Source organism: Saimiri boliviensis, chromosome 4, assembly GCF_048565385.1.
Source record: "Saimiri boliviensis isolate mSaiBol1 chromosome 4, mSaiBol1.pri, whole genome shotgun sequence".
Lineage (NCBI taxonomy): Eukaryota > Metazoa > Chordata > Mammalia > Primates > Cebidae > Saimiri > Saimiri boliviensis.
Window position 1 is genome coordinate 127,907,827 of NC_133452.1, and position 144,179 is coordinate 128,052,005.

General features: G+C 35.0%; 1 protein-coding gene across 1 annotated transcript; it reads right to left on the bottom strand.

Moving 5' to 3' along the window:
* Positions 1 to 8,853: 8,853 nt before the first annotated feature.
* Positions 8,854 to 118,034, bottom strand: HCRTR2 (hypocretin receptor 2). The gene is made up of 7 exons (XM_003926378.4): positions 117,494 to 118,034; positions 41,041 to 41,219; positions 34,565 to 34,808; positions 26,338 to 26,453; positions 13,893 to 14,113; positions 11,066 to 11,187; positions 8,854 to 9,290 (listed from the first exon to the last, which is right to left on the bottom strand). Exons 1-7 carry the CDS (start codon positions 117,714 to 117,716, stop codon positions 9,061 to 9,063), a joined length of 1,335 nt encoding a protein of 444 aa, XP_003926427.3. The 5' UTR covers positions 117,717 to 118,034; the 3' UTR covers positions 8,854 to 9,060.
* Positions 118,035 to 144,179: the final 26,145 nt, after the last annotated feature.

Consider the following 144,179-nt stretch of genomic DNA (forward strand, 5'->3'; position numbering starts at 1 on the left):
ACATAGAATGTTGTTAACTTTTGAATCACAGATTACTGCCAATGGAATAAAGGAAGTATTTTTTCTTTCACAATCCTCTTAATTCTATAATCTCATTCAATTTTGGCTATGTGCAAAGTAAGTTATAAGAAGAACACAACTTAGGGACAAGAAGGTAAGAAAGAGGTGGGTTCTTTCAATAACAGGATGTAACAACCGTGAGGTGGCATTTGAAGCTGAATAGTCATAGTCCATGCGAAGAGCATGCTGTTGCCATGCTCTTTATACAGCCTGCAGAATCATAATCCAAATAACCTTCTTTTCCTTATAAATGACCTAGTGTCAGGTATTCCTTTATAGCAGCTCAAAACAAAACGAGCAAAGGAGACACAATTGATAGATACTTCCTTGTAATAATACATTCTAAAGGCATAGACTACATTTTCACATAAAGAAAGTGTGCTTTTAGAATTGGTAGACTACATAGATGCAAGAAAGAATACATACTTTGTAAAGAGAAAGATAATTTTCTAATAAAAATATTTTCATTAAATAAGTCAATTCTTTTTTTGTTTGTTTGTCTTTTTTTTTTTTTTTTTTTTTTTTTTTTTTTTTTTTTTTTTTGAGACTGAGTCTTGCTTGTTGCCCAGGCTGGAGTGCATTGGTGTGATCTCGGCTCACTTACAACCTCCATCTCCCAGGTTCAAACAGTTCTCTAGCCTCATCCTCTCAAGTAGCTGGGATTACAGCCATGCATCACCACGCCCTGCTATTTTGTTTGTTTATTGATTGATTTATTGTATTTTTAGTAGAGGTGTGGTTTCACCATGTTGACCAGGCTGGTCTCAAACTCCTGACCTCAAGTGATCCACCTGCCTCGGCCTTCTAAAGTGTTGGGATTACAGGTATGAGCAACCACACCCAACCAAATAATCCAGGCGTCCCCAAACTTTTTACACAGGGGGCCAGTTCACTGTCCTTCAGACCGTAGGAGGGCCGCCACATACTGTGCTCCTCTCACTAACCAACAGTGAAAGATTTGCCCCTTCCTGAAGTGTGGTGGGGGCGGGGGGCGCGGATAAATGGCCTCAGGGGGCCGCATGCAGCCTGCGGGCCATAGTTTGGGGACACCTGAAATAATCAATTCTTAAACACCAAAATGAGCACATGAAAAAAGTTTCTCTTAGAGAAGGAAAAAATGCAATATGATTAGGTTGCTAATCAGATAAATAGTTCTGCTGCTTTTTCAAGATGCCAGCATAGGGTTAGGTAAGTTCTAGTAGCAGTTCTCAATGAAAGTAATAAAGCTACAGAATTTATTTTAAAAAGTCCTTGCTGCAGATGCATTTAAAGTGAATACTTCACAATTTTAGAAGATAAATTAAAAAATTAATAATAGCTAATACATTTTTAAAAATGAGATTAAGTTACTTTTGCCTCAAAATGTACCCAATTAAAAGCAAAGGCTGGACAATAAAAAGTGTAGGTTGTAGAGGGTTTGAAAAATCAAATTAAGCAGATTTATACGGTTTTAAGAATAATTTGTAAATAACAAAATTATTTTTAGGACAATTTCTGAAGCAGAAGAAAAACTAATGTGGGCTCATAATAGCAGAGATGGGGATTATGAAGTGCTGTGGTTAGTGCCACGGCAGACTTCTCATCTGGAGTATCAGGATTGCAATTCTGAATAGGAGAACAGTGCCTGGCTGTGCTGGCCTAGCCACCTAACTCCATGAGGGCTTTGTACCTTACATCAAACCATTTCTCTTCAGTTCTCTTGTCTTCTAAGAGAGCAGGCTTCCTGGTTGTATGAAAACTGTCAAGGATTTCATCAGGACACATAGTAAGAATTTGTTTGAAGTAAATTATATCTAGTCATGAGTACAATTTCACCTGATCATCTTGCTGTTCTCTGAGCAGAAGGAAGGAAGTCCAGGATGGGACTGATAGACTCAGATAAAATAAAAGGTTAAAGAATCCAGTAGTCCCTTTGGGGCTGGGAAGGTAAGTTGTAGCAGGAAGAAAAGGATGAGAGGAAAGGATGGAGAAGCAGACACTGCCTTAACTTAGAGTTCTGCATTTCAGTGGAGGATCTGTTGTTATAGGAGATTATAAGGACATGGTGCAGCATGTGGTCTGTACTGTGCAAAACCGAGTTGTTTGATGAAGAAATGTAGAAATAAAAATCAGTCACATCAAAGAGACTAAGGAAGAGTTAAGCTGCATTTCTGGATACATTACCCACATTGACTCAGGGGCCAGAGAATATGGCTTCCAGCCAGGTGCCAATGAGTGTAAGCAAGGGGAGCAGAGTCCAAGAAGCTGAAAACGTCAGTTAACAAAGAGAGGTTTACCATGATAAATCCTCTTACAGATGCGAGGTTTTAATCATGAAAGACAGAGTAGATGCCTGGGCATAAATTTGGTGAGCAAAAAGAATACTAGTGCTACCTGCCAGTTTGAAGATGGCTAGAGATTAGGATTTGGTGTTCTCAAAGTATAGCTTAATTTCAGTAAAATCAATTATGTGCTTTGTAGACACAGAATATTGTTTTGTTCACAGTGGAAAGATAGTTCCACAGACATATTGAAGAAATTGTGAGAAAATGAAGCAAAATGATGAGTTGGAGAAAGAATTGTCATGCAGCTATATTAACTCATTAATTGAAGAGATAATGATCAAATAACTTTTAGATGCCAGGCATTGCTCTAGGGAAACAATGAAACAACAGGCAGCAATACTAATGAAAATGTCTTCGGCATCAAGAAACTTTATGTTCCTAAGGATTACTGGCAATGAATTTTGAAGGAGATAGGCAGCTTACGAATCTCTCCTTTTCACTTGTCTCAAATTGTTTAATCATATTGTTTTTAACTAACAGTCATATTGTTCAGAGAATGAAAGAAAAGGAAAAATATATTCTTAAGGGAAAAAGCTCTCTTAAAAAGCAGAAATATAGAACTTAAATATTTGTAAAAGAGTGAGGAGAACTAGACACCAAAGGGTAAATTAAAAGAAGAAGAGACATTAAAGAACTGGGCTATGAAACTAATCTACATTGTGGGATCTATTCGGACTGATTGAGTGTTGCATGTGGAGAGACAGACATACATAGACATTGAATTTAGAAATAATGTAAAAAATTTTGGATGTATTGATGATACTCTAAAATTGCAATTTTTCTACTTTATAATGGACAAGCTATATGATCTAGACTCAGCTTTATAGGCAAGTCTTTCACTTAGTCTACCAAAACCAGATAAACAGAGCTTTCCAATCTGTGCCCCTGTGAAAAGAAACACCGCTTCTTTACTGAAGATATTCTCATTATCTCATCTATAATAAGTTAGGTAAGCTTCATATTGCTATGGCCGGTTAAGTATTTTCCAGTTCTACAAACATTTTGTTTGTACCATCCTTCCTTGGTGATTAAAATGTTACCTTAAATATTTTGAAATTAATTAGAAATTGATTGCCTAATAAACAACTGTTTTTTAAAAAAATCGTTATCATTTTGCTATTGCTCAGGGCCTGGGCCTATGAAAAGTAATGCAATAGCTGTTTTGTGTCTGAAGGTGTCACAAGCGGTACCTCCTCTGACATACCTCCCCACTAACCTGCCATGGCCTTAACGCAATAAGATTCTCAAAACTAGGATCCCTTCCAGCTTGCAGCAAGAAGCTTAGCTAGGGCTTGGAAAGAGAGCTGATACAGATTCAGAAGACCACTTATAAATATAAATATTTTGGGAAGAAAATGAATGGCTTTCTTTTAAAAATACATTGGGAAGCTGAGGTGAGCAGATCGCGAGGTCAAGAGATTGAGACCATCCTGGCCAACATGGTGAAACCCCATTTCTACTAAAAATACAAAACTGAGCTGGGCATGGTAGCATGTGCCTGTAGTCCCAGCTTATTGGGAGGCTGAGGCAGGAGAATTGCTTGAACCCGGGAGGCAGAGGTTGCGGTGAGCCGAGATTGCGCCACTGCACTCCAGCCTAGTGCCTGGCAATGGAGCAAGACTCTGTCTCAAAAAAAAAAAAAAAAAAAAAAAAAAAAAAAAAAAAAAAAAATTTTTTGATATAAAAAGGTAAATGTTTTACTTTTTTTTGTCAGCTCTGCTTCATTTGTTCTCAGATTAGCTACTTGTCATTTGTTCATCTCAGGAGACAAACCAAGCCTCGGCAACTGGGTGAGGTTGGGCTAAAGGAAGGACCAGGAGTTCTGCAGGGCAAGGCATGCTGTGGAGGGAAGGCTGCTGATACTTAGCTTGATGTTGAAACTGGGGGTGAGCATTACAGGTGGAGAGTGAGAAAACAGTGAAAGGAGAGCAAAACCAAGAGGTGCTTCCAGAATTTTGCTACCCAACTGCTCACACGTGGCCATTGGCCTGGATAAAAACGAAGATGCTGTGACCACTCTTCAGGGCTGGCTCCAGAAGGAAGAGTGGTCAAGTAGCTAGTCTGTGCTAATGGATTACTTAGAGCAAAACGTTCTTACCACTGAATAACCTGTTTTTTTTTTTTTTTTTTTTTTTTTTTTTGTAATTTCACCAGGAAAAGGTTCACTCACTCTTGAGACCCCTACTGAAATCACATTTTCTAGGAGTCAAGTATTTACCTTGATGGGTTACTTTGGCTTCATTTTTTATAAAAGTTAGAATAAACAGTGCTGAATAAAAATGGATTTTTAAATTAATATCCTAAGTGTTTGATTCTGGAATTTCTCAGAATTATTTAGATAAAATTTGAAAGGCAGAGAAAAAACATTTTAAGATTTATCAGTGAACATGAAATAATCCTAAATGTCTTACACAAAATGGCCCAGAAAAAAATTAATTACGTAATGTCACTTACTAGTCTGATAACAAATTGAAAATCATGAGGTCATGATTTTCTCTAAGTCAATGTAGACTAAATCTCTCAACTCAGATAAAAGCTCCAAAATTTAATGCTCTATGTATCTGTTTTTCATAACTTTTATGAAATATTTCTGTACCAGTGATAACCTTCTTTGTTATAGTACCTGCTCTTAAAAACAACATTAAAAACCTTTTATATCATGATTATCCATGGTTATATAAACTTATTGGAAAAAATGTTTTGATCATTAGGTACCGCACCAGAAGGCTTAATTCAATCTTTAACTGCAAAGATTTGACATTAACTATGAGTGAATATCCAACTTATCTAATCAACAACAACAAGATTTTTCATACAATAGAGGGAGCAGTGTGAATGTGATTATAGAATTCTCAATAAGGTTTTTACTTAAAAACTACATAATGCACATCCTTTACAGCAGTAAGTGTGTAATCACATCAGATTTGATAAGAAATTTCTTCATGAAGACACAGTACAATCAGGCATAGAGAATTTCAAGATATAAGATAATTGCTAAACAACTGACATAATGTTACACACATGGGATACGACAATTATAGAAATACATTCCATGAAAAACATAAAAGACATTGAACTCCAAAGAGTATAAAGAAAACATAAGAGACTAGAAATACGTGGCAAGTGGAGGGGGTTGTTACCCCTCGTTAGTAGCAGTAGTTGTATAGAAAACAATTTTCTTTGAACTTTGGGAAATTAGTGTTTTTCATGCCTCTGTACTTTATTTCTTGTGGTACATAAGGTAATAGAGTAGATTTTTACAATATTTTCTCCATTGATATATTGTCTCTAAAAAACCTATTTTTTTTTTCTTTTTGGCTTCATGCAATTTGAAAACTAATTGAATAAAATTTAGTGGAATTTACTTTTTCTTGACTTGTGACTTGTAGGAAGTAGAAAAGGCATTTGTTGTAAAACTAACTGACACTGAGAAGCTTTCTAAATAGTAATTACTAGCAAGATTTCTTTTTTGAAATGCAGTTGATTGTTATTACAATTTACATCAAGTGCATTATATTATTACACTAGTATTAAAATAATAATAGCCCTCCTCACAATTCGGGTCCATAAACAGGTTTGGGATTTTTTGCCATTCTGATATTTCAGGTTTAAACATAGCCTGACAAATTTTATAAACATATTTACCTTAATCTTCATTAAAACAATGTGTACTGGGAGTGATATTCAAGGTCATTGTATCTGCCACTTGCAATTAACTCATCAATAATTTATAACACGGGTTTAATGGCCAATAAATTCTCCACACTTTGGAAATTTAGAAGTAAATTTCCTCACGAACTAGGAGTAATCTTTAGCCAAGACTAAATATTCAAGTATGAAGGTTTTCATGGTTTTGTAGAAATTCAGAAATAACAAGTTAAAATGGATTTGGTATTAGATAAAATTATATCATTCCTATTGATAAAAATAGCTCAATGATATTGACAACTTAAATCTTTGAAATATAGCAAAGAGAGAGAGAGAGAGAGAGAGAGAGATACACATTCAAACAATAGCATAAAACAGTCCCAACATATTTCTTTCGAAAGATGTCTTTGCATTTGTGTCATTAACAAATAATGAGGTAAATAGTTGTCTCTTTGTTTCATAAGATTGGCAGGTTTTGGGAACATCCGTTTCTTGTCCCGTTAAGGTAATCATACTAAATCTAGACCCTTTAGAAGGTTCCTGGATTCACGTGTTTACTGCTATGTACATAGTCTACATTCCCAGAGTTTCTTTTAAGTACTAGTTTTATTTTATTTTATTTCTTCTTCCAGGCAATGACCAGTCTTAGAAACTATCTGTTTCTGCAAAACACTTTAGTAAGTTTAAATAAGATAGGGATTTGAAACTTTTAAAAACTCAAGTCATTCAGGTGGACAAAAGCACCCAAGTGCCTTAAAACCAGTCTTCCTTCACACTGCACTCATAACACAGTAGCAATTGTTTTGTAGACTGTTATTTTTCTAAGATGACAAGAGTGAGAATCAACACTGATACTTAGTTTTTTCCTTCAGACATCCAGCCACATTGACGGTAGTGATGACGGTGGCCCCTGTTGTAGACAGATACCTGTGCGGTAAAAGACATTATTTCACGAAGGCTAATAAACTGATGTCAGGTGGTATCACTTAAAGCAGTGGATCTCAAATCTTAAAGAGTTTCAGAATCACCTATAGGGGTTGCTAACACACATCTTCTGGGCTATCACCCCTAAAGTTTCTGGTTAAGTAGGTGTGGGATAGGGTAGAAACTTGCATGTCCAGTAAGTTCCCAGATAATGCTGATGCTGATGGTATGGAAACCACATTTTTGAGAATCACTGATTTCGAGCAAAGGAATTCTGACGTCCCATCTATCATATAATTGCTGCTCTCTTAGTCTTTTCCTTTCTCTCCCCGCTTCCCTCCCAATCTCTCATCCTTTTCTCTCTCTTAAATTCTAAATAAGTGTTTTTGGGTCTAAGGAAGTTACTCTTCCTCTGAGCTATTACTTGGCTATTAAGGCATATTATCAATGTTATTTGAAGTTATCCTCAAACTATTTAAAGTGCTGTCATCGCAATCTGAAATTTACAACTCTCCTTTCATGCAGCATAAATAAGAAAAGAAGTTCTGAAATATACAAAGGGGAGAAAGGAGAGCGTTAAAATACTTTGCTTTCACTGATATAGTTGATATTTTACAACGTGATCTCAATAAACCTTGTATAAGAAGATAGTTTTTGCTTTGAGTCATAAAAGGCACAAGGTAACAGAATCCTAAATTCCAAGATTTGAAAACAAATTGTGGATAATTAGGTTGTATTACTTTTCTCTGAGAGTAATGACAAAATGAGAAAATAACAAAAATTAATTTTCTGTGAAATTTTTTATACTGTGTTCCATATCTTTTGTTTTAAGACAATCAGAACACCTGTTACCATAATATGAGGTGAAAATCATCTTTCATAAACACTTATTTTACTTTTAATTTTCAGGTAAATATTCAAATCTTAAGAATTTTTCAGGGAAATACATTTGAATATTCAGTGCTTTGACTCCTAGATTTCACATTTTCTACAAAAGATACGATAGTCTATTCATTTATGTATGAGTTATGAGCAAGCCCCTCTATTCTTTAACCACCTGGTACTCAGCCCCAGGCCCAGATGGAATCCACTGACATCAACTGTCACTGTAATTAAATTGAAAACAAAGTGCAAATGTGCTACAAAGTTTCTGGTGAAGACCACTGTCCTTGGTAGCTTCGCTGGTCTGCCATGACCTAGAATTGTCCCCCAGATTTTTTGTTGCCTTGCACTCTGTCAACATGTCTCCCTCACTAGACTGCAGCTCTTTCAAATGCAAGTTTGCATCTATCCCACCTCATTCCCTAGCACCTAGCACAGTGGTGCATTTTTAATTTAATCCAGCAAGGTTGACTATGTCATTTTTTGTTGTTGTTAAAAGAGCATAATGATATGATTTCACTTATTCTTAAGTGTTAAAGTCTTTCCTTATAGATGAAAATTATGTTAAAACTTTTACTGTAATAGAGTCTTACTGGCCATATGTTGAGACAAGAGATGTTAGTAATGGTCAATTTACAAACCTGAGAAAATTGTGTAATTGAGTGAGTATGTAGTTTTGAAAGATAATTTTTGAATTACCTAATGCAATATGCTATTTTATATATAAATATTTTCTTAGATATCACATTATAACAACAGTCTTGTGATTTTTCAAAAAAAACCTATTAAGTCAACTAACATGTCTATTATTAATTCAGAATTAGTAATTGCTACTTCTTTTAGTAGCAAAAAAATCATTGGGTAGATTTTGGTAATTTTTAAGAACCAATTTAAATATGAGAGATTAAAATAATAAGGGATTATAAGAAGAGTTAGAAATGTTTAAACATTTAATTGACACACATTCTAATACATGAAACTAAAAGTGAAATCGTCTCAAATAAGTTCCTTTGAAGGTTAAACTTCTAACATATTTAAATCAAAAGTTTAGAAATCATTTTACACTGACTTTTTTCTAATCTCAAAAGAGCAACAGATTAAAAAAAAAAAAGAATTCGCAAGTAACTTTAGCTTCACATCAATAGGATAATAAAATTTCTGTTCCCAGTGATTTTAAAAAGGATAGTTTTACTCAAGTATCCTTGTCGTATAAATAAATATTCTACCAGTTTTGAAGTGGTCCTGCTCCATTGGCTGCTGGGAGTGTGCTTATGTTAGTGAGCACAACTTGCTCAGAAAGTTTTGATATGTTATCAAAGTTGCTGATCTGAGTGGTCAAGGACTTCCGGCTCTCCGTACTGGTTCTTGCCCTGGTGAGCTGATCCTCCTGGCGATGGTGAACTCCAAGGCAACAGCAAGAAAACGCAGCTTTAAATTCCTCTCGAAATTTTCCTGGCAAACCAGAGAGAATGAAAGGAAAAGGAATTATGTATGCATAAATGCTTCGACAAATCATGAACAGGGTACAACTGAGTTGCTCCCTTGAGCCAAACTAACAATGAGGTGTACTATTTTGCAAATATAGGGAAAATAGAAAAAGGAAATTGAGTTTATTAAAAGCTTGGTAGACTCTTGAAACAATGAAGTATTTCCATAAAATAATGAGGCTGCCTTTCATGTATGGTGCTTAGAGTTTGTTTCATTCCTTTATACTCAAACCTCATATATTTACGCTACAAATATTGGTATATTGTATCTACATAACTATAATGAAAGTGATCATCAGTAGAAGAATGCTCAGAGATATTTAATAAGTACACACAATGAAACATGTCATATAAAGTCAAAATCATACAAAAACTACTCCTGTGTTTTATTCTAAATAACTAATACCAAAACAATTAAATCCATAAAATATCTAGAAAAAACACATTCAGATATCTAGAAAATTTCCAGTTTTATAATCTATATAAGGAAGAACAAAAAGTGAAGAGGGAAAAATACCGTAGAAGATATTCCTTGTCTTCAAATTACATGGGAAATATTGGAGAACTATGAGAATGAATCAATCACTTTTATTACTGTGAATGGCATTATTAGGAATCATCATTTCTTCTCTTTTAGCCTCAGTTACCCACTGAGTGATTAGTGATTAAATGAGAAGATGAATGGTCCTGGGCCCAACATGATAGCAGTCACATTAACAAGTTATCAGTGATTTTGCCTCCTCTAGCTCACTCTTATCGCCATACTTGGACTTTTGACATCCTCCTGTGACTTCTGCTTCAAACACTTCTCATTATAACTTCCTCATAGCCTTTACCTGCTTAGCGTGAGGTTCAGAGCTTTAGACACTGTGCTAGATTTTTATTTCTCAACAACTTAATTGGTTGCCTTTTTTTTTTCAACCTATGCAACCAGAAAACCAAAGATAAAGTTGGAAGATGCATGTGATTTAATAAACACACCACAAAATGAATTTCTATTCTTCCACATCAAATCATCATATATTTGAAAATAGAAATAACAAAGAAATAGCCAATGAGTTGGATATTAAGGTAATGTAAAGATGTAGCTAATTAAAACATAATTCTAAAAGTCAATAAGGCAAAATGTGAATAAAACAATAGTGATGTAAGTGAATTTTATAATTATATTAATTCCATAAACAGATATAAATTGGATAAGTTATAGATATATGTAAGTTTATGTTATTTAACTTATGTGTTATCTAGGAGTAGTCAGTGGGAAATGTTGGGTAGTCAGTGGGAAATATTGAGATAAATGCAAGAGATGATACTCACAAGAGAAATGTAAATATAGCAAAATAGCTAAAAGTGAATAGGTCTCAATTCTATCTCAGGCTACACATTTTGGAAAAGGAATAATATAGCAAAGCAACACAGAACAAAATATTTTATACTTTTGCAAATCATGAGTTTAAAGTATGTCATGTAAAATTTTGTTATCGACTTCTCAGAATGTTTACTTTTCTTCTATTTATAACATTTCTTATAAGTATTACATGGAAAAAAATCACTTATTTTCTCTGATGAGCTCAGTAACAAATATTTTTATTTCAAAAAGGAACATGCTCAAGACAAATCAGGTCAGGGGAAAAAATATCTTGAGTAGCAACTGAACTCTTCATGTAATTGAAGAGTGGTCATTGATTCCTCATACTTGGTTAGAGCTGCCGCTTACAGAAGAAACAGTTGAAAACTCACCGCTGAGAAAATTATAAATAATTGGATTCGCAGCACTATTGGCATACACAAGCCAGTGTGAAAAGGTAAACCAGGCATACACAGTCTCTCTGTCTTCGGTATGGGTAAACATCCCAAATACTCTGTGGGAAAAAAAACAACAGAAAAGTACCTTTTAATAAAATAATTAAATTCAAAGGTGAACAAGGCTATTAGCAGAGGTTGGTCTGACCCCTGTCCTCCTCTGTTGCAGGCATTGACCGCAGATTGGATTCTGAACCCATAATTGGTTTAGAATACATTCGGTGCCTGAACAGAACCTTCAAGGCACAATTAATAAATCAAAAGCCAAGCCAGGTCAGAGAAGGTTCTCTCCCTCCCCAAAAAGAGCAGACGTGGTGTTTCCTGTGAGTAAGAATACAGAAGTATTCTTATTCTGTATATCTTATTCTGAACTTATATCTTCTTTATTTCATTTTCTAAATACAATTGAGTTATGTTGTATTAATATTCCATTACGTGTATTATTTGAAAAATCACTCCTAAATGATAGTCTTTAAATACTTCTTCCTACTTTCACTTATGTATTAATCAAAGTATCATATGCCTTCACCTCCAACCATCTTGGACTATCTGAAACTTGCCTTCTGGGACTCCTTAGTACCCAGAGAAGAAACAGTTCTCAATACGGAGAAATTTGGTAACTTTTTAAAATTAATGTGTTAATTTTTAACGTATTTTAAACTTTAAAAAATGTTTTCTTATGCTATCTTTAAAGACTATTTAAAAAATTTCTCCATACTTAGAAATATTCCATCTATCAAATTCTAATCACTAACCTACAACAGATAACTTACAGCTACTCAATAAGATTACAGGCCAAAGATGATATATTTTTCCTGCTAAAGTCTCCATCTTCGATTGCGTGATTTGTGTCCCATTTGTGTGTGTGTGTGTGTGTGTGTGTGTTTTACAACAAGAAAGCATGATAAAAATACACTTATGATATAAGGTGATGCTCTGAAGAGTACTAGACTTTTACGAAACTACTATATAGAGTGAAACAATATGAACAAAAGACATGTGTTGTCACTCTTTATCTATGTTATCACTCTTCACCTCAAAATATCTTTGGAATCCTGGACAAACCTGAACTGCTATAAAGAAACTGGTTTTGACTAATCTGGCAAAAAGTTAAGTTTTAAGGAGAAGCAGCTAGGAATGGTTTTTGTGGGAGAAAGAAAAAAAATTAACATGCAAGGACAAAGAATACAAACATTTGAAAAAAAACGTGTGTGGTAACAAGAAAAACAATTTTCAACTTCTTTTTTTTTTCAAAAGCTTTTACGTTGTAGAAAAGAGGAAGATGCCCCAAAAACTTGAAATATTTTAAATTTAACATGGCCTCACTCCTTTGAAAGTTGTTTGCTTTTCTTGAAAAGGAAGGGATTTGAGTCAGAAGAATAAGACAAATATTACTAACCAAGAAAGTATTTGGAAATAAAAAGAAGGAGCAAATTCTGAGATACAGGAATCTAAATACCCAACCCAAAAAGAGGTAAATTCAATTTTCATTGAATTTAGACTGACTAAAAGAGAAAGAAGATTAAAAAGAGAAAGAAGAAACCCCATCCAGTAACATAACATGTTTATAAAGTTCTTAAAAGCAGAAGACACTATCTAGCAAGTGGCCATAATAAATTTGTATTAAATTTCTGCGAGAAAAAAAAAAAAGAGGCAAAGGATGAAGAGACATGAAGGACAAAATAATATCTGTTTTCTTGTAAGTCAGCATATATCTCAAGGACCCAGGCCACAAAAATTATATATCTTTAAGGCTGGGACTATAGGAAATAATATTACTAAAGAAAATTTTATTCTCCATTTCCTCGTCATTGAAAAAGCCATTAAACAATCAAAAACAGGGGCCAAAGAGAACGAGAACTCTCTGCAGCCGATTACACCACTTTTCTTCTCACTCCAGCCAATGCTCCCTCTCTCCAGAATTCCCAGCTGTGAGGAATATGATACTGACTCTGAATCAGGGAAAAGGGAGAGGAGCAATTCTAGCTTAAGTTAGAAGCCTGTTATAAACAGAATTGGTATTGCCTTGGGACCAGTCTATGTGCAACAGTTTTGATAATTCCCAATAAAGTTGGCTGGTCATGAAGTTTACTGGGTACTACTGCTTCTGTATCTGCTGTTCGTGGCATTGGTCAATTTCTTAAACTTAATAGTTTTGCCTGCAGTGTAACAAATAACATACTTTCTCTGATTTTTATTAATATTTGTCCTGAGGTGATTCAGTGACTTCAGGAAATTAATTTTCTTTCTTTCTGTTTAGACATTCGACATACACATCTGCCTTGATTGCTTTTTTTTTAAAGTGCTCGCCAATGCACTAAGTATAATGCAAATACTAACAAAAGATTCTTATCTTTTTCTATCCTTAAGATAGAATGCTCTCACAAGGGGCTATGCTTTTGAAAAAGAAGTTTTAGAAAACCAATTTGTTCTCATCAAGAAAGAACTACAAGCTGTAAACGAGATGCTACTTATTAGAACTTTGTCTGCATCTAAGGTTTAGCAACTAGCTTGAAGAGATGGAAGAAACATCTGTTTTATGTCTGCCATGCAACTGAGAATACGCATGGACAAGAGCACATGTCTGAGCACTCTTAAAGGCTCTTCGCCATACCTGCTGGCAACAACATAACTGAGTCTTCTGGCCTGGCAAGGTATCTAGGCAGAAAGTTTAGATTTTTCTCTGGCTGGTATAAAAAAAAAAGTTAATTAAGAACCAAGAAATGGCAAACTATTTCATTTTCAAATAACAGATACGTTTTACCTCTTTAGCATATTGAGGATGCTAATTGGTAGATAGCAAATTGCAAATACCAAAAGCACAACCATCAACATCCGAGCTGTTTTCCTTCTGGCTCGGATCTGTTTTATTTCAGCGGCCACAGCACTTATCCGGGACTTGGTCGGCTGTCCTGGCCCTCGACACTGCGAAACAGGCTGCAGGGGCTTCCATTTTCTCTGAACTACAGATGATGTTCCAGGGATCTGTAAGGAGAAGAGACAGACCCATATTGCAATTTGACTTAGGAAAGTTCCACTTTGGGGAAGTAATTAGAAAACACAGTCAGGAAAGGTTTCCAGACGCCTGAGGTCTGGGAGGTTTGAGCGCCTGCTTCTCCAGAACATTTGCTGAGCTTAGTATGTGCTTGACATTAATTCAGTCGAATGCCAAATAGGAGTTTGGGTGGAAAAAAAGTTGAAACATCAAAATTTTGTCAATGTCTAAAGAAAGCTGCAAGTGGAAAAGATATTTCCTCGTAAAAAGATAAAAGCCTGGGAAAGAAGAATGATAAAGAGATGACAGCCATATTATCTTATTAGGAATTTTTGTTCAGCTCAGATACTAAAGTTTAAAGCAAAGGAAAAGCCAGCAACTAACATCAAGCAACCTTTATGGATTTTTTTTTTTTTCCACGCATCAATACTGCCATCTGCTGCCAGACAGAGAAATAGGACTCAACTACCCATAGCTTTTTAGGTTTTCTGCTTCTCAAGTTCAGACAAAGCAAACCTTTGAATGAAAGGATGTATATGTATATGTATATGTATATATGTATATATGTATATATGTATAGTATATGTATATATGCATATATGTATATATTTATATATGCATATGTATATATGTATATATGCATATGTATATATGCATATGCATATGTATATGTGTATATATGTATATATGCATATGTATATGTATAGATGTGTATGTGTGTGTTGTGTGTGTGTGTATATGTATGTACGTAAAATCAAGTATTCTCTGTTGTTCACTATTTGCAGTTATAAAATTGTCTGAAACAAATTTTGTGGCCCAGCCCTTTAAAATGCATATAAAACCACTGAGGATTTTTTGTGGTCTTACATTATTTCAAATAGCTGGAATTTGTAAAAATAGTTACACGACTTGTACTTTTCCATTTCTTTTCAAAGTTATTTGATAATAGCAGGGAGTCCCTCCAAGTATAACATTTTCTTAGTTGTAAGCTCATGAAGACTGATAGAGTTTAGTGAACACAACAATAAAATTCAGCATGCGTAATATTTTAAAGAGGAAAATGTGCCGACAAGCCCAAGATAAGGCCACCTTCATTCTATTGAGATTATTCAGTTTTAGCTTTTTTTCTCTGTGCTGCAAACCAGTACTGAAGAATGTGTCCTTGTGGTCTTTCAGAATAGATATTGGACAGATTTTTTTTTTTTAACACCACAAGATCAAAGTCTGTTCAATAATGTTTAATTTGAGAACAGAATTTTACATAGATGTTCACACAGATAAATTAATATGGCATTTCCTTTGATCATATTTTCTCTTGAAGAGGCAAATGATGTTAACAGAAACTTGCCCTTAAATGGAAAATATCTGATAAATTATTTGTCTTCTCGCTCTGTATGTCTTCTCATGTAGACAACCCTTTTTACATAGTAGTTGTTCAACTCAATCTTTTAATCCATTGGTTGGAGAGAGATAGGAACTTTCTCTTCTGTGACTCTCATTTTAAATAGAAATTTTTAAAAACAACTCCAGCAATGAATGTTTGAAAGTTCCAGAATACTTCTATCATGAAAAGCCGACATGTGTCTGCTAAATGATCCCGAACTGTTTTCTAAATGTTCTCTGAGAAAACAATTAAACTTTAGTGATTATATCACTGACTGTTCCCCTGAGGGAGAGAATCAACTTTGCATCTGATGACTTCTGCAACCATTAGAAACAGTTCTTGATCACCTGAGGTCGGGAATTTGAGACCAGACTGACCAATACGAAGAAACCCAGTCTCTACTAAAAATACAAAATTAATCAAGCATGGTAGTACATGCCTGTAATCCCAGTTACTCAGGAGACTGAGGCAGGAGAATTGCTTGAAGCCAGGAGGAGGAGGTTGCAGTGAGAGCTGATATCTCATCACTGCACTCCAGCCTGGGCAACAAGAGCAAAACTCTATCTCAAGAAACAAAAACAAAACAACAACAAAGAAAACAACAGTTCTCATTAAGAAAAAACAGCTATAGGGAGCATAGGTATGGTCCCTAAAATCAGGAAAAATAAAATGTAGTGATGCCCTTTTTAATTGATGACCTAAATAAAGATAGAAGATGCTGAATCCTGCACTCATTCTGAGGACACCTAAATTTCTCCATCGATATGCTGTCTAGAGACACTGAGAATCCAGAGAAAGTCAGTATAAAATCAAAAGGAATAACTGACATTACTGAGTTCCAGAAACTATGCATTAATAATTCTTAATGCATCCCTAAAACTACAGTATTGTAAACTTTATAGATTTTAATTAAGCACACATTGGAGAGAATCAAGTAAAATACACACACCTTGCTTTTATTTCACAATTATAACTAAACTTTATAATCATATTTAACAAAAATATACCCTGAAAAATATATTACCACAGTTATGAATTAGAAATAGCATGTACATGATGCACCTGAAAACCTACTCTGCCTTAAAAAGTGCTTGTGACCAGGATAAAGTTATGAGGAAGGCACAAACATGCTACAAACATTAGAAATATCATGAATAAACAACGAATTTGCCAACGTACATGAAACGGACGAAGCCTTTGAAAGACGAAGTTGACCAAAACTGACACTGTACTTACAAACCTTGCTACAAAAGAATCTCCAGGCCCAGATAGGTTCATTAATGAATTCAATCCAACAGTAAAGAATAACTAATACCACTTTTATTCAGGATTTCGATGAAATGTACAGAAAATGCATTTTTCAACCAATTTCATGTGGCCACATTGCTTTTGATAATTTAAAGATACGACAACAAAACACAGCTAACAACTAAATATCCTTCATGATTAGAGATAGAAAGCTCCTTAAAAATGTTATCAAATCAAAGCCTGCAATGTATCAAAATAGGATGATACTACTTGCTCAATTAGATTTATTCTAGCAATGAAGTGTTGGCTTACCACTCAAAAAATCAAGTCTTCTCTCGCCATTTGTACTTAATACTGTACTGGACTTTGAGCCAATACAAGCAGGAAATAAAAATAAATAAATAAATAAATAAATATGCCTACAGATTGGTTCTATTAAGAAGAAATTATTGCTTGCAAAGATCATCCTAAAGAATCCACAAAAAACCCACTAGAACTTAGAATTTAGCAAGAAGCGAGACATTAAATCAATAGACAAAAATTAATTGCACTTCTATATACTAGCAACAAATGGGAAATTAAATTTTAAAAGTTTCAGTAACAGAATGTATTTTAGGCACATATTTCATAAAATATTGACAAAATATATACTGAAACTGATGAAATATTGCAAACAGACAATAACTCCTAAATAGATTCATTATGCTCATGCATTAAAAGGCTTAGTAATGGGATGGGCGCGGTGGCTTCACACCTGTAATCCCAGCACTTTGGGAGGCCAAGGCGGGCAGATCACAAGGTCAAGAGATCGAGACCATCCTGGTCAACATGGTGAAACCCCGTCTCTACTAAAAATACAAAACATTAGCTGGGCATGGTGGCGTGTGCCTGTAATCCCAGCTACTCAGGAGGCTGAGGCAGGAGAATTGCCTGAACCCAGGAGGCGGAGGTTGCGGTGAGCCGAGATCGCGCCATTGCACTCCAGCCTGGGTAACAAGAGTGAAACTCCGTCTCAAAAAAAAAAAAAAAAAAAAAAAAAAAAAAAAAAAAGGCTTATTATTGTTACTACGGCAATTCTCCCCAAACTGATCTATAGATCTAATGCAATTAATCACATTCAATACCACAACAGCCTTTTTTGTAGAAATTAAAGTATTGATTTTGATTTTTTATGAAAGCGCAGAAGACCTGGAATAGCCAAAACAATTTTAAAAAAAGAATTTATTCTTTTTTAAACTTTAGTTGCAGGACTTATAAAAATTCATTTCAAGATTTATAATAAAGGTACAATGAGTGTTGATGTGTATTTGTGTGTATCCCAGAGGACTAGTCTGATGTACATATTTGATATTCACCTCATTTAAAACATGGAAAGTGGCATTTACTGGCCAGGGAAGGAAAGGTAAGTATTCAAAGCAAAAAGGATTCAAGTCAATTTAGGAAGAAAGTATATGAGCAATTAAATCATGAGTAACATTGCTTAATGCTGACAAAAGACCAAGCGATAAACTTTAAAAATACATATGCTTTGAAATCATTGGTGACCTTTGTGTAAGCAGTTTCACTGTAGTGATGAAAGTTGAAGCTAGATTGAAGTGGGCTGAAAAATCAGTGGAGGTGGCGGTGAGTGAGAAAAAATGACAAATGGAAATAAGTCAAGAATTTTATCTGGGAGGAAGAGGAACAGAGTTAAGTTCGTGGCTGGATGAGTCTGAGAGTTTGGATGATGCTTTTCTTAATCCATAGCAAACGCCTGTTCCATTTGCTAAGTGCTAAGAAACTTCTAGGACAAGTTTCCTTTCCCGTTACTGTATTCTGTAACCATTATCCATTTCATCATCATAGAGTGCAATAAAGATTTGGTAGGCACTGTCTGTCTCATATGAAGCAATAACCTCCTTACTTTTCCCTGTTCAGCAGGAAAACATAAAAATTTTTCTTGCCCCTTACACCCAACACCATATGAGCATGATTATGTTCCAACTCCAAGGAAGAGTTTCAGATTAAATTCCATGATTTCTTGACACACTTTTTGTTTACCTTGGTACTGCTCTGTTAGAATTAAGATTTGCATGCTAAATTCTTACCATGAGGACTATAATTTTATTTGTCCCTTTATTCATCCCTTAACACATTCTTAGCTTCATTCTCACTATGAATAGCTCCACTTTCAGTGTACAGATAGCCCTTTTGGATGAAAACTGCAGTACCTGATCTCACTATGCCTCCTGCCCCTTGTTCAACTCCAGATCTGTTATCTCGCAACATTATGCTGTCACACAGTCTACTACTTCTTTGTAAAAAATGGTTTTCCCTCTGCTCTCTGGGACTTGATATAGGTTCTCTCATTTTTTTTGCACTTCTATGGGCCATTTTAAAGTCCACAGGAGTACAGAAAAAAACTTGAATCACAAGCACAGGAAAAATAACCCTCTCATTACTTTTTTTTTTTTTTTTTTTAAGACAAGAGTCTTACTGTGCCATCCATGCTGGAGTGCAGTGGTACAATCTTTGCTCACTGCAGCCTCCACCTCTTGGGTCCCAGTGATTCTCATGCCTGAGCTTCCTGAATAGCTGGGATCATAGTTGTGTACTGCACCACCATGCATGGTGCATTTTTGTATTTTTAGTAGAGACATGGTTTTGCCATGTTGACCATACTGGTCTTGATCTTCTGGCCTCATGTGATCCTCCCATTTCAGTCTCTCAAAGTGCTGAAATTACAGGCAGGACTCACCAAGCCTGGCTGAAGTCTCTTATTAAACTTGTTTTCTTAAATTTATTTCTAGGTATTTGATTAATTTTATTGCTATTTAAATTAATTTTTGTTGATTTCATTTTGAATTTTTCTTCGCTCATTTATAAAAATAAAATGGATTTTTCTATATTAATATTTCATCCTGAAAACTAGCTGAACTCATTTATTTGTTCTAATATAGTTTTTGGCAAAATCTTTAGGATTTTCTATAAAAATATCACCTAACCTACACGTAGAAATAGTTTACCTCTTATTTTGCAATCCTGATGACTTTTATTTTTTATTACTATTAATATTATCTCTTGCCTGTTTGCCCTGCAGAGAATCAGTTCTATTCAATATTGAATGAAAATGGTTATAGCAGACATACTTTTCTTGTCCCTGTCTTTAGTAAGGAAATATTCAGTCTTTCACCATTAAGTATGATGTCAGCTATCAAGTTTTCATAGATGATCTTTGTCAAATTGAGGAAGTCCCCTTTATTCCCAGATGGTTGAGTATTTTTATCATGAAAACATATTGTATCTTTTTCAAGTGCTTTTACTGCATCTACTAAGATGATGTGATTTTATAGCTTTATTTCATTAATATGTTGCATTACATTGATTAATTCTCATATGTTAAACCCACCTTCCAATGGCATGCTAATTCACAGTTGATTTATTGGGTATAATTCTTTTTATAAATTGTTGGATTTGATTTGAGAGCATTTTGTCAAATACTTTCACATCTATATTTATAACTATATTAGTCTGTAGTTTTATTTTATTGTAATGTCTGTGGTTTTAATATCAGGGAAATTCTGTCCTCACAGAAGGAAATGAAAGCGTTTCTTCTTTTAGTAGTTTTTGGAAACAGTTGTGAGGAGTGGCATTAATTCCTGTTCAGATGTTGAGTAGAATTCAATGGTGAAGCCTTCTGTCTATGAGAAGTCTCCTGATTACTAATTTAATCTCTACTCAGATTTCCTAATTCTCTTTTAAGTCAGGTTCAGTAGTTTCTGTCTTCTATGAAATTGTCCATTTCATCTAGGCTATTTTCTGGCATAAATTTTTTCATACTGTTCTCTTATCCTCTTCTCATTTCTGTAATGAGAGTAGTGATAGATAAGCAAAAGCAAATCAAATTGGGAAGATAATTTCTGTTGTTAGTGACTTTTGTTTTCTCTCTTTTTTCTAGATTAACTTAGGAAAAGATTTGTCATTTTCTCTGATCTTTTCAAAGTGCCAACTTTCAGGATTATATATATTTTTTTCTTTTCTTTTTCTATTCCTCATTTATTTCCTGTCTAATCTTTATTATTTCTCTCCTACTATCTGCTTTAGCTTTGATTTTTTCTCATGCTTTTTTTTTTCCGGTTTGTTTCTTTCTTTTGGAGGGTTGTTTTTATTTACAGTCTTTCTTCTGTTTTCATATAGATGCTTACAGCTATCAGTTTCTCTCTGAGCACTTGTTTTGCTGTATTTCATATGTGTATATATGCTGTATTTTCATTTTCACTCACCCAAAAACATTTTCTAATTTCCTTTTTTATTTCCTCTTATACCTATTGATTATTTAAAACTGTGATGTTTAATTTTCAAACAGTTGTGAATTTCAAAAATTTTCTTTATATAATTTCTAATATAATTCCATCATGGTAGGAAAATGTATTTTGATTATTTTGATTGTTTAAACTGTATTGAGGCTTGCTTTAGGACATTTCTTATAACCTGGAGAAAGTTCTATGTGCACTTGGGATAAATATGCATTCTTCTGTTTTTGATAGAGTGTTCTATAAATATCTGTTAAGTCCAGTGGTTTCATAGTTTTGTTTAAATCTTTTATTTTCCTGTTAATATTTTGCCTGTTTTTTATTTAATCCATTACTGCTTGTATTAAAGTTTTCAACTCTAATTCTCTAACTGCCTATTTGCCTCCTAAATTCTACTAGTTTTTGCTTGGTGTATTTTGGGTTTCAGTTGTTAAAAGTATGTATGTTTACAACTTTTATGTCTTCCAGATTGATAGACTCTATCATCATTATGAAATGTCCCTCTCTATGTATAGTAATATTCTTTAAGTTTCTTTTGTCTAATTTTAATTAACCACATTAACTCCCTATTTGTGATTGTTTTAGTACATCTTCTTCTGTTATTTTACATTTAACCTATTTGTATATCTGAATACAAGGTAGGTCTCTAAACTGTGTAAAGTTGGATCATGGGATTTTTTTATTATTGGTTGATTTTTATCTATTATGTCAATCTATGCCTTTTGAAGTATCTAATCCATTTATATTTAGTTTAATTGTTAAGAAAATATAATTTATATCTGCCATTTTACTATTTGTGACATATATATTGTATCTCTTGTGTTCCTCTATTTCTTCACTACAGCTTTACTTGATGTTGAGTATTTTCTGTATACCATTTTAAATCTTTTTTTCTTTACCTATATTTCCAAATTTTTTTAAAAAGTTATTTTCTTAGTGGTAACACTGGGGATTAAAATTAGCAACTTAATCTAAACAATGTACTTAGATTATGCCAATATAATTTTAATAGCATAAAACTAATTTGCTCCAATATAGCTCCATTTCCTCCTCCTTTTTTGAATTACATCTATATACACTATGATCCGAATCTTCACATTTTTATAACTATTATTTTATGCAGTTGTTCTTTACGTCAGATAACAGAAGATAAAAATATTTATACTGTCTACTGTATTTACTCATGTAGTTACCTTTACTGGTGCTCTTTAATACTTTTGCATGGACTCAAGCTACTGTCTTCCTGATTCTACCCCTGCAATTGTAATTTGTTTGCTGTCTATTTTCTCACACTAGACTGATTTGTCATCATCAAACATTATTTATCTTAAGTTCTCTTAGAAGAGTGCTGAATAAAAAGCAGCAGAAAACTTTGTGATAAAAGCTAGAAAGAGAAAGGTCTTTCAAAGGCCTTGAAAAGCTGAACGATAGTTTCAGCCCAAAGTATCTATTACAGTCCATCCTCAGTACCTCACACCATACTGGAAACAGAGTATGTGCTTAATAAATAATTGTGAAATAAATTAACACAAGTTCACATGATGATTAAGATTTAGTGTTGAATTATATGACGAATCTGAAGTAGAAAAAAAATTGACAGAAAAATGAAAGGGCCAAGCAAGCTAAGAATAAGTTCTTTTAAAAAAATAAGCTTTAAAAAATAGTCTGTAGAATTTCTTGACATTCTACAGTCAAGAGTACTCTGAGTCAAATTGTAAGATAATTAATTAATTAATTAATTAAAAAAGAGAGAGAAAGAATTTAAGTAGTTGATTACAGCAAAACATTAGCCAATTCTTTTAACGAGGCTTAAACTTCTTGAGAAAGTCAGACAAGGGCACACAATTTGCTCACTAATAACCTTACACTTACTAATTCAACAGTACATAACAGATTTCAGGCATCTCTATAATTTTAGGCAAATAGGACAAGCTCTTCATTTGATGGCTCGCTTGATGTAGCCTATGGCACACACAACGCCTTACAACTTTGTTTATAGATACTAACAGTTGGAAATTGAGAGTTGCTCAAGCGGAATTCTACATAACCACCAATTTGGGATTTATTCACTTTATTGTGGCTGCTAAAGTGAGGGCAGCTGAACTTAGCATTTTCCATTTCAATCTGTTTTGTAAATGATTTTAGTTTCACAGCCCAAGCATTTTACTGCAAATCTTCCAAATCAGGTAGCTTGTACTAATCATGATAATTCATGAAAAGAATGTGAATTATTTCTGAATCTGTGATGCAATTTATTTTTAAAATTTATTTTAGAGTTTGGGAAATTTCAAACTTAGGCTTAAATGGTGGAAAATTAATTTCTTTGGATTTTGGCATCACCTATTCATTTAACAAACTTTTTAAAATACTTTATCTGACGGTACCACGTAAAGTTTATGGAAATGATGGTAACAAGACAGACATATTACAATCTTTAAAGTTGTAAAGGTATCTCAATATGTAAATAAATGAATAAGAAATTATAATCATCTATTTTATACAATATACACTAACTAGTAAAAATAAATAGGGAATAATCTTAACACTGAACATTCCCCAAGAAAATCTCCATCCAAATCTAAAATATCTTTTTTCTTACATGTTCATTAAATGCTTTTCTCCCTTCAAGAAATTTTTCTAACTCTAATCTATTTCTACAAACTTTTATCTGAGAAACTGGCCAATAGATTTCCTATGCCCTCTTTTGTTGAAACTTTCCCAGCACTTTCTCTTATTCTACTTACTTTTTTCTTATGAAAAAAGCTACTGGTATGTGCTGAGCAGGTGCTATTTGTAGGGATACAAAGAAGACAGACTATCTTTATATTAGTAGAGTAGAGAAGACAGACAAATAAGAAGCACTATACTGGTATTTCAAAATGCATTTAAAAAGTCACATACGCCAATTCAACACATGCATGTTATTTTAGAAACGTAAGTACAATTAGTTTAAAGGCCATTATTAAATAACATCTATTAAAATATTTTGTTTAATGAGCACTTTCTACATTTTAGGCACTTGAGTCAATTCATCTAAGCAAGCTGGTCCAACCCACCTTATTTTGTTGTTGTAGTTCTGTTTTGTTTTGTTTCAGGCTTTTAGCAGCCTGAAGCCATGGTTTTTAGTCTCTGTCTCTGGCAATAAGCAAAAAGAGGGATGAGGAAAGGGCCTTACTGGCCCAACGAGAAACAGAAACTAAGAAACCACAACTGTGTTCCCTCCCTTGGACACACCTGAATGCATGTTAATAAACCTATGAGAAAGATGCTATACAACCCCATTTTAAAGTGAAAAAAGGGAGTCACAGAAATTTAAGTCATGTATAAAATTCATGTAACTACTAAGTGGTGGAGTCAGGATTTAAATTCATGCAGTCTGGCCCTTGTGTTTTTGACTTCTTTATAGTGTATCATTCCAGATTATTCATCTCCAGCTTGTAGGAAACTCCCCGTTGCCCTGTGACCTGTAGTGTCTTTCTGTCAGAGAAGAATGCTTCCCCAATTCATGGTCAAGATCAACCACGTGACTTATTTTAGCCAATGAAAAGTGAGATGTAACGCCTGCTGGTTCATAAAAGACACTAAGAGAAAATACACTTTTCTTCCAGTTTTCTTTTTCTCTCAGTCTCAGAATGGCATGTCCCAAAAAGTGCCATTTCTTTAGGTTAGGTTCTGGAATGAGAAAACACATGGAGCCCAGTGCCCCAGCCACCCCTCCCCACTGACCTGTAATATGAGTGAAACAGAACTGTTGTTGTAAAACATATTTTTTAATAGAAGAATAATCTAACGAAACTTGACAGATATAGTGATAGGTATAGGTACTAAAAAGCAGGAAACTGCATTAACACACACCCTGAAATATAAGCACTAGCTTCATAGGCAGGTGGAGAGTGCTGAGAAAACTGTCACCAACATCTAGAAAATCACCACTCATGGTTTATAGTGGTCCACATTTGTTTTTACAGTTAAAAAAAAAATGATGGGAAACAAAATGTTAATAAATGTTGCTACTGGTTGCACTGATAAGGTCATAAAAATGACTTCTTTGTAAAAGTAGAAGAAAAGAGAAAATTTTGAAATTATAAGCCACATGGTGTTGAAAAATATGAGTGTTGCTCATATCCAATCAGTGACAGAGGATCTTCAAAAGTGCTTTGAATAACAAGGGTTGATTAAAAAAACAAACACACATCCTCCAAGACCAAATACAGTGTTTGTGAAATCTTTTTAATGAATTAAGATGACTCCAGTAAATCTTTTCAGTTGAATAAAATGTGTCAGAGAAAACGGACTAATGGGGCAGCTTTCCACAAGCCTGATTAAACTAATTATTGGCTGTAAGTTTAGAGAAGGAGAGAAATAGATCTAAAGAATTGTGGCATTTTAGGATACGTTTTACAAAACTTGAGAGACTGAGCCATATCCTTTGTCTCTATCTTACAAACCACTAAATGTGTTTATTGGTGATTTCTTTCTAATCATCAAAGTTTAACTTAAATATTACTTTGCCTGGATTAGATACCCTTTTAGAACATCTTGCTCTGATTCTCTGTGCTTACATTTAAAGGAATTTTCACCCTGCATCTGACTATGCCCTTCCTCTAGACTATGAATTACTCATGGCAAAAAGTAGAATTTTTAGCTTTTTCATGAGATATGTGTGTCCAAAGTTCACATTATAGATTTGAGGAATGAATAACTAAGTGAACGAATACAAACATTCACTGATAGAGCAAACAGAATCATCTAACAAAGTATTTGAGTAACCTCAAATCAGCATTGTATACAGTTTTAAAATTATACATTCTGCCTGCGATCTTCTAAAAAATAAGATCTTTCAAGTTGGAGATTTAACCCGTATGATCAAATGTATTAAATAAATCTGATTAAAAATATAACCTCTTAGACTTATAGTCTCAAAAATCTCTAAAGGAATTTTTATTTGCTACTTCTCATAGAAAGTAAAATTAATGTTATTCCTAGACAAAAGTCAATTAATCACAGACATTAAATTTTGTTTAAAATGTAAAGTACCAATCAGATTATAAAATAAATTTCCTAAATATTAATCTAAAAATGCTCAGACATATTTCTATGTTTACGTTCTCTTTATTTTAGAAGAACACACAATATAATACTTTTCTGAACATGTTATGTTGGTTCAATGCATTCTTAAATTTTGTTTATAAGTACATCCTAAAAAACACAGGTGAATTATTTGGAAGGAATAACAAATAACAAATTTTGTGTGGAGAAATAACACATGCAAATTATTTGAATTACATACCTGTCGACACCAGAGTTTACGAAATATTTGCAGATAAGCCAACACCATAAGACACAGTGGTGCCATGTATGTCACCAGAAAAAAACAGACATGGTACATCTTGGGATAAATTTCACCTGGGATGAAAGTCAAAACAACAAAACCTTACATTACAATTGATGGACTTTTAAAAAAGATACATGTCAATGCTTTTCTTCAAAGTACATATTTAGCTTTTATATGATTTCATTGTCATAGTATATATGCAAAGGAGAAAAAAATTCATAATATTCAACAACTTACCTTTACTCAGTATATGTGTACATTCTGAGTAAAGGTATATACACCTTTACTGAGTATACCAAATGTGAAGTCTTAATTTCACTTAATGTACTCAGAGAAATAACAATTAGCTATTTGTTAATTTCTGCTATCAAAAGTCAAGTGTTCAGTGATTAAAAGGTCTTTTATTTGACTTGATTTCATCTGGCTTATTAACAAAATTAATTTGGATTGTTGTAAACTTTCATGTACAAAATGGACATGACTCAATGAAAACCTAATAACTAATGCTTTCATTAAAATGGGAAGAAAATACAAACAATTGATTCTTCCTCATTAGAATGTAAGTTCCCTGAGAAATGGGAGACTACTCCCAGTTGTATCTCCAAATACAAATGTGAAAAAAATTCTGAAGACTAAATACGATAGAAATTTGACAATGATTCTTTTTGTGCACTTATTGGAACATATACAAAATTCTTCTTTAAGCATACTGCAGCGTGTGTGTGCTTTTATTAAAAATACATACATGTACTTTTAATAAAATGAGAATTTTAAGATTTTATAACATTAAACATAACATTAGTCCCTGAAATCCATTTTACCATTCTTATGCCTTTGTATCCTCCTACTTATGAGTGAGAACATAAGTTGTTTGGTTTTCCATCCCTGAATTATGGATGGATTCCAAATCTATCCAGGTTGCTGGGAATGCCATTATTTCTTTCCTTTTTCATGGCTGAGTAGTATTCCATGGTGTATACATACCACATTTTCTTTATTCACTCATTGATTGACAGGCATTTTGGCTGGTTCCATATTTTTGCATTTGTGAGTTATGCTGCTGTAAACATGCGTGTGCAAGTATCTTTTTAGTATAATGACTTATTTTCCTCTGGATAGATGCCCAGTAGTGAAATTGCTGGATCAAATGGTAGATCTATTTTTAATTCTTTAAGGAATCTCCACACTGTTTTCCATATTTGTTGTAGCAGCTTACATTTCCACCAGCAGTGTAAAAGTGCTCCCTTTACACCACACCCATCCCAACATCTATTATTATTATTATCATTTATTATGGCCATTCTTGTAAGACTATGACAGTATTGGCTGGGCATGGTGGCTCACACCTGTAATCCCAGCATTTTGAGAGGCTGAGTCAGGAGAATCCCTTGAACCTGGGAGGCAGAGGCTGCAGAGAGCTGAGATCACGCCACTGCACTCCAGCCTGGGCAATAGGGCAAGACTTTGTTTCAAAACAGAAAAAAAACAAAACAAACAAACAAAAAAAACCCAATAACGTGGTATTGCATTGTGGTTTTGATTTGCCCTTCCCTGATTATTAGCAATATTGAACATTTTTTCATATGTTTGTTGGCCATTTGTATATCTTCCTTTGAGAATTGTCTATTCATGTTCTTAGCCAACTTTTTGTTGGGATTGTTTGCATTTTTCTTCCTGATTTGTTTGAGTTTACTGTAGATTTTAGAAGATATTTTTGTACTAGTACTGGAATATATCAAAATGGTCTATCTACTTTTACTGCAATGTAAAAGAGGAAACAATATATCCTGCACAGATTTCATAGATGTTAAATGTAATAACTCATTATAATTCTAAGTGAATGCTAACACAATAGAGTCTGTTTTGTTTGTCTTCTAAAAATTATACACATTGACTTTTTCTATTGGCAAGGGGATTGTTCCCATACTGTTATTGAGGAATAATGCCGTTACCTCTATGCATTTTATTCTTTTCATTACTTCAGAATGAGGATGTAGAAGCATGAAAGCTTGGTTATGTGATCAAATTTGTGATAAGGGCAGTTTATAGTCAGGATTAATCAATAATAATAAGTAAAGTGTTTGTCATAATAATTATATTTATTGAGCAATCATGCATTTGATTCTTGCTGAATATATTTTAACATATTTAGGAGTTTCATATCCCTCACAATCTTATTTCCATAGCCTTGTCTTTCAGATGCGGTTGAGTTTGAGTCTAATGTTCTCCGTATTCATCGTTTTTTTGTTGTTCTGTTTTTTGTTTTGATACTCTATCTCTGAGGCTGGGGTGCAATGGTGCCATCTTGGCTCACTGCAACTTTGGTCTCCTGGGGTTTAAGTGATTCTCCTGCATCAGCCACCTGAGTAGCTGGAATTACAGGTGCAACCTACCACACCCATCTAATTTTTGTATTTTTCGTAGAGTCAGGGTTTCACCATGTTAGTCAAGCTGGTCTCGAACTCCTAACCTCGTGATCTACCTGCCTCAGGCTCCCAAAGTGCTTGGAATACAGGCGTGAGCCACCAGTATTCATCCTTCTAAACCCACATTCTCTTGGCTTAGATGTCTTTCTGCCCTGCAATATTCAGCAGGGACAGCAGCTGGGACTACAGGTACACACCACCATGCCCAGCTAATTTTTGTATTTTTAGCTCCTAGGTCTAAGAGACCAATTTGAAGTGTCATTTTTAGCTTCTCTCTGGCCCAGGTAGCATTCACCTACCTCATCAATTTCTAACTTTCTTTCAAGTTGACCCTGTAAAACAGGCCAGTTACATAAAAAGCAATAAAATTCAAGCATTCTGACTGGAGGAATAACAAACAGTCTTTCCCTTTGAAGTGCCACAGCCTACACAGCATTTGGTGGGCCAATTTCAAAGGAATCTGAAAGTGACCTCAGCACTTTCAGGCAACTAACAGGCTTTGAACTTTTATTTGTTTTGAAGAAGTATCACATGAGCTTTCTGCATTACAAAATCTATATAACTTTGAATCTTACGTATGTGTAAAGCCCTGATGTCTGCATAGAGGAAACTAGATTTGATAGTCAACTTTTTTTCATCTGCAGCTATGGACAGTATCACTGCGATAACAGGCGTTTTGAATAGATGGTAGCAAACGCTCCGTATGTGTTTAGTATATTTATGAATAATTAGAAAAACATGTAATTGAACTGCTAAATGCATATTATGATAATGAACACGGACATGGAAAAAAGTTGATCAAGCAAAATTATCCTTCCAGGGTATGATAGATTGTTTTAATAAGGAGATTACAATAGATAATTGGGGAGACATGATAGTCTTAAATTCCTCATTTCACACTTAGAGTCTACGCTGATTAAAAACCCAGAAATGCCATTGAAATTTTAAGTTTCGTGTGATGAAAATATCTTTGAAGTCTTTCTGCACTTGATAAGCAATGTCTTCAATGTGTTTAAAACATTCGTATATGACCTAGAATACAGCTACACAAAATTTGTTTCACAAAAGTATTACTTTAATATAAAAAAAAAGTATTTTAAGTGTTGATAACCATTAAAAACTACTGTTTTTACTCAACTGATGAATAGGCACCATCTAAATAAATATTATATATATATGAAACTAACTAATAAAGAACAAATGTGGATCTTTAGTCTTTGAAATCAGAGATTAAAGAGTCGTATCACATATTTGACAGGCAAAACTTAATTTCTCTCAGATGAGTTAGGATCCATTATTCAACCAACATGTTATCTTAATTATCTAAAAACTACAAACATTCGTCTTTCATGGTACACTTGTCAGGAATTGAATGAACAAGTAAATTAAATATAATTTCCCAATATTCAATTTGGACTGTCTTTTCAAAGTTTAGGGGTTCATTAAGTTTACCTGAATCTTTAATATATTTTACTATTTTCTCTCTAATAAATGTGTTTAATAAATGTTCCCACTAATACACATATATACGTATTTAACTGCTTTCAAACCTCAAATAGGCCAGATGCCATAATTACTATGACTAAAAAAAGGGGCTCCATTTTTTTTAGCCCACCAAAGAACAATTTGTCATTAAGATTCAAAAAAAGAGATATTGCCATTCTCCAGTGACCAGAACAATGTTTGACTAACAGTACATAGTACATACTAATTAAACACTGGATGAATGAATAGTGAAGCAATTATAACTTTGAGGGCATAAAACGAGTTTTTGGTTTGTATGTATGTATGTATGTATGTATGTATGTATGTATGTATTTTTGAGACAGAATCTTGCTCTGTTACCCAGGCTGGAGTGCAGCAACGTGATCTCGGTTCAATGCAACCTCTTTCTCCCAGGTTCAAGCAATTCTCCTGTCTCCCTTTCCCAAGTAGCAGGGACTACAGGGACATACCACCATACCTGGCTAATTTTTGTATTTTTAGTAGAGACAAGGTTTCACCATGTTGGTCAGACTGGTCTTGAACTCCTGATCTCAGGTGATCTGCCTGCCTAGTCCTCCCAAAGTGCTGCGATTACAGGCATAAGCCACCCCGCCTGGCCAAGAGTTTCTTTCTATAGGATCTTTTCTGTAGAACTATGAATTTACAAACCAAGTAATAAAGAAATTGTGGGTTAATTCTGGAACAATTTAAAAATTGTACAAGTATGAAACGGTATGACTGAGGCAAACACTGAACATACAAATGTATATTTTAAAAATTATTAAAATAAGTATTAAGATTCTTTATATGTTCTTGAGTTGTGTGTGTGTGTGCCAGAAATCATGGCTTATGGTTCTTTTTATGAAGAAGTAATAGGCAATAATGAATATAATTAGTTTTAGAAATAATTTATCCATACATAATTACATATTTATGGTAATTTTTTTAGTTAGTTTTCAATTATTTTGCACCATATGTAAAATAGCATTTACAGAACTTTTCCAAAAGTTATTTGATAGATATGTATCAACTGACCAAATTGTTTTCTGAATTTTTTTCCACTGTAATATTGGTTGTAGGATATTTATGATATTACTCTCTATTTTATAACTATATTTTTGACTTAACGTAGAATAAAGATAAGAAACACAGATCATGAATTGATTTAAAATAATAGAAGATATTTTACAATAGTTTTTTAAATTAGGCTAAATTACAGTTGGCCTTTAAAAATGTCTGAATTTAGAGAGCTAACACTATAAAACATACTTTCCTATGGTGTTTTTAAGTTGTGAAAATCACGTATATGCCAAGGTTTAACATTATAATTTGAACCTGTACTTATAAATAGTATATATGAACAATCATTTTACAGGCTATGTAAAAATCATAAATGTCTAATAAAAAAGAATAAAAATGTGCCTTGAATTATTTTATGTTTTTCTTAAAAACATGAGGTTATTAACAATTTCATTTAATATTTGAAAAACTAATCGTATAGCTTGTATTAAGTTGGATTTTGTGGATCATCAATTCAATCCAATATTTAATTTTAGACTTTATACACATTTAATTATGGGCTATTATAAAATCACCTTCAATTAGTTTTCTTAAATGATTTCTGAAGGCCGGGTTTATATTTTTATATCTTCAACAATTGTTTTCTTTTTTAATAAAAATATCCTTGCTAGAGTTGGGTAATAAAATACAAGTGTAGAAATAAGTTTTATGTATTTATATTTATCACTCAGAGGTAATTTAAAAATCATTTACTTCTATTTACTTAATCATAATAACTGAACAGGATTCCATGGCATTGCAATCTTTTTGTTAATGAAGGTTACCATTACTTGATTATTCAGGGCAACATTAAAACAGAAAAGTTTACAAAAGCAGAAACTAATTGCCAGAATACTTTAGAGAAAATACTGCTGACATATACTGAAAAATATTTGTATATTTATCTAATTGCAATCTCTATAAAGAATTAAGATTTAAATGTACATATTTACTTCATAATCTTGAAAAAAAATAAAATCTCTCTAGGACTAAATTTACTGTCGAATTTAAAACAAGATTCTGAGAAAGACCTTTTCAGGATTTCTAAATATAAGTCAATGTAAAAGAATTGTGTAAGAGACATGTCACAGTCAGTCCCCAACCCATCTTCTTTCCAAACTCAATTATTTAGACTACCTGCACCTATGTTCCAGAAACTACAAGTTCTGACTCTCTTTCTTTCTTCTTCGTAACGTAGTACCCATGATGTGGGTTTTCTTGCTTTCTGGACATCCTTTTTCCTCTTCCAGTCTGGAGAATTCCTGCTTATCTTTAATGTTTTGCTGAAATGTTAGCAGCTCCTCTGTAAGCTTTTGTTCAAATGGACAAAGCTGAGTTTGTTCTCTCATTTCTGTTCCCAGCACTTTGTACATAACTATGTACAAATTCTGATTACCCTATAAAAATTTGTTTGTTGGCCTTTGAGCCTTACTATATAGAGTGTGCTCCCTTAAGCAGAGTCTGTCTCTCTCTAGGTGGACACAAAGCCTGACATATAATAAGTTCTCAAGGTGTTATTTAAGCATTAATAAATGGTGCATGGGACACTTACTAAATATTCCTACCATTTTGGAAATTTCCATTTATTTTGTTTTTGTTGGTACAATTAATTGGGAAAAACTGAACATGATCCAGAGGAGAAACAAACAAACAAACAACCAAAATGCAATGTTAAAAAGGAAAAGTAAATCCTAATAAAAGAGAGAGATTTGATATTTGGGGTGATAGATAAAACAAACTATAAAATATTAGTTATTATAGGTCTTACAATAGTGTGTAAAATAATCCCAGCCTCTCTTAAATATTATCTTGCTGTAGTATGCCTAATTCATCAGTGATTTACTTTTTTCCTTTCGGTGTTCTAGTACAAACACCAAGGTAGGAAGTAATAGAAATTCAAAGATTATAATATTTAAGTATATTACCCACAATTAATCCCTGGTGTGCACTGCTTGTTTTGATACATCTTTCTGAGAAACAAATTATTTTCTAATGTAAAAATTCCCTAAATGTGAGTCATTTTAGTATACTTACACAGAAGAGGTCAGGTTGTTTTTTTCAGATTTCATGTGATATATCGAAATTAGTGCATGCTATGCTAAAATGCAGGGTTATTTTATTTTCTGTCATTCTTTCCTATGCCCAGATTTGTGCTAGCATCAGGTATTGATAGAAGCGTTCTCATTGTTACACAAAAACCTTACTGATTTTACAAATTTTGAACCAAAGAAACATAAAGCCTTTAAATCTGATTGTATAAATTTCATATCATACACACCAGATGAGAAATCAGATTGATTCATAGTTACTATAATTCTTTTCTTTTTTTGAGATGAGTCTTGCTCTGTAGACCAAGCTGGAGTGCAGTGGCAGCGTGATCTCGGTTCACTGCAACCTCTGCCTCCCTGGACCCGATTCAAGCAATTCTCCTGCCTTAGCCTCCAGAGTAGCTGGGATTACAGGCAGGTGCCACCATGTCCAGGTAATCTTTGTGTTTTTAGTAGAGATGGGATTTCACCATGTTGGCCAGGCTGGTCTTGAACTCCTGACCTTGTGATCCACCTGCCTCGGCCTCCCAAAGTGCAGGGATTATAGGTATGAACCACCATGCCTGGCCCCCGTAATTCTTAAATTAGATAATAATTATCCTAGCAACAAAACTCACCAATTGAATATATTTTGAATAGAGAAAACAAACTTGGATAATTTGACTTAGAGAACCACATACTGACTCTGGTCATATTCTCAGGACCATGTGAACAAGGACATGCTCTTAAAATGAAAAAATCCAGTGATATTTGAAGCCCATTAGGGACCCTGACACTTTAGACAATACAGGATTGCACCATCTTATAAAACTCGGATCATTCCAGAATACATAATTGGATTTGTATTCCATATTGCTCTTTGTTTTAAGGAGTTTATGAAAAACTAAAACAACCAAATCTGAATTGTAGAATAATCTCCTTTCATTTCCTATCTGAAAGATATGAAAATGAGAAAACAGTAGATAACATTTCCAAAGGATTCAGATAGGTAGAGTTATTCTGTGAAATTGTTTCAAAATTCAAGTTTGTTTTGATGCTCTTGCAAAACTGTATTCACAAATGCTAACAGGATATATAAGCCTAGCTTTACAATGGCTATGCTAATCCAATTTTCAATTTGCTGCTGTAATAGAAATGCCAGTTCATGCATCAGATGGTACTTACCACCCCAGCGCTCATCACACACTGTAAAGAGGGTGGTTTTATTGGCTAAGCCTGGGAGCATGGTGCTGCACTCCATGACGATGGCCTGAGGAATCATTATAATGCAGGATACAACCCAGATGATGACTATGCTGTTACGTGCCCGCTTTGCTGTGCTCTTAAACATCAAAGGGTGACAGATTGCATACCACCGATCCAAGGCGATACAGCTCAGTGTGAGGACAGACACAGACACCGACACAGTCTAGGGAAAAGAAACATCGTAGTAATAGAGAAGCACCAGCTGTTAAAAGAATTACTCTTAATATATTTACTAAACAAGAAAGGTAGTCACAATATATAAGCAAATCCAAAGTTGCCAAAAAAATCCATGCAAGTGCTTTCTACTTAAAAAGAAATCATATCAAAAAGAAAAATGAAATATTAGAAATATACTTTTAAATGCGTATTTATTGTTAAACATGAAAAGGTATGATGAAAACTTTTTAAGTTTTTTTTAAAATTCCAAATGGCTTAGTTTATAATATGGCATTCTTTAAATAATGGCTGCAATTATTTTGCCCTGTAACTTTTCCACTGATTGGAATAAACCATATACTCACACAGAAGAAAATAAAACACATACGTTTATTCCAAACTGGAAAAGCTTCACTTGTAAAGAATAACATCTTTCTTTTAAATTATCATATAGAAATTTGATTGAAATTATATTGAATTAACATTTTTAAATTATGGGTAGCTTATTTCACATTTCCAAATAATGAGGGCTATTTGTACATTAGTGTTATTAGGAAAGTTATGAGTCATGTTAAAAGAGAACTCTGTATGTGGATCTCCTTACTATAGTTTGCTCACTGCTAGCCAAGGCAATGTGACTCCAAAAGCTAGACAGGTTCACCCAGTCAAAATTTTTAAATAATTTTTATAAAATTATAAAATTATTATAAAATTATTTATAAAATTTTTATATAATTAACAATGCCACAAATGATTCTTTAACTTGGCATTTTAAGGAAATAACAAAGAAACATGTTTAAAATGCCTATATCCACGTGATTATTTGATGTAATTATGTTTAATGTGCTCTCCTATACTGGATGAAATACTGATTCCGATATCACTCTCAGAATCTCCCTATAAAAAGACTTCTAATTTCCTTTGTATTTTATTACAGATTGCTATTTATTTTCTTTGCAGCATGTATAAGGTAGTAGACTATTTTGCTTAATTTGCTTATTTATTGTCTGTTTCCTCTATTGGAACAAAGTTGTATGGTAGAAGGGACTGTTTTTTTTTTTTTTTTTTTTTTTTTTTCACAACTGTGTCCCCAGTATCTGATACAACATTTGATGTGTATTATGCATTTAAGAAATATTTGGTTTTCAACTTATATTTTAATTTCAGGGGTACATGTGCATGTTTGTGACATAGGTAAATGTCTGTTATGAAGGTTTGTTATACAGATTATTTCATCACCCAGGTATTAGGCCAAGTATCCAGAGGTTATGTTTCCTGTTCCTCTCCCTCCTCCCACCCTCTACCCTCTGAAAGGCCCCAGTGTGTGTTGTTCCTCTCTATGTGTCCATGTGTTCTCATAATTTAGTTCCTACTTACAAATGAGAACACGTGATTTTTGGTTTTCTGTTCCTGCATTAGTTGGCTAAGGATAACAGTGGCCCCATTCATGTTGCTGCAAAGACTATGACCCATTCTTTTTTATGGCTGCATAGTATTCCATGGTGTATATGTACCACATTATCTTTATCCAGTCTATCATTGATGGGCATTTAGGCTGATTCCATGTCTTTGTTATTTTGAATAGTGCTGCAATGAACTTATACTTGCATGTGTCTTTAAAACAAATATTTGTTAATCCATTAATAGAGTGGTGAGTTTTAACTGAAGAAGACAGTAGATGTGGTCCAGTCATCTTCCTCTATTTTTCTGTCCTGGTTATATTGATCTCATAATATGTAGAAAGGGCAAATATTTCTGTCTTTTACCTGAGGGCCTTTCTTGCTGATATGTTGATTAAAAGTACAAATGAGTGAAAGAGATCTAAGAGCCAGGGCAACAGTGCAGAAACTCTGTGGGCTAAGTGTCAGGATGACCCACCTATTCTCTCTCTCTGATCAGCTAGCTGCACACTGTTGAGTCGCTCACTTTACACCTTTGGGCCTAGTGTGTGTGTGTGTGTGTGTGTGTGTTGTGTGTGTGTGTGTGTGTGTGTGTGTGTGTGTGTATGTGTGTGTGTCTGCTAAATGAAGGTAATTAACAGTATAAGATTCTTACCAACTCTGATTCTTTTGTTTCTCTATGGGAGAGGCCTCAGAGTATAGTTGGAATGAAGTCTGCAACCAGGTTTTCTGGGCATAAATCTCATCTGACATACTGAGTGTCCTTGGGCAGGTTACTTAACCTCTCTATTCCTCAGTTTTCTCATCTGTAAAATGTGGATGAATAATAGTGCCTAACCATGGAATTGTATGGACAGTTAGTTGAGATGTAAAGTGTCTACTCCAGGGCTGACATATAAGTGGTGCTTGTTTGCTATTATTTATGATTATAATAACAATGATAATGATTATCATTCTTGAGCCTGAAATTCTATATTTTAACTGGAACAGATTGCTTTTCAGAGAAGAGTATTCATAGGAATTACAAGTAAAAGCCTAACCTTTGCTAAATTCTTGGTGACTAATTTCATTTTAAGTATAATTTTAAAGGGCTGGACTCTATGAGAATGGACTTAGGTTGATTGGTGACTCCTGAAAATTTCTTAGTACTACTTTAGAGTACTTTCAACTCTCTTTCTCAAGCCAATCTCACCTTATTCTATACAACCTCCAATCCTTCTTTGCAAACAAGCTAGGCACCAAGGGCCTCTCAATACCATTGCTAACCTGGGAATAGAACTATGGCTGTGTAGATTTGCACAGTCACCTCTTCATAGCTTCTGGGTCAGAGAGATATTTATCCTCTCTGGCAATTAGAAGTAGAAAGTATTCATCAAGGCTTAGTGATTTATAATCTATTAATCTAACCAACATGGACAAATGGGATAGATGCAGCATGGTTCTAACGTGAATGTCATTTCTAGTATTTCCTAATGCCATTAGATAATAATAATCACTTTATACCAGTTTACTTAAAAGACTGACATTCAGTGCCAACAGTGACCCAGGGAGCAGTTCCCATTGTCACATAGCAAAGGGGGAAATATATGCTAGTGTGATTAATCAAATGGTAGAATGAACCAATCCATTGAATGAACCCTTGACAATCAGTGAGTTACTATTCATTGCTTGAACTACTATATCTGCTTATGCATTTTACAAATTCATATACATTATGTTCAATTTATAAGATTTTCTTGGAAGTGATATAAAATTGCATTTTATCAAAAGCAATTGTAACTGAAAGTTTTGTTACTGCTTTTAACTTCTAAAAGTATACTTCTGGGTGTCTTTTCATGTGGTAATAGCTCAAGTCAGTGGAATAGTAAGTCATTCAAGAAATGAATGTAGTGTGGACTATGAATGTTGAAGTGGAGTGAGAGGGAACTTTCTTCTGCCTTCAGGTACTTGGCCTTTGACCTATACTATGGGCACCTTTTGCACAGGGTAATGCTTGGGGATTACTTTTAGTAGAGAAGTTCACTGTTTTATACTAGCAAATAGATATATTAAAGGGATCTTAAAGATTCACTATAAGGAAAAATGGAAATTTTATGAAATCACAGATTTGGGTGGTAAGCACTAATAGGCAGAAGGGTTCAAAGTATGACTGAGAGAAAGGGAGCTTGTCTGACCATCCACTGCCTACCTCTCACATCTCACTTGGCTTCTTTTTTTTTATGACATTTTCTGTGTACAGCTTCTTCTGCAGTTAAACAAACAAAGAAACAAAATCTGAAAAAGTAACCAATGCTGTTGTCATTGTTGGAAGAGAAGTAAAATAGATGATAATTATTCAGGAAATAGCCTAATATATGTTAATGATCTTAGAGTTAGGCAATTATTAAAGACACAAAAGAGTCATTTTAATTATTCAGCTAAGATTTATAACATTTGTGAGATTTTTAAGTTTTTTGTGCATATGCCAATGTGTTACAGTATATCACTCATAAATCTAAAGGCTGTATTATATTTAGAAGAAAAAGAACATGTACACTATAGCAAATTAGTAAATGCCCAAATAATCTAAAATGCAACCAAATAACCTTATAATGTGGCTGGGCATTATGTAACATGTTTTTAAATATTCAGTAAGACCTAAATATCGTATCAGGAATATAAGTCATTAGTTTCAGAATGTCACAACTAGGGAGAAAAACTGCTCAGATTTGTATGTTTATCGCCCATTGAAACTTTTCCTTGCATTTGGGAAACTTCTATGAAAAATGGGGCAATAAATATCAAGAATTTGGAGATACTAGTTTTATCCATGCACCAATCTCTTTGTGCATTTATACCTTTCTGTCAAGAAGTAACGTTGGAGGGGGTAACGAATAGATCTATGGATCTAGTCTTTTTCATCATGTGGTTACTCAGTGGTTTTTTTCCTTGATCTACAGAGAAGAGAGTAAGCTAAGGAATTGATTAGATGGGAAACTGTGTGCAGAGGCAGATGGAATCCTTCTAGAGATGATGATGTTACTTGAACTGTAGGAATTGTTAAGCAGTTCTGCTGTGTGAAAGAGGACTCTCAGTGATTTTAAGAGATATCCATGCCCTCCATTCCTCACTGGTACATTGCTTCCATTCTGTCCTCTAGTGCAAATACTCACAGGAAACTCTGAGACGCCTGCTCTACAAAAAGCTATCTCTGTGCATTTGCACATGACTGCACCTGCCACTGAGTGCTGCACTTCTCCCTTATCACTTCACTTCCCATCAGGGAATCTCTCATGTTCACAATTAAACATTGTGGGCAACCGCAGCTACCCCAAAACTTAAGAGAATCCTCAAGATATTATCCTGGGTATTTATTGAAACTGAGAGTAGTAAAAGGTTTTCTGGAAGTACCACAGAGATAATGAAATATTAGAATTCTCTGAAATGTATTATTTACCTAGTGCCTCTATGCAAAATACCACCATAGCCTTCATTTCTTCTATCCTCGTAGAAGAAAACTTAGTAAGAACTTTTATCCATGTATTATTGTCCTCATGCAAAAAAAAAAAAGTGCTACTGTTCATTTTATAATCCTGTAGTGATTTTTAGCAGCCTGACCCAAACTAACTTTATAATTAAACATAATATACATATGGAGCTTATAACTTCTATAGTATTTTCCACTTGCTATTCTATAAACGATGTTTGACCTTAAACAAGGATCACTTCTTTTTATAAGAGGTAATCGAGGAACTATTGAACGAAATATCCCTTTGCAACATTTCATTCCAAAAGCCTAATCAGTATAATGTCTAGTATTTGTGCCCCACCTACATTTTTGTTACTGGAAGGCTATTTTCTGTTTCCTTAAAATATTATAATCACCATCTGAGAGACTGCATGCAATAACAACTGAGGGTGCAGGAAGGCTGTAGGAAGACAGGTAGACAGTGGTCACCATTTCACTCGCTGTCCAATTTCTAAGGGAAATCCATCCTTTAAGATGGATGTGTGAATGTGAGCATTATCTTATAAATCTTTTGTTTCAAAAACTTTAGAGCTAAAATAATAATCAGAACACTAATCTCTGAAAGTATTTGTTCTTAATTACTGATAAGGCAATTAAATAGAAAAAGAAGTTATTTTCACTCTTAAAGAAAGGAAAACATCTACTAATGATTCTGATGCTAATAATTGAGGTTTCTTGGGAGCATACCATTTTAATAGGATCATCATCTTCCAAAGGGTAGGCCAAGTTATTTATATTAATCATCTAAGTAAATGGTCACAACAACCATATGAGATAGATCTCATTAAAAATATTATCCTTTAAGTGAATCACAACTACTTGGCATGATAGCATACAAGTGGTGAATGGCAGAACGGAGATTCCAATTCTGGTAGTTTGAATTAGAATCTACACTGAAGCCTGTTCATGGCACTGATTTGATCAAGTAAGACTTAATTTTTCGGCATAAAATAAAATCACTTGCAAAAACAAATATCCTCAATGATTTGGACTAGAAGATCATTAGTTGGTTCAAAAGAAAGATCAATAATTGGGTTGGGGAGATCATTAATTGGTTAAATCATTAATTGGTTCAAGTTTCTTCTTTAACAATAGGGAAATAAGGAACCAACAAGGTAAAATGTGCAGCATCTAATGATGATTTGGCAGTTTGTTGCTTTATCTTTATCTGGAATTTAACTCATTTCCCCAAATATTCTCAAGTATTCTTTTCCTTCAGTTTGCCAATACCTTAGGCAAATATATTTCTCTACTCACTAGTTAATGTATCATAAACGGCATGGCTATGACTAAACATTTAGTGGCTTCAAAAAGGCATGAAAAATAATTACCTGTAGATAAGGAATCACTTTGCAAAGGGACTGTCCAAAAAACCAGGTCTCAGTGATATCCACGACCAGTGTGGCTGGAAGGCAGGTGATGGTCACGAGCACATCAGCCAGAGAGAGATTGACTATGAAGTAGTTGGTTACTGTCCTCATGTGGTGGTTCTTCCACACTGCCACACAAACTAATTTGAAAAGAAAAAGGAACAATCACTCAACAAAGAAAATAGGTATTGGTAAGGAAAGACTGTCAAGCTAATTAACATTTCTATAAAGTCCACAAATATGTATTTAAAAGGAAAAATAACTGAAGGCTGTGCTGTGTTTTCACTGAATCGGTCAATCTGTGTGAATGCCAAATACATACTTAAAATCAGTTCATTTACCTTGCATGACATTGCTCAATAAATCACAAGACTGTATTTATTTTTACTTGATTTTGAATTGCGAGTATCAGAAGTTTTTAAATGGTCTTTAATTCATCTTTCTATTCCCTCAGTACTCAATATGTAGTAGCATCTCAAGAAATGGCTGCAGAGTTGAGATAAATTAGGAGCTAGCAATGTTCACTGAACTGTAGTGTTTGCCTTATCCATGACCTTGGCCCATGTCTACTCCTAAACCCTGCATTTGGAACTTTCAACAAATAGTGTTTTATTCATGGTAAGAGTCAACAATTATTCAGCTACTACCACTGCAAATACTGAGGTAGATGGTTCATATACCTACATTGTTTAATGCTGACAACAATCTTAAGGGACAATGATATTACCCACATTCTATAAAAGAGGAAGCTGAAGTCGGGCATGGTGGTTCACACCTGTAATCCCAGGACTTTGGGAGGCCAAGGCGGGTGGATCACGAGGTCAAGAGATTGAGACCATCCCGGCCAACATGGTGAAACCCCTTCTCTACTAAAAAAAAAAAAAAAAAAAAATGCAAAACTTAGCTGGGTGTGGTGGTGTGTGCCTGTAGTCCCAGCTACTCGGGAGGCTGAGGCAGGAGAATCTCTTGAGCAGGGGAGAAGGAGGTTACAGTGAGCTGACATTGTGCCACTGCACTCTAGCCTGGCGACAGAAGACAGATTGAGACTCCCTTTCAAAAAAATAAAAAGGAAGCTGGGACACAGGAAACTTGTTTGAGGACATATAAGTTCACAAAATATAAAACTACAGCTATAACTCAGCTTTTGTTCCAACACTTGTGGTCTTTTCACCACATAGGTTGCCTTCTTTGGTGAAAATGAGAGTGTTGTAAAAAAGCACATATAAGTTCCAGACACTCAATTTTGTCTCCTTTCTGTCACCCTTAGGGCCTCTAAACAACACCCTGCAATCAAACATACTTTTCAATACTTTCATAGCTAGCCTCCCTCATTGCCTTGCAGTATAGCCCCAGTTCAAAAGTTGTGCTGTCTGATTCAGTTGCCCTTTGCTGAAAGAACATCCAGTTCCTCCATTCTTTGTCCTTGGTCTGATGTACATAAAAGTTATATATTTATTCACTGGCTCTGGAATGATATAGGTGTACACACTGACTTCATAGGTATTCATGGGTTTGCTTCACTGAATGTTATTGAATTTGTCTGGGGCATCACAAACCTATCAGGGCTGTCACTCGTGTACCCAAATAATGCAGAGATTAGTATCTTTATATAGTGAATAAATAAAACCTCATTTTCTTAAATTTAAATCAATGAATGAGGATTTCTTTTGATAATTATGTAACATTTATTAATAGTTTCATATGCTGGAAGTTGTTCTTACTACTTCCTGAAGTTGAAGTTGGTTGTCAGCTACCAACAGATGTCAATTTAACAAAATACCTGGATTTTGGAGGATTTAATTTTGAAAACTATACATCATCCTCTAACTCTTGCATGTGATATCCAAAAACTCAGTTGAATCTTAATCAAGGTAACTGCAGTCTTTATTATTTGAAAATGATGCCACTGAGTGATTTATTTTCTATAAACACTTGAAACAGACACAAATAAACACACACACACACACACACACACACACACACACACACACATTCATACATGTACAAATCCATCCTAGCAGTTGACGAACACATTATAACAGTTTGTTATAAGAAAATTGGCAAAAATATTATATTTCTGGTACTTGGCCAACAAATTGTCCAAACAGTACAATCTCAGATCTAGAAAAATGCACAGGACTTTTAGAAAAAATGCAATTAGCCGGGCGCGGTGGCTCAAGCCTGTAATCCCAGCACTTTGGGAGGCCGAGACGGGTGGATCACAAGGTCAAGAGATTGAGACCATCCTGGTCAACATGGTGAAACCCCGTCTCTACTAAAAATACAAAAAATTAGCTGGGCATGGTGGCGCGTGCCTGTAATCCCAGCTACTCAGGAGGCTGAGGCAGGAGAATTGCCTGAACGCAGGAGGCGGAGGTTGCGGTGAGCCGAGATCGCGCCATTGCACTCCAGCCTGAGTAACAAGAGCGAAACTCTGTCTCAAAAAAAAAAAAAAAAAAAAAAAAAGAAAGAAAGAAAGAAAAAGAAAAAATGCAATTATTTCTAAACTTTCGACTCTGTATTTTGTACATGAGGAATGGTACTGGTGGGAAGACTTAATGCATTGTATCTAGACATCATTAGAGCAAGTATATGTTCCAAATCACTTCTTTAGTCATTACTATGTGCTGTGCCTTGTTCTTAGCATTTTGAATTATTAACTAGTGTCATCATAATAACACAATAAAGTGAATAGTATTAATATCTATGTTTAACAGGTGGGAAAATAAGGAGAGAGAGGTTAAGGGGCCTACCGAAGAAAAAATTAAGTACTAGAGTAAGTAAAAGTAAAACTAAGTGCTAGATCTTGAATTTAAGTCTTACCCATCATGCTATGTCATCCATGTATCCTCTTAACTGAAGCAGAAATGAAAAGGAAGCTAGCAACCTCTATCAGACAGGGATTTAACCTAGGATCATACAATTTTTTACTTGGAGATTATTCAGTCTAACCTTCCATCTGAGGCATGGATAACCACCTCTGTACCATCTTTCATTCATCCTGCTTGAACATTTATAATACTGGGAAATTTAAACTTGCTGGAGCCTTTGAATTCATTTTGTGGTGGCTTTAACTACTAGCAAGTTCTTGCTCATGTTCTGTTTTCTCTTCGTTTCTACTTACTAGGTCCTAATTATTTATTGAAACTGAATGAATACGCTTTACCTATTTATTTACATTGTGCTGGTATTCATTTTCTAGGGCTGCTGTAACAAAGTACCATAAACAATGTACTGTGAGAAAATGAGTCTGTATTGTTTTAAAACAGGTGTCTTAAAACAATACAGACTTATTGTCTCACGGTTTTGGAGCTAGAAGTCGGAAATCAAGGTGTCAGCAGGGCTGTCCTGTCTCTGAACTCTGTAGTAGAACTCTTCTTTGTCTCTCCCTATTTTCTTGTGGGTTGCAGGCAATCTTTAGTGCTCTTTGGCCTACAGCAGTGTAACTCCAATTTCTGCCTTCGTCAGTGCATGACATTCTACTGTTTCTATCTTCACATGACCATCATCTTATAAGAATCCCAGTCATATTGGATTAAAGGCCCACCCTACTACAATATAACTTTACCATATCAAATTATATCTGCAATGACCCCATCTCCAAATCAGGTCACTTTCTGAGGTAAATAACTTTAGGACTTAATCGTATCTTTTTTTTTTTTTTTTGAGATGGAGTTTCGTTCTTGTTACCCAGGCTAGAGTGCAATGGTGCGATCTTGGCTCACCGCAACCTCCGCCTCCTGGGTTCAGGCAATTCTCCTGCCTCAGCCTCCTGAGTAGCTGGGATTACAGGCACGTGCCACCATGCCCAGCTAATTTTTTGTATTTTTAGTAGAGACGGGGTTTCACCATGTTGACCAGAATGGTCTCGATCTCTCGACCTTGTGATCCACCCGCCTCGGCCTCCCAAAGTGCTGGGATTACAGGCTTGAGCCACCGCGCCCGGCCAATCGTATCTTTTTGAAGAAACACAATTCAACTCATAAAGGTACTTAATCAAGTATTTAAAGACTACAGCTATGCCCACTTCCCTAGCCTAGGCTTCTCCAACTTCAAGATCTTCAGACTCCATCATGTGAAATGTTTGGATGTTTCATCCCCTCTGAACACACTTCAGATTATCAGTAACCATCATTTTCTATTTATATTATCTACAACTACCATCATTTCTCTAGGTGCAATCTACCCAGAACAACAACAAGAAGGATGATTGATTTGATTACTGTCACTCTATTAAGACAGTTTGAGATCTTGTAAGCTTTCTTAACAGCCAAGGCACACTTTTGGGGGAATACACACACACACACACACACACACACACGCACACACACACGCACACACACACATGCATATATATGGAAATACATATAGACAGATAAACATTAGTTCCCTTGTATAAACACTAAATTATTTACCTTTCACTCCTAAGAAGAAATTAAAAGAAAAAACAAGATATTTATAAAGAAAGCTATTGGGACAATTGGATAAACATGAATTTTGAGTCTGTGTTAGATAATATTACTGTGTCATTTAAAAATATCTTTTTTTTTTTTTTTTTTTTTTTTTGAGACGGAGTTTCGCTCTTGTTACCCAGGCTGGAGTGCAATGGCGCGATCTCGGCTCACTGCAACCTCCGCCTCCTGGGCTCAGGCAATTCTCCTGCCTCAGCCTCCTGAGTAGCTGGGATTACAGGCACATGCCACCATGCCCAGCTAATTTTTTGTATTTTTAGTAGAGACGGGGTTTCACCATGTTGACCAGGATGGTCTCGATCTCTTGACCTCGTGATCCACCCGCCTCGGCCTCCCAAAGTGCTAGGATTACAGGCTTGAGCCACCGAGCCCGGCCTAAAAATATCTTAATGGTTGTGTTCACATTATGCCTATTTAAATATTTGAAGACTGTGGCTTTGTCTATTTCCCAAGGCTTTGCTTTCCTGGGATAAACATCATCAAACCCTTCACATACAACAGTAGGCTTTTGCCTCTCATCACCCTGCTATCTATTGTGACCCCATTTCAGATTATCAGTGTCTGTATTTATTTTATTTATTTTTATTTTTATAGGTTTAGGGAATACAAGGGCAGTTTTGTTACATGAGTTCGTTGCATAGCAGTGAAGTCTGGCTTTTAGTGTAATCCTCACTCGAATAGTGTACTCTGTACCCATTAGATAATTTCTCACCTCTTGCCTCCTCCAACTCTTCTGCCTTTCTGAGTCATCAATGTCTGTGGTTCCACTTTCTATGTCCATGTGTATATAAAATGTAGCTTCCACTTACAAGTGAGAACATGTGGCATTTTCTTTCTGTTTCTGAGTTACTTCACCTAAGATAATGACCTCAATTTCTACCCAGGTTGCTGCAAAAGACATAATATCATGCTTTCTTTTATTGCTGAGAAGTATTCCATCATGGAATTAGAAAAAAAAAGTCCAAAACTTCATATTGAACAACAACAACAAAAAGCCCAAATAGTCAAATGAATATTTTTTTTTTTTTTTTTTTTTTGAGACGGAGTTTCGCTCTTGTTACCCAGGCTGGAGTACAATGGCGCGATCTCGGCTCACCGCAACCTCCGCCTCCTGGGCTCAGGCAATTCTCCTGCCTCAGCCTCCTGAGTAGCTGGGATTACAGGCACGCACCACCATGCCCAGCTAACTTTTTGTATTTTTAGTAGAGACGGGGTTTCACCTTGTTGACCAGGATGGTCTCGATCTCTCGACCTCGTGATCCACCCGCCTCGGCCTCCCAAAGTGCTGGGATTACAGGCTTGAGCCACCGCGCCCGGCGTCAAATGAATCTTAATCAAAATGAACAAAACAACAACAACAAAAAGCCCAAATAGTCAAATGAATCTTAATCAAAATGAACAAAGCTGGAGGTATCATATGAACTGGCTTCAAATTATACTATAAGGCTATAGTAACCAAAACAGCATGATACTATTAATAGTATAAATATATATATATCGATCTGTAGAACAGAATAGAAAACCCAGAAATAAAGCCACATACCTAGAACCAATTAATCTTTAACAAAGTCAACAAAAGTAGACACGGGGGAAAGGACACCTTATTCAATAAATGATGCTGGGAAAACTGGATGAGCTACATGCAGAAAAACAAAACTGGACCCATCTCTCACCAAATACAAATAGCAACTGAAGATGGCTTAAATGTAAAACCTGAAACTCTACAAACCCTGGAAGAAAACCTAGTGTCTGTCTTTAAATTGACTATTCAGAACTACATAAATATCTACAAGTGCACATCCTCTAAATTTGTGTTAAACATTTATTTGTTTATTCAGTCACCCACTCAACCATGCAAGGTTCTAAAAGTACAAAGTAAACCTCACCTTCTCCTGAGAGCACACTAAATTTATATAACTTAAACTTATCACTGGACTTTATGTTCCTCTGAAGTATGATAACCTGCCATTTTCTCCCATTAATTAGGCTTGAAATCCCCAAAATATCTCTTTCCTTTATTACATTCTTTCTATTCCTATTGCAAATACCTAACGTCAGATTGTTGTAACCATTAGCTAAAGTATTGCAGTGACCTCCTAACGGTTTCCCCTACATTGTGCCTATCTGAACTCCTATCTATTGTACCCATTAATGTCATTAACGGATAAATGTCATAAAATAAATATCATAAAATGTATGAAATTCATTAATGCAGCACAGGCAGGCATAATGTCTTGTTGTATTAACTCTTCCATTTCAGTAAGAGCTCCCTTTTCTCCTGGAGAGTACATCATTTTCAGATGGTCATGGTAACTAAGAGCCAGTTTAACTTTTGCCCTTTATCCCTTATCATGTTTCCCATAAAATACTTAGAGCACCAGAGTGAGTCTGATATTTCACTATGTATCAAACATATTCCATGCCCAGGCCATCGCTCAGGCCATTCCTCTGTCCAGAAATGGCCCATGCTCCATTTCAATATCTTTTAAACTAGTGAATTAGTACCCAAAACTATCCAAAATCAACTGAGCAACCAGCCAAATAAAAAAGTTTCTGCTTCACAAAATATCTTTTAATTAGCCAAAATTAATCATCTTCTTTGACACCTAATCACACGTTCTACTCTTCATGGCTATAAATTGCATTCTAAAATTATTGTGGATCATTATGGATTTTTTATTTGTATTTTTTCTTATCTCTCTACTGGTACAAAGGCTCTTTATCATTATAAGCTGCCTTTTCTCTTTCCCTTACTTTGCTAAGTTTCTGCTGCTTTTCTCCCAACAAAAATACTGCCTATAATATACTCTGCAGTAACTATGTATGGATTTGATTTGCTCATAACCTTAGAGTATGTTGCTACCATTGGTAGGTATATTTTCCCATGAGCAAATTCTTTAAAAGGAGAGAAAAGGCCCAATGGCTAACCAGGGAATTTACTTTCTTCATTCCTTTGAAGTGGAATCTAAGCATTCACAGAGAACTTAGCTGCTTGTCAATATTCTCTTAGACATAAAGTGAGCTATGGTTCTCAATTCGCCATGTACTGTCCTGTGATGAATTTTGGTTAGTCCCAGGACCTGAACTTGATACCACATTTTAAATCAGTTCTGTGATATCTGTTATATGCCAATGTTAAAGTCATTTTACAGTTAGTCCGTATTTAAAAGCCTGCATTACTTAACCAGGACTAAGTGAGGAATAATTGAGCATACGAGGGAGAAAGAAGATAGCAGAAGGCAAGAACGAAGATTCGGTGAATTCCTGAATTCCACCTCCAACATGGGCTTTATTGAAATAGCAGTTTTGAAATGCAGAAGTGCCAAGAAGATACAAATTCATTTTTTCCTTTATCTTTCAAACTATCATTTGTCTTACCAGATTTCTCTGAAAGAATTGGATGATATACAGCTCGTGCACATTCTCTGTAAAACATGGAAAGTGGCTCAAGCTGCAGGACAACATCTGTAGCCCATGATGCGAAGAAGGATATCTTTATAAAATATGTCATCAAAATAATATTCAGATGCAGCCTGGATTTATTTTCCTGTTATTTTATGAGGTAAAGACTAAAGTGATTTTCAAATGGGAAAACAATACATTATTTTTTAAAAAGGTCTTTGCCATTATTGCACTTAAAAGAAACTGGCTTTTGTTTTAGTATCTTGCAGATTATACAGTAGCAAAGTTACATTCTAAAACTGATACTTGTACTTAGACAAATGTAAACTAAGGTGATATGCTGGTGCTAGGGCTTGATTAAGAACATGTAAACCACATATGCAAGATTGCATCTCTTTTTAAACATATACTTGGGCCCTAAAATGTCAACTAATAATTGACTACAATTTTTGTGATACTGAGATGTGATTGGGCATGGGACATAATTAGTGGGTTACCGAGTGCCTTCAAAGGATTTGTACTAAATATATCAATTTTATTTTAAGAAATTTCTTATTTATTTAATTTTGGTTATATTCAAATAAGGTAAAAACAAAAAGGAAAAAGAATTATATGATTCCACTTGTATGAGGTACTCAGAGCAGTCAAATCAAATAGAAAGTAGAACTTTTTTTCCCCAGGGCTGGGAGAAATGGGGAAGGAGACATTGTTTCATGGGTAAAGAATTTCAGTTTTAAAAATTTTAAAAGTTCTTGAGATGGATGGTGGTAATGGTTGCGCTTAAGGTAAATATATTTAATGTCATTGAACTATATTCTTAAAACTGATTACGTTGTTGAATTATATATGATGTATATTTTACCATAATTAAAAAAAAATTAGTTGCCTGCTGGGTGCAGTGGCTCACTCCTGTAATCTCAGCACTTTGGGAGGCCAAGTCAGGTGGATCACCTGAGGTCAGGAGTTCGAGATCAGCCTAGCCAACTTTGTGAAAACTTGTCTCTACCAAATACACAAAAATTAGCCGGGTATGGTGGTCAGCATCTGTCATCCCAGTTACTCTGAGGCTGAGGCTTGATCCAATTGCTTGATGCTAGGAAGTGGAGGTTGTGGTTAGCCAAGATCCCACCTCTGCACTCGCCTGGATGACTAGAGTGACACTCAGTCTCCAAAATAATAATAATAATAATAATAATAATAATAATAATAGTTACCATGATAAGATAGACTACAAAATGTGAAATAAACTTTGAACTAATAATGATGTTCTTCAAAAACCTTCAATACCGAATGAAAATGAAGATGTTCAGAGATAATCTTAATGACTCATTTTATAAATATGGCATTTTTAAAAAGATTGAAAGAAAACACAATTTTTCCAAAAACCTTAGTTTCAGTATACTAATGCAATGTTAAACACAACAATTGTGATTTTTATATAAAATTTAAATTATTTGTGAAACAAAAGTATTATTTGTAGTAAGTTCTGATATTTCAGTTTAGATGTTATCTTAATAAAACTCTTGGCAATTTTTTGGCTGTTTAATTTACATGCCTATGTACATAAATAAATAAATAACAATTTCTTGATTGTTATTTGTTATATTATAAACATAAAAAAATCACATATCATGAAACTTGTCCAAAATTTACTGCAGTTCCATCTTTTGCCACAAAGTGTCAGTGAAAGCCTTTGAAACTGCTTCCACTGTCACTTTCAAAATGAGTTTTAAACACTTAATATTTTTTTATAATGTAGGACTGAGTATATTTGTTCAAATTAGATGTTCTAGATAGAAAATAATGTTTAAAAAAGGATAAAATGCCCAACATATTCTAAATTAAACATAAAGAACGGAAGGTGAAATAAAACATTTCTAAAGGAAAAAGGAAAACATGCAACTGAATACAGAAGGAAAAAAGCCTATATTTAACTCCAATTTTCCAAAAACCAGTCTTGAAACAGGTCATGGAATGGAGAATCATTACAGCATCCAGATTTAAGAAGCTGGGAAGCTGACTATAAGTATTACCTTAAAAAGGTAAAAGAAACTCTCTGCCAAATCCTGAGGCATTTTTCTTTTTCTCGTTTTTCATTCCATCCCGCTGCTATGACATTGGTCCTTCTTTCCATTGCTAGTTAACCCCGTCCTCTTCCTGGGCCAAAATGCCTTTCTCAATCTCCCATTCTCCACCTATACACCTTGGCAAAGTCACCTATACATCTCTGTCTCAGAAGACTGCATGCAAACATGTCACTTCTTGTTTTACAATGCTGACGGATGGAAGACTGTTAGGAAGTGCATCTGTGTTGTGAAATGTGCCACCTGAAAGGTTATCTAATATGAATATGAAGGATACTTTTAAAACAATTTACCACGTATGCACAAATAGCAATATATCCAATATATCTAAAATGTGTTTCAGTTTTTATTTCCTAAGAAAATACAAAAGTCTCTAATTAGACAAATATTTCCTCATTGGCACTTGCTCACTGTGTTAGTGTTGACAAAAGTTCTCACAGAGACCAGTGGTATATCTGTAGTGTTGATAACAGTTAGGTACAGTGGAGAATAGTTAATACATAACATTAATAACTTGCCTTGAAAGGAATTTAGAAAGTCAGTATCTTCACACACACAAATATGTAGGGAGGAAATGCATAGAGGAATGCTATACAACTGAATCCTGTAGATTATTAGCTTTACAAGAATCAAATCCATAAACAAATTCTTCAGACTGGAAAAATACAGTAAAGAAAGTGGGAAAATAGGCAAGACTTATCAGTGTCTCTGAGTGGCATGATTTCTCCCAGGGAGGGGCTCAACCACAAATTGGCACCAAGCCTTCTGTACAAGAGCTGTCAGAGAATGAAACAGCAGTGTTATTAATAGATCTTCACAGGCCTTTAAGGCTAGCCTGAGAAGAAGGTTAGGAAGACAGAAGGTGCCACAGTCCTAGCATCTATGGTTCTATTAATGGTTATACCTGGTAGTTACAGTTTTACTTCAGTGAAATTTGCATTGGAGGAAGTGACAACTTTTTGGTTACCCATAGCTTTTTACTCTTTGTAGATAAATCATGACAAGTCTCTGTTCCCAGTGTGGTGTCTTAGAAGTGCATCTGGATTTTCACAGAATATATGTTCTTCTCAGCACTTCACTGCACCTACTCTAAAATTGACTACATAATCAAAAGTAAATCACTCCTCAGCAAATGCAAAAGAACGGAAATCAAAACAAACAGTCTCTCAGACCACAGGGCAATCAAAGTAGAACTCAGAATTAAGAAACTAACTCAGAATTGGACAACTTCATGGAAACTGAACAACATGCTCCTGAATGTAGACTCGATAAATAATGAAATGAAGAAAGAAATAAAGATGTTATTTGAAACCAACGAGAATGAAGACATAATGTACCAGAATCTCTGGGACACATTTAAAGCAGTGTCTAGAGGAAAATTTGTAGCAATAAATACCAACCAGAAAAGTGAGGGAAGATCTAAAATTTACACCCTATCATCAAAATTGAAGGAGCTAGAGGAGCAAGATTAAAAAAACTCAAAAGCTAGCAGAAGACAAGAAATAACTAAGATCGGAGCAGAACTGAAGGAGACAGAGACAGATAAAATCTTCAAAAAATCAGTAAATCTAGGAGCTGGTTTATTGAAAAGATAATAAAATAGACAGACTACTAGCCAGATTAATAAAAAGAAAAGGGAGAATAATCAAATAGATGCAATAAAAAATGAAAAAGAGGACATCATCACCGATTCCACAGAAATACAAACTACCATGAGAGATTACTACAAACAACTCTATGCACATAAACCAGTAAACCTGGAAGAAATGGATAAATTACTGGACACTTGCACCCTCCCAAGCCTAAACCAGGAAGAAGTTGAAACCTTGAACAGACCCATAACAAGGGCTGAAGTTGAGGCAGCAGTTAATAGCCTACCAACCAAAAAAAGTCCAGGTCCAAACGAATTCGCAACTGAATTCTACCAGATGTACAAAGAGGAACTGGTACCATTCCATCTGAAACTATTCCAAACAATCCAAAAAGAGGGAATCCTTCCCAAATTATTTTATGAGACTAATATCATCCTGATACCAAAACCCAGCAGAGACTCAAGAAAAAAAGAAAACTTCAGGCCAATCTCCATGATGAACATAGATGCAAAAATCTTCAATAAAATACTGGCAAACCGACTGCAACAGCACATCAAAAAGCTGATTCACCACTATCAAGTAGGGTTCATCGGGGGATGAAAGGCTGGTTCAACATAGGCAAGTCTATAAATGTAATCCACCAGTAAACAAAACCAGACAAAAAACACATGATTATCTCAATAGATGCAGAGAAGGCCTTCAACAAAATTCAACAGCCCTTTATGCTAAACTCTCAATAAACTAGGTAATGAAGGAACATATCTCAAAATAATAAAAGCTATTTATGACAAACCTACAGTCAATATTATACTGAATGGGCAAAAACTGGAAGCATTCCCTTTGAAATCAGGCACTAGACAGGGATGCCCTCTCTCATCACTCCTCTTTCATATAGTATTGTAAGTTCTAGCTAGAGCAATTAGGCGAGAAAAAAAATAACGTGTATTCAATTAGGAAAGGAGAAAGTCAAATTGTCTCTATTTGCAGATGACATGATTGTATGTTTAGAACACCCCATTGTCTCAGCCCAAAAACTCCTTAAACTGATAAGCAACTTCATTCAGCAAAGTCTCAGGATACAAAATCGATGTACAGAAACCACAAGCATTTCTATACACCAATAACAGACTAACAGAGAGCCAAATGATGAGCAAACTCCCATTCACAAGTGCTACAAAGAGAGCAAAATACCTAGTAATACAGTGAACAAAGGATGGAAAGGACCTCTTCAAGGAGAACTACAAACCACTGCTTGAGGAAATAACAGAGGACACAGACAGATGGAGAAACATTTCAAGCTCATGATTAAGAAGAATCAAATTCCTGAAAATGGCCATACTGCCCAAAGTAATTTATAGATTTAATGCTATCCCCATCAAGCTACCAATGACCTTCTTCACAGAACTGGAAAAAACACCTTAAACTTCACATGGAACCAAAAGAGGGCCCACATAGCCAAGACAATCCTAAGCAAAAAGAACAAGCCAGAGGCATCATACTACCGGACTTCAAATGATACTACAAGGCTAAAGTAATAAAAACAGCATTATACTGGTACCAAAACAGAGATATAGACCAATGCAACAGAACAGAGGCCTTGGAGGCAATGCCACACATCTACAATCATCTGATCTTTGACAAACCTGACAAAAACAAGCAATGGAGAAAGGATTCCCTGTTTATTAAATGGTGTTGGGAAAACTGGCTAGCCATGTGCAGAAAGCAGAAACTGGACCCCTTCCTGACACCTTACACAAAAATTAACTCCAGATGGATTAAAGACTTAAATATAAGACCTAACACCATAAAAACTCTAGAAGAAAACCTAGACAAACCATTCAGGACATAGGCATAGGCAAGGACTTCATGACTAAAACACCAAAAGCATTGGCAACAAAAGCCAAAACAGACAAATGGGACCTAATCAAACTTCACAGCTTCTTCATGGCAAAAGAAACAGTCATTAGAGTGAATCAGCAACCAACAGAATGGGAAAAAATTTTTGCAATTTGCCTATCTGACAAAGGGCTGATATTCAGAATCTACAAAAAATTGAAACAGACTTACAAGAAAAAAACAAACAGACCCATTCAAAAGTGGGCAAAGGATGTGAACAGACACTTTTCAAAAGAAGACATACATGAGGCCAACAAAGGTATGAAAAAATGCCCATCATCACTGGTCATTAGGGAAATGCAAATCAAAACTACATTGAGTTACCATCTCACTCCAGTTAGAATGGCTTGATATCATTAAAAAATCTGGAGACAACAGATGCTGGAGAGGATGTGGAGAAATAGGAACACTTTAACACTGTTGGTGGGAGTATAAATTAGTTCAACCATTGTAGAGAACAATGTGGCGCCTCCTCAAGGACCTAGAATTAGAAATTCAACTTGATCCAGCAATCCCATTGCTGGGTATACACCCAAAGGATTATATATCATTCTATTATAAAGACATATGCACAAGTATGCTCATAGCAGCACTGTTTACAATAGCAAAGACCTGGAACCAACCCAAATGCCCATCAAGGATAGACCAGACAAGGAAAATGTGGCACATATACACCATGGAATACTATGCAACCATAAAAAATAAGTTTGTGTCCTTTATAGGGACATGGATGAATCTGGAAACCATTATTCTCAGCAAACTGACACAAGAACAGAAAATTAAATACTGCATGGTCTCACTCATAGGTGGGTTTGAACAATGAGAATACAGGAACACAGTGAGGGGAGAATCATACACTGGGGTCTGTTATGCAGGGCAAAGGAGGGACAGTGGAGCGGGGGGTGGGGAGGTCGGGAAGGGATAACATGGGGAGAAATGCCAGATGTAGGTGACCAGGGAATGGAGGCAGCAAACCACATTGCCATTTGTGTACCTATGCAACAATCCTGCATGATCTGCACACGTACCCCAGAACCTTAAGTACAATCTAAAAAAAAGAAAAAGAAAAAAAAAAACAAACGAAAAAGAAATGCATATGGATTTTGACCCTGTTCTCGGAGCTCTTCAGGGCCATATAGTCACTCCTTGTCTTTGACCCTTTGGCATTAATTAACATGCACATCCCATCCTCCCCAAGACACTTGACTTCTGTTCATCTTGCTACCTACAATGAACTTATTTTGAGGATCTCTTTTGTAGAAATGCTTTTCTCTTTCACCACATATCAGTCTTCAAGTCACTTGTCTTTTTTTTCTTTCGTGATCTTTCCTTAGTTGCTCATATTGACTCTCAAAATTTCATGACTCATCTATAGAAGACGAACCCAATATTATAATTCAAAGTTATAACTCCAGTTCTTGGGTCTCTCTCTTACTTTCCATACCACAATTTCTAACTATAATTGTTTTTGTCTTACAGATGTTCTTTTTATTAAACTCAACTTATGAATCATGAAGTGTGTGTGTGTGTGTGTGTGTGTGCACGCGTATTCAGTCAAAATATCTGGATATTGTCTTGCAGACTAGGGGATAGTGGAAAATTACAAAATTACTGAGGGATTTTAAGCAACAGGATGGCAACATCCTGTTACTATTTTTCAAAGATGTCTTAGGGGGAATGTGTGGAAATTATATGTCCTTATATTGGAAGCAAGGAGATCAATATTGACAGTTTAAAAATTCCAAGAAAGTAAGTTAGTAACCAAAAAATGGTAAAAGATGAATTCCAAAAACAACAATGAGGTTGAAATATCGGGCTTCAGTGAGGGATTAGATGTGATCATGAGAGAGTAAGGAGAACTGAGGATGATTAGCAGGCACATTGTTTGACAGCTGGGGATGCTCAATGAGCTAGGGGATAAAGGATAATAGGTAGCTTTGTTTGGAATAGGTAGAAGATGAGAAATTCAACTTTATATATGTGATTTTGAAGTGCCTGTGAGTTATCCTAGTGTCAACATCCAGTTGGCATTTGGATTTATGGTTCTATCCTTCAGAGGATATAATTTCTTAACATGTAAATATTTGTGATTCATCAGAATAGAAACTGTGATTAAAGCTTGTGGAGAGGGTAAAATCAACCAGTGATAGAATTAAGGTAAGGAGAGAACCAAAATTATCTCCAGAAAACTGTAGTTTCAACCAGATATTCTTCGTTAGGAATATCCAGGAAATGCCAATTGTTCTCTGAAGTACTAAATGTTATAGTACGAAAGCATACATTTGTATTATTTCAAAAATACTTTCTGTTTCTGGTAGTGGCAGATAAACTTGCTACAGAACAAACATCCCACTTAAAATAACCAGAAGTGTGACACATTTCTTTGAGACACACTAAAGCTGCTAAGGTAAGGCAGCAAGGACAGGAAAGGCCAATATCCTGGAGAAAATGCAAAAGGGAGATGTTCTGGCATTTACCACCTCTTTTCTTCTCAAAGTTTTTGGCAATTTGCAAATACTAGCAAAGAAAGGAGAAGAGAAACAGAACAAAGATGATAATATGAGATACTGAGCAGGAAATTTAGTAGTCTAAACAAAAATAAGATGATAATTGGCAGTCAAGGATTATCAAGTGGGTAAACAACTCTGGCTTTCAGCTGTAACTCCAAGTTATGAACTCTAATAGGGATAATCCTGAAGTAGACAAGCCCCACTTCCAAGGCCTCCCGTGACTGACTGGATAGTGGTTTTCTGTCCCAACGCTAGCTGCTGGCTAAAGCAAACAGCAAAACAAATTCTCTATGAAAGAAGATAACATTTTCTGTAACATCGAATAAGTTATGAAATTTTTCATAAAATATATCAGAAATTTTAAAATGATTGAATTAATAATGTCAAGAAATTAGATATATAATAAAGAATATAAAAGTAGAAAAATAGTCAAAGGAAATGATAGAACTTAAAAATATGTGAACTGGTAACACAACAAATGGATTTAACAGAAAGATAAGATAGAACCATCTAATAGGAATATACAAACTAATAGAAAATATCCTAGCTAAAGAACAGAGAAGAAAAAAGGAAAATACAGAAGAATGCAAGTAACACATGGCAAAAATTCTATTATACATGTTATTGGATTCTCAATATGTGTGTAGAGAAGTAGCATTAGGCAAAAGCCATATTTAAAAAGATATTGGCAAGGCAGAAGATACTATCCAAGAATTTATTTAAACTAATTAAAGGTATATATTTATGGATTTAAGAAGCACTATAAATTTCAACCAGGATAAATATAAGAGAAAATCACACCCACTTATATTATAAAACTGCTGAAAACCATGACAAAAGGAAAAATCTTAAAGCAGGAAGAAAAAAAAAATGCATCACCTCCAAGTTGTCATATTGGGATTGACAGCTAAATTCTCAAAAGAGAATATCTACACATATTTTACTAATTCCTATAGCTAGTCTTTTCCTCACTGATCAGGAGTAAGTTCACAAAGTCTTTTATGGTAATTTCTATTCAGCATTGTGCTGGAGCAAGGATTATAAAGCAATAAAAATAAATAAAATAATGAAGTTAAAAGGATTAAATAAAACCTATCATTACCCATAGAGGACAAATTTATTAAGTGTGGAAGAATCTCCAAATAAACTAATAACCTTAATAAATACCTTTATAACATTTACTGAATATAAAGCAATACATAAGAGCTATGTGAAATTGATATATAAAATATACTGTATATATAAAAAATCAACTTTGTTTCTATTAAATAAAACTAGAAAATACAATTTAAAAAGATGATACCATTGACAATAGAATAATAAATGTTTGGCATCTGGGAAAAAATTAATGAGATATACATACAATTTCTACATTATAAAATATAATGAATATGATAAATAGATAGGGGAATATACCATACTGATGGAATAGAAGAATAAGTATTGTAAGGTAGTAAACTTTCTCTAAAATTGATATATGGTTCAATGCATTCCAAATTAAAATTTTAGCTTTCTTTTAGTAAAGACTGGCAAGCTGATTTCAAAATTTATATAAAAATACAAAGAGCCAAAATTAGTTAGTATTATATTGTAGAAAAACAAATTCAAAGGATTCACACTATTAACTATCAAATATTAATACAAAGTGTCAGTAAACAAAACAGTATAGTATTGATACAAGGATAGAAAGTAGATCAAGGGAACAGAATAAAAATTGAGATCCAAAACAAAAACAAAACAAACAAAAAAAGTTGAGATCCACACCTACATATATAAGGACTCTTGACATATTACAAAAGTGCCATGTACTGCATTATCAAACAAGTATCTATTCTATAAATGATACTGAATAAATTGATATCCATATAGAAAAAAATAAAAATGTGGTTGCTACATCACATCATATACAGACATAAATTTCAGGTTACTTATAGATCTAAATTTGACAGTTAAAAAAATAAATTTCCCATTGATATGATGTTGGAATAGATAAGCATTTCTTAAATAGATTTCCTCAAATATATTAAATATAAACAATATGTTTGATAAATTCAACAAACAAATTAGGATATATCAAAAGAGGACAAAAGTGCATGCCAAAAAGTGAGAGAAGTTATTTGCAACACATTTATTTGAATAAAACAATTCACATAATTATTTCTTGTGGTTAATAGGCTTTGTTGTTGCTGCTGCTGTTGTTGATTTTCCGACATTTTTATTGAAATATCACACATGTATAAAAATGTACAAACCATCATGTATCACTGAACAAATTACAACAGAGTGTACATACCCTTGTAACTACTATTCAGACTGAGAAATATAATATGATCAGCACCCCAGAAGTTCTCTTCATATTTCCTCTCCACTAATATCCCCCCTGCAAACAAAAGGAAATCCATATACTGATTTGTAACACCACAGATTAACTGTCACGTGTTTTTAACTTTACCTAAGCAGAATCAAAATTTATGTGTTATTTTGTGTCTAATTTATTTCACTAATGATTATGTTTGTAAGATCTAGGTTGTATGTGTAACAGTAGTTCCATAATTTTCATTCCAGTGTGTGATTATATTATCACTGAAATACTCTACTATTGATGGGCATTTTGGTTCATTCTAATTAAGAGTTATTGTAAACAAGGCTGCTGCTAACATTCTTCCGTATGTCTCTGGGCACATATGTGTAGATTTCTGTTAGTTACATATCTAACAGTGAAATTGCTGTCACAGAGTATGCATATGACACCATTACTACATAACTGCCATTAAGTTTTCTAAAGGGCTTGTTGCGATACCAGTTTTTGCATTTAGAGCTGATGTAAGTGCCCCAGCTGTCTGCATTTTTGCCAACATTTGGCACCACCTGTTTTGCTTTTTGTTTTTATTTTTTTTTCCATTTCTTTCTGTATTAGATATTCTGGTGTAACATTTTTATATATTTGCTGCCAATTAAAAAATGGAGTAGAACATTACTCTCTAGGACTTTCATTATCTTACAGAAGTTTTATTTAAATTTATGGGGCACTTTGATGGCCTCTTTAGGATGTGATATTTTTCAGAATTATTAAACTTGATTTAAATTTGGACTTATATTAACACTAGGCAATCGCAAATTAATCTAGCGATTTTTTCCCCACCTCTTCTTATAGTCTTTTATATCCTTTTAAAAACTATCTAAAAACGCCGGGCGCGGTGGCTCAAGCCTGTAATCCCAGCACTTTGGGAGGCCGAGGCGGGTGGATCACGAGGTCAAGAAATCGAGACCATCCTGGTCAACATGGTGAAACCCCGTCTCTACTAAAAGCGCAAAAAATTAGCTGGGCATGGTGGCACGTGCCTGTAATCCCAGCTACTCAGGAGGCTGAGGCAGGAGAATTGCCTGAGCCCAGGAGGCGGAGGTTGCGGTGAGCCGAGATCGCGCCATTGCACTCCAGCCTGGGTAACAATGGCGAAACTCCGTGTCAAAAAAAAAAAAAAAAAACTATCTAATATAGATAGCCTATTTTTCCTTAAATTGTGTAATTTTACAAAACCAATCTTTTACTTTTTTTTCTGTAAGTCAGGTGTTTCATTCTAAATACAGTAGATTCCCAATGGTGGCTGAGTGACTGACATTGATTGTGTAAATTTACATTATCCAGGTTTTATTTTTTGATATTAGAGTATTTATTATTAATACTTGATCCTAGAGAGAAAAAAATAACTCAACATAGATAAACCATAGCACCTACTTCTACTTTGGCACCTTATATCATTTTGCTCACATAAATCCCTGAAATAGAATCTGAGCATGTCTTAGATGAAGGCTGAAAACAACAGAATGATCTTTTAAAAAATAGGATGGGCCACATTAAATGAATTTGCACTTAATCTAGAGACTGAAGACAAACCTTTCTGTGATGGTGTACGTATACCACAAAGATTAAAATTTTAGGCTCTGTTACAAACCACAATGATTTACATTTTATAGTAATGTATATTTAACTAACATCCATGGATTTGCTAATTATTGTAACATATTGCATGATATTAAATTTTGTTTTACTTCTTATTTTTTAATATAGTTTCAATAACTGAGTAAATAAATAGAAGCAAAGACTATATGCATCTCCCTCAAATATTACTAATTTTAAGCTTGTCCTGATATGTATGTATGTATGTATGTATGTATGTATGTATGTATGTATATATATATTTATTTATTTATTTATTATGCTTTAGAGACAGGGTCTTGCTCTTTTGCCCTGACTACAGTGTAGTGGCACAACCATCCCTCACTGTAACCTCTAGTTTTTGTATTCAAGTAATCCTTCCATCTCAGCTCCCCAAAGCTAGAACTATAGGTATGCATCACCATTCCTGACTAGTGCTATTTTATTATTACTTTTGTAACAATAGAGTCTTGCTATTTTGCCCAGGCTGATCTCAAACTCCAGGTCTCAAGCTGCTTCTTCCCTCAGAATTTTTGAATGAAAATTGATAGTGATGTCCAATGACCACTTTTAAAAACCAGCTTTGGCCAGGTGCAGTGGCTCACACCTGTAATCCCAGCACTTTGGGTGGCAGAGAAGGGTGGATAACCCAAGGTCAGGAGTTTGAGACCAGCCTGGCCAACATGGCGAAATTCCATCTTTACTAAACCATGCTAAAAATTAGCTGAGTGTGGTGGTGGGGGCCCATAATCCTAGCTATTTGGGAGGCTGAGGCAGGAGAATCACTTGAACCCAGGAGACAGAGGTTGCAGTGTGCTGAGATTGCGCCATTGCACTCCAGTCTTGGTAGCAACAGAAAGACTCAGTCTCAAAAAACAAAGGAACAAACAAACAAACAAAGCAGGTTTACTGATTTTCAAAAACCCATTTCTTGTCTCTCACTTTTTAAAAAATGTATGTCACTTTTCTTGAATCATCAGGCATTCATTTCTTCTGCCCATCAATGACAGACTGGACAAGGAAAATGTGGCACATATACACCATGGAATGCTATGCAGCCATAAAAAAACAAGTTCATGTCCTTTGTAGGGACATGGATCAATCTGGAAACCATCATTCTGAGCAAACTGACAAAGGAAGAGAAAATCAAACACTGCATGTTCTCACTCATAGGTGGGTGTTGAACAATGAGAACACATGGACACAGGGAGGGGAGCATCACATACTGGGGTCTGTTAAGGGTACTAGTGGAAGGACAGCGGGGGGTGGGAAGGTTGGGGAGGGACAACATGGGGAGAAATGGGAGGTATAGGTGATGCGGGGAGGGAGGCAGCAAACCACATGTCATGTATGTACCCATGCAACAAGCCTGCATGACCTACACATGTACCCCAGAACCTAAAGTACAGTTTTAAAGAAAGTACTGCTAAGAATCTAGAATTGGGTAAAAACATTTTTTTTTCTGAAAGAAAAAAATGCCTAATCTTTAGAATCATTCTCTTTGAACACAATAGGTAATACAGAGGTAAAGTTTATGCACTTCAGAGTTAAAAATATATTTCAGACTTCACTTTCAATATCTTATTAAGTTTGGTCAAGTTATTTTGCATTTCTATGCTTTAGTTTTGACATGTATAAGATTTAGATACTTGTATATATTTCATAGGACTATTTGAATGGACCTAAAAATAGTTGTTACAAAGCTTGGAACATAATGCAAGATAGATGTTCACTAAATGTTATAATTTTTCAACAGGATAAAACTTAATAAAGTTCTTCACAAGTGATCTCTATCATCCAACATCAAGATTTCTGTTTCTGAATATTTAAAAAGTTTTACTGAAAAGTTAATCTGTATTTGATAGTTAAACTTGACCTGCAATCAGAGATCAACAAACATTTCCTAGTTTTAGGACTCACACGGAGTAAGGTAAGATGATGTCCTTTTAGACAATATGTCAGAGAAAATTAGATTTATAATTTTGACTCGATTCAAAGAAAGAACAACAACAAAAAAGTGTCTGCCTGGCTCTATTGGACAAGGACAGCAATGGCATAAACAGTTGCAGCTGTTTCAAAATTTACATCCCATAGATTTAGTGAGAACTCCCAAGAAATTAGAAATTGTGTGGTGCATTTTAATAAGGGAATGTATAAAGATTGTATTAATTAATTGCCCATTTGACTAAGTAATATTCATACCCCAGTGAATGAGTATGAAACTGAATTACATGCAAATTAATGTAAATAGTTGTACAATGACAATGAGAGGATGCTCTTTGAAGCAACTATAAGTATTGTTTTTAATTATAGGTTGAGGCCAAATGTCTGTCAGAATAGATCTTTGAAATAAAAAAAGGAAATTATTTTGTATACCAAAATGTGTTTAGAAAAATCAGTTAGGACACATCTGTTCTGTAGAAGATGATGGACAATGAACAAAAATGGAGAGGTTGATCACAGCAGGAGTGAGGCGGAGATGAGGTGATTATGAGTTTTCTTTGGAACATGTTAAATTTGATGTATTTAAGGGACATCCATTATAGAATGCATAAGGTATAATTTACAACAACAACAAAATGTATAATTAAAAATAGAGAGCTAGATTGATACAGCATTTATTAAATGGAAGGTTTGTCTAACTGAATAGCTCATATTGGCTAGTCTTTAGTTTCTTATTTCACCACCTCACAATTTTGTAAGCCTTGGCAAACTTTTTTCTTTAACACGTGAGTCAATTTCTTTTCCTTCTACTCATTTTTTTTGGATGGAGTAAGTCTTTATAACTGAATCTGCTGTATTAAGATGATACATTTCTCTTCTAATTTGGAAAGACACACAAAGTAGATTTTTATTTTTAAAAATCTTGGCCTCTGAGCTGGGCATGGTGGCTCACACCTGTAATCCCAGTACTCTGGGAGGCTGAGGAGGGCAGATCACAAGATCAGGAGATCAAGACCGTCCTGGCTAACACAGTGAAACCCCATCTCTACTAAATATACAAATAATTAGCCGGGCATGGTGGCACAGGCATGGTAGTCCCAGCTACTCGGGATGTTGAGGTAGGGGAATTGCTTGAACCCGGGAGGCAGAGGTTGCAGTGGGCCAAGATCACTCCACTGCACTCCAGCCTGGGCGACAGAGCAAGACTCCATCTCAAAAAAAAAAAAAAAAAAAAAAAAAAAAAAAAAAAATGCAAGTACTTTTCATAGTTAAAATTAGAAAACAGTAAGTGGGACATTTTCAGATATTCAGTTAAATAAAGTGGGTTATTCCTTTTAATTCTATTTGCATTAAAACAAAAATAATGCAGTGAATAATTTTATATGGGTATTTTGTAGTTACTTCTCTTAAAAGACAGTATTAGTCTCTCTTCATATGTTTAATTTTATTACAATAACTTAAACATAATAAAAAGGGATATTGAAATTTTTGCTGGTCAAACATTAAAAAGTTCCTTTAATAGAATACCTGTATATGTCTATTATTATGAATATAAGTATTATTTATAAATTTCATTCTTTTTACTTCATTACTGAAGTGTGTGTAGTTGGCTTTTATAAGCAGAATATTGATTGGATCATGTGTTTTAGAAAAACTGTGTATCTTTACCAGTGCTTGCCTAAACCATATTTCTGAATGACAGTCTAGTCTAGAAATGGCAAGGGCATATGGGTATCGGGTTATGGGAAATACCAACTAACTGGGTTAATTATGGAAAAGAATAGATGTGATACTTCTCACTGCCTCACAGCCCTCACAGTAAAGGATTCTATACAGAGGTGAAGTGAATGAACCTTTATCTTATTGGCTAGAAATGAACCAGAAAAAAAAAAAAAATCTTTGAACTGTTTCATTGGATAATAACATTCAGATGACTGAGCCACATGTGAGTTTTTGCCTGAATTGTTATTCATTAATTCATTTGTTCAACATATAATTATTGAAGACAATGTTTCAAGTTTGCAAATTTGGCTTACACATGTTTTAAAATGTGATTATCCATTTCATGCAAAATACAAAACTATGTATTGTGGCTTAAGTCTCTTAAATCTGTTTATCAGTATTAAATGGAAGTGGAAATTTATGTAATAATTAATCCGTGTCAGTCATCAGGCTAGGTAACAGTGGAAAATTATTTTGACGTGTTCTTTCAACACATCCCAGATTAGTTCAATTCAGGAGAAACAATACCATTTACTCACATTTTTCTAAAATTTAGATTATACATTTTAAAGTATTAAACAAATTCTTCGGAGTTTCTGGGTTAGATGATGATGACTGCTGCTTTCTAGGGATTATGCTCTGAGTAGTGAAGTCCTATGACTCCTGTCATCTTAAACTCATTTTTGTTATTGCTATTGTTATTATTATTAGAGACATTAATGTAAAACCACCCATAAAGCAAACCATTTATTATGTCTATAGTTGTTGGTAAAATCTTAGCAGTTTATTACATCTAAAATCTGTACTAAAGACTTTAAAACAGAATGGAGTTTTTTTGTGGAACTGAATGAAAATTATTTAAAGTTCTCAGTCTATCCATATCCTCCTTAGTAAATACGAGCTCTCATTCAGCAGTAAACTGTAATTAAGGCGTCAAAGTATTGCTGGTTGGTGCCTGACAAGTCAGAGAACTCCAAGTACTGCCATTCTGACCCTGTAACATACCCAACTTCCTTAATATAACTCTGGGGACCTTCCATTTTGTTGCCCAGGTAGTTTTTGCCTGTGTAGCTGTGTGTGCAAAGACTTCTGTATTATATTTCATTTCATTTTACTTTACTTGCATTATGAAAAGAGCACTCAACATATCTACTTTCTTTCTTACTTTTTTTTTGTTTTTTTGAGACGGAGTTTCACTCTTGTTACCCAGGCTAGAGTGCAATGGCGCGATCTCGGCTCACTGCAACCTCCGCCTCCTGGGTTCAGGCAATTCTCCTGCCTCAGCCTCCTGAGTAGCTGGGATTACAGGCACGTGCCACTATGCCCAGCTAATTTTTTTTGTATTTTTAGTAGAGACGGGGTTTCACCATGTTGACCAGGATGGTCTCGATTTCTTGACCTCGTGATCCACCCGCCTCGGCCTCCCAAAGTGCTGGGATTACAGGCTTGAGCCACCGTGCCTGGCCATGACATCTACTTTCATGATAAATGTTTAAGGGCATAATGCCGAATCATTAACTATAGGCAAAATGTTGTCCAGCAGATCTTTAGAACCTATTCATTTTTGCATAACTGAAACAATAGACTGATTGGACAGCAGTTCCTCATTTCTGCCTCCTCCCAGCCCCTGGCAACCACCATTCTAGTCTCTGTTTCCATGAGTTTAACCTAATATCATTTCCAATACCTAATCTAAGTAGAATCATGCAGTAAGTGTCCTTCCACACCTGGCTTATTTGACCTAGCATAATGTCCTGCAGGTTCATCTATGTTGCTGCATTTGGAAACATACTCTTCTTTTTTAGGGCTGAATAATACTCCATCATATGCATATACCACATTTTCTTTACCCATTCATCCATGGATGGACATTTAGGCTGTTTTGTGAATAGTACTGCAATGAATGTGAGAGTGCAGATATCTCTTTAAGATTCGGATTTAAATTCTTTTGGATATATACCTCAAAATGGAAGTGTTGGATCATATGTTAATTCTGCTTTTGATTTTTTAAGGAAAATAAAAATTTTCCAAGCCAGCATGGTGGTTCATGTCTATAGTTCCACCTACTCAGGAGGCTGAGGTATGAGGATCACTTGAGTCCAGGAGTTTGAGGCCAACTTGGACAACATAGCAAGAAAGACACATTCTCAAAAAAAAAAAAAAAAAAAACGAAACAAACAAACAGACAAAAAAAAAAAAAAAAAAAAAACCACCTCCATTGTGGCTACATCATTTTACATTTCTATCAACAATATACAGAGGTTCCAATTTCTCCACATCCTTGCTAACATTTGTCATCTTTGGTTTTGCTAACACTTGTTATGCTTACAAGGATGAGGTGATAGCTCTGTGGTTTTGATTTACAAAAATCCCTCCTTTTAGCATCCCACCAAGAAGACCAGCCTCATCAACATGCACAGTAATCAAGGAAGTGAAGCAACTCTACACAGTGAATTAATAAAATGAATATAAACTTTGTTCCTGAACTTACCTAAAAGAAGTGCTGAAAAGTTATGAATAGCTAGTTTTGGTTGGTTAAGTCATTTCTACATGTTTACTTTCATTAAAATATCAGTTGTTTTGTCAACAAATAGAACAAAAAATCTTGAAAAGTCGTTGTAAAAGAATTGTTTTAGAAAAAGCTATTAAAATTTTAATTTTTCACTATATGAAGGTTTAAGAATACAAGTGAACTTACTAACTGCCTAAGAAATTTATTGGTATTAATACAGAAAGTTGAGTAAGACTTCCACAGGTAAATGGAATGTAACAAGGTCTCAGGGGCTATTGGTGTGATAGCTGCAAAGCATTGAGGCATGTTATTGGATTTTTTTGTTTATTTATAATGTCTATTGACATTATTATTGAAGATAATATTGTGATTTCAATAAGAAAGAATGCATGTAGTGAATAATATGACATTGACCTCTCAAAAGTCACAGACTGTAAGATACAGACATTCTTACATTTTGATATACATTTCAAGCCAAAGATGTTAAGAAGCAGCATCAAAAATGGAAACTATAGGTTCAAGGTGCTCAAATCCTACAAAATTACCTATTAACATTTAATATTTTAATTTTTTCTTCCTAAACTCTAAATTTTCTTGCTTTCTTTTCAACTTCTACATAGAAATTCTTTGTTGTGTAAGTGTTATTAATAACTTTCTTCATTCAGCTCTTATACTTGAATTTCAAACCGTTTTTCTATCCCCATTCTGCTTGGCTTCTTTTCCCTTGGTCTTATCATTATTCATATTATGCTGTGGGTCCACACGCTCCTTCTGCTGAGGTTCTGTTATTCATCACTGTCCTGGTAATCCTCTCACTACTTCAACCATGACTTCTGCATTTGTATAAGTCTTAATTGACTCCTCCCTCACTGTCTGTCTGTACTACAATGCCTTAGGCCCAAACAACTAACCTACCACATCATCTTTCAGACTGTAACCAGTGCTTAAATAATCTCGCATCTTCCAACTGCCACGATAATTACTTATTAGGAAAAATAATCGTTGTTATACGCAATCTTATTTCTCTTCTTATGTTATTGGTATCTTCATTACGTAGATTTACCTACACTCGCAATTTCATTTTTAATTTAATTCCATTTATCTTAATGTCTTCTTCTTTCTTTGTTCACAATAGAAATCGACTCTTCCTGTTTAGTGTCCCATTTTCCCCCAACAGCACCTAATTTATATTAAGTATTATGTACCATGGGGAACCTAATGATGCATATGATACAGTATCTGTTCTCAGACTGATACAGTTTTCATTGGGAAGGAAACAAATAGATGAACATACAAAGACAGTCAATAGTCAAATATTTAATTGTATGTAATACACAGGAACAATATCTAACTCAGTAAAAAATTCCCTGTTCAAACACATGTTAAATATGAATGCTTTCCATGTTGCATAAAATTAGAATAGGTTTTTATGTGTGTAGTCACACACATCCACACATTGGGGGTATAGGGAAAAGAAATAGCATTGGATAGAGGTGGTTTCAATTAAGGTCCCCATAGTAATAGCTTTGGCGAACTTAGCCAATCTACTTAAATAATCTAAAACTAAGCCTGACCCCTTGGGATTAATGTGAAAATTAATCAGAATAACTCATTATATCTCCATGACTAATTCTCAATCAATAAATAGTTTTCAGTAAGTGGATATCAAGCACTTAATAGAATGCATAACCTTGGCTAGGTGCTAAACCTTCCTAAGCCCTAACTGTAACACATGAATAAAAAAATCATGGAAAACTGCAAGGGCTAAGTTAGAAATTCAAGTAACAGAATAGTAAATATCAATTACAACTATTATTATGTTATGCTAATTTTTTTCATTCATATTTTAAATTTTAACCTCCATAACTTTTATAAAATAGATGTGTTAAATTTGAAATAAGAAAAGTTACTTTGTTAATGAAAAAAAGACCTTGAATAATCTTCATATCCTGTTTTCATAAATTCTTTGATAATGTACAGAATCACACCTAGAATTTGGTATCACTCTACAAGCACATATGGCTCAGACACTAAACATAAATACATGATTTTGGGTGTTTTTATGCTTACCTGTGCCCTAAGATAAAATTGCAGTTTTCAGCAGGGTGCAGTGGCTCACACCTGTAATCCCAGCACTTTGGGAGGTCAAAGTGGGCAGATCACCTGAGGTCAGGAGTTTGAGACCAGCCTGGCCAATCACGGTAAAACTCCATCTCTACTAAAAATACAAAAAATAGCAGGGCATGGTGGCACGTGCATGGCATGGTGGCACATGCAGGGCATGGTAATCCCGGCTACTGGGGAGGCTGAGGTTGGGGAATCACTTGACCTCGGAAGTCGGAGGTTGCCGTGGGCTGAGATTGCGCCATTGCTCTCCAGCCGGGGTGAGAGAGTGAAACTTCATCTCAAAAAAAAAAAAAAAAAAAAAAAAAAAAGCAGTTTTTATTTTTCAGACTTCATCCTGAACAAATAGGAGGCACTTCAGAGTGCTATTATTTGCCTTGTACTGTAATATGGGATTAATGAAGACATGGAGGCACAAAGAGAAGGAGGGAGGAGAATAGGAAAAAAGAAAACTAAGACTGTCAAAGCACGATATTCAGCACATCCTTTAAAGATGTATGAGTCGGTGATGTTTTATAAAAGCTGCTCTTATAAATCTCCCAACGATGCTGCAACCTGAGGTTTCTGACCTTAAAACCGCCTGTTTGTCCCTCTCATTGCGCAGGGATGCCCAACTAGGGAGGAAACACAAAACTGCATAGGCTGTCTTTCTTACGGCATGATGGTGAGCACCAAATAAAAAGATTCTGAAAAATGTTTTGTTAATCGTAAGCCCAAGTAGGGCTTACCAAATGTCTTAAGTATAAAAATCCTTGTATAATGTGAAGAATGTCCAAGGCATTTAATTACATTTATACTTAAAAGAAGTTGACAGAAGTTATACTTTTAGTTTCTGCTCATTAAGAAAATAATGAATTATCATTTCAATTTGATTACAGTAATTTTAAAAATACGTTAAGGCTTTTTAAATTATAACACAATCTTCATGTACCTTAAAAATATTAGTTTATGCATATGAAATTATAATGGACTGCATTAGCATTACCAGGTACTTGAATATTGTTGAATGAATGAAATGGGAGTGACTGTGTTGGGTGCACGTTTTTATCCTCTATGCCTTGTACAGGTCTGGCACATATTATATTAGAATCTCTCAAGAAGCATGTATGGAGTTATACGCTTTGTCTGCACAGACCATGCTTGTGACAACTCATATGGCTTTGTCTCACCATATGCTCTCAGAAAACAACAGCATTACTATGGAGTAGAGTGACTAATTTAACTCATAGAAAGATGAGGACAAGAATGAGCAGAATGTGTTTTCTTAAAAAAAAAAAAAAAAGATGGGGCTAAAATTATAGCTAGGGAGATAAAAGATCATATACACCATTTATAAAGTCATGTTTCTAGTTGGATCTTTGTATAATGCACTTATGGAGATAAAGGAATACTTAATGTAAATATGTAACAATAATAAACACTGTAAATAATTTTATATCTTAATTCCTAATCTTATTTATCTGCATTAAATTTTTAATACTTTTTAAGTTGACAAATAAAAATTGTATGCATTTATCACGTAGAATGTGATGTTTTAAAATAAGTATATATTGCAGAATGGCTAAAGGGAGCTAATTAAAAAATGTATTACTTCACATAATCATCAAATTTTGTGTAAAAAACATTTAAAACTACTCTCTTAGGCAATATTTGAGGATATAAAATATTGTTATTATCTATATTCAACATGTACAATAGATCTTTTGAAGATATTCTTCCTAAGTGAAATTTTTTATTCTTTGACCACCATTTCTCCAACCACATCTCATCCCAAACCTCAGCAACTGGTAATCACCATTCTATTCTGTATTTTTATGAATTCAACTTTTTTAGATTTCACATATAAGTGAGATCATAAAGTACTTCTCTTTTTGTGCCTGGCTTATTCCACTTATACCATGTCTTCCAGGTTCATCACGTTGTTACAAATGACAGAATTTCCCTCTTTTAAAAGGCTAAATAGCATTCCATTGTGTATATATGCCATATTTTCTACATTTATCCATTGAGGGGTACTTAGATTAATTCTTTATCTTGGCTATTGTGAATAATGCTGCAATGAATATGAAAGTGTGAACATCTCTTTGACATATTGAACTGATTTCCTTTGGATATATATACCCAGAAGTGTGATTGCTAGATCATATAGTAGTCCTATTTAATTTCTGATGTTTATAAAACAAAATTTATTTAAGAAAATACAACACTTTAAATTGACTTTCATTTAAATTTAAGACTAAATAATAACCCTAAGCTGCCTCATTATCTAATAAAATCTCTCACTGAAAAAATGTCAGCAACTGTCTTCGAAGTGTGAGTTGTAGGAAATTCACCCATGTAGAAATACAGATCTGTTCAACTATTTCATTGCTTACGAAGTAGAATTTGGCGTGTAGATTGTTGCCATTAACAGCACTGCAAATAAATAATTTCATCCATATTGGTAACGAATAAAATAACATGGTCAATTAGGTAAAATAAGTACTAAGATGTAACTACTTTTTTTTTTCCAGGTAAATTGCCAGAATTTTTCTGCATCTTTGCCAGATTTTTAAATCAACCTACAGTTTAACCTAAATTTGGAGTGATTGCCCACCATATAGAGGTTGAAAAACTAAAATATTATCAAGTTATAAGAAATATCAACAGAGAATAAATCTAGAGTTAAATTTAGACACAAGAGTAACATAAGTAACAAATGTAGTCACAAATATATAATAATAAAAAGACCCTTTTCTTTCCTCTACTAACTGAAAATAATTTTGTCCCTAAATGCTAATTAGGGTCCAAGAATGCCAAACAAAGGAAATGTCTTCCCTTTTACAGTGTTAAAAACTCCTCAGGATGTTTTACAAGCAATGCTGTATTTTTAATTTATGGTTACAGAATAATGGTAATTTAAAGAGAAGGCACAAAAGAGAATAGAATCAATTTATTAAAGGTAGATAAGGCCTGTTCACTAAAGTAACCAGATGGCTTGTTGTCACAGAATTGATTCAATTTAATTGTTTGGCATCACATAGATAAAGCTGCAAGGATCCGAGTTAGTCATGAAAAAGCTAGAAAAATGGGAAATACGGTGCCAATAATTTTAGGAGATTAACTGGTAGTCTAGCTACATAAAATTGGGAAACAAACTAGAAGAAATAGATCATTAGAACCAAAAACATTAGTTTATATACTCTGCTTAAAATTCTCTAAAATGATAATATAATTACATTAACAAATTAAGTATACTATACTATTTCTCATTTTTATTTTTATTTGAACTCATATCACTACAATTCCATTTGGCAAATTCTTTAACAACTTGGTTTCAATAAAAATGTGGTAAAAATCACATCACATGAAGCTAACACATTTTTAAATGAGCAGTACAATATTGTTCATTGTATGCATATTATTGCACATCAGATCTAAAGAACATTTTCGACTTGCATGCTTTAAACTTGATGCCTGTTGAACTACAACTTTCCACTTAGCCTCACCCTCAGGCCCTGGCAGCTACCATTCTGCTTCCTGCTTCTACTTGAGATCATATAAGTATATTCACGCAGTATTTGCCACTCTGTGATTGGTTTATTTTGTTGAGTATAAGGTCCTCAAGGTTGGTCTATGTTGTAACATATTATAAAATTTTCTTTTCTTGTAATTCTGAACAATAGTCCATGATATGTACATGCCATAGTGTATCAATTCATCTGTCATTAGATGTTTGTTTCCACCTCTTGACTATTGTAAATAAGGTGACCATAAACATAAGAGCACAAATATCCCCTTGAGATCCTGTTTTCAAATCTTTTGGAAAAATATATAGAAGTGGGATTACTGGATCATATAGTTTTATTTTTAATTTTTTTGAGGAACTTCCAAACATTATTCACAGTGGCTGTGTAAAGGTTCCAGTTTCTCCACATGCTTTTCAACATTTTTTTTTTTTTAAAAATCCTGTTTCTTTTGTTTTATAATGGTCAGGCTACCAGGTGTAAGGTAATATCTTATGTGGTTTTGATTTGCATTCCTCTGATTACTAATGATATTAAGTGCATTTCATGTATCTCTTGGCTGTTTTTATATCTTCTTTGGAGAGATATCCATTAGGTCCATTACCCATTTTGAACTGGGTTAATTTTTTGCTATTCAGTTGTAGATGACCCTTATATATTTTTAAGATAAATGGTTTGTAAATATGCTCTCCCACTTCATAATTGCTTTTACAATCTGTTATTTTTTTTTTTATTTTCAGTGCATCAGTTTTAATTTAAAGTAGTTTCACTCCATTTTTTCTTGATTTTATTGCCTGTTCATTGGTGTCATATCCGAGAAAGTATTGCCAAAACCAATGGTATAAAACTTTTCTCCTGTTTTTCTTTATGAGTTGTATAATTTTAGATCCTGTATTTTTTAATCCATTTTGAGTTGATTTTTTTAGTATGGTTTAATTTCACTCTCAAATGTGGCTATCTAATTTTTCCAACATCACTGTTGAAGAGACTTTTCTGTTCTTACTGAATAGTCTTCACTTTGTATAGTATTATTTTAGCACGTATGTGTGGGCTTATTTCTGGGTCCTTTATTCTGGTCCGTTAATTCATATATCCATCTTTATGCCAATGCTAAACTGTTTCCATTACAATGGTTTTGGAGTATGTTTTGAATTCAGGAAAGATGAGACTTCCTATTTGGTTCTTCTTTCTCCAGATTCTGTAGGTATCTGGATTCTTAGAATTTTTTTCTATTTCTGCAGAAAAATTACATTAGAATTTTGATAAGGTTGCATAGAATCTATAAGTTGCTTTTAGTAGTTTGCACATTTTGACAGTATAAAGTTTTTAAACCCATGCACACAGAATATCTATTTATTTGTGTCTTAAAAATTTTTTTTCAGCAACGCTTTTATGGTTTTCAGTGTATAAATCTTTAGCCTCCTTGGTTAAGCTTATTACTAAACATTTTAGTCATTCTGATGGTATTGTTAAGTGGGATTGTTTTCTTAAAGTCTTTTTCAGAGAGTTTGTTGCTATTGTATAGAAAAATAACTGATTTTTGCATTTTTGTATTTATATTCTGCAATTTTAATGAAGTTACTAGTCCTAATAGTTTCCTTGTGTGATTTTTTTAGAATTTTCTACACATAGATCATTACATCTTGGAATAGAGATAATTTTCCCTTTTCCTCTCTGATTTCAGTACTTTTTATTTCTTTTTTTTCCCCTAATTGTTCTAGCAAAGACTTCTAGAACTATGTTGATGAGAAATGGTAAGAATGGGCATTCTTAAGTTGTTCCTGATCTTGGAGGAAAAGCTTTCAGTTTTTACCATTGAATATGGTGTTTTCTGTGAGCTTTTGATATGTGACCCTTATTACTGTGTTGAGGTATATGTCTTCTATTCATAGTTTGTTGAGTATTTTTATCTTGAAAGGGTGTTAAACTTTGTCAAATGATTGTTCAGCATTTATAGAAATTATCATGTGTTCTTATCCTTAGTTCTGTTAATATAGTGTATCACATTGACTGATTTCATATGTTAAACCATTCATTATTCCAGAGACAAATTCAACTTGGTCACAGTGTGTGATCCTTTTGACACACTGTTAAATTCACTTTGCTAATTTTTATTGATAATTTTTGCATGTATATTCATCAGAGATATTGGTCTCTAGCTGGTGTGAGGATATGTGTGTTTCTTGTAATGTCTTTGTCTAGTTTTGGTATCAGGGTAATGCTAGACTCATAAAATGAGTTTGAAAATGCTCCCTCCTCTTCAGTTTTTTTCCAAAAGTTTGAGAAGAATTGGCGTTACATTTTTTTCTTAAATGTTAGCAGAATTTTCCTTTGAAGTTTTCTAGCCTGGGATTTTCTTTGTTGGGAGGTTTCTGATTATTCATTTAATCTCTTTACTATTTATAGATCTGTTCAGATTCTCTGTTTATTCATGATTCACTCTTGGTAGCTTGTATGGCCAAGGAGGGTAGAATAGTTTCAGGGGATAGGCCCCGGGCACTCTCCACTGGCTTGCAGCCCAGGGCAGCTCAAGACTCCTCTGCTCTCTTCATGTGAGCACACCATTCCCCAGTCAACTGGCTCAAGAGGTCCCGAGTGTAGCTTACATCACTGCTCCAGAAAGCAAAAGTCATAAGCCTTGGCAGTGTCCACCTGGTGCTAATTCTGCAGAGATACAGAATGCAAGAGCTGCTATTCTTCCTTCTTGTCTGCTCTCTCTGTTTCTCTTCCTCTTTTCTTTCATGTACTCTTACTTTCTTCTCTCCCTTGACAGATACCCTTCAACTATCTGATCCAAAAAGAATTGGAAATCAATCGTCATAACTACAATATCAATGAAAGAGCTTTGGAAGTTATCCCCAATGAACACATGAGCACTTTTGTAGTACCTTTTTTGAGATACTAACTTTGTTTGAGATGTTCAAATTGTTGGAATTTTAAATTAGGTGGCCATTTGTCAAATATATTTTGATTGGCTTAAAGGAAGATAACATTACTTGTGATGTGTTTGTTTGCAAAGAACAGCTTAAACCACAAAGACACTTACTATTTAAGAATCCAGATAAATTATATCTCAGAGTTGATTCAACACCTTGTGAAGCAAAACAGACTTAGTCTTCCTCCATTCTTTTATATGTTTATTTATCATTAGGTTAAATAACATAGAAAACATCATATATTTATAAAATACCTACCTAACCTATGAGTATCATATGCTCTCACATCTACTTCCAAGCCAGGAAGAAGGGAAAGAGGCCTGAAAGAATCTTCTCCTGTTTCTGCTTTTTATCAGAAAGCAAAATCTTTCTTAGGAGCTCCAAAACTGAATTCATGTTATTGGCTAAAATTTGCTGACATGTCCACTTCCATACCAATCACTGGGGAAGGGAAACAGGATTGATACTGTTGCTTTAGAAAAATCATGATTCATCTCTAAAGCTGGGCGTGTTACTACTTGAACGAAGTTGGGATTCCTATAGTAATAAAAAAGGGGGAATGGCATATGTAGTTATTTAACCATGTTTACACTGGAATCATTTCCAAATTTGTACAGTCTTAAGTAGTCGAAATTCCTTCATTCACTCTAGCAGCAAGCCTCACATTCAGGCAACAACTGCAGCCGTAATTGAGTTCTAAAGATACCTCTTATTCATCTTTCATTCTCAATCTTTGCACAGGAATTTCTTCATGAATGCTGGCTCAAGCATGATCTTGCAATATGGAGAATGAAAGGTATTTCTTTGTATGTATGTGTGGGTGTTTGTGTGTGGGTGACTTTTAATTTAACACTTGTTATTATTGTTCTTGAGAACTTACTTTCATAGAAGCCCACGTTTAGAGAAGCCTTGTGCTAAACAGGGGGCAAGACAGCCATGGTTTCTGCTCCCACAATACTCAGGGGCTCCCTGGCAAAATGTCACTGATCAAATAGTAACAGTACAACAAGGTAGGCATTGTGACATGTAGTCCAGCATGCTCTGCAAGAACACACCCCAGAACCTTGGGAATAATGGAAAGTTTCCCAGAAGAAGTGATGTTTAAATTGAGGCCTGAAGGAAAATTAGGAATTGCCAGGAAGCTCCACATCAATACTGTATGTGCAAAGCTTAAAGGTCAGTGAAGCACACCATGTTTAAGAATTTGAGAGAAATCAAATAAGGCTGGAGGTCACAGGTGAAAAGGAAACGTCATAAAAGATGGGGCCACCTCATGAAGGGCTTTTAATATGACCAAGGCATTTGGAATTTGTCCCAATTCCACAACAGTTAAAGATAAGTAGCATATAACTCCTGAAGTAAATGAAATACTCAGTGAAATGTGGGTTGTAAGAGGAGGCGGGATAAAAAGTCTAAATTTTCTCATCTATATCTAGGGGATATACCTTTTCCAGAACTGAGCAGCGTATTAATTCCAGGTTGCTTTAACAAGTGATCTGATTTACACCATATGATGCTTTGCAAAATGCTCGTGAGATTGAAAGTTCGTAATTTGAAAGTTATGTACTTCTAAAAATTGCATTTATTTTCACATATCTCATGATCAAATGCTGTAAAATAAAATAGATCTAATAATACAGTCTGTCTTTGCTTAATGACTGGAACATATGCTGAGAAATGCATCCTAAAGGATTTCATCATTGTGCAAACATCATAGAGTATGCTAACACAAACCTAATGGTATACCCTATTACACACTCCTAGGCTACAAACCTGTATAGCATGTAACTGTACTGAACACCACAGGCAACTGTAACACAATGATAAGCATTTATGTATCTAAACATAGCTAAACATAGAAAAGTACAGTAAAACACGATGTTATAATCTCATGGGACCACTGTTGTAGACTCAGTCTATAACTGACCAAAATGTCACTATGTGGTACATGAGTGTATTGTTAGGGAGTAAAAACAATGCCAATCAATGTTCAGATGGGCTTTTAAATCCTGGAGAAGTTAATATAATCAGGTTGTACCCAACAAGGTTTTTATTGTTGTTGTTGCAAGTAAAAGAACCCCCAACTTTATTTTATGAAAAGAAGGAGAAATTTGTCCTAAGGATGCAAATATGTCTTATAGAGCCTAGTGACAGTTCTATATCCAGCCACAGGAAAGGACAGTGATCAGGAAATGGAAAACTACCAGGGTCATGTCTATGTTTTTTGGCATTTTTCCTGTCCTCATTTACTTATTTTATTCTCCATGCTTGCTCTCCCTGTGGACTGGGTTTCTCATTTTCCACTGCAACAGTGAATCTTATTCTACTATAAGTAATGGCAGAGATGAGTTGCTATTTTTGAATTTATAGTATAAATTTTAAGAAAAAATATTTGAATTGTCCCAGGCCAGATGTCCACCCCTCGTATATTCAGTGAGGATCAGAATTACATCACAGAGTTTGTCTGCTAGCCATCTAAGTCCTGTGTGTTTGGAGAGCAAGTCCCCAGCAACAAAATGTATCAATCTAAGCTAGGAAGAAACCCCAAAAGTCCATTTCAACACTAACACACTCAGACCCATCCTGATGACTGTACTATTAATTTATTTGTATTTAGTAGTTTAAAGTATGTATTCATACATACTTTAAATAAGCATACCTGCCTAAGAAATAACCCATTTCTAATAATCCTTTTATATATGAGTTTTATTATTACCATAAAAGTGGCCATGCTGAGTTAGATAGTTTCAAGTGGTGCCATTCCAAAAAATAAACCAAAAGGCATTTTGTGGGTGGATGGCCCCTTTTAATAAGGTATTTTTTTTAATCTAAAAGTTTGCTACTCCCTTTATTAGTTCACAAACCTGGTCAAGTTAATAGTTTACCAATGATACCAGTTATAAACCATCGTGAGCTCTATGCAGGCGCTCACTTTTGTTCTAACCGAATACATTGTTTTTAAAGACACAAATGACATTAAATGTTTTGTAAATGAACTCACTGGAGTGCAAGAAGATCATACTGGAAAACATTAAACAACCTGAAACAAAAAGCAGATCATTTTCCAACCACAAATTGCAAGTTAAAGAAAAAAAAACTTCTAAACCAATATTAAAACCTACTTCACAGTAAGTACTGCCAACACTTGAAATGGTAAGAGTTGCAGAAACAGGGAGAGGAGAGGAAGGAACTTCAGCATTTCTTTTGGGGTGTATAACACATTGGGAAGAATCAGTTTTCAAGTTTTTCAAACTAAGCCTCACTGTGGCTACCTAGTTTAAAAGCATGAACAGCCTGGCCCTGCCTCCTACAAGGCTCCCCTTTCTTCATAATAGATTGGCCGTGTGACATGTGAACAAATACCATGATAAAACGACAGCCTCTTCCTGCAAAAGAAAAGTTTCTGAGAGCAGCTTATGGGGAAAGCTGCTCAAAACCAAAACAATAAAGCAATCCTACAGAAATCAAATATTTTTAAAACTTGAATTTGTCATTTTCACTCATTGTCCAAGTGGACTTCCTTTTTATTTTCTTAACGAGTTACTTTATAACTTTCTTTTTAAGTTATTTTTCCTGACCAATAAACCTTTTTCCATGACACTTAAATAGCATGATTAAGCCTCCTTTATTATATGACTCACTAGTTCATGGATTCTGATAGCCTGGAGATTAAATCATTTCTCTTGAAGCATGCCAATAATAAATGGTAGAATATAATTGTTTTAACTCCCTTAGGGAACTCTATTTCAATGGATTTAGAAAACATTGTTTGATTTACCTTATTATTATGTTAACATAGTACAAATTGATGTGCAATAGTTATCTTAGAAAATGCATATATAATAAAAGAATCATGATAAATAAGATAAAAATAGTTTTCACTTTGTAAATATTTTTCAGTACTTCACACCTCCTTTCTGAAAGATGCCTCAGCAGCAGTATACATGATTGGGACTTGATTTAAGGTCCAAAAGACATGGTTTAAACTACAACATAATCAAAACAGTCCTTGAATCAAGTCTCCTGCTTTGCTCCACGTGAACTCTAGTAAATAATGTTTTGACACAATTGTCATTTTGACGCATGGTTCTTTCATTTATATAGTTAACCTAAATCTGATGCTCATTAAAATGGAACTCATCTTTGAGTCCATCTACATGACCCTATAAATAATCATGGCTGCACTACATTACATATGTAATCTGGAGATCTTGAATACACATCACAGCAGAAAATGGGAAGACTGACACCAGTTTGAAGTGTGTGGTGTAACTTCGTCCACGTGAATCAAAGCAGAAATCAATAGATGACGTGGATAACATCATGAATAAAACTGTAGATAAACCCTTTTGTTTCCATCAAAAGGCATAATCTTGAGGGATTAAATCTGATCATCAGTGAGGCATATTTAATAGTAATTCATTCTTTTATTTATTTATTTTTTGAGGTGGATACTCACTTTGTTGCCCAGACTGGAGTGCAATGGTGCAAACTTGGCTCACTGCAACCTCCGCCTCCCAGGATCAAGTTATTGTCTCACCTTCGTCTCCCGAGTAACTAGGATTACATGCACATGCTACCACGCCCAGCTAATTTATTTGTATTTTTAGTAGAGACACGGTTTCACCATGTTGGCCAGGCTGGTCTCAGACTCCTGACCTCAAGTGATCCACCCACCTAGGCCTAGTGAAATGCTGAGATTACACCACGTCTGGCCAAGTAATTTATTCTTAAATGGAGCTTTACGGATACGATTCAGAATTCTGCTTCTTTTTGTAAAGAAATTGCTCTTGTTAAACTCAGTACCCTCTCATTAAGGTACTAATCCATGACTGTTCAAAGCTCTTCCAAATATAAATCTCAAGTCATATCACATGATGATGCCATTAAAGCTCCGTTAGTTCCAAGGAAGAGACACTAAAACAAAAAGGTTGATATGATATTAAAAGCTAAATTTGTTCTAGGATCACAGATACTACAAACTATTTCTCTAATATCTATAGATTCGTAGTAGACTTTCGAAATGAATGCAGATATATGTTAACATTCAGAAGTAGTTTATTGCTTGCCTTATTTTGATATGATGTATTCTTAGAGGTTAGAAAAAAAGGTGAATTGTCTATTTCATGTGAGAAGAAAATGTCTCAGTCACCTTGACTGACCTTCCACTCAAGACGAAAATCTTTCTATCTTGAATAATAGCCCCTGGTACAATGAACTGCTTAAACATTTGAGGTGTTTAGGAGGTTATATCATTCTTTCAGTCTATTCCATCATTTTGCACTAATTCTTACTTCTTCCTATTGTAAGCTACAATTTTCTATTATTTCTACCCTCTTGTCCTAATTACAATCCCACAAAACTATCAATGTAGTCCTTGTATCCTATATGCTCATAACTTAACTGAATTTTCAGATTTATTTCAAATGGTGGGGTTTAAAACAAATCACATTAATATTTCTCAGACTTGATATGGAGAACATTGAAAAGAGAGATCATTATTAAATTCATGAAAATAACCTATCAATTTCTACATTTAACTGAGTTCAAGGCAAAGAAAACATTCTGTTCTACATATTACATTTTTCATTCAAAATGCCAATAAATGCTTTCATAATTGAGCATTTTTATTTCACAAGCTAGACACTCAGGAAAATCAATTTTCCTTATTTTATTAGTGAAATGTAATAATTTATTGATCAATATAAATGAAATAAATTCAGAATTTATTTCCAACTTTGCTATAATGCATAGTAACAAGACTCCCTCTCAATAATCTATGAATTTCAACATCTAAATGCAAAGATTCTTAGATTTATAAGATAATTTGGAAGCTCTTTTCTATCCCCCCATTTTATAGAAAAGCAAACCAAGGGCCGGAAAATTAGGCACATTTTAATTTTGCATTAATTAATTGTAAAAAGAAGAATGTAATGAAGTTTCCCGTGTTCTAGACAAGTGTACTTTTTCTCACTGCATGATAAATCCTGAACTCGGAAACTTATGCTAAGTCAATGAAAATACTCACAAAAAATTGTTCTACAATAATCACACAATTATTTTTGCCTTTTTCGATGTGATCTTTCCAAGAAGAACATGTCATGTTAAGAAGTTTCTGAAATTAATTAAATGATAAAAATTTTTCTGATATATAATAATGCATATAAAACATTTCATGCTTTCAATAAATGTCATATATCTTCACTTTGCCTTCATTATTTTTTATCTAGTTACAATGAGCCAAGAACACAAGCCTTAATTCTGGGTTTGCTCATATTTTTAGAAGAATCAGTGGCTTTGCAAATCCTAATAGGTAGATACTATTTTTCATCATACTCCTTGCATTCATTTTTTAAAAAAATCCAAATAACTATTAAACTCTTTGTAGCTTCACACAGTTCCCATTAATTCTAGTTTCTGTTTGAAAATCTGTATCTTTTCTTCATAATTCATCTTAGCTAGTTTCATAAAATAACTATAAATAGATGTAACACCTTTCTAACAAAGGAAATTTCCCAGGTCCTATCAGTCATGAAATCATTATTTTGTTTACAATCATCTTGCAATTTTACATTTTTACGATTATTTTAAGTGATTCTTCAATATGAAAACTGTGATATTGCATATTCTTTTAATTTAATTGCATTTTAGGTTTTGGGGTACATGTGAAGAACATACAAGATTGTTGCATAGGTACAAATGCGGCAGTGTGATGTCCTCCTGCCTTCCTCCCCATCACCTATATCTGGCATTTCTCCCCATGCTGTCTCTCCCCAACTCCCCACCCCCAGCTGACCCTCCCCTATTTCCCCCCAACAGACCCCAGTGTGTGGTGCTCCCCTCCTTGGGTCCATGTGTTCTTATTGTTCAACACCTGCCTATGAGTGAGAATATGAGGTGTTTGATTTTCTGCTCTTGTGTCAGTTTGTGGAGAATGATGGTTTCCAGGTTCATCCATGTCCCTACAAAGGACACGAACTCATCGTTTTTGATGGCTGCATAATATTCCATGGTGTATATGTGCCACGTTTTCCCTGTCCAGTCTATCATCGATGGGCATTTGGGTTGGTTCCAGGTCTTTGCTATTGTAAACTGTGCTACAAGGAACATTCGTGTGCACGTGTCCTTATAGTAGAACGATTTATAATCCTTTGGATATATACCCAGTAATGGGATCGCTGGGTCAAATGGAATTTCTATTTCTAGGTCGTAGAGGAATCACCACACTGTCTTCCACAGTGGTTGAACTAATCTACATTCCCACCAACAGTGTAAAAGTGTTCCTATTTCTCCACATCCTCTCCAGCATCTGTTGCCTCCAGATTTTTTAATGATCGCCATTCTAACTGGTGTGAGATGGTATCTCAATGTGGTTTTGATTTGCATTTCTCTAATGACCAGTGATGATGAGCATTTTTTCATATGTTTGTTGGTCTCCTGTATGTCTTCTTTTGTAAAGTATCTGTCATATCCTTTGCCCACTTTTAAATGGGCTTGTTTGGTTTTTTCTTGTAAATCTGTTTCAGTTCTTTGTAAACTCTGGATATCAGCCCTTTGTCAGATGGGTAAACTGCAAAAATTTTTTCCCATTCTGTTGGTTGCTGATTCACTCTAATGACTGTTTCTTTTGTTGTGCAGAAGCTGTGGAGTTTGATTAGGTCCCATTTGTCTATTTTGGCTTTTGTTGCCAATGCTTTTGGTGTTTTGGTCATGAAGTTCTTGCCTACGCCTATGTCCTGAATGGTTTTGCCTAGGTTTTCTTCTAGGGTTTTTATGGTGTTAGGTCTTACGCTTAAGTCTTTAATCCATCTGGAGTTAATTTTAGTGTAAGATGTCAGGAAAACGTCCAGTTTCTGCTTTCCACATATGGCTAGCCAGTTTGCCCAACACCATTTATTAAACAAGGAATCCTTTCCCCATTGCTTGTTCTTGTCAGGTTTGTCAAAGATCAGATGGTTGTAGATATACTGTGTTGACTCCGAGTCCTCTGTTCTCTTCTATTGGTCTATATCTCTGTTTTGGTACCAGTACCATGCAGTTTTGATTACTGTAGCCTTGTAGTATAGTTTGAAGTCCGGTCGTGTGATGCCTCCGCTTTGTTCTTTTTGCTTAGAATTGACTTGGCTATGTGGGCTCTCTTTTTGTTCCATATGATGTTTAAGGTGTTTTTTTTTTTTTTTTAGTTCTGTGAAGAAGGTCGTTGGTACCTTGATGGGGATAGCATTGAATCGGTAAATTACTCTGGGCAGTATGGCCATTTTCATGATATTGATTCTTCCTAACCATGAATATGAAATGTTTCTCCAACTGCTTGTGTGCTCTCTTATTTCTTTGAGCAGTGGCTTGCAGTTCTTTTTGAAAAGGTCCTTTCCGTTCCTTGTTAGTTGTATTCCTAGGTATTTTGTTCTCTTTGTGGCAATTGTGAATGGCAGTTCGTTCTTGATTTGGCTCTCTTTAAATCTGTTATTGGCGTATAGGAATGCTAGTGATTTTTGCACATTGATTTTGTATCCTGAGACTTTGCTGAAGTTGCTTTTCAGTTTCAGGAGATTTTGGGCTGAGATGATGGGGTCTTCTAGATATACAATCACGTCATCTGCAAAGAGAGACAATTTGACTTCCTCCTTTCCTATTTGAATACCCTTTATTTCTTTTTCTTGCCTGATCGCTCTGGCTAGAAATTCAGTACTAGATTGAATAGGAATGGTGAGAGAGGGCATCCTTGTCTAATGCCAGATTTCAAAGGGAATGCTTCCAGTTTTTGCCCATTCAGTATGATATTGGCTGTTGTTTTGTCGTAAATAGGTTTTATTATTTTGAGATACATTCCATCAATATCTAGTTTATTGAGGGTTTTTAGCATAAAGGGCTGTTAAATTTTGTCAAAGGCCTTCTCTGCATCAATTGAGATAATCATGTGGTTTTTGTCTTTCGTTCTGTTTATGTGGTGAATTACTTTCATAGACTTGTGTATGTTGAACCAGCCTTGCATCCCTGGGATGAAGCCTACTTGATCATGGTGGATTAGCTTTTTGATGCGCTGTTGCAATTGGCTTGCCAGTATTTTATTGAAGATTTTTGCATCTATGTTCATCATGGATATTGGCCTGAAGTTTTCTTTTCTTGTTGAGTGTCTGCTGGGTTTTGGTATCAGGATGATGTTGGTCTCATAAAATGATTTGGGAAGGATTCCTTCTTTTTGGATTATTTGGAATAGTTTCAGAAGGCATGGTACCAGCTCCTCTTTGTATGTCTGGTAGAATTCGGCTGTGAACCTGTCTGGACCTGGGCTTTTTTTGGGTTGTAGGTTCTTAATTGCTGCCTCGACTTCAGACCTTGTTATGGGTCTGTTCAGGGTTTCGGCTTCTTTTTGGTTTAGGCTTGGGAGGAGGCAAGTGTCCAGGAATTTATCCATTTCTTCCAGGTTTACTAGTTTATGTGCATAGAGTTGTTTGTAATAATCTCTGATGATGGTTTGAATTTCTGTGGAATCTGTGGTGATATCCCCTTTATCGTTTTTATTGCATTGATTTGGTTATTATCTCTTCATTTTTTATTAATCTGGCTAGTGGTCTCTTTTGTTGATCTTTTCAAAAAACCAGCTCCTGGATTTATTGATTTTTTGAAGGGTTTTTTGTGTCTCTATCTCCTTCAGTTCTGCTCTGATCTTAGCTATTTCTTGTTTTCTGCTAGGTTTGGAGTTTTTTTGATCTTGCTCTTCCTTTCAATTTTGACAATAGGGTATCAATTTTAGATCTCTCCTTGCTTCTCATGTGGGCACTTATTGCTATATGTTTTCCTCTAAAGACTGCTTTAAATGTGTCCTAGAGATTCTGTTATGTTGTGTCTTGGTTCTCATTGGTTTTGAAGAACATCTTTACTTCTGCCTTCATTTCATTGTTTATCCAGTCAACATTCAAGAGCAAGTTGTTCAGTTTCCATGAAGCTGTGTAGTTCTGAGTTAGTTTTTGAATTCTGAGTTCTAACTTGATTGCACTGTGGTCTGAGAGACTGTTACAATTTCTGTTCTTTTGAATTTGCTGAGGAGTGATTTACTTCCAATTATGTGGTCAATTTTAGAGTAGGTGTGATGTGGTGTTAAGTAGAATGTATATTCTGTGGATTTGGGGTGGAGAGTTCTGTAAATGTCTATTAGGTTTGTTTGGTCCAGTTCTGAGTTCAAGTCCTGGATATCCTTGTTTATTTTCTGTCTGGTTGATCTATCTAATATTGACAAAGGGGTGTTAAAGTCTCCCACTATTATTGTGTGGGAGTCTAAGTCTCTTTGTAAGTCATTAAGAACTTGCCTTATGTATCTGGGTGCTCCTGTATTGGGTGCATATATATTTAGGTTTGTTAACTCTTCTTGTTGCATTGATCCTTTTACCATTATGTTATGTCCTTCTTTGTCTTTTTTGATCTTTGTTGCTTTAAAGTCTATTTTATCAGAGATTAGAATTGCAACTCCTGCTCTTTTTTTTTTTTTTTTGGCTCTCCATTTGCTTGGTAAATCTTCCTCCATCCCTTTATTTTGAGCCTTTGTGTATCCTTGCATGTGAGATGGGTTTCCTGGATACAGCACACTGATGGGTTTTAGCTTTTTATCCAATTTACCAGTCTGTGTCTTTTGATTGGGGCATTTAGACCAGTTACATTTAGGGTTAATATTGTTATGTGTGAATTTGATACTGCCATTTTGGTGCTAGCTGGCTGTTTTGCCCATTAGTTGGTGCAGATTCTTCACTATGTTGATGCTTTTTACCATTTGGCATGTTTTTCGAGTGGCTGGTACTGGTTGTTCCTTTCTATGTGTAGAGCCTCTTTCAGGAGCTCTTGTAAAGCAGGCCTGGTGGTGACAAAATCTCTGAGTACTTGCTTATTTGCAAAGGATTTTATTTTTCCTTCACTTATAAAACTTAGTTTGGCTGGATATGAAATTCTGTGTTGAAAGTTCTTTTCTTTAAGGATGTTGAACATTGGCCCCACTCTCTTCTGGCTTGCAGGATTTCTGCTGAGATCTGCTGTAAGTCTGATGGATTTCCCTTTGTGGTAATCCAACCTTTCTCTCTGGCTGCCCTTTTCATTTTCTCCATTTCAACCCTGGTGAATCTCACGATTATGTGCCTTGGGGTTGCTCTTCATGAGGAATATCTCTGTGGTGTTCTCTGTATTTCCTGGACTTGAATTTTGGCCTGCCTTGCTAGGTTGGGGAAGTTTTCCTGGATAATATTCTGAAGAGTATTTTCCAGCTTGGATTCATTCTCTTCGTCGCATTCAGATACACCTATCAAACATAGATTAGGTCTTTTCTCATAGTCCCACATTTCTTGGAGACTTTGTTCATTCCTTTTTACCCTTTTTTCTCTAATCTTGCCTTCTCATTTTATTTCATTGAGTTGATCTTGTCCTCTGATATCCTTTCTTCTGCTTGGTCAATTCGGCTGTTGAAACTTGTGCATGCTTCACGAAGTTCTCATGTTGTGTTTTTCAGCTCCATCAATTCACTTATATTCCTTTCTATGTTGTCCATTCTTGTTAGCATTTTGTCAAATTTTTTTTAAGGTTCTTAGTTTCTTTGCATTGGGTTAGAACATGTTCTTTTAGCTCACAGAAATTTCTTACTACCCACCTTCTGAAGCCTGATTCTGTCATTTCATCACACTCATTCTCCATCCAATCTCATTCCCTTGCTGGTGAGGAGTTGTGATCCCTTGTAGGAAGAGAGTCATTCTGGTTTTGGGTGTTTTCATCCTTTTTGCGCTGGTTTCTTTCCATCTTTATGGATTTATCTACCTGTCATCTTTGTAGTTGCTGACTTTCAGACTGGGTCTCTGAGGAGACATTCTGTTTGTTGACAATGAAGTTATTTCTGTTTCTTAGTTTTCCTTCTAACAGTCTGGCCCCTCTGCTGTAGGACTGCTGAGGTCCACTCCAGGCCCTGCTTGCCTGGGGATCACCTGCAGCAGCTGCAGAATAGTAAGGGTTGCTACCAGTTTCTTCTTCTGCTATCTTTGTCCCTGAAGGATACCTGCCAAATGTCAGTCTGATCTCTCCTTTATGATGTGACTCTTTGGATATACAGGGGTCAGGGAGCTGCTTGAGGAGACAGTCTGTCCTTTATAGGAGCTAAAGTGATGAGCTGTGAGCTCGGTTGTTCATTCAGAGCTGCTGGGCAGGTATGTTTAGGTCTGCTGCAACAGAACTCATAAACCACTTTTTGTTCCCAGGAGCTCTGTCCCAGGAAGTTAGGGCTTTATTTATGAGTTTCTGTTGTGCTGCATTTTTTTTTTCAGGGCTGCCCTGCCCAGCAAGGAGGCAGCCTAGTCACTGTGCCTGCAGAGGCTTCGCTGAGCTGCTGTGGGCTCCACCCAGCTGCCATGTGAACTTCCCTGCAGTCCTGTTTAAATGGGTGTAGTTAGAACTGCCTCAGCAATGGTGGCCCACCTCTGTATTGGCGGACCCTCTCTGTAATGGCAGGTTCCCTTGGCAACAGCAGGTTGCCTTGGCAATGGCAGGCAGCCTCAGCAATGGCGGGTTGCCTTGGCAATGGCAGGCTGCCTCAGCAATGGCAGACTACCTCCATAGTGGTGGAGTGCCTCGGTAATGGCCGACGCCACTCCGCCACAGAACTGGACCATCCCGGTTTCAACTGTGCTTGCTGTGAAACTCAATCCAGAGAGTTTCTGATTGCTGTTCTTTTGTGGGTGTGGGATCAGCCAAGCCTGATCACCTGGCTCCCTGCCTCAGAGCCTTTTTTTTCTTTAGGTGAACAGTCGACTCTATCCCAGGTGTTCCAACTGCCTGTTTAAAAGGCGCCAGGATCTGTGTGATTTCCCATGCGGTGACTCACTGCACCAGCTTAAACAGTGGCACTGCGATTTGGGGCTCTTTTTTTGCCCCAGAATCTCCTGGCCTGGCTCCCTGTTCAGTTCCCTCTTTAATCAGACGAATGGGCGATTTCCTGGGGCTCCAATCACCAGCCGAAAGGGTATGCGGACCAGTGTGTTTTGTACGAAGAACCGCCAGCCAGGGCACTGACAAAGCAGCCACGCGGGGCAAAGCAGCAGCGCCCATCCAAAGAACCACGTGGGTCAAAACAGCCCTGCTGGTGACCCGTGCGGCTCCTCCGCCTGGGAATCTCCTGGTCTGTGGGCAATAAAAATGTGGTGTCCACTCACCCTCTGCTTTCACTGGGAACTGCAACTCTGAGCTGTTCCTAAACGGCCATCTTGGATCTTAACCCCCTTTCAAAAATATTAAGTGTGCCTACAAAAGTGTGCTGATCTTCATTCTAATGTGAAAAAACTGGTAATTCCCTTCTTTCCTTGACAAAAGTAGAATGGTTCTATTGCATATTCTTAAATCGAGGTTTACAGATACAATTCAAAATTGCATTGCACTGAAAACATTCTGTTCTACATACTACATTTATACAGTGGTTTTCAGATAATACAAATTCAAATAAAGATTTTAATGGGTAGTTTGTAAAACTACTAGCACCTAGTCCATGGCATTTTGTTAGAGCAGCCCAAGCTGACTAAGGCAAGAGTGTATAAGGCAAGATAATGAGGACTAGGATTTAGATAAACTATTCCTTTGATGAAGGTCTATCACCTCCACGAAAGGGAACATATTGTATTTACAGATAGTTAATAGGTATTTTCCAATATGCTTGAATTTCATGAGTGTGTTGAGAGAATTTAGCAAGAGTAGTTGGTGAAAAGAGACAAAACAAATATATGTAGGTATAAAGTAGCATTTCCTACCTGAAAAACAAAAATGGAAATAAAAACAGTATTTATTTTATTAAGATTACCAAAGCTGTTTTAGAAATGCAATTAATATATTTTTTAATCTGAAAAGTTTTTTTTTTCTACTTTCTTCTTTCCAAATCTGGGAATCTATGAGCTTTCCTATAACTTTCAACTAACCTCTACTGTGAGTGCAGTAGCTTGTGTTTAATTTTTTAATGTCACTGTATCTACAGTTTCTAAGAATATGACATTCTTAAAATTGCTACTTGAATACATTCATTATTCAGATCTATGGTCAAGAAACATTTTCAAAACCAACAAAAGCAGGAATCAAATGTTAAATTTGAGCAATATTATTCCTATTAATAGTATATGTTTCTGACTTACTTTTCTAGATACTTGCTATAAAATCTGAGTTTGTGGATATAAATAATTCAGAAAACTAGGTCTTCTTGAAGTATAAAATATTTTAATTATCTTCTGGCTAAGCAAGAGGTTGAATATCAGGCATAGATTTATGCAAATTCCCCCTAAGCATTGCTTATGTCACTTATTAATTCATTTACACTCACGAAAATTAGTTTTGCTTAATCTTTTTACCACTAGTTAATCAAGGTAGCTATGTAAGGAAAACATTAATTTATATATTACACACACCATTTAAAAATATATTTATAAATGAGCAAAAAGAATCATCAAAAAAGTCATTTAGTTTGTTCTCATTGTAAATTAGAATTGCACTACTGAGATTTGCCTTTAGCATTCCACAAAAATGTGTTTTTGCAGTGAACATATACAAGTGTTCTAGATGTACCTTATTCAAGCTTTCTGTTCATGGTACTGTGGAACACTGCCAGAATCATTAGGGTGACTTCAACAGAGAAAAGAGGACAGCAAAGGGCTAACTTTAAGTAGAAATTTACTAATTGTATTATTGACGTAGCTGGATCAGAAAGAAAACCACATTCTTGGACTCCATGTGCTTCTCTGCCTAAAGCAGAGAAAGACAAACGGTACCAAGAAAAAATGAAAATATTTGAAACACTTTCCCTGCCTATACTTAATCCAAAATCCAAAATACAAAAAGCTTAAATGACCGAGGCAGGGGAAAAAAGATGTCTGTTCTTCTAAAATGTGGGAAAACCTAACGAACAAGTCTACTTTAATTCCTACCCTCATCTGCTTAACTCCTTCTATACCCATGAATGTATGTGATATGACAGCAAGCAGAGGGGATATGATTCTTATTTATCCAAGTAAACAACTGCATTCTTTGATAGGAAAGAGGAACGTGGATCCACAAAATCAATACATATATCAAAATCAAGACAACACTAGAGAACAAAATATTAAAAAACTATAATATTGAAATAAATTACAGAATAACAACAAATAATGTCTAAATATCTATACAGAATTAAAGAACATGCTGAAAGCTAATACATGAAATAAAATTTAGAGAATGTATATTATATAAACTATATTGATTCTGTAATTGCAGACAAGAAGCATCAAAATTATACTAATTGTCTTGTCATGAATAGCAAAAATTTAAAAAAATATAGTATTTAACTAAAAACTACATTTAGTCTTAGTCTCACAGAGACTAAGACTAAGGACATTGTAAAAAGGTACATGGACCCATGGAAAATTATAAGCAGGGCAGAAGAAAAAAGAGCAGTAGATATTCTTTATGAAGCAATTAATAGACTGAAAAGATAACCATTCGTAGAATTACAATTGTGGGTCCTATCTTCCAAATCAGGAAAAAGTATTTTTAAAAAACAGAAGAAAGCAAACAAGTACAAAAACATATACAGTAAAATTGAGAATAAAAAGGACATTTTAAGGAGAGAGAAAACACTGTAAAAGAACATCTACATTTGGCTATAAATTCTTTTAAAGTTTTAATGGTACAGATTTTAATCTTGTTATAACAGGGTGGGCCTGACAGGTGGAGAAATCTGATGAATGGCAATGTTCACTCAGGCAGTAAGTGGCAAAGCTCTGGTCTATCCAGCACCAAATACCAACCTTTAATCACCACGCTCTGCTCATTTACATTCATTACACAAGATGTGAATTTCTTTAATACATTCATTCAGGTACTGAGCACATTGATAGCATGCAATGAATAAACCTGTGATGAATTTAGATTTTTGACTGACTTATTAAATCCTTCCCTTATAAATTTTTCATTTTATTCAAGAAAATAACAGAGAAACCTAGAATTTTAATATAATATTTTTCTCATGTTGTCAATTATGATGAAGGGTTTTTCCTCCAGCTTTAAATTATCCCCAAATTACAACTTCTTAATATTTTTTTCAAAATAAAACAAGTGTAATTATTTTGAAATGCACTTTAAAGATGTTGAATATTGTTATCTTTAAGTGCATAACTGCATTTTGTTTTCATCTTCCACCTGCCATTTTTGTGTTATATAGAATGTATTACAAGAAAAATCAGTTCGGTACATTAATTTGAATATATGCTCTAAGTGGGTAATAGGAGAAAAAAGGAGATAACTTTACAGATTGAAATAATTTGTATTAACAAATTAGAAAGAAACCAGTCACGAGTCAGCTATTCCCTAGCAAGCATCTACATTGCCTGAGACAGAAGACCACCGTCTACATTCCTAAAAGGATTCAATCCTTCCCTTTGTAACTGTCTTTTGAGGTACTCTCTAAATTTTCAAAGACAAAATGTGAACTATTTCCAATTTTATGACATTAAAAAAACAATTTTTTTTTAATGTTGCCTTAAAAAAAAGAAAAAACTGGTCAAAATCACAAAATTAAAAATTAGAATGTTGGGCTGCATAATCATCACAGGAAATTCTTTCCTGACATTTGTGGTAGTCACGTGTATTTCTGCCATTACGAAATTTCTCATTCTCCTATTAACAGTAACCTATTTTTTCTTTCAGAGAACCCCCTTAACCAAGTCTCCCTCTCTTCATATTAGTGTACCCCTTACCTGAGCAAAGCCAGCTAGGTTTAACAGAAACTAATCTTGGAATTTGGGCTTGAGCAACCAGGAAAACAGAAATACTATCTTCTGTTGTAATTGATCCTAGTGTGCTATAGGCCTGAGGCCATTTCATCTTGCCACAGGAAACCTAAGAATGAATCGAACAGAGAAGAGGAAGAAATTGGAGTAAGTGACAGACCAGATCCTGATGGCAGTATGGGGACTAAGGAATCCAGGTATCTGTGAAATTCAATCCCAAATTCTTCTGTTCCTTGAACCAATAACTCTCCTACTTACCCTACCCCAACATTTATTTTTATTTTTTTCCTAAGCTAATTTTCAGTGTTTTATCACTTGCAGCAGGACAAACTATGGATAACACAATAATTCAAAGACCCTGATTCCACAGCATTATTTTCTGATTCCTTATCCAAAATTAGTAAAGAAAGTTAGATGAGAGTGAAGCAAAGAAGTGACACCCAGAACACTTGTAGGTGCTAGTATGCTCAAGTCATGATCCAGGTTTGAATTTAGTGTTTGGGTTAGAGGTAGGTTTAAGGTTAAGGTTTAGTTTAGGTGCAGGATTTTGTTTAGGGTGAGGGTTAAAAGTAGGCTGAAGGTTAGCATTAGGGTTACAGTTTGAGATAGTGTTGGGGTTAATTTTAGAGCTAGGTTAAGAGTTAAGGTTGGGGTTAGGTTTAGAGCTAGATGTATGATTAAAGATAGGTTTGGGATTATTTTTAGGGTTAGGGTTGAAGATAAAGATAGGTTTGAAATTAGTTTAAGACTTAATGATTAGCATTAAATATAGGGCTTTGGGTCATGTTGGTGGTGGGGTAGAGATGCAGATTGGGGTATATTTTAGTGTCAGTGTTATTGCTAGAACTGGGGTTAGGGTTACGTTAGGGCTATATGTAGAGTTTTGTTAAGGTTAAGATGTCAGGTACATTTTGAGTTATGTTTGTTTAGATTTACTTTTAGGTTTGGGGTGGAATGGAGATAGGATTGAGTATTTTGCTAGAATTAGAGGGACCTTCGGAGTGAGTCACCAGGTTAGATTTACAATTAGAGTTACAGCTAGGTTTACGGTTAGTGTTAGTGCAGATTAAGAGAAAGGGTCACGGTTAGTTTTAGGGTTATGCTAAGTGACAGTCTGGAGTTTGGGTTATAATTAGACGTAGAGTTAAATCTGAGGTTAGTTTAGGTTTTGGGTTAGAGGTCGTGTTGGACATAGATTTGATGATAATATTAGGGTTAAGATTACAGATAGAATTCAGGTTAGTGTAAAGGTTGAGTTTCAAGATAAGGTTTGTTCAGTTTTTGACTTTGAATTAGTCATATTTGGGCCTATGTTTAGAATCAGGGTTAGGGTTACAAGTAAAATTGGAATTTGTGTTCTGATGAAGGTTTCAGACGGATTTGGGATAAAAGGATAGGGGTGACTTGGTGCTTACAACTGGAATCAATAGTTAGATTGAGGTTATGGTTAAGATACGAGTTAAAAGTAGGTTTGTGGTTAATGTTAGGGTTAGAGACAGGATTGGAGTTAGGTTTGGGGTTAGTTTCACAGTCGGGTATAGAGATAAAATTATTGGTTAATTGTTAGTTTTAGCCTTTGGTTTAGAGATAGAGTTGAATTTATTTTACAGTTGGTTTTAGGGTAAAAGTTACGGGCAGATGGGAGTAAAATCATAATTAGTTTTCGTTTTGAAGTTTAGTGGTAGGGTTGTTGTTAGGTTGCAGTTAGGGCCATAGATAAGATTGGGTATAGAGTTAGCATTAGATTTGTATCAGGCTTGCAGGTAAATTTGATGTTACTGAGAAAGCAACAAACGTCCTGGCTCATCCAGTCAAGGCTTTCTGCAAGACCACCCATGTTACAGTGCAAACATCATCCTCACTCTAACCTCTACCCAAGTTTAGAGAAGAAGTCTGTGAGAAGTATAAACTGTGTAGAAGAGGAGACGTGGTCAGACAGAGCTTCTTGTTTTATTTCTCCTTTCTTTCTCTTTATTCTCTTTTGTTGACCTCATTTTCTCTCTTTTTCTTCCTTCTCACAACCTGAATAATATAGGTTGGTTCCTATTTTAATTAGTGCTTTGAAGCACAGCTGTCCAAATCTGATAAACGTACACAAAATAAAGTTTAGGTAAGTGGGAAGGAGTAGAGAAAGCCTGAATGACTAGGTCTAAAACTAATAACATTACTCTCTCCATCTCTTTTTGTCTCTGAAAGCTGGTCTTGTATGATCCTACCATAGATGATGTGCTTTTAACGTGGCAAAGGGAAAGATCTCAGGCACTCTAGGTCTAATCATCCCAAGTGGCAAAGTGTTAGCGAGGAAAAAGTTCATTTATCTCCCACAGGTGATACGTAAAATCCAACACACAAACTCTGATATTTCCTTGTGGATCAAATTATAATTCGTTTGCTGCTGTGTTTGGCGGATGGGAGAAGATCAGGCATTTTTACCTCTGGTCCCATCTGCTGGGACTACATACATGAAATGGCAAAAGGATAGTTTCTGAAAGAAAGAAGCAGTGCTGTGAGAAGAAGGGGGAACATGCAGAAACAGGAGTGTAGTTGTTGGGAAGACAAAAGCAACAACTATCAATGCGTATTAATTACAGACCCCTATGCTAGAGTAAAATTCTAAATCATTGATATTTTATTTTATTTTTAAAACTAATTTATTCTTAATTATTGTGAATACTGTTTTTATATAAGCATACAATGTGTAAAGTTCAAATCAGGGTAACTGGTATATCCAGTTCCTCAAGAATGTATCATTTCTTTGTGTTAGCAACATTCCAATTCTTTTAGTTACTTTGAAATTTACAATAAGTGATTGTTAACTATAGTCACTCCGTTGGGCAACCAAAAATGGGATCAATTCTTGACATTTTAGACATTGTTAAGTTGTTCAGAATTGTGTTTACTTTTATCCTGTTTCTATGCCTGTTTTCGTTACCTTCTGTCTATCTGATTTTAACTTCAGCCATTTCTAGTTTTATCTTCAGTAGTTGCTTAGAGCAGCTTGATCACTGTCCTCTTGGTATCTTCACCTAAACACATTTTGAAAGTTTGTCAGTCTTAAAGTTGTTTTAATATGTTTTCTCTTTCAGTTTATTATTGTCTTGACACTTTCGTCTCTAAGGTATTTCCTACTGTGACGCTTCTTTCTTTCAAAATAGTCAATAGCTTGTTGATTTTTCATTTTATCTTCATTCACTCTTACTGTTCTGTATGGTTACTGTGCTTCCTTTTCATTCATTCTTTTCACATCCTGCCTTTAATTATGAATGTAAATAATTAGATAATTATCATTTTCCTAGTAAGTTTGGTAATCATTTTTCTGAAAAATACAATGACTAGAGGAAATAATTCATCTCTCTCTGTATTATTAAGTTTGAAATATTTTATATGAGTCACTCCATGTTTGCTTTTTAATCTCATTTTGTCTTCTCATATGATTGTACCTTAATTTAAAGCCATAAAATTGTGTTGCTTTATAGAAATCCAAAGGGCCAACATCTCTTTCATTTAAAAAAAAAAAAAAATGGCCAAGCACAGTGGCTCACGCCTGTAATTCCAGCACTTTGGGAGGTCGAGGTGGGTGGATCATGAGGTCAAGAGATCGAGACCACCCTGGTCAACGTGGTGAAACCCCGTCTCTACTAAAAATACAAAAAATTAGCTGGGCATGGTGGCGCACACCTGTAATCCCAGCTACTCAGGAGGCTGAGGTAGGAGAATTGCCGGAACCCAGGAGGCGGAGGTTGCGGTGAGCCGAGATCGCGCCATTGCACTCCAGCCTGGGTAACAAGAGAGGAACTCCGTTTCAAAAAAAAAAAAAAAAAAAGTACCAGATTCAATGATAAAGCACTGTCATTAATGGCTCATTGTTTTGGTGTTCCAATAGTCATACCTCCAGCCTACTGATTGACAAAGACACATAATTAAATAGCAAACTTGTAGAAACTGAATACTACGAAACTGAACAGAACACAACAGAACGTCCCAAAGTAAGTCTCAAATTTTTTCTATAACTTCTTTTATCATGTTTATTAGAAAATCAGACTCATATTACCATTTGGAGTACCACAGTGAGGTAGAAATCACACCTATAAATAAAGGTTAATCTGCATCTCAGCTATATTTTATTATTTGAAATTTGAAAATGAATAGCTATATTTAAATATACATAGAATAATTTTTTAAATTTCACTAAATAATTTGCATTTCTAGATTATATGTATGCTATTTTTTAAACAGAATAGGTTATAATATGAAAATGTGTTTAAAAGGAACTCTATTTCTTTTATTATTGTTGGTCAAAATGAAAGCATTATTATCTTTTAAAGGAAAGTCACATACTTAGAAACATAAAAATTTTCTCCTATTAGACTTTTAAATAGGTAAACTTGTAAATAACTCATGTTTCTTTTCTTTTTTTTTTCTTTTCTTTTTCTTTTTTTTTTTTTTTTTGAGACAGAGTCTTGCTCTGTTGCCAGGCACCAGGCTGATGTACAGTGGCACGATCTTGGCTCACTGCAACCTCTACTTCCCAGGTTCAAGCAATTCTCCTGCCTCAGCCTCCCAAGTAGCTGGGACCACAGGTGTGTGCCACCACACCCAGCTAATTTTTGTATTTTTTAGTAGAGGCAGGGTTTCACCATGGTCTCGATCTCTTGACCTCCTTATCCACCCACCTCGGCCTCCCAAAGTGCTGGGATTACAGGCTTGAACCACCGTGCCCGGCCAACAACCCATGTTTCTAATAACATATACATCCTAAAGATATTGTCAATAAAACTCAAGCACGTAAACTAGCTTGGAAACCCTCATTCTAAGGTTTTTAAGATTCTACTTCTCTTTCCTAATAAAGTTAATAATACAAATGTGGAACACAATGTTTATTTTTCTTTCCTTTTTTTAGCTGAATTATCTATGATCATGAGAAAGAAAGAGAATTCAGATAAATTAAACAAAACATTTTTAGGGCACTATTTTTAAGTCTGTTAGAGAAAAAAAGAAAAAAAAAAAAACCTTATGGGGTGTTACAGAGACAAGACAACCTACTTGAGATTTTTGTCCTTTTTCTGTTTCATTGCTGACATGATTAGAAGCTCACCCCCATCAGGGTGGAGAAAAGGAGGAAAGGTCAGAGAAACCCTTTATTATTAATATTACTGGAATTCACACTGTACTACCATATTCTTATTTTGATTAAAATTAGTGATGCTAATGTAAATAGGTCATGAATGACCTATTTTTAAAATCAACTAAAAAGAAATAATAGAAAACTAAAGTAATGTATTTTATGAGAAATGCGGAGACAGTATTTTGATCAAGTTTCATAGGTAAAACAGAAAAATGGGGTGAGGTGAGGATCACAGGAATGCCTCTATAAACTCTGGTTTGCCAGAAGGTAAATAAATCCCAATATTTACTATTTGGAATAGGAGGGGTGGGGGGAAAGAAACCTTCAAATCCAAAGTTTTGTTGCTGCTGTTGTTTGTGTTTTTTCTTTGTCATTCTGTGCATAATAAAATGTAGCAAAGGTTTCACTTCTTTATGCTGTGCCTCTGCAGCACTTTCTGCTTTTTCTTTTGCCCCTTCTGTCATTCACTTTTTTGTTGCTCTGCCTCCTGAAGTTAATATTTCCCTCTCATCCATTAAGCAAATGTTACCTATATCTCAGTACTCTGTTTATATCTCTTTAATAGTAAACACTACATTGTGTTTTATTTTAACATATTACATTTCTGTCTTTCCCATGATGCTTTCATGTCCTTGAGGTTAATGATATCTTTTTTATCTTTGCTCCTTCTAATGTCAGAAGAGTGCTTGCCAATTAATAGACTTTCAATATGTGTTTGATGAATGAATGAGTGAACAAACGAATATTCTCTCACTATTCTATTTAGTTTTTACCTATTCAATAGCAGCACACCCCCTAGATTAGAGCTCAGCAGAACATCGAGTTCCAGGCTGAAAGTTGTTGACATATTCTCTCAGACAATGGTTAACCCTGAACTTCGAAAGGAATCAGTCCCTGTGACCCTGCAGTCATAAGTCATTGCAGTCCAAAAGACCTCCAGTATATTTTCTTCACTTCTTAAATTTGAGCACAGGTATTACTTCCTCATACTCATGCTTAGTGCTAAAGATAAGATTTAGCAGAAAAATGGCCAATAACTACAGCATATATCCAGTTCTCATGTTATATTGAGGATGTAGATTAACAAATGATTCTTAGAGACTGCATGCAAAAGAGGAAGGCCATTAGATTTAGTAAAAAAAATAAGTTTAAATTTCTTATCAATCAATATTTATCTTATCAATGTTCTATGTAAATACAAAACAATAATTTGGTACAGAAATGTGTGTATGCACAGTGTAGAAGCTAATTACTTTCTTTTTGTCACCCAGGCTACAGTGCAGTAGCAGAATAATGGCTCACAATAGCCTCAACTTCCCAGGTGATTTTCCCACCTCAGCCTCCACAGTTGTGTAACCATGCCCAGCTAATTTTTTTAATAGAGACAGGGTCTCACTATATTGTCCAGGATGATCTTGAACCCCTGAGCTCAAGCAATCTGCCCACCTCAGCTTCCCAAAGTACTGGGATTACAGATGTGAGCCACCATACCCAGCCAATTATTACTTCCTTAGCAAAAGCTATGATAGATCCTACATATTTTTGTTGGAATGAAAACAAAAATTGAGTAGCTTGAACTGAATGTAAAAGAGACTCAAATTATCTATTACTAAATGACTCAGATATTTCCTTAAAATTCATCTAAGTATACACAGGATTTTATGTATACATAAGATATATTTGCAATGAAGAGAAAAAAATCAGACTTACACATTTTAAATCTGAATTATTGCAGTTTAAAATAAAAATGTCTCATCTCTAACCTACTATAGCAAATTTATTTCAAATCTTAGAAATCTTGCACACAATGTTTTGGTAACACTTACTCTTCGAAGGTAGAATATTTGCAAACTCCAATATATTGAAGAAAAGAGAGATAACCACATGTCTGCAGTGGATTAGATGGAACTTGCCGAAGTCTTGTGTTTTCTCCTCATTTCTATATCTAGGATTAAGGATATTTCTGTGAAAAAAAAAATTGCATTTCTAAAATCTTAGGGTAGACCAGTCCTTGGAGGAGATTTTTACTTATTGTCTGAATCCTTATTCTTCTAGTACTTCCATATCTTCGACATTATTGCTGAAGTTTTTTTTTTTTTATGTGTTTTAGACTGTCACATAATTCTGGTGTTTATTTTGTGACCAATAACTCCTGACATTTATGATGTAATATATCAGAGCTACTAGGTCTAAATTAGTGCCAGTATTTCACAATGTTTTTGTATAGTGAAATACCTTTAGATTTGTAGCAACCCTTCAATTCTTTCCATGACATAATTGATTATTTTTACTCTGTATGTCAATGTTAGATTTTAATTGTTCAAGGGACACACAGTAAAAAGAAGAGACACTCATTTTAATCCTGAAAGACTGACTTTATATAGACAATCATAAGCTAGAAAATATAGAATAATACTTTACTCTACTGATTCTATTTTGCAATGAGTTCTACTCAGTAGCCCAGACTTCTGAGATGCCCCTTTTTTTGTAAAGTTGTGTAAGTTTAAAAATATGTTGTTGGCTTAATATAATAATAAATTATTCCACTGTACACACTAATAACTCTAAATTTAATATAACTAAAAATATAACATAAAGTTGTCACTAAGAAAACTTTTTGGGTTCCCACATCTTTGCTCCTTTGTTTATTGCCTCTGATTCCTCTTACTGGTCTTTTTGCTGTCATTTCTTGTTTTCTTGCCAAATTCCATTTCAAGGTAGGTGTTTTCATCTTCTCCCCTTTAATAGCTCTTTACTGACACAACAGAATTTTCATTAACTATAAAACTACTGGCTTGCCAATTGGCTTCCATCAAATATAAAAGGAGGTTACTTTTTCCTGTCATAGGAATTCTCATATTTGGTGAACTGAGGCCCTATTTAAAGTGTAGATTCCAAGTTCTTCACTCCCTGAAATTCTGACTTGCTAAGTCAGGCGTAGGTTCTAAAATCAGAATTTTTACCACGTATCCCAGTTTTTGTTTTCTGGATTTGTAAATGCATCATTCAAAGTAATCCTTTTTAAGATTTAAGAAAATGTAGCTGTGATGATTTACACAGAAGAAAACCAACAGCAAAATAACTTGTAAAAAAGGGATTACGTATGATTACTTATTCACTATGCAGTTCCTTCTATAGTCTTTGATATATATGGATAATGTATAAGAAGCTACAGACACAAAAGATAATATTGGTTATAACTATCCGGTGTATTTCACTATACCTGACTCCTTACCTGAGCTCCTACTTTCATGCTCAAATGGCCACCATACACTTATCTGTACTGTATCAAACTTAGTATGCTCAAAACCAAACTTTTGAGTCTTCTCCTTCCCTGCTTCAAACATACTCCTACTCCACAGTCCCGTAGCTCAGTGAATGGCACCCCCATCAACCGACCCGGCATGAAAATGTTGACTCCTTTCTTTCTTTTATACCCAAAAGGCGATTCATTAGCAAATCCTGTTGGTTCAGCTGTCAAAATGTATACTAAATGCCACTAGAATATAAGTTCCCTACAAGAAGGAGCTTTGTTTTGTTTGCTGCAATAGGCACATAATAAATATTTATTGAACCAGTGAATTTATTTACTGTGACAAAAAGGTCTTGCCACATTTAGAGATTTACACTCCCTTGTAAGCTTTTAATTGTTACAGAAGACATTTTCTAAAAACTTTTCACATAAACTGTATATATTGCTTCCATAGCACACAGGAAAACAAATATCTCAGAGTAGTTGGCTGACTGTTAATAGTATGTTGGGGAACAAGCCCTAATTTCTGCTGGATAATTGCACATGGATACTCTTCTAGCAATTCAAACTCTACATATCTTTGTCCAATTCATCATGACCCTTCCACATACAGTTGATATATATTATGTAATTCCTATTTTAAGAGAAAAAACAAAAAACAAACAAAACAGGACGATCACTGTACTTTTTCTTTTTTAAAATTTAATTTAATATAAGTTCTGGGATAGGTGTGCAGGATAGGCAGGTTTGTTACATAGGTAAATATGTGCCATTGTGGCTTGCTGCACCTATCAACCCATCACCTAGGTATCAAGCCCTGCATGCATTAGCTATTTATCCTGATGCTCTTCCTTCCCTAGACCCATGACAGGCCCAGTGTGTGAGATTCCCCTCCCTATGTCCATGTGTTCTCATTGTTCAGCTCCCACCTATAAGTGAGAACATGAGTGTTTGGTTTCCTGTTCCTGTGTTAGTTTGCTGAGGATAGTCACTATACTTTCTTTGGCAGAAAATTTCTATTAATCAGTAGGTTATTTTCTGTTCCTATCAATTCCTCACATCTGATGAGTTGCCAACTTCTACCTTCAGAGTGCATCTCATATTTGTTTCATTTTATTTTCATATTCTATCCCACTGTCTTGAATTGATTCTCACAATAACGTTCCTGAAGAGTCTCAACAGGCTTCTAACTGGTTTCCCAGTGTCTGGTCTCTTAAAACCTTAATCCATTCTTACGACTGCCCCAAATTAATCCCCCTTTGGAAAATCTGATATAACACCACAGTCTTTTTAAAATCACTCTAGGAATTGCAAAATATGTTTAATTCAATCCACCATAATACACTACAGACAAGACTGGGCCAGATACCCACAAAATAAAGAAGGCCACAAAAACAATTGAAATAGCAAAGCAGATTGAGACCTTATTACTCAAAATTACCCAGAAAAGTGTTTTTAAAAATCTATGCATTATTGGAATTCCCTGAATTATTTTTGGAAATGTTTATGCATAATTATTTTTGTATCTTCAAGCTATCATGCATTTAACCTTACTACTTCACCGATGTAGGTCAAATTTTTCATTCTTTGGAACTTTTCAAAATGGTCAACAATACGTCAACATGCTACCTCCTCAGAGAAGTATTTCTGTCAAACCCAACTCTTGTTTTTCAATGTTCTGAAACTTAGCATATGCCTCTTCAATAATCTTCATGCTGTACTTTACTGTTTACATGATAGTCTTCCCCACAAGATTAGAAATTCCTTGTAGGTAAGAACCATGCCTCATTCACTTCTGTATTTCCTCCACAGAATGTAATAGAACAGATTACACATTGTGGGTGCTCAATAAATATTTGCTGAATGAAATAAGAAAAGGAAATAGCTCCAAATTAGATAAGCCCTAGAAAGTCACCGTGTTGGTTCAGGATGCTTTATTTTTCTGTGCACCTTTTGCTGCTGCAGTTGGATTTATCCCTCTGCTGCTTTAAGTGCTTTTGCCTTCATTTGGATCAAGATATGTTTGCACAACTTCAAACCAACAATCTGCAGATACTTCTACTGTTGCTGATGCTAACTCAGCATTCAGAGCAGTCTTCCGAATACCCATTTACCAAGAGATAAAATCTATGTCTGGCTTGACCCTTGCTCTTGTATCCCTCACTCCTCTTTCCCTCTAGTACCTGTGACCAGGTACCTAAATGAAGTTACAGTTCTCTGAGGCAATAGTAATTAGTTATGGAACTCAAGTCCCTTTCGATTAAGTTTACCGTAAAATGTGCATGACACTGTGTTTTGTTTAAACCCCACAGGTCATATTTTTTCAATTTGGTACACAGATGATAAGCATAACTGTATTGTCAAAGGAGGAACGGAAGTGGGGAACGTAAGACTGCATTTACTCACAACTCAGGAATGGAAAGGCCAATTGATAATATGTAAAGGTCTTCAGTCAACTAACAGTAAACAGCAGCTCTCTAATACTGAATATCACTAACCGTTTAAAAAAAAAAAAAAAAAGCAAATAGGAGCCCTATCACACTAGTTTTTGTAGGATTAACTAAAACAGTGTATGATAAACATTTTTGTTGAAGAATTATCTAATAAGGGAATATAAAAACTCCAAAAAATCTGTTATGTAAATGTTATTGTCATTATTGATTTGCAATAATAATAATTAATAAGTTTGGTTCAGTTGTTCTAGGTCTGCTAGAATCGCCAATATTTTCTTTCTTTGTGTGAGGTTACACTTTGATTTTTAAAAATTTATAATGATGAACATTTTAGGAGTTTGAAAGCCAGAATTACACAGAAGGGCTTGGTGTTTCTCTTATTCTACATTAAAGTGTCTAGAACTGTGCAGCTACTATCAACACTGGTCTTGTGCTCCACCTAAAAGTGTGATTATTTTTTCAATTGTTTTGCACAGTCCAGAACCCTAGAATTGGCACAGGTCATGAGCAATGGAAGAGAATGAGAGAAGATTTCTAAATCTTAGGTTCTATAGGCATGCTGGAAACATCCTAGGCTCAGGTGGGGATAAGTCTGTCCCTTTTTATTATACAAAGTACAGAGTCACAGCAACATTCTGTTACAGATGTCTCACTTCATTTGGGACACAGATCCTTAAGTATTTGCTGAGACTTTTATAAAAACAACAAAGAATTATTCTGAAACCAAAAGAGTTTAAGTAAGGGTTTTGCAAATTACACATTCTTCTCAGTTATTGCAGAAATATAGCATATCGTTTAAAGAAATCTTGGTGCATTTTACTTGAGAAAAGAAAACAGCAAAAAACTACCAAAGTTTGTAAATTTCATTTTGCTTTTCTTGAGAAAAGCAATATAATTTCATGGTATAAATCACTCAGTAATGTCGAGGATATCTCAGTGCTGGGGAAAGATTTTCAAATGGTCTTTCATAATCATTACTAGAATATCTGTAAAATAGTTGATGTGCAAGTTACTGAAGATATAAAACAAAATAATCAAAAACACAATTCAAATTAATGAACTTTTATTTTAAATATTTACATAGAAGAAATTTAAAGCCTGCAATGCTTATTTTTTTTTAAAAAAAGTACTTATCCAAAAGAGATAAAGATACAAAAAAATTTTCAAAAAAATCAATGAATCTAGGAGTTGTCTTTTTTTTGAAAAGATCAACAAAATACATAGACCACCAGCCAGACTAATAAAGAAGAAAACAGAGAAGAATCAAATAGTTGCAACAAAAGATGATAAATGGCATATCACCACCGATCCCACAGAAATACAAACTATCATCAGACAATATTATAAACACCTCTACGCAAATAAACTGGATAATCAAGAAGAAATGGATAAATTCCTGGACACTTATGCCCTCCCAAGACTAAACCAGAAAGAACTCAAATTACTGAATAGACCAATAGCAATGTCTGAATTTGAGGCAGCAATTAATAGCCTACCAACCAAAAAAAGTCCAGGATTAGACAGGTTGACAGCCAAAATCTACCAGAGGTACAACGAGGAGATGGTACCATTCCTTCTGAAACTATTCCAAACAATACAAAAAGAGGGAATCCTCCCTAACTTGTTTTATGAGACCAACATCATCCTGATTCCAAAACCCAGCAGAAACATAACTAAAAAAGAAAATTTCAGACCAATATCCATGATGAACATTGATGTGAAAATCCTCAATAAAATACTAGCAAACCGAATCCAACGGCCCATCAAAAAGCTTATCCATCATGTTCAAGTTGGCTTCATCCCTGGGATGCAAGGCTGGTTTAACATATGCAAATCGATAAATGTAATCCATCACAAAAATAGAACCAAAGACAAAAACTACATGATCATCTCAACAGATGCAGAGAAGGCCTTCAACCAAATTCAACAGGCTATTATGCTAAAACTCTCAATAAATTAGGTATTGAGGGAATGTATCTCAAAATAATAAGAGCTATTTATGACAAACCCACAGCCAATATCACACTGAATGGGCAAAAACTGGAAGCATTCCCTTTGAAAACAGGCACAAGACAAGGATACCCTCTCTCACCCCCACTATTCAACATAGTACTGGAAGTTCTAGCCAGGGCAATCAGGCAAGAAAAAGAAATAAAGTATATTTAGTTAGGAAAAGAGGAAGAAGTCAAATTCTCTATCTGCAGGCAACATGACTGTATATTGAGAAGACCCCAAATCTCTTTAAGCTGATAAGCAACTTGAACAAAGTCTCAGGATACAAAATCAATGTGCAAAAATTACAAGCATTCTTATACACCAGTAACAGACAAACAGAGAGCCAAATCATGAGTGAACTCCCATTCACAATTGCTGCAAAGAGAATAAAATATCTAGGAATACAATTAACAAGGGATGTGAAGGACCTCTTCAAGGAGAATGACAAACCACTGCTCAAGGAAATAAGAGAGGACACAAACAGATGGAGAAACATTCCATGCTCATGGTTAGGAAGAAAGAATATTGAGAAAATGGCCATACTGCCCAAAGTAATTTACGGATTCAGTGCTATCTCCATCAAGCTATCATTGACTTTCTTCATAGAATTGAGGGAAAAAAGCACCTTAAATTTTATGTGGAACAAAAAGGAGCCCAAATAGCCAAGATAATCCTAAGCAAAAACAAACAAACAAAAAACACGCAAAACAAAACGAAAACCAACAACAATAACAAAAAACAACCTGTAGGCATCATGCTACCTGACTTCAAACTATAATTCTACAAGGATACAGTAATCAAAACAGCATGGTACTGGTATCAAAACAGAGATACAGACCAATGGAACAGAACAAAGACTTCAGAAATAATGCCACACATCTACAACCATCTGATCTTTGACAAATCTGACAAAAACTAAAATGGGATGCTATCACAGTACATGAGGGAGTAGCGATTTAAAACTGGCATTCTAAGAGAACTCCAATGGAAATGTGTTGTGTGCTGAGTAGGAGCCAGCCATAGGAGGATCAGCAAATGTGAAAACTCTAGAGCAGGCATATATTGGTTAGGGAAACACTGTATTCTGTTCAAGGAAGTATTGTCAAGGAATACTGTCTGTTCAAGGAAAAGAAATTATGCTACAATGATCAATCATCCAAGGGATACTCCTTCTTGCATGGTTGTTAATTCAAGGACTTATTCATCTTTAGTATATTTATCATTTTTACTTCTGTAAAGGTTCATTTACTTCTGTAAATAGTTCATTTACTCAGGGGATAGTTGAAAATATATCTTGAATTTGGGAAACCCAAGGCCTTCTGTAGAGGTTTTTAGCATTTTTAATATCTGGAAGATACTTTCTCAATCCTGCATGAAAAATCAGGGTATATTAATTATATTATTCATATCATCCAATCCCCAAACTGTGTGTACATGTGTGTGGTATGCACACATTTTTATTTATATGATTTTAAGTTCTTAAATTTTTATTTTCCCCTTTTTCTCTAAGATGGTTTGGCTTCTTGTTATAAAGTTCATTATGCCTGGGGGAAAAAAATAACACATGCATTTGCAAACTAGGGAAATCTGCTGATTTCCAGGAATCTCTGAGTCACCATCACCCTCTCTGAAGATTTCAAAGAACGAGGTTCTCTCTAGGTTTTCCTGTGTCCAAAGTGTAAATCAAGCCCAAACACATAAATGTTTCAGTAATTATGAAGTTATTTTCCTGAACCAGCTGGTAAGATTTGTTAATGTATTTTTACCTTCAGTCTAGGTAAAACTGAGAAACTTTTGTATAAAGTATTGTAATTGAGGAGGTTAAGTTTTTATCTATTTTTAATAATGAAAGGTTGGTTCAGTTGCATGCAATCACAAAATGGTTTCTTAAGCATTTAATCATACCTCCATACCCCTGCCCAGAAAGATTAGCACAGCCTTCACATTTTAAGAAAGACAAATTACCTTCAAAATAGCATTCATGAGCAATATGGTTATCTATCAAAGTGGCTGACTCATCAGATTCATTCCAAATTGATTAATTAAATTATTAAAGCCAGCGACTTTTTGACCCCATTTCTAGCAATGTAGTGATAAAATCAAGGTCTCACATGGTTACAAACCATGTGCCTTATAAATTCATTTTAGAGTAACTGAGTAGGAATAAAAGCTCACTAAGAATCTAGAAAAGGATATTACAATGTTTAATCATTATTGTATTTCCATTGTGGACTAGGAATAGCAAATGAAAGCTTCTAAGCTGTTCCACAGATTTAGAAATTTTGAAGTGTGTTACCATGCCGACCTGCAGGGAAGTGTTCACTGAAATTTGCTACGGGCTGACCTGGGGTCAATGTAGTAACTTCATTGATTATGTGAATGAAATAAATGTTATTTAAAATAAATTTTCAAGTGAGAATGTTTAGAAAGTTGTTAAAAATTTAGAAAAAAGTAGGGATTTAGCTGAAAAGGGAAAACATTGTTTCTTAGATCTCAAATTTTTAATCTTCGAGTTTCAGAGTGAGGTCAACATGTAATGTAGATGCTCAAATGAGAAATGGCTTGGACTACAGTGATTCACTGAAACCCCAATCTGTAACTAATTATAAGAATGATTATAGTAAAAAAACATGTAGAATATTGGAAAATATTAATAAAGCTATGGCATGCAAGATTCGTGCATATATGTTCCAGGACAAATATAATTAAAACATCTTAAAGAAAACTTGAGGCTGGGTGCAGTGGTTCACGCCTGTAATTCTACCACTTCGGGAGGCCAAGTTGGGTGGATTGCCTGAGCTCAGGAGTTCAAGACCAGCCTAAGTAACAGGGTGAAATCCCATCTCTACTAAAGATGTAAAAAATTAGCTAGGCATGATTGTGCATAACTGAAGTCCCAGCTACTGGGGAGACTGAGGCCTGAGAACCTGGAAGGCGGAGATTGCAGTGAAGTGAGAAGGTGTCACTGCACTCCAGCCTGGTTGACAAACCAAGACTCAGTCTCAAAAAAAAAAAAAAAAAAAAGAAAGAAAGAAAGAAAAAAAAAAGAAAAAGAAAAATTGCTTCTGAAATTTAAATATTCAGCAAAATAAAAATAGCCAGTTTTTCCAACATCTATTCTTTCTTTCTCTTTCTTCCTTTTCCTTCATTTACTCTATTTATTTTTTTCTTTGTTTCTTATGTAGCACATAGAAAGCTCTGGGAAGTAATTATCTGGAGAATTTGGATTATGTTCTTTATTGTCAGTTTGTATGTTTGTTTGTTTTCATTAAAATGAGTGCCATTAGATGAGCCAAAACAGGATGGATGCAAACCCCAGTGTGAAAACCTTCTCTAGTCTTTCCCCTTTTGTATTTATTCTCTACATTATCCTCAAAATGCTCTCATGGAAAATGCAAACCAGCGATGGCATTCTTTAAAACCTTTTAACGGCTCCCCCTAAACAACGTCAAAGCCTAGATCTTAAGAATTGTACACAAGGTCTTTATGGCCAGTCCTTATCTACTGCTTCAGCCTCATTTCCAGACTCTCCTCATCTGCACTTACATTAGAGTTACCCAATGCCTAACATTTTCTTCATAGCTCATTCTATTTCACGCCTCTTTGATTTTGCTTATGTTGTTTCCTCTCCTTAGAACATCCTCACCCAATTTTTTTCACCTGGGTAACTTGAATTCATCTATTAGAATTCAGTTTAGGTGTCATCTCCTCCTGTAACTCTCTCTAATCCCCCAGTGGAGCTAAGTGTCCTTCTGAAATACTTTGACTACATTCTGTGTACCCATCTGTCAGCAGCACTTACCACATTATTTTGAAAGTATGTGTTTATGTGTCTGTCTTTCAAAAAGAGTGCAAGTTTGTTGGATTCTATTACCTTTGTACCCACAATCCTAGCACAATAATTGGCACAGATGCTCTTAATATTATCAATTACCTCTATTCTCAGAGACCCAAGTTGGAATGATATACCTATCAGCTTATCTTAGCGGTAAGAATTCCTTTGAATTCTCTTGTTTGGAGTCTATGCAAGTTAAAAAAGTGCTTCCAACTATTGTATAGTTTCAGCGACAGAAACATTACCATCTCCCAACTCCCTTTGTAGTTAGGTTGATACAATATGATTGACTTGGGCCAAATGGGGACTGACAAGTGTTAATTTTTGGCAAAAGTAGTTAAGAGCCAGTATGCTTCTTCTAGTTCACTTCAGAGGATGTGCAACAACTTACCCCGAAACATAAGTCAAAACAACAAAAATGTAATATGTCAAAGGTTCTGAATGGTCAGGAATCTGCAAGAAGCCTAGCTGAATAGTTCCATCTCAGTGTCTGTTACTAAGATGCAGTCAAGCTGGGGGTGGGTGGGGAAGCAGTGCTGTTGTAGCCATCTCAAGACTCAACCTAGTCTAAAGAATTTGCTTCCAAGCTCACACATGAGGTTGTTAACAGACGGTATTTCCTCTCTGGAGATTTCACTCCAGCCAACAGCTGCTCACCACAAGGCAGCTTACTTCCTCCAGAAGAAGAGATCCAAGAGCTAGAGAGAAAGTCAGTACTTGAGCCAGAAGCTGTAAGCTTTTGTTATGTAATCTTGAAAGTGACATCATTTCACTGTTGCTATAAGCTATTGGTCACCCAGACCAATTCTGGCATAATATGGAAAGGAACCGCACAATGGTGTGACTACCAGGTAGTGGGGGTTGGGGGTGGGTGGTGGTCATTGGAAACCATATTGGAAACTGATTACCAGAGTCCACCTTTTTGAGATGGTGCACAAAATGTGGAGGCTGCCTGAACCATCATTCACTGGATAAAATAGACTCTCGAACCCACCTTAGATGTTATATGAGCAAGACATAAACTTTAGTGGTGCTAAGCCAATGAAAATGCAGGGTTTCTTTGCTACTCTGGCATAGCCTAGCTATTTAGAACAATAACAGTCCACATGGATTTCTGTCTACAGAAAAAGACTATGGTAACTGAAATTTTGAGGACTTGTGAGAATAAACTCTTACTTTAAATTAAAATATTGAAATTATTTTATTTTATGTTTAACAAGTTTATGAAGTGTGGTAATATGACATTTTCCTCTGAGTTTTGACAAAATTAGATATCAAAGAAAGCATAGCTGAAAACCAGTATTATATGCCTTATCCTGGCCTCTTGAAATACAGGAAATTTGCAAGCTTCTTCCAAGCTGACACACAACCACTTGGTTTTTCTGTGTGCCCAGGCTTTTCATCCACAGTGATTTTAAATCACTTTAAGCATATGAGTTTTTTCATTAAAAAAGCTCTACCTCATAATGTTGTTGTGAAGAATAACTGAGACAGAATATGGAAAGCGTATCTTCTGAAGAGTAAAATACTATATAAATATTAAACATTGTTCTCATGTGTTTAATATTGAATGTGAATTATGTGTAAAGGCTCAATAATAATAATCTCTAAACAGGAATAAAGATGTAGTCATTTATTTTTAGCAATTTGTTTTTTGATCATGAAAGAACAGTTTTTCTGGCAAGAAGTTTAATGTTATTTTAAATATCCATTTAATCCATTTACTTGATTAAGAGATCACTTCTCATTGTGTGAACAAAAAGGTGAAATGAACAAATTTTATCCTCGGAGTCAGCAATTCAAAAGACTGGCCATATGTGTCATGTGCTTCATCCAATAGCATCTCAAAGTGTTCCAGAGACAGTGTCTAAAGGTCATTTCATGTCTGATGTGACAGGTAATGCCTCTTTGTAAATATAGAACATTATTCTGCTCCAGGAACACTATCAGGTGATACAGAAATTGACCTATTAAGGCCAGGAGTAGTGGGTCATGCCTGTAATCTCAGCACTTTGGGAGGCTGATGTGGGTGGATCACAAGGTAAGGAGTTCAAGAACAGCCTGGCCAAGATAGTGAAACTTTGTCTCTATTAAAAAAATAAAAAATAAAATAAATAAAAAAATAAAGTTAGCCAGGTATGGTGGCATATGCCCGTAATCCCAGCAACTTGGGAGGCTGGGGCAGGAAAATAGCTTGAAGCCGGGAGGTGGAGGTTACAGTAAGCTGAGATTGCGCCACTGCACCCTAGCCTGGGTTACAGAGCAAGACTCCTTCTCAAAAAATAAATAAATAAATAAATAAATAAATTTACCTATTTAATTAAATCAATGGCAACATTATTTGTTTAAATAAATACTATTTCTTTGAAAATGTATGACCAAAAAAATAAATAAATAAATAAACAAGTATCTTTGGATTATATAAGGTCTTAAATGTTTAGGCCCTCACCCTCAAATTGTGTCTAAAGACAGCACTTTCAATAACAAAATAATCCTTGGTCACAATTACCTAACATTTTTTTTTCCCCCCGGTGAGTCAACCCCCTTAACAGGTAAAAGCATTTTTGGCAGCACCTATTTTACCTTGAAATTTTCTCTTGTAAAGTAACCCTAGCCTGACCTTGATTAGCTTATCAAATGAGCTCATCCTCAGAGCTGAAGAACTGTAGTCTATCAGAAAAATAGCATGGCAACATGCCCAAATAACTCCATAAATTGTCTAAAGGGCACATCTAAGTATCTCCTCCTCTTCTCTGTGCTTCTTCAGTCAGGGTTAGAAGCTAGGGAAAGAGGCAGGATGAAGCAATGGAATAAATACGGACCACGGAATTTGTTAAATCTGTATTTGAAATGTAGTGCTACTATTTACTGTCTAACTAAACTTTTGAGTAAGTTAACATTGCTCTTTGAAATTCATTTTTCTTATCTGTAAAAGCTATTAATCTCCTCATTATAAGTTTGTTGTAAGGCATCACTAAGAGTATATGTAAGTAGAGCCTGACACAGAGGACCTAGCATATAGTACTCAGTAAATATTCCTCATTTTCCTTTGCAGTGAGAAAAGGAACTGGAGACAAATACCCTCAGTTCCACCAATCACATGTCATTGACTGAACCATACCAGTGAACCATTACTTAATAAAGCCAGCATTCCTTAGGGTGTAGGTGATGTCAAAATGCTATGAGAAAAAAACATGGAAGGGTCTTCTTTCACTAGGAAAATAACATCAGCAGTGGATGTTTCTGAGCCGAGTGAGAATATGAAGACTTTGGGATGCTAACACAGCTGCAGTACCTGACAATTTTCAAATACAATCTAAAATACGAATTAATGAAAATTAATAACATGACAATTTATTATGCAAGCACTACTAAAATTAAGACAGTTTTCTAAAAACTGGAGCATTGTGTTTGTATTTAAATTTTAGATTTGGTCTCTCAAAAATTGCTATTTTTTATTATCCCATTTTCCAAATATATTTTTTCAAATACAGAAAGAACTCATTACATTTAAATTATCAGTTGATCATGGTACTCTCATTATTGTCTGTCCATGATAAATGTTGCTGTTATCTATGAAATAGCTATCTTAAAAGTTATCATTGGGATTTTAAGTCAAAGATATAATTTATTTTACTAAATAAGACTAAGCATTAAGATTTTAGCAAAAATGCATAGGTATCAGTCTCTTATTCAGATAAGCATTTTTGCGTTCTACAACTAAAATGCACAACGGGTTTAAAGCTTAATATTTAATATTACCTTTTAGAGTCACTATTCATGATTTATAATGAGTCTTGGCAGAGATGAGTGATATGTTATTTCCACATCTAAAAAGAGGCTAGAAACTCATTTTTGCTTCCTGTGTAGGAAAGGATAGGTTTACAGACACCCACAAAACTAAAATGGGCATTAGAAGAAGCAGAAAATAAATGTGCCTAGCCTTAAGAGTAGCATGAACTTGCAACTCTACCACTTACATATATGACAGAAGATTAAGCCTGTAGGAAGCAACCCTATTACAAATATTTTCCCATTTCACACACCTCATTTGGATAAACTATTATTGGGCAAATTACTTAACGGACAAATGGACAATGTATTTTAACTATGAATACTTCACTATGTATTTTAACAATATATGAGTTAAATTAATATATTACTAGTGTGTGTGTTATTTAAAACATTAGAAGTGACAGACCAGCCTATTAACAACTCAAAACCTCTAAACGAATGGGACCAGTGCAGGCAAACTTAAGCTGAGAAAGCAAGCAAACTATTCCAATAGTTAGAAATGGCTTTCATGGAAAGGCAACGAGGCAAGGTTAAGTAATCAGTAGGAAAGGGATGGGTGGGTGTAGCCAGTGTGGAAAAGGAGAGTAACTAACCTGTGCCAACACCATTTTATTCACACCTTTTAGGAAAATACGCAATTAAGAAAAAGGCTGGGGCAGAGGCTACAAAGAGCTACAGAGCTACAGACTGGCCATGATGGCAGAAGCTGGCTGTAAACCACATCACAAAAACTTCAGTCATGAAAATTAAGAGATAAAAATTGACGTTAATTAGTGTCTATGTGTCAAATAATATGCATGTGCCTATGTTCCTTTACATGTCCTTAGAGAGGATATCTGTATATTACATCCTGATATTATTTCTACAATGCAGGCATTATCGATCTTAATTTATAATTATAAAATAATTGACTTGGATAGTTCAATAACTTGCTAATGGCACACAAGAAGCGAGAAGCATAACTGAACTGATGTGGACATTTATTACACATTTCCCATTTTTCATATAGAGACAATAACAGATATGATAGAAGCATACCAGGTGAAACTTGTGATATCTTTGAATGCAGATATAAGAGAGGTGGAAAATTGATCATTTTCCTTAGTTCCTTAATGCTTGAACTGACTAGAACACATTTCTCCCTCAAATTTTCACTCAAGGAATCAGGAGCAAAAATTAACATCAATTACATTTCTTTACATTTCCCCAATGCTTCCGCCGATATACACATTAATTAAAAAAAAAAAAAAAAAAAAAAAAAAAAAAAAAAAAAAAAACCACTAATGCTTAAAATGCACTAAGTGAGTAAGTTGCTACATCTACTTAGCTGTAATAGAAGACATAGTTAGGAATAGTTAATAGGTGGCATTATTTTGAAGATACTGAAAAAATACGCCTTCCAAAAAGAACCTTACCCCATGCTCCTTCTTTGCAACTTAAAATTCCACAATAAACATGCTTACAGCTTTTCACTGGAAAGTAAATACTCCTAAAATTCCATTTAACTCTTTATTCCTCAGGAAACTGCTTTCCATCTCTGGAGATGTGGAAGTTATGAGTGTGGAGAGGGGGCATAATGATAGGGAACGACTCTGAGGAGGAGAGAAAGAGATGAGGACAATCAAGAATGTGTCATGATACTCATAGCATATCCAATTACACCACTTCAGGAAAGGACACTGTAAGGAAAATGACTTCTAACACATGGCATTATATTTGTAAGCCCCAAAATACTGAGATTTTCCAAGTAGTTAGTTATATGAAAGTATCAGTGGCGACTGAGCATGAAGGCTCAGTGATTACATCTGCTGCCTACCCTCTTGGTATTTCACCTTCATACTTAATGTTGCATCTTTATTTCGCATAAATCACGTGACATCCTGTCCTACCACTCTATGTGTAAAATTATTTATACCAGAGAGACAAAAAAAAAAAATTCTCAATCTAATTCATTTTGCAAGTTTGACAGTGACATCAAAGAGCAGGACATCGTCTGTGAGTAACGACACTATTCATTTGTTTAAATGTCAAACCTAAACCTCATCAACTCTCAGGAAGTATGGCAGAAAAGAATGAGTTTCAGTTCAAACAGAGAGGATTTCAGTGTTACTCAGTCCTGAGGAAAATAGCTGTCAGTTTCTTGAGAGCAGAGTGCTTTGAGAAAATCTTTTTAGGCTGAATGGAATTGGCCATTTCAGCACTTGGGGCTGTGGATAGTGCTATCTTCCTTGACATTACAAAACAAGTAGCCTTACTGTAGAGGTGTTTCCTTTTTGAAACTAAAACTTCCCAGGCTAGCAAACATGTAACTCTAAACTATCCAATTATGTTGTGGAGACTGTTCATTACGAGGCCTGTGCAAAGTAAACATGCAATAACAGCAAAGAAGAGCACATTTTATCACAAAGATTCAACCTAAAATTAAAATAAGGAAGGCAAATAGTTACTGTTTATAGCTATCCATTAAAAAAAAAAAAAAAAAAAAAAAGTACTGCTTCCCTGGACAGGATTTTTGGTGAAGAGAATGATAGTGCCATTAACCCCTCATTGTACTTTATTGGCAGTGGGTATTGATGCAGGGGAGTACAGGAACACATCCAATAAGCTTGCAGACAATCAGGAGCAGAGAATCTATTTTCTATATGCTTTCTAGCTCTAGAGTGGAATAACAATGGAGAATTCTGGATCTGAGGTCAGAAGAAATGGAACTGAATCTAAATTATGTCCCTTAATATGTCATTTTATTTTTCTAAGTCTTGTTTCTTCTTCTGGTTAATGTGGGTTATGCTGATGTTTAAGGGAGAGAATGTGAATGAAGGGATCTGGCACACAATAGGTACTCAATATATGTTCAATTTTAATTATTCACTTATTAAAATGTCGTCATAATGTAGTAAAATGTTGCTATGCTGGTCGCCATGTGTCTTAAGAGATGTAATCTTAAGGATGGGTAAAAAGAAGAAGAAAAGCAAGATTGCAATTATTATCAGCACATGTATGCTTATAGCAACAGTTCTAATCATGTGTATTTCCTCTTTTGTTTCAGTTTGCTAACATCCTAAAAAGATTTCCTTGAAACAGTCTAAAAATAATATTTTAAAATGTACTAAAGTTCTCAGAGGTTTCTCGTCTCCTCAAATAATATTGTACCAACTCTCCGGAGAATTACCCTCATTCACAAACTATCATCTATTCTGCCTGCTGAGTTGGTGAGAGACTACTCTGGTTGCTTTCTACCCAGACCAACACAGCGGGAGAGAAGATAAGAATCAGATGAATGCTGAAAGCTTGATAAGTTCCTTGTCGGTCTCCACTGAAGCTACAAGTTCTTTGCTTTTGACTGCAAAGCCTCCCAGCCTATCTCACCCCACTCACCTTCTTCCCCTGTTACAACTGAAAATCGAGAGCAACTCCTAGCCTCCTCCATCTCCTGTGGTTGTCAGCAGAGACTTCCTCCACACTGCCCTCTGCATGTGAAAAGTCTCCCAGCCTTCTCCTCTTCATTCATCAAGGTACACTCTCCTTCCATTCACAATTTATTTCAAGTTATTCTTCCCTTCCAAAGCCCCTTTTCTTGAGGTAGATTCCCCCTGCCCAGACTCATTCCATCATCTCAGTCACTATGTTCCCATCTCACCCCCTCCCCAGTCCTTAGAAACTGTTGGTGGGGGGCGGGGGTCGAGGAAACCTGTGTTTGCATTCAGAGCTAGGCAGGGACAAATAGCCCAGCATTAAGCTTAGTCTCATCTTTGGGGAAAACAAACCAACAACAACAGCCAACAGTTGATACGAATAATTCCTGAGCCCCCTCAACAAGCAGACTGAAAACAAAACGAAACAAAAACATATTTGGCTGAATGGATGTTTGAATGAATGGATAGATGGATGGATGGATGATTGAGATCTCTGTGGTATTTCTCTCCCATGCCCCTCCTCCTTCTTGCTCCAGGCATGGTTTCTGTTTAATTCAGCTCCAATGAGTGAGTACAGTTCCCTGCTTTGCCTCCGGGATCTCTACTCCCTGCTGGTTCATTACCATCTCTTGACTTGAGGCTAAACCTCCTCACCAAAGGGCAATGCCACCTAGCTCACAAAAGCTTTGTGACTTCCACAGCCAAAGAGACCTTGCTCCTTAGGGATGCAGCTTTGCATTCTGCAAGCTCTGCCTCTTCCGAACCCCCCCACCCCCAAGCATCCAGCCAGGGTACACAAAGGGATGACTGATTCCTCCCCCAACTCGACAAAATCCACCTGGAGCTCCCTGTCGTGGCCCCTCTCCCTGCGCTTGTCATCTAGGGGCTCGGAAAAGGAAACGCGGTTTTCCCCTCCTTTCAGCAGAACAGGGAATAACCCATTCCAGGGCTCGGTCCTGGTTTGGAAAATCAGAAAACTTTTTATATTTTCTTTAATTAGAAAACCCCACCCGAGAGCAGCGACCTCTTTGTTTGCTTCCCAGGGGGAGGGAGGGGTCTCTTTAGAGCCATGGCAGCCCGCGGCGGAGGGGAGGTGACAGCCCCCGGGAGGGCTGCCCGGGAGGGGGGGGGGGACTCACCCAGGACGTTCCCGATGAGAGCCACGACGAACACGATGATGTACCCGGCGATCAGGACCCACTCATACTCTTTCGGGTGCAGGTATTCCCTCCACAGGTACCGCAGGAATTCCTCGTCGTCATAGTCGCTGGGGTTTAAAAAGGACTCTCGAGTTCCATTCAGCTCCGAGGCAGATGACCAGTTGCGACAAGGGGGGCAGTCCTCCAGTTCGGTGCCGGACATCACGGGCTCGAGTCCGGTTCGGCTCAGTGCTGCCAGCTCCTCTCCGCCTGCCCCATGAGCACCGGGGATGTGCCGTGGGAAAGGCTGCGCGGAGCGGCGACAAGGGGCTCCCGAGCAGAAAATGACGTGAAAAGTTCCTGAGCCAATGCCTCTGGAGGCTTCTGCCGGGCAACTTCTGCGGCGGCTCTGCTGTCTTGATGGGCGATGTGGCACCGGGAAGAGTGGCCGCTCAGGAACTAGGGACTGGGCACTGGAGGCTGCAACAATGACACCGGGAGGAGAAAGCTACCCCGGCGCAGCTGAAGCCCGATTACTCCTCATTCCAGCACAGTCCGCAGCACACAGCCTCCTCCCGCGCTGAGGGATGGCTGAAGCTGGAAAAAAAAAAAAAAAAAAAAAAAAAAGTAATGAAAACTAATTTCATCTGTGTCTGGGAGGAGTTAATAAATCTCTCCCTTTTTCTACTTATTTTCTCTTTGTTTACGTGCACTTACTATAAACCATGCACAGACATGCATCCGTCTGTGGATATGACAAAAATGTCAACATACGGTTACTACAGAGCATGGTGATACATTTGTCTTTGTAAAGCAAATATAAAAGTCATAAGGAGAGCCCTCTGCATTTCTCAAGCAGGACAATGGAAAAGTCATTCCAGGCAAATATTTTACCATTTAATATAAACTTATTTTAACATTTGACATTTGCCAGCTTCACACTTGCTGAGTCTTTAAGGCATCTCCTTCTTCCCTTTCTTCTTAAAACTGGAGAATGAGACTGTTTCTGAATTGAAGGGTCTATTTACCTGGAATTTGTATTTGCAACAGTTAAGTGTCATATGAAATACAGCAACAAATTCTTGAAGGACACCAAAGGTCATAAATATGATCATAGTTAATGTTGTCAAGCAAGACAGACCACCAACATACTAAACTATAGTAAATATTCCTCATAGAATGCAGTCATCTAAGCAGAAGTGCTCTCTCTGGTGAATACCACACCCCTTTGGGTCTTCTTCTCATTGATTCAGGGCTGACGTCACCTGCCATTCTCTCATACATTGGTTTTGTCTCTAATAATAAGTATTCCAGGATTTGTTAGAATGTGAATTCATGATTCTTTTATTCTTAATAAACAGGGTAAAAATATTGCCATTGAGTAATTACAATCTTGCACTTGGGAAGAGCCTGCAAATCTTGTCTGGACTTCAGCTTAAGAGTAGAAGCCTCGTGATAACATTGCTGACATGCCCCCATCTAGCTTGGATGTGACCACCACAGTTCACTACCTCCACCCTTATGGGAGTGCTCTAACGGTGAGAAAACTGTTCCTTACATTAAACCAAGGTCTAAAGCCACTATTTGCCTTCTTGCGTCTTTTACCACTAATTCCTAGTTTGTTTGTATCTTGGTGCTACACAGAATAAATCTTCCACATGACAATGTTTCACATATTCAAAATAAACATCACAGCCCTAGCCCTTCTTTATATGCCGTCACGTTTCTTTCTTTTAGTATTTTTTTTTTTCAATGTTGTTCAAATGACAGTAGCTCCCACCTATATCTGTTTGGTCTTCCTTTAGACAATTGTCAATATCTTGCAAACTGCATAGCTGGGAGGAGGTAATAATAATATGGTTTGAGTCTTGCCAGTTCAAAAAGTACATTATTTTTTGGATGCAACCAATTTTTATGTGTATTTTTTTTTTCAACACACACAAGACACTAATGGTTTACACTGAGATTTAGTTAACTGCCCAACCCCCTCCTCCAATCATAATTTTTCACATTTGTTTTGTGCTTTATGGTTTATAAAATTCTTCTAGATGCATTTTAAAAATCCCTGAGGACTTAGCTATCACTAACCCTCTTTTATAAATGAGGAAGCTGTTCCTGGGGAAATTAGATGATTTATGAAAGATCAATGGATTAATCAGCAGCAAAACCATCTGTTATTTCTTCTATTTATAGAATAGTTTTTGGGACCTAGTACTTCTATTATTCTATATACATCATGTTTACAAGAAATATTGTTGTATTTTCCTAATCTGCACTAGTTAAATTTCTTTTTAAGGGAAGTGCATCAATGGGCATTTTATTATTTTACCAAATATTTCCTGAGGTTTCTTTTTCCACTCTTAGTGATACAAAGTTAAACAGGTTGCTATTTTCATGCATTTTATTTTCTAGTAAAGTGAGATTTTTTTAAAAAATGAACTAATAAATACATAGGGAAAACATTAGGAAGAGATAGATGCTATAATGAAAACCAAACAGGATGAAGTGATGATGAGCAGAAAATCCCAAAAGTCACATTAGAAATGATTGGTCAAAATGGCTCTATTAAGAGGTGATATATAAGCAGAACACCCAATTGATATGTGCATATATTAATTTAATTTTGTTAATTTGAAGTTTAAACAGATCTTAAATGCTAATGCTATTATCTGAAGCACCAGCCACTTCTCCAGATCTGTTGTCACCCAGGAAATTTGACAAGCAGAACTTCTGTGGCTTTGTTCAAGTTCATTGGTATAAATCTGCCAACTTTATACTCTGGTGCAATGTCTTCCTCTGATTTATTAATATCTGCATTTTATTCTTCCATGCACTATTCATCTCAAAGTGGGAAAGGTTGTTGCAACTTAAGTTCAGATCTATGTTTGTTAACATCTGCAAATTCCTTGTCATTGACAATCTATAAATATAGACCTAGCCTGCTATTTCCTAAGCAGTCATTGTCATTAGCTTACATTTTGTGGCACTTCAAGATGTTCATACTTCAGTATTCTGTTTCTAAGTCTTTTACCTACAATTAATCATTGTAGTAAATTGAAGTTATAAATAAGGGGAAATGAAAATATTTTCAAGCTTTTATCCGGATACCTGCTTTATGTTATGACAAGCTAAATTTATCTTGATCCTACAAATATTCCATTTTCTTCTATGATTTATTTGGTGCTTTATTCTAAATGTGTGGTACTCCAATGTCATAAAAAATTCACTTAAATCTTCAAATTATTATTGTTTTCTTTTTTGCAAGTGCATCACAGATGATAAATATTACAATACTCATTTTTGATGTGAACATCTTCCTTAGATCTTTTGATATCTTTTGAAACACAGAAAAGGAATTTCTAGTTCTTAGGTATTACTCTTCTCTTCAAGTCTTTCTGCTGGATGTAGAGAAAAGGAATCAATTCATTTCACAAAAAAAAACAAAAGAAAGCTCAAAATTTGTCCCATGGTATCCTCTTAAGGTCCTTAAAAGATTTGTATGAATTGATATTTTTAGACAAGTGCCTTGTATACAGAAAGTAATTGGAAAATGTTTGTTAAATGACATTTGTAAATATGTGATATCCTACTGCAAATATTATTTGCTATGCATATCAATCACTCTGTGTTAATGATAGTTAAAATCAATGTATATTTCAAAACAGCTAAAAGGAGACTTAACATGTTCCCAACACACAGAAATAATAAACACTTGAGGTAATGGATACTCTAAATACTCTGGCTTGACCGTTACACATTCTATGCTTGTAAAAAAAATATCACATGTACCCCATAAATATGTACACATAGTACGTATCAATAAAAGGTAAAAAAGAAATATAGCTCACAACATTCAGAATAATTCTGTTTAAATACCTAGGTTAGATTTTTCTTATCACTTATTTTAGCTCTCCAACTAACTAGAACATATTAAAAACGGGAAAAAAAAATAAATCTCAAATCCAGGGATTTTTTTTTTTTTTTTTTTTTTTTGGTGGTTGTAGTTAGGTTGTTTAGAGATCTCAGATATGGGCTGTCCTAGATTTTATTCTCTTATTCCAGGTGAGAGACTGTCTTTTTTGCAGACCTATATTAACTTTCTATATGTATTTCAGTAAAGAGTATCTGAGTGTCTATCATGTTCCCAGGAGGTCAGCTAGGAGCTGGAGTATAAGGATTAATAAGGCTAGTTTAGCCTCAATGATCTCTTAGTCTATTGATGAATTGGAAATGTTGCCATTATTGAGAAACTCTGTGAAGGTAGAGAGATGCAGAGTGGCATGAAAGCATGAAAGAAGTTGCTTTCTTTCCTTTTCTGTTGGAATGAAAATAAAATCAACTCTGAGCACTGTTGGTAACAATGATATCAAGCTTATGTATTCCCAAAATAAATGCATTAGCCTTGCAGGAAGTTATCTCATTCCAGACACTATGTTTAAAAAAAAAAACAATATGGTCTTGAGCTAAATTCTTCTAGAAAAGCCTCAAATCACAGGAGGTCTAAAAATTTATAAAAAGGGAGAAGGGGACTCCTTATAACATGTGTTATTGTATAAACTCTCAGTGGGTTACAGAGAATGAAATAACTTCATGCCCTATAAGATTAGGCCATGAACAATCAAAGCCACTTGTCACAAATTACTACAAACATTTGTGTCTCTGTCTCTTTTTCGTCCAATCTTTTTTTCATGTCCCTCCATGCCCTCCTGTGCCCTGTTTTAGTTATGTCTTTTCTCAAACAAGTTTCTCTCCTCCGTTCCATTGTGCCTCCTGTCCTGCATTATTAGATCTGCTATTTTCCCTTCATATTTTTTATTCAACAAACATATATGAAGCCCCCATTATATTTCTATCTTATGTTGAGCATAGACAAACTCTCTTCCTGTCTTATTCAGTGTGTCATGAAAAGCACAGAGTAGCGGACAAGTAATTTCAGTCAGTAAAGAAGGTGTATACATAAAAAAGCCTGAACAAGCAACCAGAAGAGGCATCTATTTCCCCAAAGTGATGTCAACAAAACTATATGGAAAAGATATTGTCTGAGCTGAGAAATGAAGAATAAATAGTAACCAGAGTATGGAAAGTGAGAGAGGCAGTTGGTGCCAGACAGATGTAAGTAACTATTTGTGAGACAAGAAATGTTAGTATTCATTGAGTGATCACATGGACTAAGCTCCCTGTCAAGTACATTACTTGCATTAACTCAACTTATCTTCACAACTCTAGGAAGAAGAATTTACGAATTATTCCAATTTTCCAGGCTGGGTAACTTAGCGAGACACTATCTCTATGAAAAACTTTAAAAAAATTAGCCAGGTATGGTGATGTGTGCTTGTGGTTCTAGCTTCTGGGAAGCTGAGGCTGGAGAATCACTCGAACTCAGGAAGTTGAAGCTGCAGTGAGCTGTGGTCATGCCACTGCACTCTAGTCTAGGCAACATTCTAGTCTGTCTCAAAAAACATTTATTCCAATTTTACAAATGAGGAAATTGACACACAAAGAGGTTAAGCAACTTATCCAAGCTCATATAGCAAAAAGTGGTGGAATGATTAAATAGAGTTGTCAAGGTCCAATTCCAGAAATACACTTTTTGCTGTTACTCGATTCTGTTTTCTCAGCAAAGAACCAAAATGTTTTCAATTTTCCAGCTGTGTCCTTTTCCTCTACTACTAATAAAGTTTTCATTCTTCACAAAAACATTTGTAAAATTATATTAATTTTACATATTTAAAAAATCCAATTGTATTTAAATAGTAACGAAGAGTAGAATTGCAGGGGAACTTGTTATACTCTTCAAGAAAACATCTCCCTCCAAGCCAATCAATCTCCTTCTATCTCTGAGATAAAGATATTTGTATTTCTCCAAAGGTCATAAATGTTTTCTCATTCAGCTTTGTATTCCCCAACTTAGCACAGCACTTTGCATTTAGCTATTGGCCAATCACTACTTGTTGATTAGGCCTGAACTCAATTGAAGGGAGGAATTCCTTCTTCAAACAGTGACTATTTTGTGAAAAATATACATATACATCACCTTGGTTTAAATAACACCAAGGAAATTCCTGGTAAATTCCTGGATATGTATATTCTTGCCTATTACCTAATGTTTAGACTGGAGATGAATTAGCAATCTTTGTGTATGACATGCTATTTTATTAATTCACTTCCTCTTTCCATAATCAAAAAATTCTCTTCCCTTTTCAAAATAACAAAGAATTAAATTGTAAAAATAATAATAGAGGGCAGAAAAGAGTGAGTTTCAAATATTACAATACAAACTATAACTCTGGGAGCACCTGCCCATTTGAGACGCCCTCCTCAGAACTATCCATTACTGTCAGGTGCTCTGGAGGGTGTGATATGGGGAAGGAAAGAGTAGGAGCAAAATATGTGTATTTTCAAACATCAGTCCCAGAGTCACATGAGAGTTTCCTGTAATCTTGGGTTTGGGTTCATTGAAATAATTCTGTGTTCTTTAAATACATGCTATTTCTTCTGGATCTCACTCCTCTGGGCTTCCTTTCCTTGAAAGTAATTATATTTGTCTGAGTTAGAGGAAATTTACTCAGGTAAGCAGCAGGTGGGGCATGTAACCATTAAGGCACACGTTCCTTTTCCCACATGAAAAAAAACAGATCCATTTTGTTGTGTCAGTGAAATTCATCTTAATTCTATTTTAATAAATATACGTACAATAAACTCCGTATCATTATGGTGAAAGAGTTTTATGCATTGGACTCCAATGTTAATAGCAATGTGACCTGCTTTTACTCTGAACAAATGCAATCACTGAACTGCATCGAGTAGCATTGTGGAACCAAACCTGCCTTGTGTCGGAATTTCTCTTTGTTGTTAAGATTGCTTTCCTTTTCTAATTAACATTCATATAACATAAAAGACATAATTTTAACCATTTAGAGAGGTATAATTTAATGGTTTACTGTATCGACATTGTTGTGTCACCATCAGCACTACCAATTCCAGAAACCACGTAACTGCTCATTTTCCTCTCCTCCTACATGCCGGCAAACATGAATCAAGTTACTACTTCAATGGATTTGACTCTTCTGGAAATTTCCTTTAAAGTGAATCAGAACATGTGGGATTTGTGTCTGACATCTTTTACTTAGCTTAATATTTTCAAGGTTCTTCCATGTTTTAGTGTGTATCAGCACTTTATTATTTTTGTAGCTGAATAGTATTTAATTACATAGATACACCCCATTTTATCTATTCAACAGTTGATGAATATTTAGATTGTTTCCACTTTTTGCCTATTATATATAATGTTGATATGACTGTTCTTGCACAAGTTTTTGTGTGAACTTATGTTTTCAATACTCTTGGGTACATGCCTAGGAGTGGAATTATTTCCTATAGTAACTCTATGTTTAACTGTTTAAGGAAAGAACTGACAAACTGTTTTCCACAATGGCAAGATTCTTTTATATTACCACTGTCAATGCACTAAGGTTTCAAGGTTTCCCATTATTATCAACACGAGTTATTTTCCACCTTATAAATTATAGCTATTAGAGTAGGTGGAAAGTGGTATTTCAGTGTGCGTGTGTGTTTTATGCCTCTTAAAAGAGAGAAAAGCCCAAGACTGGATGGCTTTACTGCTGAGAAATAGGAACACTTTTACACTGTTGGTGGGAGTGTAAATTAGTTCAACTATTGTGGAAGACAGTGTGGCGATTCCTCCAGGACCTAAAAATAGAAATCCCATTTGACCCAGCGATCCCATTACTGAGTATATATCCAAAGGATTATAAATCATTCTACTATAAGGACACATGCACACGAATGTTCACTGCGGCACAGTTTACAATAGCAAAGACCTGGAACCAATTCAAAGGCCCATCGATGATAGACTGGACAGGGAAAATGTGGCACATATACACCATGGAATATTACACAGCCATCAAAAACGATGAGTTCGTGTCCTTCGTAGGGACATGGATGAACCTGGAAACCATCATTCTCAGCAAACTGACACAAGAGCAGAAAATCAAACACCGCATGTTCTCACTCGCAGGTGGGTGTTGAACAATGTGAACACATGGACACGGGGAGGGAAGCACTACACACTGGGGTCCGTTGGGGGGAAATGGGGGAGGGATGGGGGGGTGGGGAGGTGGGGAGAGATAGCATGGGGAGAAATGACAGATATAGCTGAGGGGAAGGAAGGGAGCAAATCATACTGCCATGTGTGTACCTATGCAACAATTTTGCATGTTCTTCACATGTACCCGAAAATCTAAAATACAATTAAAAAAAAAAGTAAAAAAAAAAAAAAAAAAAAAAAAAAAACTAACAACAATTCTCAAACTATTCCAAAACGCTAAAGAAGTATTTTGGACTTCCTGTCACACTCAATAAGACCAGCATTTCCCTGATGCCAAAATCAGACTAGGAAACAACACAAAAAGAGAAAACTACAGGCCAATATCTTTGATAATCATGGACACAAAAATCCTCAACAAAATATTATCAAAGTAAATTCAGAAAACATCAAAAAGATAATACACCATCATCAAGTGGGATTTATCCCGGGATGCAAGGATGATTCAATATATGCAAATCAATAAATGTGATACATCATATCAACAAAATAAAGGACAAAAAACATATGATCATCTCAACAAACACAGAAAAAGCATTTGATAAAATGTAGTATCTCTTCATGATAAAAACTCTGAACAAATTAGGCATAGAGAGAATCTACCTTTAACAAAATAAAGTATATAAAACAAATTCACAGCTAACATCATTGTGATATTTGTATAACTACTTTGGAGAAATAATAGCTATTCAAATTAGGTGCCTTTTTTTTTTTTTTTTTTTTTTTTTTTTAGATCGGGTTGTCTCTTTATAGTTGAGGTGTAAGAGTTTTTTATATATTCTGTATACTAGTCCCTTATCAAATATATGATTTGCAAACATGTTCTCCTATTTTGTAGCTTTTTTTCCAACACTCTTGATAGTATCCTTTGATGCAAAAAAGTTTTAACTTTTGATAAGATCCAATTTATTCACATTTTGTTGACTTTGCTTTGGGCATCATATTTAATAAACCGTTACCTAATCAAAGGTCACAAAAATTTTCATGCTTTTCTTTCTAAAAGTGTCATAGTTTAAGCTTTTATATTTATGTCTTTATTTCGGGGGGGGAGTTGTATATGGCATAAGAAAGGTATCCAAATTCATGTTTTGCATATCCAATCGTTCTAACATTTTTATTGAAAGGACTATAGTTTTCTCATTGAATGGGAGTTTTATTATTAAATGTCTTAAGGTAGTCTCCTTTGGGTTAAATATGCATAGTGTTCTATAACCTTGCATTTGAATACAGATACTCTGTTGTTACCCCTTTAAATAAACTCTCTACTTCTCTCTCCTTCCTCTTAAAGGCCAGTAACTATTAGATATGTTTTAAGGCTATTTTCTATATCCTGTAGGTATGCTTCACAGTTTTTAATTTTTTACTTTGGTCTCCTCTGGCTGCATATTTTCAAATAGTCTGTTTTCGAGTTTATCAATTTTTTCTTCTTCAAGATCAATGCTGCTGATAAGATGCATTCTTTTGTATACCAATTGAATTTTTCAGCTCCAGAATTGCTGTACAATTTTAAAAAATTATTTCAATCTCTTTGTTAAATAATAGAAGTCTGAATTCCTTCTCTGTGCTATCTTGAATTTTGTTGAGTTATCTCAAAGTAGCTATTTTGAATTCTCCATTTGAGAGTTCACATATCTCTTTCACTCGAGGATTGGTCTCTAGTGCCTTATTTAGTTATTTGGTAATGTCATGTTTTCCTGATTTTTTTTAATACTTTAAGTTCTGGGATACAAGTGCAGAATGTGCAGGTTTGTTATATAACTATACAAGTGCCATGGTGGTTTGCTGCACCCATCAACCCGTCATCTATATTAGGTATTTCTCCTAGTGCTATCCCTCCAATAGCCTCCCACTCCTCAACAGGCCCCAGTGTGTGATGTTTCCCTCCCTGTGTCCATGTGTTCTCATTGTTCAACTACCACTTGTGAATGAGACATGCCGTGTTTGCCTTTCTGTTCCTGCGTTTGCTGAGAATGATGGTTTCCTGTTTCATCCATGTCCCTGTAAAGGACAAGAACTCATCCTTTTTTTTATTATTATTATAACTGCATATTATTTCATGGTGTATATGTGTCACATATTCTTTATCCAGTCTATCATTGATGGGCATTTGAGTAGGTTTCAAGTCTTTTCTATTGTGAATAGTGCTGCTAGTGCTTCAATAAACATACATGTGCATGTGTCTTTATAGGATAATGCTTTATAATCCTTTGTGTATATACCCAGTAATGGGATTGCTGGGTCAATGGTATTGCCAGTTGTAGATCGGTGAGATATCACCACACTGTCTTCCATAAGGGTTGCACTAACACTCCCACCAACGTGTAAAAGCATTCCTACTTCTCCACATCCTCTCCAGCATCTGTTGTTTCCTGACATTTTAATGATCACCATTCTAACTGGTGTGAGATGGTATCTCATTGTGGTTTTGATATGCATTTTACTAATAACCAGTAATGGTGAGCTTTTAGTCATATGTTTGTTGGCCACTTAAATGTCTTCTTTTGAGAAGTGTCTGTTCATATCCTACACCCACTTTTTGTTAGAGTTATTTGCTTTTTTCTTGTAAATTTGTTTAATTTCCTTATAGATTTTGGATATTAGCCCTTCGTCAGATGGATAGATTGTGAAAATGTTCTCACATTCTGTAGGATGCCTATTCACTCTGATGATAGTTCCTTTTGCTGTGCAGAAGCCCTTTAGTTTAATTAGATCCCATCTGTCTATCTTGGCTTTTGTTGCCATTGTTTTTGGTGTTTGATTCATGAAGTCTTTATCCATGCCTGTCTTGAATGGTACTGCCTAGGTTTTCTTTTAGGGTTTTTATGGTTTTAGGTCTTATGTTTAAGTCTTTAATTCATCTTGAGTTAATTTTTGTATAAAGTGTAAGGAAGGGGTCCACTTTCAGTTTTCTATATATGGCTAGCCAGTTTTCCCAACACTATTTATTAAATAGGAAATCATTTCCCCATTGCTTTTTTTTGTCAGGTTATTCAAGATCAGATGGTTGTAGGTGTAGATGGCATTATTTTTGAGGCCTCTGTTCTGTTCCACTGTCTATATATCTGTTTCGGTATTAAGATAATCATGTGTTTTTTTTCATTGGTCTGTTTATGTGGTGAACTACGTTTATTGATTTGCATATGTTGAACCAGCCTTGCATCTCAGAGATGAAGCCGACTTGATCATGGTGGATAAGATTTTGATGGCTGCTGGATTTGGTTTGCCAGTAACTTATTGAGGATTTCTACATCAATGTTCATCAGAGATATTTAACTGAAATTTTCTTTTTTTGATGTGTCTCTGCCAGGTTTTGGTACCAGGTTAATGCTGGCCTCATAAAATCAGTTAGGGAGGAATTCCTCTTTTTGTATTGTTTGAAACAGTTTCAGAAGGAATGGTACTAGCTCCTCTTCGTACCTCTGGTACAAAGAGAGAGAGGGACAGAGAAAAGAGAAAAAGAGAGAAGGATTTGTCTTGCTCTGGTATAAGAGTAATACTGGCCTCATAGAGAAATTCTAGTTTTGATGCCAGTTTTACTATTATTTAAAGCTGGAATAGTTGCTTGATAATTTAGAGTTTTAGATTCCTCATCTCTGGATTAACAGTAACTCCACAGAAATTGTTTTAATAAATAAGATTATGTGTTCTTTATAAATTTTAAATTACAGTGTTTATATCGAATTATGAGAAGAATTGATGTGGGTGGTAGGATTAAAAGCAGCAAGTGGAAGCTGTCATTAGAAATGGCTGTAACTTAACTAGGATTATTATACTTAATTTTTCTTGGTCTCCATTGCAGCATCTTTAAAATGAGCCACAATAATTCCAGTAATGTTCCAATAATATTAACAAAAATAATAATGTAACTATAATAATGTAACAAATACATTAATACTGTATATAAAGTGCATAAAACCTAAGCACTTGACATTTATTTATTTATTTATTTATTTATTTATTTATTTATTTATTTTTGAGACGGAGTTTCGGCGTTACCCGTCTGGAGTGCAATGGCACAATCTCAGCTCACCGCAACCTCCGCCTCCTGGATTCAGACAATTCTCCTGCCTCAGCGTCCTGAGTAGCTGGGATTACAGGCACGTGCCACCATGCCCAGCTAATTTTTTGTATTTTTAGTAGAGACGGGGTTTCACCATGTTGACCAGGATGGTCTTGATCTCTTGACCTCATGATCCACCCGCCTTGGCCTCCCAAAGTGCTGGGATTACAGGCTTGAGCCACCGTGCCCAGTGCACTTGACATATATTAACATATTTCACCCACATAACACCATACTAAAAGTGCTGGTGTTTTTCCCCCTCCTTTTGCAAGTGAGGATAGTACCTGAAGTTTAGAGGACTTTTCAAGCTCACGCAGCTTAGAAGTAGAAGAGAACCAGTTCATTCTATGATGTAACAATGGTCACAAAATTAGTCATTTTTCACTCTCATCTAGGTATTTCTCTCATGTTCACATAGATAAGATGAATCAAACTTTGTTCATATATTCTTCAAAAACAATGTGCATTTCCTAAGATAACCGAGTTTACATTTAAATAAAATAAATATGATTCAATCTGATTTTTATGTCACCTTGAAAATTAACCTCTTTGCAAACTTTTTTCTATAATGTTTGAATGAATTAACATTATAAAAGTAGAAAATGTCTGACTACCACCTCCGCACACCTCTGAAATGAATGGCTCTTAAGCCTTGGCAATTCAGAGAAGTGTTTCTGAAATAAAACACCACACATTCATATAAAACATGTAAGGTTGAATACCTTCCCTGAAAGACAACAGCAAAACTATCATCTGATATTTTAGATTGCTAGTAGTTATGTGAATTAGTGTTGATTTAGACCCCCTTGGCTTTTTTGTGTAAATATGTAACACACTATTTAAATACAAGTTTGACTACTAAAACCAGCTCAGAGCTCATTAAGTGGGTTTGTTATTTGGTACTTCATATAAAAGTTAGGAACCAGGCTTTGAAATTTCAAAGAGAAAAATTCAAAATAATAAAAGGAAATCCATTATAACACATTTGGTCAAATTAAAATTACAGATTTATTTAATTTGTTTAAATAGTGTTAAGATTGTGTTTTCTATTTCTGTAAAAAAATTGTTGGTATTTTGATATTTTGAATTGCATTGACTCTACAGATTGTCTTTGGTAGTATATACATTTAGCAATATTAATTCTTTCAAACCATGACATGTAATGTCTTTCTATTATATCTTCTTTAATTTTTTAATCAGCATTTTATAGTTTTCAGTGTACAAATCTTTCACCTCCTTAAGTTTGTTCTTAAGATTTATTTTTTTGATGCTATTATAATTGGGTTTGTTTTTTAATTGACTTATCAAATAGTTTGTTGCCATTATGTAGAATTACAACTAATTTTCGTATATTGATTTTTCATTCTGCAACTGTACTTAATTCATTTTTTTTGTTCTAGCTGTTTTGTGTGTGTGTGTGTGTGTGTGTGTGTGTGTGTGTATGTGTGTGGAATCTTTAAGGTTTTCTACACTATTAGATCAGATCATCTGCAAACAGAAGTAATTTTACTTCTTCCTTTCCAATTTGATAGTTTTTATTTCTTTATCTTGCCCGATTGCCCAGACTAGAACTTCAAGTACTATGCCAAATAGAAGAAGCAAGAATGGGCATTTTTGCTTTGTTCCTTATCTTAGGGAAAAGCTTCAATTTCTCACCAATGTCAAATTTTGTTAAATGCTTTTTCTACATCAATTGAGAATGATCATATGATTTTTATACTTCATTCTGTTAAAGAGGTATATCACATTGAATTTTATATGTTGACTTATTCTTTCAACCTAGGGAGAAATTTCACTGGTCATGGTGTACGTTTCTTTTAATCAGGCGTCCCCAAACTATGGCCCACTGGCCACATGTGGCCCCGTGAGGCCATTTATCTGGCCCCCCGACGCACTTCAGGAAGGGGCACCTCTTTCACTGGTGGTCAGTGAGAGGAGCACAGTATGTGGTGGCCCTCCAATGGTCTGAGGGACAGTGAACTGGCCCCCTGTGTAAAAAGTTTGGGGACGCCTGCTTTTAATGTACTGCTGAATTTAGTTTCCTAGTATTTTATTGAGGATGTTTGCATCTGTATTCATAATAACTCCTACATTTATAGTTTTTAATTTCCTGTAGTATATTTGTCTGCTTTTGGTATCAAGATAATGCTGCTTTATAAAATGAGTTTGAAAATGTTCCCTCTTTCTTTTTAAAATAGTATAATAATGAATGACTGCTATTAATACTTTAAATGTTAGGTAAAATTCATCTGTGAAGTCATATGGTCCTAGTCTTTTCTTGTTGGGAGGTTTTTGATTATTTACTCAATCTCCTTACTTGTTACTGGTATGTTCACGCTTCTATTTATTCTTGTTTCAATTTGTTAAATTGTATATTTCCAGGAATTTATTTTTTTCTAGGTTGTCCAATTTATTGGTATACAGTTGTTCATAATAGTACCTTATTATCTTTTTTTTTAGCATCAGGTGTAATGTGTCCTATTTCATTTCCAATCATATTTATTTCTCTCTCTTTTTTTTTTTTTTAGTCAAGGTAAGGATTTGTTAATTTGTTTATCTTTTCAAAAAAGTGGGTTTTAGTTTTGTCATTTTTTTCTGATTTTTTTCTTCTCTGTATCACATAGTTTTGCTCTAACTTTTGTTATTGTCTTTCTTCTGCTTTATGATATAAAAATATCATCTTAATTTTTTCCTGTTTGTTTATCCTAGTTTTGAATAACTAGAATACACCAGTATGGATCTCAAATAGCCAAAACAAACCTGAGTCAAAAGAACACACCTAGAGATAACACACTACCTAACTACAAAATATATTACAAAGCTACAATTATCAAAACAGCATGGTACTATCATAAAAACATATAGTCACAAATTGCATAATGATGTTTTGATCAATGAGTGCCTGCATAAATGATGGTGGTTACATAAAATTATAATACCATATTTTCACTGTACCTTTTCTATGTTTAAATATATGTAGATACACAAATGATTACCATTGTGCTACAATTGTCTATAATATTCAGCATCCAATCATAAACTATACATGTTTGCAGGCTAGGAGCAAAAAGCTATACCTAATAGTCTAGGTGTGTAGTAAACTATATCATCTAGGTTTCTGTAACTACATTCTATGCTGCTTGCACAATAATGAAATCATGTGATAATGCATTCCTCAGAATGTATCCCTTTCCTGCAGTTAAGTGATATATGACTACACATTGACCAATGGAACAGAACAGATGGCCTAGACATACACCTATGAATTTATAGACAACTGTTCTTTGGTGAGGGTAGCAAGCAGTGCTGTGAAAACTGGATATCCATATGTAAAAAATAAAATAAAATTGGATCCTAATCTTGCACCACATATAAATAACAACTCAAAGTGAATTAGATTTAAACTTAAAATATGACCATGAGCTCCTAGAAAAAAACACACAGGGAAAAACTTTTACATCACCTCTGGCAATGATTTTGTAGATATGACACCAAAAACACAGGCAACAAAAGCAAAAATAGACAATTGGGATTTTTTTGCATGACAAAGAAAACAACAGAATGAAAAGGCATCCTATGTAATATAATAAAATACTTGGTAACCATATGCAAATATTTGTGTCCTCTCTAAATTCATATGTTGAACTGCTCTTTGCCCATGTGATGATACTAGAAGGTGAGGCCTTTGGGAAGCTTTGCCCTTGTGAACATGATTATTTCACTTTTAAAAGGGGCTCCAGAGAGTGCTTTTGCCTTTCTACCATATGAAGATACCACCTCAAAAGAAGAACCTCACTAAACCTACCATGTTAGCATCCTAATCTCAAACTTTGAACCTCCAGATCTTTGGAAAATAAATGTCTGTTTTTTTATAAGCTACCTAGGCCACAGTATTTTATTAAAGTACCCCAAACTTACTAAGACACCATATATCAAATAAAGAGTTAATATCCAAAATATATAAGGAACTCCTATAACTCTAGCAAAAGACAAACAAAAATATACCAATTAAAAATGGACAAAAGAACTGAATATATAATTTTTCAAGAAAACATATGAATAACCAAAAGTTATATGAAAAGGTGCTCAACACTTTTAATTATCTAGGCAATGCAAATCAAAACCATAATGAAATTTTACCTCACACCTGTTAGGATGGCTACTATTTAAAAAATCACAAAAGATAACAAGAGTTAGTAAGGATGTAGAGAAAAGGGAAGCCTTGTGCACTGTTGTGGAGAGTGTAAATTGACATGACCACTATGGAAAGCAGTGTGAATATTCCTCAAATAATTAAAAACAGAACTTGGTTATGCAGGCATAACCTTAAGAATTAAGCTAAACCTACTCTGTTTGTGCCCCATAAATGGAACAACAAAGCCTGGATGACAGCACATGTGTTTACAGCATGGTTTACTGAATAATTTAAGCCCACTGTTGAGACCTATTGATTAGAAAAAAAAGATTCCTTTTAAAATAGTACTGCTCATTGATAATGTACTGGTTACCCAAGTGGTCTGAACAGAGATGTACAGAGAGATTCATGTAGTTTTTATGCCTGCTAACAAAATATCACTTTATAGTCCATGGATCAAAGAGTCATTTTGATTTTTAAGTATTTTTTTTAAGAAATAAATTTTGTAAAACTACAGCCCCCAAAGACAGTAACCCCCAAAGATTTCTTTGACGGATCTTGGGAAAGTAAATTTTAAGCTTTCTGGAAATAATCCACCGTTCAAGGTGCCATTAAGAACATTTGTGATTCATGGGTAGAAACCAAAATATCAACATTAACAGGAATTTGGAAGAAGCTGATTCCAACCCTCATGGATGACTTTGAGAAGCTCCAGATTTCAGTGGAAGAAGTCACTGCAGATGTGGTAGAAATAGCAAAACAAATAGAATTAGAAGTGGAGTCTGAAAATGTGACCGGATTACTACAATCTCATGACAAATCTTTTGGAGATGAGTTGCTTTCTTGATAAGGAAATAAAGTAGTTTGTTAAGAAGCTATCTACTTTTAGTACAGATACTGTGAACATTGTTGAAATGACAAGAAAGGATTTAGATTATTATGCAAATTTAGTTGATAAAGCAGTGGCACATGTAAGAAGATTAACATCAATTTTAAAAGAAGTTCTATTGCGGTTAAAATGGTATCAGTCAGCATTGCATTGCACAGATAAATTTTGTTAGAAGAAGTGTAGATGTAGATCTATGTGGCTAGCTTCACTGTTGCCTCATTTTAAGAAATTACCACAGTCACTCCAACCTTCAGCAATCACTACCCTAATAAGTTAGCAGCCATCAGCATTGAGGCAAGACCCTGTGGTCTGCAAAACACATTAGATTCACATGATTGTCAGCATTATTTTTAGTAGTAAAATGTTTTTAATTAAGGTATGTAATTTTTAGGTATAAAGCTATTGCTCATTAAGTAGACTACAGTATAGTATACATAACTTTCAAATGCACAGGGAAACCAAAACATTTGGGTTACTCACTTCATTGGAGTATTCACTTTATTGCAGTTGTTTAGAAACAAACCTACAGTATCCTCCAAGGAAAGTGTACAAACAGGGCCAAAGGAATTGAAATCAGGATTTCAAAGAGATATCTGCACACCCATGTTTATTGAAACATTGTCTAGAACAGCAAAGGCATGGAAGTAACCTGCATTTCCATCAGTAGAAAAATGGACAAAGAAAATGTGATATATACATAAAATGGAATATTATTCAGCCTTTAAAAAGGAAATACTGCCATTTGCAATGATATGGATGAACCTGAGGACATCATGCTTAGAGAAATAAGCCAGATATAAAAAGACAAATACTCCTGTCTCACTTATACAAGAAATCTGAAATAGTCGAACTCATGGAAGCAGAAAGTAGAAGAGAGGTTTCTGGGGCCTTGGGGGAGGTGGAAATGGAGATGTGTGACCGAAGGGTAAAAAGCCTCAGTTATACAAGATGAGCAGGTTTCAGAGTTCTTCAGTATAGCAGAGCACACACAGAAGTGCTTATTCAAGTATTATATACTTAAATACTAAGTATTATATACTTATTCAAGTATTATATACTTGAATATTTGCAAAGAATATAGATCTTATGTTAAGTGTTCTTATCACACACAAAAATAATGATACTAGTAATAAGAAGGGTAGGAGGAATCTTTTGGCGGTAATGAATGTGTTTATGGATTTGACTGTGCTGACAACTTCCTGAGTATTTACTTATCTCCAAACTCATCAAGTTGTATATGTTGTATATACTTAGAGTCAACTTTCAATGTCAATCATACCTCAAAAAAAACTTTTAATGTAGAATACTGAATGTATGTGATCGATGTGTTGCCAGCAGAATGTGAGCTGATTGGTAAGCACACTTTGGGGCTGCATCCTGGAAACTGGATCTGACCTGAGAGTGACATCATAACTGGCAATGTTCCTTGGTGCTTCTGTCAAAGATAGAATCTTTAAATGATTGCAATATATATATATATATATATATATATATATATATATATATATATATTTTTTTTTTTAACAAACAACATTGGTCATAATTTTAAAATGTAAAGTTTAGTGAAACACAGCATTAAAGTGATTTAACTTTATGAAACATTCTAAGTGATTTCCAGTCAGAAGTTCTGAAAGCCAAGTACATTCGTCTTGTTTAAATAACCTATTCAAATATTTTCTGAGAGTAGGTCTTCAAATTGTACATACATTTAATTAAATATAGAAATTAAATATGAGTAAATCCTACCTCAAAGTATATTTGAATTTATTTTTATCATTAGAATATTTTTTAAAGTTGTTTATATGGCCAAGGCATTGGTTTCCTGGTATCAAGACATAAATGCTGGCTGGCAAACTTTATTTAAAACCTGCATTAAAGGGTTCATATTCAATTTCTAATTTATTGTTCATTTATGGATGACCTGTTTGGCTTTGTCAAGATATTTTCCTATGTCCTCAATTGTCCTTTCTTGTATTTATGCTTTACAGAAGGAAGAGAACAGAGAGCACACAAAACATTAATCATAACAGCAATTCGCTCCCCTCACATTTTCCCCCCAGTTGTGTCCTCTTTCACTTGTTGGAAAGAGTGGCCACATCTGCACTGTCTCAGAAAATCCCTGCTGTGTAATATTAAAGCCTGTTGGGTGCCCATATTGGTACAAATATGAAACACACTGATGACTTCTTTTGACATACAGTAACATTTATGAGAAAATAAATTTTGGACTTTTAGCATTAAAATAATTTTTTTCCACAAAAAACTCTACTTGGTTGAGAAAAAGAAAAAAAAAAAAAAAAAACAGCTTTAGAAGAATAGCAAACAGGCCGGGCGCGGTGGCTCAAGCCCGTAATCCCAGCACTTTGGGAGGTCAAGGTGGGTGGATCACAAGGTCGAGAGATCGAGACCAACCAGGTCAACATGGTGAAACCCCGTCTCTACTAAAAATACAAAAAATTAGCTGGACGTGGTGGCACGTGCCTGTAATCCCAGCTACTCAGGAGGCTGAGGCAGGAGAATTGCCTGAACCCAGCAGGCAGAGGTTGCGGTGAGGGTGAGCCGAGATCACGCCATGGCGCTCCAGCCTGGGTAACAAGAGCGAAACTCCGTCTCAAAAAAAAAAAAAAAAAAAAAAAAAAGAAGAAGAAGAAGAAGAAGAAGAATAGCAAACATAAGAAATGATAGGGAACAAAAAAAGCTTACTTTTTTTATAAGGTCCTCTGGCCATGTTTACACTAATCAACTAGGCAATTGCCTTAATGTTTTAAGTATTCATGCCAATGTTTGGAGTGAAAGATACTAACTTTCCCCATTTTCTGGTAATATGTAAGTTCACAACTAAAGCATAAAGCAAGAAAGAAAAAGAAACAGGTATCTATCAAAAATTGTTATTTTATTTTCTTATAATTGAAGTTCTCTGTAAAATTGAATTGCAATGCAGTTATCCCTGTAAAATGGTGGTTCTTAAAATCTGGTGATTCCAGTACAACAATTGTTACACTCAAGTTTGAAGTAACATGGAGAAGCACATGGTAGGTAGGTGATAAGTAAGACTGTTAGTGCCTGACATTCATTTGATATAAGAGCAAGGAATGCCTTCTTCCATAATTTCCAATCAAAGACTGATAATCCAGAGCCTTAGATGAACTATGTGGGAGGAACTGAGTTCTGAAGACAGCTCCTATTTACCAAAACAGGCCCTCTAGAACTCTTTTGGTCATCACTTACTTTTAAAAGAGGTTGATGTAGTTCCCATAAAAATAAATGAGTATGAACACACACACACATGATCGCTATGCAGTAGAAAATATATTTTGAGTATTTTTACATTTGAAATTAATTTTGCCCTTTGCTGCCATTTTTAATCAGTCTTATAATATTAGATAATTTGGCTACTGTAAATAAAGGTGCTATAAACCTTGGTTTTCCTCACCATTGGAAACATCAGTGAAATTAATTTCTATTGAAAAAGAAATTATCTCTAACAACAAACTCTAACAATTCCATTCTGGCACATTCTACAGATTCATTCTACCTCCTATCATGATTTCAGTAAAACACCTTTCCCAGAGCTAAACTGTTTACCTCCAGAACAGATACAAAGTCATGTAAGATACAATCAGCTCTTTTCTTACTGAAAATAACTATGTATCATCATCTTTAAGAAATAATTTCAAAGGAACACTACATTAAAAAGAAGAAGTATCAAATACACCCAACAGATCATCAAAATGAATTACTGAAAGATAGCATCATATATCAGTCCATTGTACCGACCCTGAGAGATCTTTGGGTTGAAAATCTCAGTTCTGCCTCTTGTTGGTTTTGCCACCTAGCCAAAATACCTCTCAGTTTCAAAACCTATAAATGGTGATAATAATAGTACCTATTTCATAAGTTTGGTATGAGTTTATATGTAAAGCACTTAAGTCATTATCTGATCCATGATAAGTGCTACATACATCAGTAAATAACTGCGTGTATGCATGTGTATATGGTAATCTATAATATTCTTAAGCCATTATATTTATTAGTTAGCATATATTCCCCTTGTATATTCACTAGAAAAAGTAACAATATTTATTTTCATCAATGATGTAGACTTCTGGTAAAATATGATGAATTAATGTATATACTTTTATCCAAATATGAATTTGCAGATACTCTACAAGTAATAAAATAACTATATTTTGTATTTATAATATCTGAATATAAGTAATTAAAGTTTTATTAAATAGATTATTACCTTACATTTTGGGAGAAAATAAGTACGTAATAGTTTTAAATATTCCCTAAGCAAGTAGCTCCCTAAATTATTCTGTCTCTTAGAAACATTTGGGATTTCTAAAAAATTTCACTGCTTGGGGTAGCATCCCATACAATTAAATCAGAGTGTCTGGCAGTGAAAACTAGGCATCAGTTGTTTTTAAAGATCCCCTCTCTATTCCAAGGTACAACAAAATTTGGAAGTATTACCCTAAACTCTTTATTCAAAGTATGGTGCACACACCAAAAGCACTAGAATCACCTTGGACCTTGCTAGATATGCAGACACATGGGCCCCACTCCAAACCTACTAAATCAGAGACTGTATTATTAGCAAGATCCCCAAGTAATTCATATGCATACTAAAATCTGGAAAACACAGTTTGAATTTTGAGAGAAATTAAACCAAATCCCTCGGCAGAATAATATAGAGAAATAAATTTGGACAATTATATTGGCATAAAAAATGGCTGTAACAGTCATCTTAAGGAGAAAAAAAGCTTTTTTTTTTTAACTAACCTTTGCTTTAATCTGATATTCTGATTTTATTAATCAAATGTCAGGTACTTTATCTGCAATATTAATTATTCTAACTTCTTTCCAATAAGGCAGGCTCGCATTTGCCCAGGAGTGAATTAGCATTTTTTGACCTTGAAATGTCATTGTTTTGTTATAAATCTGTATTGTGAAAATTAATGCCTGCAAGTCTTTTTTAGTACAGTAAAATGAATTATATAACAATGTGGCATTTGTTTGCTACTATACAAATGAATTCTCACTTTTGCATTAATGCCAGTGTCCTTCCTTCAGGTTTTTATGGCATCCAAACTAGATATCTTATACTGTATATTATCCCTCTCTGATATAAACATTGAATATATGCCAGTTCCATATAAATCTTATAATTGTTCTCCACTATTCAATCATTTATTAGCTTAGTAGCATTTGTTGCATGTTTACTGTGTACCAAGCAATTTTACAGGGGAAGTTTTTTTTTATATGGCCTGTACAACTAATACCGTACTTTGTCAAACTTGGAATTTATGTTGGAAAATCAGTAAATTAAGAAAAATAAAATTCAACAACTTATCTCCAGCAGTAGATAGAACACAAAGTGCTACCAAAGATGAAAAAAATTTTTTTCCTGCTGATGATCATTTGTCGTTGTTGCTGAGGGATTACGATTTATATGATGAGTAGAAATGTAGGCTTGTTGTTGTAAGTATACAGGGAAAGAGAGATCCAAGAGATTGGATATCAGTTTAAAAAAATGAGTAAGAGGTGTTATATTCAGGGAAGAGAATATGGAATGGTATGTGGCTTGGGTATCGTATGAAAGGAGAAAGGGTAAAGAAGGTTGGTTAAGAATGTTATGAGATGACTTTGTATGCCACATTATAAGCCAAGACACCTTCCGTGGATATGTGGAATGATTAGACTGTGGCAGGTAACAATGTCAAGAATGTTGGTTTTCCTTTGTTTTGTAAAGGGATACCTGGTTTTAAGGCGAAAAATGAAACCAGTTGAGAGAGAAAAAAAAAAAAAAAAAGACCATTTGGGGTCTATCACACAATCAACGTATCAGAATACGAAGACAAAGTAGATGAGAAAAACAAGGAATGAAGAGGAAGGAACATATTTAAACAGAATTTGGTCAGTAAAATCTACATACTTTGTAACTAGAAGACTATGACTGGGAAGGGCAATGAAACAGGCAACAAAGTACACGGTGGCTTTTCTCTGAGGTCATATGCCCATGGAGAGGATAATTACTTTTAAAAATGGGAAGAAAAGGCACTTTGAATAGGGAGAACATGGGTGACTTTAATTCTGGTATTTTTATCCCTGTAGAAGATCTTAGCATAACTCTTAGTAAAACAGTGATATAAATTAATCCAGAGCTCACAAAATAAGCATGGTCTAGACAAGAGGATTTGGAAGCCACTAATGCAACAGGTAGTCTTTGGTGCTGACTGGTCGTATCACTTGGAAATTTATGGAGAAATGTCCTGAGCCAAAGATCCTGTAGACCAGGGATACTGGCAGGTAGGTGGGCAGGCGAGGGAGCAGATTATCATAGGAGTGCAAATCTACTGTGAACCGGCCCATGCGAGGGATTCAGGGTGCGCGCTCCTTAAGGGAATATAACTAATGCCTGATGATCTGAGGTGGAAGTTTCAGCCCGAAAAAATCCCCCGCCCCTTCCCCTTGCTGGTCTGTAGGAAAACTGCCTTCCACAAAACTGGTCCCTGGTGACAAAAGTTTTGGGACCGCGGCTGTACACCACCAATATTTGAAGGACGCATAAAAGATGAGTCTGCAGAAGACGCAGAAAAAGCGGTCATGGTGGAAGATGAAAAGGCTGGACAGGAAAGGGTGGCAACGCACACTTATTTTTATAAAAGAGCTGAAATGAAATGCATCACAATTAAGCTCTTATGGTTTCCTTTTCCCAAACATGATGTATGACTAACGTGTGACTTCCATTCATTTTTGAAGGGCTTGAAAATTATATAAAACTAATATAAAAGCCTAGATTGAGAACAAAAGCTGATAATGACTAAATGCTGCCCAAAACTTGGCTTTAATCCGTATCATAGAAAAGCTGGAGTAAGACTTGGCACCGGACTACCTGGGTTTATATTTTGGCTCTACCCACAGTACATAAGTGATCCTGAACATGGTGCTAACCCTGCTGTATGTTTAATTTTTCTATGTATTAAATGAAGCTCATTGTTACCCATCCTCATCAAATTATTGTGAGGATTAAATGAGATGCTAAGGGTCAAGTTTTTGGAAAGAGTTGTCACAAACCATATTCACTAAATAAATGTTAGCTGTTATTATAATAAAAATGTTTCATTAGGTTGGCTGTGATCCCTGCAAGGTTGTATCAGTCACACAATTCCAAGGAAGATAGAAAACTAAAAAGGATTTGAAAACATTTTCTAAGCAAGGCAATAACTTTCTGGTCTTAAGCAAATCCTCTTGTAGAATCAATTGGTTTTTGTTTTAATCTTGCAGGAAAGGCAAAGACATTTGGAATGCACATTTCAATAGCAGGACCCAAAAGATGGGTCTATGGGATATGTTGTATTGACATAATCACAAAAACCGGAGGAAAGCATTTTATTCTGACTTCTAGGGGAAAATGCAAAAGAAGACTTTGTAGGTAAGGATGACAGAATTCCAAAACTAAAACACTACTTACCTAGAACATACTATAAGAAGTCAAGATAATTGAAGGGTTGACTTTCTAAGCTATCCAGGACATTATTTAATTATATTATAATTGGTAAATACCAGAAACTGCAATTCTTTTAACTTAAAAATATTCAAATTGTCACATTTCACCCAATAGTTTAAAACCTTCTATGATTATCTAGAAATATATATACACACACACACACAATGTTTCACATATAATGTTCAGGTTGATTTATCTATTATCTATCTATCTATCTATCTATCTATCTATCTATCTATCATCTATCAAAATCTGCCTCTATCCATTTATTTATTTGTAGATTGTGCCCAAATTCTAAGGTGTTATGGGAATAGAAATATGTACTATTCAAACATATTATTTCCTTACCCTAAAATATTCTTTCTGTTGACCACTTTTAATGGGCTTGAATCATAGATGTTTCCTCGAATAGAAATAAATGTAGATGACTCACGGGTCTGGTAACATACACAGTGGGGAAAGAATACATCATTATTAAATCTTGGTGTGTGCATTTTATCTCAGTGCTACCTCTTTAATTAAAAAAAAAAATGCTAAACCACACATGGAAAACAATGTTTCTAAAACAAGAAAAAGATGTTTTCTATTAACTGCTTACATATAGTTATATAGTAAGGTTTTAAAAATCCTTGACACACAGTTTTATATCCAAGAAAATAAATATACCATTAATGTGCATTAAACATAAAAATATTTAAAAATTAAATGGTCAATTGAAAGGTACTCTGACAAATTTCTCTTCGGAACTCTTTAATTCTCTTCAATAAGTTGTTTTCTGTTTTGAGGAAGATAAATCTCACTACTTAATTTGATTTATGTTGCTGGTATACGTCACATCTTGATTTTACCATTTAACTAACCACATTGGAATTTTTTTTGTACTTTCTTTGATTATACTATGGAATATTTTATCAACATAATTTTATAATATATTTCCCATTTCTTGGTGTTTGATGTTCTTTAAGTTATGAAGAATAATTCTGGTATGTATTTTACATGGGTTTCTATAGCTTTTACTCTCCTTTTTTTGTCTTTTTAGCAATAATTCCTTTGTACATATCTCATATTTGCAATGTTCTGAATGTGTATGCACAAGCTAATAGTCACCCCTAATACATTTTCTGTTAAAAATAATGCTTTTATTTCCTGCCTTATTTCTCCAAATTCTGTCCACTTGTATTGTTTGCTCTCTAGGCTTCTGTAAATATCAATACTGTAGATTTCTGAATATCCAACAGTTGGATTCAAACATCTTACAACCTAGAATTATCCAGTTGGGACATATCTTTCTTTAAATAAATTATAAGCTCTTCTATAGAAATAATATTTTACAAAAGTAATGTTCTTTAAACAAAATTAGTATACTTATTAGCAATAGGAGCACAGTTTGACAGTAAGAGACAGGTAATTAAAATAGAATTTACATGTATTTATCTCTTCCTCTAACTTCACTTTGTAAACTTAGGTATTTGTCTCTCTTTCCTGGTTTTCTTATCTAGACCATGAAAACCTTAGTCATTTCTAACACATTTTTCTAGCAAAGCTTCTGAATATCACGCTAGATCTTTCAGTGTGTGTGTGTGTGTGTGTGTGTGTGTGTGTGAGAGAGAGAGATAATTTTTTGAACAGGTTTTAAAAAGTATTTTGTAAAAAATAAATATTTATAAATGTTAGTTGGGATTATAAATAATGTGTTGTGATGCTAGCTGAAAAAGTCTTCATGGGAGTGAAGGGCAACATTTTCAAAACGGATTTCTCCTTCTATGCTTGCTCATCTCCACTTGTTTCTGAAAAGAAAGATTCTGGTTGTAGAGTCATCCCTCAGAAAACCTTGGCAAGATTTGAGTGAAGAGCTTGAAAAGGAACTGAATCTAATTATAAGGAAATAATTAGTCAATACAGAGAAAAGGACTCTAATAGACTAGAACTCACAAAGACAGACAAGAACTCCTTGTCCAGTCAAT

What these genes read in the sequence shown, in the direction of transcription:
- HCRTR2 (XM_003926378.4), bottom strand. Translation starts at nt 117,716, where the DNA reads ATGTCCGGCACCGAACTGGAGGACTGCCCCCCTTGTCGCAACTGGTCA. An exon ending in GTGTGATGAGCGCTGGGGTG is followed by an intron (nt 26,454 to 34,564) that starts GTAAGTACCATC and finishes CTTTCATCCCAG; the next exon opens with GTGAAATTTATCCCAAGATG. An exon ending in GTAAACTCTGGTGTCGACAG is followed by an intron (nt 14,114 to 26,337) that starts GTATGTAATTCA and finishes TTCTCCTTACAG; the next exon opens with ATCCCTGGAACATCATCTGT.